The sequence below is a fragment of the Anomalospiza imberbis genome, chromosome 1 (assembly GCF_031753505.1).
Source record: "Anomalospiza imberbis isolate Cuckoo-Finch-1a 21T00152 chromosome 1, ASM3175350v1, whole genome shotgun sequence".
Taxonomy (NCBI): domain Eukaryota; kingdom Metazoa; phylum Chordata; class Aves; order Passeriformes; family Viduidae; genus Anomalospiza; species Anomalospiza imberbis.
In genome coordinates, this window is record NC_089681.1 from 57,796,035 (window position 1) to 57,940,213 (window position 144,179).

At 36.0% G+C, this 144,179-nt stretch overlaps 1 long non-coding RNA gene across 1 annotated transcript; it reads right to left on the minus strand.

Moving 5' to 3' along the window:
* Positions 1-68,918: 68,918 nt before the first annotated feature.
* On the minus strand, positions 68,919-71,712 carry LOC137478826 (uncharacterized). The gene is made up of 3 exons (XR_011001842.1): positions 71,475-71,712; positions 70,275-70,337; positions 68,919-69,719 (listed from the first exon to the last, which is right to left on the minus strand). It is a non-coding gene; the product is annotated as an uncharacterized lncRNA (long non-coding RNA).
* Between the last annotated feature and the right edge of the window lie 72,467 nt (positions 71,713-144,179).

A 144,179-nucleotide genomic window follows, 5' to 3' on the forward strand; every position in this document is an offset into this window, starting at 1 on the left:
GGTTTGTTTAGTCTAGAGAAGAGGAAGCTCAAGAGGAATCTCATTGCTCTCTACAACCACCTGAAAGGAGGTTGTAGTAGGTGAGGATCATGTCTTCTACTATGCCTGAAGTGAAAGGACGAGAAGAAATAGCCTTAGTTGAGGCTTGAGCTGAGATGGGATATTCAGGTTAGATATTAGAAAAAATAAATACTGTTAGGGTGCTCAGACATTGGAATAGGTTGCCCAGGGAGGTGGTGGAGTCACCATCTCTGGAGGTGTTCAAGAGGCATCTGGATGTGATACTGGGTGATGCTTTAGTGATTTAGGGGTTTCAGTGGTAGTGCTGGGTGGATAGTTAGACTGGATGATCTTGGCAATCTCTTCCAACCAAGATGATTCTATGACTTATTCAAACATTCTTTCAGAAACAAAAACACAATTCGGTGTACAGAAATATCCTTTGGAATACTAATGGAAATTTCTAGTGCCAAATATCCATAACACTAATTTTAGTTGATTCAAATTCCACAAAGGCTCAGGATCTATGAAAGAAAACTCCCTTCTCCTGGTTTCAATACTTTTCCTAAATATTATTTTAATAGATATTTGAGGAACAGAAAGAGGAATAATTGTATTCTTCAGGGAAATAAGTGTACATAGAATTCTGCAAAGTCTACTACAACAAATTGCATATCACCTTTTTAGACACGTAGGATCCCATGCTCACGCAAGGAGAATTTTAAAGTCATCCTTGAGAGGAAAATACCAACTGTCAGCTGTTTTATGACTTATTAAACAATTTAATCACAACATTTCATTAACCAAAAGCACCCCTAGACTAATTTCTCTCCTTAGCATGGCTTGATGATCAGGAGAGGTGTCTGCTGGACATGTGAGGTGTCTGCTGTACGTGACATCTACACAAGAAAGCAAATAATTTTTAAAATCTGCAGTCCAGGGAATACCACAGATTTTATCATCATTTCTCAATTAAAAAAATAGAAGGATCATCACTGGGCTCTGATATTTTTAAAGAGTTATGAAATTTTGCACATATTTTGGGGATAGGCTGTGACTTAGGCAGTTAGAAATTATTTCGACAGGTGAGAATTGTCTCTTTCTGTGCTGACTTGTGAATAAGAGAATTCATATATCATTATGCTTCTTTCTTGGTTCACCTAGACAGCTCAGCAGACCAGTACATGAAGCTCTGTGATGTGATGCTGTATCAGCATCTGAGGTACAACTCTCCAGTTTAGCCCATTCCAAGAAAATTATTAAGGAAGCTTTTCCAGTTGCCAGGACTGCAGTTTAATCTAGCCCTCAGGTATATAATGAATAGGTAGATTAGGACTTGATCAATCACAGCCTCTCATTTTCCTCTAAAAACTTCCTTTAATGGAGTGGAATAAAAATATTTAGCAAACAATTTTTGGCAGTCCTTTGAAATAAATGGTAAAATTTTATTCTGCATTATCCAATGCAATTCAAAATAAAAAGTCCTTATTCAGCCCTTTTATTAAAAGATTGAGACATTTAACTATCCTAAATATACTAAGGGGATCTATGCCTTCAATTTTAGAAGGTACAGAAGTAATTAGGCTGACATGTCCAAAGTGGATTTCTTAAGAATTGAGGAAAAATAATGAAGAGAACCTTTTGGTTCTCATGACTACTTTGTGGAAGGACTTATGCATTTTTTGACATACGTAAAGAACTTCCATTAAAGTTACAGAAAATCCCTAATTTGTTTAGTCATCCTCATTCAGTCAAAATAACCAGGGAATATAGTCACACTTACAGAAACAACCTGTCAATTTTTCTCCCTTTCCTCTGCTTGTTCCTAGTATTCAGTCTTATGACAAACGTAGAAACAGTAAACTTAAAAAAAAATTATCCATCTAGGGTTTAATTCCTCATGCAAGCACACAGGTATCTAATTCCGTTTCCTTTTCTTTTCCCCCATCATGCAAGTATTTGATCTCCAAAAACTTAAGCTTTAACTTTCCATCCAGAACCTTAGCCTTCAGTTAATAATTTCAATCAAATTGTGAGCTCTAAGAAATAAAATCAAATCCTATCTAAGTCAGCCCTTTTTTTCCAGAGGCAGACAGAACCTACAGAGGAGATATCATGCCACTGCGATTTAGGTTTCTCACATTAGCAAGGTATATTGGAGTAAGCATGAGAAGAGGAAGCAGTATAAGATACACTCTTCACTCTCCCTTCTCAGGTGCTGCCATATGGTACAGCTTTGTGTTGGTGCATGTACATCTTTCATTCTTTGCCTTCTCCCATGGGCAATCATCCATCATCCATCAGTGCACTGTGTTCAGCATGCTGCCAGTGCAGCCTGCACCTCTCCAAGGGTGCATTCTGCTTCAGTTATGCAAACCCCAACATTTTTGCTGATTTCCTACAGGCCAATATGTTCCCTGTGCAATTTAGCTTAATTAGAGTTACTGTACAGCATGCACAAAAAGACCATTTCTCTTTCAAAATGCCTCTGTGTAAAACATTACAAACTCAAATTAGGAGTTCATGGCTTAACAAGAGATAACCCTGGCCTTTCTCAATGTAAGGTCAGTAAAGATTTTCCTTTACTGGCAAAAAAAACATGGTCAGTGAATAATGATTTAAGAAATTATATTATTGTTAAAAGGGCAATGCAAATAGTTTCAGCATGTGCAGCAACCTTACCTTTAAATCCAAACATCAAATTGAAAAATATTAAGTGTGCCAACATCAAAAGTGGCAGCTCACTAGGTAATAAGATGAAAGCAGTGTGAAAACTCAGGGAAGCATTTTGAAAATTACATGTCTAGAATAACAATAATTGTAATAATTATATAAATATTTCATATGATAATAGCTCAATATGTATTTACATATCTATATATTCACTTTTATATACCATATATCTGTATGTAATAATCTCCCTTTATAGGGGTTTTTATATATTCACATACATATATATATACACACACACACATATATGTACTTTTATATATGCATGCATGTGTACATGTGCAGGAAAGTTTTATTTTATATATATTTCCAATAGTTATTAATTTGAATCTGTGTGCATTTTTGAGCTTTCTTTTACTAAATACAATCCATAGGGCAGTGATAGGCGTGGCAAATAGGATATGCTGATTACAATTAAGTACAGACTGACCTTTTAGAGAAGCAGCAATGATTTGCATGTGGTAACCTCTGCTCTGTATTTTTTTCACTTCACTCTTCTTCTCTCTCAGACTTGTTAAATTAGTAAATCACATTGTGGCTGATATACTTAACAGGAGAGGTCATTTAGTGAAGTGTGGACCAGCACATCCTGCTTGAACAGTATGTGGTATCTTCAAAATCCCTTTCTCTCCTGCAGGGAAAGCAAAAGCTTCATCAGATCCGCTGTGCCAAATGCATTCTCCTGCAAGTGGTACTTCCCACAGAAAAAGAATAGTGAAAATCTTCACTCACAAAGAGGCACCCAAGTTATACCTTGCTGCACCACAGTGGAAGCATAGACATCCGTCTGCATGACAGCACTATGCAGGCATCACTGGCAGAGCTACAATAATGCTGAGGGACAAGACATTGCACCACGTTTGTGAAGTACATTCTGTGAGGAGGCAAACAGGAGGCAAAGGGCCAGGGAGGTCTGGGGTCACTGAGTCCATGATTACTTTGCCCAGGGGCTGGAACCACAACATCAGAAATGTCTCCGAGCTCCTCTGGGTGAGCAGACAGAAATCTGGAGCTGAGCCCTGTATACAGATCTATCAGTGAAACAGTGCCAGTGAAAAATGTTTCATCCTCAAAACTGTTCTGGCAAATAAATCTTAAACATACAATTCCACATTCACTTCTAGGTATCAGGAAAAATAAATACAGCTTTTTTTTTCAGGCTCTATGTCCCAATTTTTTTAAGTTCATTTCCTGTGAATTTTAGTGCAATTGCCTACTGCTGTCTTTAAAAGCTAACACTTAAAAGAAAAAAAATCTTTTATCTGGGTCTCAGTCAGGCCTCTATAATTAATACTCTTCTGACAAAAGAAAATGTCGTCCTAGTGCATGCAGTGAACTACAGGGGAAAATATTCGTAGTTAGATGTCTAAGCGGCTAATTTGCTGCTGCTGACACATGGTCAGATGGATACAGTGTCAAATACCTAGCAATTAAATTGCATTGGAAATGAAAGGAGGTTTGAAACTGAGTCCATCAAGACAAAGAATACTTTAGAATTTGAAATTTCAAGTACTGGAAGAGTACATTTTGGGTTTTCTAATCTAGTATCAACACTTAAAAAAAAAAATCAATATTCAGTAGGCAATGGGCAATCAGTAAACTAAGCACTCTGTGGATTTAGTATTCGTTCTACAGAGAACTGAGACATGTACACTGCTAGACCGAATACAATAATAATTCAGTGACAGTTGCAGAGTTTTTATTCTTAAGAGCACTTTTTGGTAACAATATTTTATATGAATCATTAATTCTTACACGTAAAAATATGTATCCTTGAGCTATAAAAGACAAGGTTCATCCTCATTCTTTACATTTTGCAAAAATTCCCATACTGATACTGATAATTTTGAAGCAGAGATAAAGAATGACAGCACTAGTTGATTTCAGTAGCATGTACTGCATTCTTTTATAAAGCTATTTAATACAAGTCTGCCTCATGCTGGTTTCCATTTCCACTGATGTTCTCTACAGCTCATCCGCTCTAAAAAGAGCCAGATCTATTTTCATGATATCCAGGGTAAATTGAAAGGATCAAATTACTCTTCCCTGTCAGAGACCAGGCTCAGCTCTAAGTAGTTGTTTAGTTTTCTTAGGTGGCTGCTGACCCCCAACACCCACAATATCCGTAAGGGATGCTTAGCAAGGTGCAAGCTGCTGTTCACACACTTACAATATCCACCAAAACATCCTCAATGATAGACATGAATAGAAAAATGAGGATGTGCAATCAATGTACAGTTCCATACTAAATATCAGTACTTTTACTTTAAGTGTTTTCCTACATTTTCAAAGCAATCAGAGAAAGAAGTTATTAAGAGCAAAACAAACCCACAATAGATTTTTGAGAAATTGGAGAGGGCTTTTCCATCATGAATGGTTTCCTATTTTTTCTACTCTATATAACAATTCCTCAACCCAAATTAGGAGGGTTTTTTAACATTTATTTTTATCAGCCTCAGCTTTATCAGTTTTAATGGAATTGCATTTGCCTGCAACAATTAGGGCTTTCTCTTTCTTTTCTACAACAGTCTTGCTTCATGACTCAAAAATATCTTGTTGAGCCTCTGTCTTTGTCCTAATACAAGAGCCAGCAGTGTTGGATGGATTCAGTAACAAATACTCAAAAGAGGCTGAATATTCAGTATCAGAATTGAAATGCAGACTCTTCCTCTCTATCTGGGTAATAGTGAAGTTGAGAATTGAAGACATTCTAGGAGTAGATGAGTTTATGAGTCTTATTTACAGAAAACAATTATTAAACTTCTAACTATTAAACTTCTACATCATGTGAGGATGAACCTTGATCTGTTAAGTTAATGAACAGGATTTTCTTTATGTTTAAAAAAGATGCCAGGATATGATTAGCAACCCTAAAACTCCAAGAAATGACCAGGCAAATATGGATTTTTTTTCAGTAAAACTGATCAGACAGACTACAGAAATATCTGAAGAGGGAATCACTGCTGTTTTGATGGTTTGCAAAAGGGATAGCAAAAAAAATTTATGGGGTTTTTAAAGTGCTCTCAGAATATTCCCATATTCTTCCACAGACATACTGTTATGTTCTAGTTGCACTGAGAAATGCAGTGGGAAGCTGAGGCCTTGAAGATGCCTAAAGTTTAAGGGTAGTTCCACTTATCTTTCCCTGAATAATATATTTGGATTTTAGTTACAGTGCTTTATGATAGCAGTTTGAGAACCAAGTAGTGTCAAAATCTTAAGGATTTAGGCCTCATAATATGAAAAATAGCAATTAACTATATTACAAGTGTATATTTGTTCATTTACTCTCAGTACAAAACATGAAATTCGGGGATTCTCGCTTGAAATCCTGTTCTTGTTACAATTTCTCTAAGCACAGTTAGTAGGTGAAATTGTGAAGTTCATGGACCATATTTTCTAAGATACTCAGATATCTAAATATGCAGCTGAGTATCTAGAATGATTGGCTTTTTGCATGTCAATGCTGCATAAAGTTTAAAACCCTCAGTAATGACCTTTGACAATACAAACCTATGCAAAGATTACTTTGAATACAGGAAAAAAATTTCCATCTTCTTAATCAATGCCTGCTGAACAGACACATTCTGAGATGCAGAAGAAAGGTACCAATTAATGAAGAAATTAAGCAATTCAGATGAGCTAGCTGAAAATTTCCTGCATACAGTTGAAAGATAAATACTAACTTTTTGTGCAAGATATGTTTCCTTTATTGTATGTGAAATCTATATCTATATATTCAGATAGAAAAGAAATAGGCATAAACTACCTATCATAACAATGTAATAAAATAGGTTGTTACTGTCCTAATACAGCTATTCAGAAATAATTAATACAATTTTAAACAAATGGAAAAGTATAAGAGATAAATGCAAGTTATGGCAGCATCAGACTCCAATTTATATTGAGGTAGTTGATCCTGTGTTTTGGACTCCACAAATATACCACTACAAGACATAAACTAGCTAGTTTTACACCATCTTGTTAGCACTATTCTGTATTGCATATCCTTCTGTGCCTTCCATGAAGGCATACTCTCTCAATTTATGTTGTCAAAAGGACAAAAATTCAGTTTCATCTTGTCTTACATGGAGTATGTGAGGTTTCCTGAAGGAAAATACACATATCTTTTTGTAGCCTCCACTAGGACCTGCAATTCAAGTCGTGTCCTACATGCAAGCACTGTCCTTGTGCCAGCATATCATACATAGTCAGCTGTAACTTGTACTTCATACCAAGGACACAACAGTACTTAGTGGCCATTAAGACTAATTAATGGTCTTAGAAGTTACATGTTTGGCAACCACTGCCTATGACTCCTTAGCAGAGGTGTCCTTCTGTAAGCCATCTCACACATAAACCATAATCCCAGACCGCAGAGCTATTGAAAATACTTTTATAGCCACTTTGACGTGATAGAAATTCCAGTCAGAGACTGTAATTTTTCCAACAAGCTTTTCACTCAGAAAACCTTTGGTAAGACAGACTGGTAGCTGCCTGGTTTGGAAACTTTCCACAATGAAGTATTTTCTGTACCCGCCACTAGTAAACTCCAGGATCTGTGAATTTACCCAGGATATTTCCTGTCCTCCCTGGTACTAGTCATCACTTCCCACAGCATGCCAGACATTATGACTAATATTCTGTCTTTGTCACCAATCAATAATTAAGAATCCACCTCCCATCTACTGACCCCACCATGTCTAGACAGATACTGGCACAGAAACAGGAGCATGCCATTTAAGGTACAATATATTTTCTGTGCACAGCAGACCTTCCCCTTACAATTTCAACCACAGCATTTTTACCTTGGTTTGCAAAAATGTAAATTAGATCGCAGTTTATTATTTTATCTAACACTGAAAAACCAAGTCACAGAATTCATCTCCATCAACCTTCTGCAACCTTGCATTTTAAAATATTCTGTGGGGAGAGGTTCTGCTTTCTTTCTTTGCCTCATGTTTACAAGGTATGATTTTGTATTCTTTATTTAGTGGTAATGGCAAAAAAATACCCTTATAAAAACATATAATAATTCAATTTCTCCATTTTCTTCATGCTCATTGACACCTTAGACATAGATAGCACAGCACATGCACATCTGAGCATTTGTGGACTTCTCTTTTCTTAAGCAGAAAATATTGAAGGAACATAAAAACAATAATAAGGAAAAGTATATAAACAAGTCAAACATATAGTGATTATTTCCTAGCCCCTGGATATTAGCTGGATTTCCTGACCTGGAAGTAGAATTTTCTGACAAAATCAGAGAAGGAAATTCAATCCAAACCTGTGCAAGTCAATGATTCTGGAACACATTCAAATGTTTAACAAGAAACCATGAATGCACAGCCCTAAATTTTGATGACAGTTCAAGTCCTAACTACATAACCATAAAAAATGCAAAATGTTTAACGAGTTAGACAGGCATCCCACACCAAAAAGGTAAATTACATCCAAATTCGGAGTTTTGTTTAAACATTTTTATTCCTCCCAACATTTCTCAATAATCAGAACAGGCAAAATCAAAATCATTCATTTTGAATCATTAACAAAACAAGAATCAACCATTAGCGGTGATAAAAATCATAATAATTCTAATCAAGTTAGTGAATTACAAAGTCAAAAAATAAAAATGATAAGAGCATGGTTTCTGTTTGAATTAATTAAAGATGTACCAGTTTTTTCAGAATATTGCTCAGGAGTAACTCAGCCATATGTCTATCCCTAGAGAGACACAAATCATGACACATTTCAATAACTAAAGTGACCTGAGAGAAGTTTTCAACACAAATAGGCAGCATCAGCCTTAATCTGCTTTTAATTTACTTTACACACAGAAACGAGCTGATGTGAAGACCAAAGTAATACTGAAATCAATGTAAAAACAGTGGAAGCACAACAAATAATGATGTCCTATTTTTAGCTCTTTGCCCTAGCATCTTCTTCTTTTGCTATGATTTTTTAAAGAGAGCAAAACACTCATTAAGACCAACTTCAGTTTGTTCTTGCCCTGTGCTGCAGTTCATCCTTTTTTTTTCCTTAGGCTGACAGCCTCCTTGGTGCTCCCCACCCCACTGACCCCAGTTTGCACAGCAGGGGTGACTCACCCTACACTTTGGCCTTTCACGACACATTGCAGCGCGAATGTTTTGTCTATGAGGAGCAGTGGAGTAATGCAGCTACACTAGCTGCTTTCATCTCAAATGGAAGAACAACACCGTGGAAAAGGGCCCTTGCATCTAGGATATAATATCCTAGTGAAGTTCCTTCTAATTAAAGAAAGATTCTATCCACTGAAAAAGCAGCTAGAGCTTCACACTGTGCATTAGAAGCATGAATGCAGGGGGCTCATGCCCACATTCAAAACTGTGATTAAAGGGGTTTAAGGAAATTATTACTCATCTTTTATTCACAAAAACAAACACCTGTAACCCATGCTAACATTGCTAAGCTCCCGTAAAAAAGAACTTAGCCAACTCCCTTGGAAGAATCAAGAGTAATACCTGCATCTTAAGTGACTGTATCCATAACCTGAATTCATACAGTCTTTTTACTCACCCATTGCTAAAGTGAATCCATTAAATCACATAATCCGACCAAGTGAGGAAACAGCAAGAACAGGAACAGAACAAGAGCCTGTTTTTCAAAAGTATAACCAATCAAAATGAATGAGAAATGATGTTGCAAGATGACTGGGTCCACTTCATTAGAGCATAATCTTTTTTTTTTTACCTCTGCTCTATACTGGCCATTTTCAAATAAGAAGCTTTTTGCTAAACTCATAATAGCAATAATTATTTCAGTGTATAATGCTCTTAAAAGCCGCTAGACTGAGGAGATCCACTAGGTCTGCCTATCTCCTTGATATATTTGTGATCCCTAAAGTATTGCCATAACTACAGAAACAGAAAAATACTATACTACTATGCTGATACATTATTGTAATATAGAATGGGAGACTGTTCCCAGGGCTCTCATATGACTATATTTATGCCAGTTATAGTTTCTATATACACATCCACACTTGCAATGAATGGTCTAAAACACTGTTTTGAAAATTGCATATTTCTCACCTCCAGGACTAATCCTTAACAATTTACAGCCATGTTCAGGAGTAAACTCTTGGTCATTTTTTCATCAAATTCCCACTATGTAGAATTTCAAATTTCTGGGTCCTTAAAGAATCTTTGATTTTTTGAAATGTATATTATCTTCTTAAAAGAGGAAAAATAATATTGATCTTATCACACAAAAGACCATTATGAATCATACTGATGAAAGGTTTCTATTAATATTAATAATGGTCATCTATCTGTTTGACTAATGAGTAAAACATAGACTGAAGAAGTCAGAAGTTTAAAAAAAAATTGCTGTCTCCAGTATCTGAGCCAAACTCCCTGAACTAGAGGCAGAACTTTTCAGTGGGCTGACCTATAGTGAATAAGACAGAATACAGAAGTCCTTTTGAGCCCAGTGAGAGACATGTTTGTACAGAGCATTCCTGATGTTCATTTTTACATAATATTAACTTTGCATGCAGAGAATTTTTTTGTGAATTTTAAAGGACTTTTCTGCTATCTTAAATATTCACAGATAAAAATTTGGGCAGGCATTCTAGTTTTTCTCACAGGTCCTGAGAAGAGGCAGAGCCTAGAGCCATATGGGCATGACTAGTTTGCTATTCTATAGCACCCACATGATTACTGGCAGGCGTGCTACTGGAAGGGGTGGAGCAGAGCAGTGCAGCCTGGAGGGTCCTGCTTGGGTGTTTGTCGTTTTTCATTTTCTCAGGGAATGCCAGCTGCAGAAATTTCCACCATATTGCCTTGGTCTTGGCAAAACCATGTCATCCACTGTGTTGTCTTTTTCTAGGCAGCCATATGGAACTCAGGGTGCTGAGCACCTCTTTGTGTGTAATTCATCCCCTCTTATATATACCTTTGTTACTGATATTGTTGCTGTTACTGTTCGTACCTTATCCCATTGATTGTTATCAGCAGAAGGTTGCCTAAACCCACAGCCTCTGCCTTTATCTCTCTCTCACTGGAGGAGAGCAGGGGGAAGAGGGAGGACTTACTTGGAGTCTAATTCTATGCTGATTTTAAACCACTACAGAAGAGTTGCAGGGAGGAAATCCTCTTCTGTCCAACCCAATGTGCTCTCATTGAAAAATTATACCCTGCACCAAATTAATAAGCACTATAATATTTTCCATAACTATTAAATTATTTTTCATGGGAGACAGTTGTATTTAATTTATGTCAATAATGCACATTTTCTTAATTTTCACTACTTTACATTTAAACCCTGAACAAAAAGCCATGTAACTCTTTTTCCATATTCTCATCTACCAAATAAATTTTAAATATTTCACTTATAAATATCCTACCATTATGATTTTCCTTTTAAAATAAATTTGTGCAGCTATAAGTTGATTCTATCACTATTTTATGGTCTCCTTTGGTTTATTTGTGCTAAACTTGTCTTAAAGAATGTACCGCAGTCTGCCAATAGAGCATACTGTAATTATATAAAAAACTGTACTGATATTCCTTATTTTATGGCATCAGCCTCCACTGTGTTAACCAGAGCAGAACTCTGCCACTGTATCAAACTATAAACATACTATCAAAGTGCAGTTCACTGTGTGCTATAGCACATCCTCACTCTACTCATCCCTGACAACTCACTCTAAATTACTACTTTGCGGAAGTTGATCTCTCTTGAGTAAATCTTTTAAGCTAATTTTCCCTCACTTTTCATTTTTCACTCTGTAATTCCAGGTTCAATCTATTTGTACTGCTGTCAACCACTTGTATGTATATATATGCATTCCTGAATGTACATATATTAAGCATTTTTGTATAAAATTTTTTTCAAACCATTAGGATAGAAACATAGTCTTTATCCCCTTCGACATCCTGCTATACCTCATTAGACTTCTCTCTGTGAACATGTTGCCTGTGCATTATAGGCATTTTTAGTATTTCAAAAACTAATTTCAGTCTTTAAATGTTCTAAAATTCAAACCAGACAGCTGAAATCTTTCAAAAAAACTTTCATGGATCTGTACCAAGGCCTTTTTAAAAATGCAAATGCACATAAAATAAATTCCATTAGTCTGCTAATTTTGTAATGCTGTGGAAAAGAAGGACTGGTAGGAATTCTCAATGAAGTATTAATAGAATCAGTACAGTATAGGCCTTTTTTCTCTTGAAATTGCTCAACTTCTGCATCATGTGTCCTGACAGAAATATAAGATTACTCCTATTAATACATTTTCTAGGGTTATTACTGAAATTTGATGATCTGCTGTGAAAACTAGACTGATGCTACAAATCTACATTTCTACTCTTTACCTACCATCATCAAAATGAAAAAAATGCTAAACAGACATTTAAAATCTGTGTCTCAAGAATATAATAATAAATCTCAATAAGTCTTTTTCCTGAAAATTTTTATACTTTTGCTGAAAAAAATTTGTATTAAAAAAAAAAATTACCAAAATAATAGTTAGGAAAAGAAAGGTTTGCATGTGACCACTCAGGCACAAGAAGAGAAAATTATATACCAAAAATGAAGGTTTACATTAGATATTAATGCATTAGTCATTTCTTTTTAAGGGCTCTAGATTTTAAAATTTCTTTTTATTTTTTAATTTAATGGCATTTCTAAGCAGCAAACTGCAAAAATGCAGACCAATCATGATCCTATATCACTTAATTATAATTTGAAACATGGTATAGAAGTTTAACAGCTTCCATATAAAACAGAGAAGGGTCAAGCTTCTCTGCTGGATTCAGGAGGGAAAAATCTGTCTGGTAGAAATCTCATCATCATCTTTGGCCCCAAAACTGTGCTGAGAAACTTATTCTACTCTGAATCATACCAGTCCCACTCCAAAATACCCCAGGGGAAAAGTTATTGAGGAACTGTCTGGAAATCCCAGATGAGAGAAGCAGAAGAAACCAAAGAACAGGCATGAGAATTTCAGAGGGATGATACTTAGGGCTGAAGGCTGTTTTTATTTTGTATTTTTTATTGGGTAGTGATTACCCTTAGTAAAACAAAATTATTTAGGATTTGGTTAGGGCTTTATTTTATTTTTTTCTTTAGGAAGAATAATTGACTCCAGGGTTAAAATGATTGTTTGTGACCATGTTTTGTGTCTACATATTCATGTCTATTTGTATGGAAATAAGAGTCTTCCTGTTCTCTACACCAATTTGATTTGAGACTGGATACTGGCCATGAAGATGCTTGTATAACAAGCAACTAAATTTTAGTGAAAATCATCAATATTTACTGTTTTTTTAAAACTTATGTACATAACAAACAAAAAGCATAATAACATGCAGGGCAATCTGGATGTGTATAGCACAACAGGACAGCATAAACTTTACAATACAGGAGGAAGCTCATTTCACTGAAGTGCAATCCCCAATTTGCCCAAGAGTTTGGCTACCTGGCACTGGCCAGTTGTTTCTTCCAATCCTCCCTCCCTTCAATTTCACTCAACTTCTTCTCCAGTTACACTCTTTTGTTTTATCCAGTATTATTTCAAGTGTTCCCTTGTAGGGAACCTCATGGAATTATTGGCTCACTATGCTTTTTGTTTGATAGGCAAGAATAAAGACTACTCAGATGCTTCTCTTTTCAGTAAGAGCTCAAACCTATACACAAAATATTTTGGCTGAGATCTTAATCATCCCGTAATAGTAGTAATTATTAATAAATGGCAATAAGATATATGAAAGATAAAAAGTATTAAAGAGTCATCAATCTCCCTCCTTTAACTGGCAAGAAGCATGTACATGCATTAACACTACCACCTCAATGACTTCACAACCTATTCTGAAAAACATGAGAAATCTAGAAGGACTTTAATCTACTCAACAGAAGTTCTCAAATGCATATTTTACAGATATATAACCTAAAATTAGTTGAAACTGTTCAGAATATACTTTTTTCATGAGCAGAGGTAGCACACTTTTGATTGAACATATTTATAGGTTTGAATTTCTTAAAGAATGTCTTTAATTCAATTTAATTGAGTGCTTTGAGCTCAATGTCGATATTTTGGATAAAGGCTATGTCCCAAAACTATAACAGCATCCTACAAAATTTGACTGTAAAACTCATTTTTTTCATACTTCATTCCAGACTAAAATAATTCTCTCAAACCCAGGAAAAAAGTCAGATTTCAAAGTTTGCAGTTGAGTTCAGTTCATTTTCCAGATGGTTTACAAGGGAAAGCCATCTATGGGCAGGAGCAATAATGGCAAATAGGACATGTTCATAAGTGCTTATGCCCTGGTTTGATGGAGATCTTCCAGTTTTTCATTGTTAAGAAAGTTTTTTGGAACACTGTTTTGAGATAACTGTAAAATAAAAATCATATTCTTTCATCAAAGTTGTATTAGTTCATCAGCTAAAAAGATTATGTATTCTGACATATATTTATTACACAGTGTTTGATCTAAAACAAGTTTGATTTTCAGACTATTATATTTGAATAAGAAGATAAGATTTGTGTAATAATTTTAATGAAATGAAAATGTGTATATTAATAATATTTATATTACTCATCTTTTCAATAAAATCAAAATACCTAGGTTTCCTACTTAATTGCTGTACATTGACTTTATTACAATTCCTGTAGGTATAGGCTGCTCAGAAATATCTGAAGTAAAGGTTTTATTGATCTAGTATGGAAGTCAAACAATTCCAGATGTTAAATTTTACTGGATGCATAATTTCATTAATATATTTATGACTATGAGCACAGAGGCAATTTTCTGGAAAGCAAATACAAGGTGCCAATATATATGCATATCATTATGAATAAATTTTATGGAAAAAAATCAAAATTATTCATTAATAGAGGTAAAGAAAAAAATACATACTCTAGAGATACAGTACTGTGCAAAAATTTATTTTGGTTTGTTTTCTAGCATGTACTCTACAATGCAGGCAGAATGTAAGTGGAGTTGTAGTTCCTACAACTTTAGGTTTAGGTTTTTTTTTAAAGTCACTTCTTATTTCTTCCAAGTAGAGCTGCTTCTGCTCACTTAATTCCTGTCTTTTCATGATGATTTGTTAAACTAATAAAAGCCTAAAATAATTAAACCCAAAGATTTGAGGAAGTGGGTTGTAAAATTATTGCTTCTGCTTTGTTAATTCACAAAACTAAAATATGAAGATGAAAATTGTCTCATGTTGCATCTGCAGTATTTAGACACTTAACATTCTACTCTAATATTTTGGATTTCAAAGAGGACAGAATCAGAAACTGTTCTGAGAAATCAAATCTTCATATATTATGTCATTCCTGAAATAAATAAAAAATCAAAGGATAGAAATAGAGATGAATAGTCTTATATTAAAATTCATAGAAACAAAATAAAAACCTCCAAGAGTAAATACTTAATTTATTTAAAGATTATTTAATAGTAACTACCTTACATTGGTGTATAGAATAACCCAGTATCCATATTGACAGAAGATAAGAACATGATTTTATCTTGTATTCATAAAATGTCATTCACAATGCAGTCTTAATCCTAAGATCACAAGGCAGTCATAACAAGTAAGCTAAGCAGCAGCACCAGCAGGAAAGATTATTTTAAAACAGAATTCACACAAGCTAGAACCTTCAAAAAGGTATTCATAACACATTGAATTTACCCACGTGCTTAAGCATTTTAAGGATCAGGGTCTATGCTAATGACAAAACTGATAGGCAAAACATGCAGATGGGCAGGGTCAAGAAAGAGGAAAGAAAGAACAACAGTAACACAAAAATATGTTCCACACAGAATGTGTGAGCTGCCGCCTGCCAAGTGGTTAGCAGTAGGCAGTACTGTGTAGGCATCGTGGAAGAAGCCAGGCGTGCAGAAAGAGCATGAGGTCTGCTTGGCTTCTCATATTGGAGCTTCATAAGTACCACAGGGAAATATTTACTCAAAGTCACTCCTAATACTTCACAAGTGAAGAAACATCAGAATCATACCTACCGATCCCATGTCTTATAAATGCCTAATTCAGCGAAATAATCTAGCTGGGTGAATTGACCTTTTCTATTTAAATACTTTAGGGACAGAGCAGTAATTCAGCATAAAGAATATATGCAGCTGGAAGTTTCTTATATTACTTTATATGGCATGTTTTCCCAAAATTTATCATGTTCAAAATTAATTATTTGCCAATAAAACCATATGATCCTTTTGAGATTTTGTAGCAGTAACATTTAGTCTTCAATATCTGGAGAAAATTTGAGAGTGGTGGGTTAACAAGAACAATATGATGTTTAACAAAGACAAGTACAAAGCCTTGCACCTGGGGGAAGGTCACCAAACTGCCCAGTACAGAACAGGATCTGTGTGGCTGAGGATCAGCCTTGCTGGGGTGGCTCTTGGGGTCCTAGAGGAAAACAAGCTGAACACAAATCAGCAGTGCACTTCTCTACCAACAAATCATATTCTGTATTGGATCTGCAGGAGCATGACTACCAGAGCAAGAGTCACGATCATCCCGCTCTACTCAGCTCTCATCAGGCTGCACCTGGAGTACTATGCTTGATTCTGGTCCCAGTAATTCAAGAGCAACGTGGAGAAACCAGAGGGGCTCCACACGAAGACCTTGAATATGACCAAAGGACTGGAAGGTCTGCCTTGTGAGGAAAGACTGAAGGTGTTAGATCTTTTCTCCCTGGAGAAGAATCAGCTTATGGGGAACTCATCACAGTATTCCAGTACTTAAAACACAGCTACAAAGAGAGCAGAGGCTCTTTCTTCACAAAGACGGACATGGAGAAGACCTAAAGTAACAGGATGGGTTTCCTCTCAGCACAAAAAAGTCATTAAATGCCAACAACCATTCACTGGAATAGGATGTAGCAGAGACCCCATCAAAAGAGTTTTTTGAGGTGCAATTGCACAGCGTGCTAGATAATCTCATCTAGGCTCCCATTCTCATAAAAGATTGGATCAGATGATCTTCCTAGGTCCCTTCCAAAATGGTCTGTCCTGTGATTCTATGATATTTGTCACTAGGAATTTATAATCTTAATTTATAACAGGTTTTCCTTTCTTTTAGATCTAAACAGTCTTGGACTTAGATCTGCTGCCTCCATATGATTCTTTTACTACATTCTTTTAATGTAGTTCTATCACTTGAACTAGACTTTATATTACTGTGAAGAATCATGTTACACAGTTAAAATGGAAATTTACAAATCAACACTATTTTTCTTAAAATGCAGTGCTCCTATTGTATCCCACTACAAACCCACAATCACAATACATAAACATATTTCCTTTGTGTAAGAATTTAAATCAAGTTAATAGCACTGTAAGTTTCATAAATTTCCTGTGTTAGCAGCAGCATTCTAAATCTGTCAATTAAGTTCCAACAAATTAACCTGCTATTGTGTGTTTGAGAAAGCTAAGTAGAGACCATAAGTGCTCCTTAATCTTGGTGAAACCTGAGTAATTTGCAAACGCTTCTTTTCCATTAACAGAAACAAGTCATTGACCTAATGTGTAGAAACACATATTTACCTTTGAAGCATATATTGCACAGGTTGCACAGAGCACTGTTACTAAAAAGCACTGTTGGTTAAGCATATTTCCTCCTAAATTGTCTGATCTCATTTTCAAATTTTTTGTAGTTTTATCACACTGATATGTTGGACTGAGGTTTTGCATCCCAGATGTCAGTCAACTGAAAATTTATTTAGTATTTTGTAGAGCTGTAAGGGAAAGTGAGACAAAGCAGGGGGGAAGAAAGACTTAGTCCAGATTTTTTGGTTTTTTAATGACTAGTAAATATATGTGAAAGCAAGGAATATAAAATACTGTTGTGGAAGACTATGTCTGTATTTATCAATCCAAAATGCTGTGGCTTCCATGCACAGACAATCTCTGTGAAAATATGGTTTTAAACGTGACTTGGGAAGAAAAGAAACAAAGTTGAGGGTCTTCGCTTGATTGCCTCCCATTACAAAAGTACTCCCTAAAGTCTATTCCTACTGCAAGTTGGGAAAGGCATTTTTTAAAATTTTTCTTTTTATCATTTCATCATTGAAAATACCCTGGGTAAAAGAAGAGAATTCACTTTTTTCATTTCAGCTTTTTTTTAGAAATTATCTCTTTTAAAGATTCTACTTTGTGGTGCCTTACTTTCTTAGCATTATCAAATTAAAAACAGTATTCCAGACAAGTAACTTTTCTCCAAAATCTTCAATCAAAACTACACTTAATTTTGACAAATTCTTTTTTCTAAGTAGGATGAGTCAAAAAATCTTGAAACATAAAGATTAACTAAACATCCTCTCTACTGCTTCCACTGTATACCCACATAATTTCTGGATTCCCTTCCTTTCTCTATTAACTGTACACAGCTATTAACCATGCATGGAGAAATGTAATTACTGTATGCAATCAGTGTCACTCCATAACTTTGCCTCTAAACATTGTTAATGGATTTTTGTGGCAGTTGTTGCAAAAAACTGAAGAAAGTTTAGATTGCTAGGTTAGAAAATCTCTTCCTACGAAAGTACAACTGGTTCAGCTGCAGTGTCTTACTAAAGATTATAGATACTTAGCATCTTGCATGCATTGCTTTAAAATTATTTTTCATTTGCCTAAGTGCACACTGTGTGAGGCAATAAACCTAGCATACCTAAGCCTGTCTGTAACACAAAATCCATCTTTTTTTCATTATGTCATTAAAAGGTTATTGCCAGATCTCGAAAGCAAGTTAAAATTCTTCACTCTTTTCTAAACAGCAGTCGCTGAATGCAAGATAAAAAAGCATCTAAAATAGTTGATTGCATGGAAAAAAAACAGAATTAAATTTAAATTCGATAAAACTCACAAATTTTAAACCCAAGAAATTAAATGTAAATATTTTGACAAAATATGGATGAAAGGAAAGTCTTTAGGGTATTCAAAATAAGCATGGTTTGATTCTGGGTTGGATTGAAACAAATATCCCAACAGCAGTATATTTCTGTGAAATGGAAATGCTGAGTTTCAAAATGTGAAGAAAACAAAAAGGTTGTGAGACACTATACTGACTTAGGTCTTCCTGAAAATCTTTGCAAACAGGGTGTCTATGGATCCCAGCTTTCTTTTTCAGAAACTAATAATGCTTTCTGCCCTTTCTCAGAAGTCTGGCACTTCTGTGCTCATGTTGAGTGCAGAACTGTGAACTCAGCCAAATGGAGTCTCCATCTGCTCAGATCTATAGGAGCTGTGCTACTGTGCAATCTCAGTGAAATTATGCAAATTTTTCTCTATGTATTTTATCCTAATCATTGATTAATTTTCTTTTCCTGTGTTTTTGACAGCTGTCACCCACTCCCTTCCTGATAACAGAATGCAAGATGAATTGACACCATACCTGTTAACTGAGACTTTGGTCCAAATTAACTCATCATCACCTAACTGTGGAATATAATATAATAAATATAATATAATAAGTATAACATAACATAACATAACATAACATAACATAACATAACATAACATAACTGTGGAATATAATGTAATGGAATTTATTTCCAGCATTTAATCTCTATTAATTTCTCATAATAATACAGTCATCATGTCAAGGATTACTGTATCCAATGTTTTAAGCAACACAGTTACGTCCAGGTTCTTGGGAAGTATTCTCTCTCATGCAAATAAATTACAGAATCATGGAATGGTTTTGGTTGGAAGGAACCTTTAGAGATCAGCTTCTCCAAACCCTCGCTGTAGTCAGGGACAACTTTCACTAGATCAGAATGTTTAAAGCCACATCTAATCAGTGTTTTTCAATGATGGGCCATCAGGCAGTAACCAGGCAGCAGACATATTCATGACCAAAGACTGTGGGAGGTTTTCCTGCCTTTCATTGTAAGTGGAACTTTATTAACAATTTCCCTTCAAACATGTAAGAATTGCTTTCTTTGCTATGAGAATTCTTAATAGAACTGTTGTCATTTTTATTTACTCCTAGTAATACAATTGCAATGAGCCAAATCACTTGGTAAATTTTTCAGTTTAGAATGTAAAATTATTCTCTAGACACTCATGTCTATGAATGAATACACTATTTTATGTTCATAAATTATAGAAGAGTTTTTAAGAAAACATAGACTTTGGAGTTAGAGGTCTAGGAGAGGTTTATGCACAGAACAAATAGAGCAAACAGGTCTACATAGCAAAGTCTTTATAACCTCCTATATTAAGCTAGTAATGACTGCTGGGATAATAAAATTTGGTTTTGCTTGAAATTTTGCCTCCATATGTTTTATGTCCAGAAATGGTCTGAATGCAGTGATGAAAAGCACTTATGACCTATTTCCTCCTTTCTTTTTAAATAATTTAAATTCTAAGCCTACTACCAAAATATGTGGTCTGTACAATAAATAATCAAACATATTTTTCTTTGCATTAATATTCAATGTTGTGGTTTGTTCATAAAGTTAGGTTTAGGTAGTCATTTTATGTTAGTTTAGAATGATATGTCCCTTGTATCCCCCATTTCTTTCCCTCACAGTTGGTTCAGTCCAAGTTGTTTACCCCAGAAGTTCCCGCCACTGGGCTCCCCAGTTAACTGTCAATCTCCTCACTCCTCCCTGCTCTTTCCTTAGTTGGTTCTGCCACTCAAAGTTGTTAACACCCCTCTAGTTGTCAATCCCGTAACCACCCCCAGTTTCTTCCAGAAGTTTCAGTGTCAATCACCCCAGTTTAACTTGTCCATTTGTCCCCTGGCTTTGTACCCACCCCTGTCATGCTGTCATTGGTTGTTATGATTTACGCAATCCCCTCGTAGTTTGTCCCTATTGGACAAGACAGGTGTACACCCCTGTCCGCCCACTCCCTATTTAAATTACTATATCCCTTGATCTGACTGACATTCGTCCCTGCACCCACCCTGAGAGGATCATTGTTCCTGCTCTGTCTGGGGAATAAAGACTCTTTGGGCACGCAAACGACTGTCCGTTCCTTCGTCTCTTCACCTCCTCCCAGCGTGTTCCGGCTATCTAAGCTGTGTGAACCACGCCGCAGCACTCAGCACTACCAGGGAGGCTGGAGCCATTCCCCTGGAGTGCCCACTCTTGTGGTGGCCACCCAGCCTTATATGAGCAGTGCTAGCTAGCGCATCTCATCCGCTTGTGGCTGTGGCAGATAGCCGCCGCAATTCAATAGGAGAATTACTCTCAAGCACGAATTATTTTAAGTACAGTAGTCCTTTCAAAACACATTTTCTAAAATCACACTCATCTGAATCCCACACAGAAAACTACACAATCAGTCAGCTAAATTCCCATGCTTTCTCTCTGCTGCCTTCCCTACTAGCTAATTTGTCTGCAAGTGTGGTGGTTTGACCCTGGCTACATACCAGGTACCCATCCTTAGATGGGATGAGAGAAAATAGAGCTCATGAGTAGAGATCAGTTTAGGGAGAGATCACTCACCTATTAACATCATGGACAAAACAGATTTGGGGAAAATAATTTTGTTTTATACCAATTAAATTAGAGTACGGTAATGATAAATAAAATCAAATCTTAAAAACACCTTCCCCTCCCCTACCTTCTTACCAGACTCAACTTTATTCCTGATTTCATCTCCACCTTTCCCCCTGCAACTGCACAGGAGGACAGAAAATGAGGGTCATGATCAGTTCATCACACGTTGTCTAAAAATGTGAGTGTTTCATTGTGGGTGCTGCTGCCTACTATCTATTCCCAACAAACCTCTCCTGTAGAAAAGCAGGCTGGGTTAACATTTAGGCAACGCAGTCAGATCCACACACAATGCTCACCGCAGCTGCCTCAGTGAGAGAGGCAGAAAGGCTCCTTTTTGCAAGGATTTTTTCCAGCAAAGTACATCACATGATACTGAAAGGAACCTGGCGAGAAAGAGAACCACCAAGGCGTGCAGGCAGCTTAAGAAGGGGAAGGGGTGGGGGGGCGGAGCTGAGGGCAGGGGGATTGGTCTCCTGGGGGAGGGGGGTGCGGCCACTAGGGGTACCAAGCCAGTGAGGGGACAGGGAAAGGGGAAACCAGGGGAAGTTGTGACACAGAAATCCATGTGGGAGTCTGTCTTTTTCCCCCAGGAGGACTTACTCTATGGTAAGAGTTCATGGGATGCTACAGTGGTCTCTACTGCTACTTCCTTCTTAGGGGGAGGACACCTCACACTCTTCTACTGCTCCAGAATGGGGGTCCCTCCCATAGGAGACAGCCCTAAAACAACTTCTCCAAAATGTGTCTTTCCCATGGCAGCTCTTCATGAACTGCTCCAGCATGGGTCCTTTCCACAGAGTGCAGTCCTTCAGGAACAGGCTGCTCAAGAGTATGTCACCTATGGAATCACAAATCCTAACAGCAAACCTGCTCCAGCATGAGCTAACTTCTTCACAGGGCCAGAGGATCTGCCAGGAGCCTGCTCCAGCACAGGCTTCCCATGGAATAACAGCCTCTTTCAGATGTCCACTGGCTCTGTCATGGGATCCTCCATGCACTGCAGGTTGATCTCTGCTCTTTGTGTTCCTCCATGGGCTGCAGAGGCACAGCTGCTTCACCATGGTCTGCACCACGGGCCTGCAGGGGAATCTCTTCTCTGGTGCTTGAAGCACCTCCTGTCCTCCTCCTCTACTGACCTTGGTGCTACAGAGCTGTTTCTCTCACACAGTCTTACTCCTCTCCCTGGCTGCAGTTGCAGGTGCACAGCAGTTTTCTTCTTTCTTAAAACCACATTGTCTCAGAGGCACTACCACCAAGGCTTGGCCTTGGCCAGCAGTGGGTCTGTCTTGGAGCCAGCTGGCCTGTCATGGAGCCAGATGGCATTGGCTTTGTTGGACATGAGGGAAGTTTCTGGCAGCCTCTCGTAGAAGCCATCCCTGCAGCCCCCCACTACCAAAACCATGTCAAGCAAACCCAGTACAGGAAGAAAAGCATAAGAATTGGGCAGGTTTTTGTTCAGAAAAGATCACTATTGCTACAAATGCAAACAAAATTGAGAATCCATGTCTGCAGATAATGTTTCCAGAGAGCTATAGCAAACATTTAACAAATCAAAATGGTGAATTCCTTCAGAAAGGTCCTACCATAGCCTGTGTTAATTAACTGCTGTCTAGTCTACTTTAGTGGATAATGTTTCCCTTCAGAAGAATTGCCAGCTATGTTGGCATGGGTTTCATGAGATAAAGGGACTCTAAGCACTGGGATCACATTTCTGCCCATGTGCTAAGTTTTATTCAGATAGGAGACAGCACTCAAGCATTAACAATCTCTTTTTAATATCTCAGTATGTAGGTGAAAATTCTTCTGTTTTCCCTGAAAGAAGGTAAAATAAAGCATTTCTTTATTATTTTTTAAAGTAAATTTTAATTTTTTAGAAGTAAATAAATAATTTTTTTAAAAATATCTCATAAAATAATGTGCTCCCTATATCATTGCACAAAACAGTTTTGGTTGTCTCAGACTGATGCTTTCTTGCATTTTTCATATTTTTTTCCAATGCTGACTCTGGGTTCAAAGGATTTCCTGGGAGTAGCTGGGTCAGGAGTAGCTGTGTCAGAAGCAGCTGTGGCAAGAATTAACTCAGCCTGTCATCTTGTAAGAAGAAGAGTGGAAGCAGAAGCAATTTTTATGTCATTCACTGAAAAGGAACTCTGACACTTCAGATGGAAACTAAGTAAAAAAATGTGATTGATGGTCTGCCACTTGCCTCTGCTGAGGTGCAACTCACTTGCCTAAATCTGATCTTAACAAGACACATGCTCAGGACTCCAGTCCTTTAGTTTTGCCAGAAAATATACAGAGCTTGTGTCAGACTTTTTAGTCTGGCTGAACAGTCTCACAGATGCTATATGCTTGCTGTAACTCCTAAAATGTGCAAGACCAAGGCAGATATACACGAGAGCAAAGTATTAACAGAGCACTTGTAAAGTGAATAGATTAATAACATTAAAAGGAGAAAATACTAAAGAACTATGAAAGTGAAGTTTTTAAGTACTACCGGGATCAGTTAATTTCTCAAAAAATCCACTCTATGCTTCCACTTCTTTGCAAGATCCACCAAATGGATATACTATTGCTTCCACATGTTTGAGGTTTTGGGTATTTTATTGGTTTTTCTACAGAAATCACCATAGGGCACACAGAGACATGTGAAAACAAAGTTCTGTGGTTTGAAAACATCCTTCAAAATGCCATAATGAAAAATCTTCCTCATTCCCTGCTTAGGCTTAAGCACCTGTGCTCTGATGTTCAGTTTGTGTCTGCATCTGTAAGCTATTAAGAGTATTATTAATAGCACTCCAAATTAAGGGGCAAAGTAAGTGTTTGGAAAGTTCTAGCTACACTTTCTCTGAGAATTAGGAGGTAAAAGTATTAATTGCTATGATTCCTTAAAGTCAGGTGTCTTTAAGATTTTGGGTGAGAGTATGTAATTTCCAATGTGCCTTAATTATGCTGCTAAGTACAGCTGAGTATGTGTGTCACTGATGTTCTTTAGTGCTTTACTGTTATTGGATCATATTGACTGCAAGGTGATAAATCATTAAGTTAATAAATAAGGAAGAGAAAAACTGACTCAAAATCCCAAGATACACATACCGAAAAATTCCTTTTCTGGAATGCAGTGTTGGAGATCAAATCCACCACACGGTATATTCTAAAGATCCGTCTTTCAATTAGTTGTGCTGACAATAAGTAATAAACTTGCTATCTGATGTACAGAAAAAGGAGAAAAGTATATTGGGAAAGCACTACAGAACTGACACCTCATATAAACTATGACTAGGAGTTATCAACAATCAAGGAGGAAATAAGGAATACAAGGAGGTATGAAAATGTCATACAGGATTTTTTACAGCACAAATATTACCATTATTTCAAGAACACAACAAAAAGATTGTCTCGGTTTTGATGGAGTAACAAAAGAATTAGACACATAGGTCTGCTAAACACCACTTTAAAGGCTGAAGTTGAAAGTCTGGACTCACCCCTTCTGCTTTCTGACAATGCCACAGTTCATACTTTTTCAGCATCAGAGTTCCCTGAACATCAAGTAATTCTTCTGGGGGCACCTTCTAACACTTCACTTTCAACAGCTCCCATTTCAGCTTGAATCCTATGCCAAATTATGAATTTTTTCAGCTCGGTGGCTGAAAGAGTTTACTGATTTATATATTCACAAAATTCTCATTTTCCTTTTTACCCATCACCCAATGGTACCAGGAAAGGACAGAGCTGTATTCAGTCACCACATCTGTAATACTTAATTTTGTCTTGCAAGAGACATTCATATTGGTTCACACTCATCTCTTTTGGAATGAAACTATTTCATAAGAAGGAAATAAGGTTAAAATGTTAACAAGTGAATCCAGGCAACTTCCATTGTACCCAGATCAAGAGGTTACAAATGGTTTAGATATACCATTCGAGGTTACCTCTTCTAGAAATGACCAACAAATTTCTGTATATAGCCTCAGAGCTCCTCTGGCCCCCATTTGTGTTCTTGCAAGTCAAAAAATATATTTTGTTGATGAATGCGTGTTCCTCTGTGATGAAGGGTTTGCAAAATGCCACACTGGCCTCCAACACTTCAGACACACAGAGATGAATCCATCATTCTGCACCTTTTACACACACTTGGGAACTGTCGCAGAGCCTGTTTAGGACTTGCAAGAACATTACATAGGGGCCAGAGGAGCTATGAAGCTAAGCACAGGAATGAGTTGTCACTTCTAGAAGCTGGCAACCTTGCCAGCTAAATAATGAATATTAGGCCAGTACTAAAATGCCAGCACTAAAATAATGAATATAGCAGAGGATGAGGGTATTTTACCAGTTGCAGTCTTGCCTTTCATACTTGCTGGGAGTAGGCACTACAAGAAACATTATTACTCAGATGGGCACCTGGTTTTATTTTGGAGATTACAAGATGGTTTACAGTAAAAGGAAAAAAGAAAAAAAAAAGGAAAAGACAGAAAAAAGGATTTTTTCAGAAGAAAATGAATCTTTGAGGGATATGGGCAGCTGAGTAATAAGGATCTGGGACCAAATAGAGAAACCTAGTTATAGAACTTAGATATATTCTTAGCATTCTTACAACCCACCACCAGGTGATTATGGTATTCTGTGGGATACAAAAAAAAAAAAATTGAGATTTGATTCCAAAAGATGGAGGAGGCTGTAGATGCTATAGTTTCAAGGCAACTGTCGCATCTTACAATTACAGGGAAAAAAAAAAGGAAAGAAAACCCAACCGAGCCAAACAACAGGATTATGTTGCATATTTGAAAAAAATTTATACATGTGTATTTTCATGAGACATTTTAGGTTAATGAAGCCCAGGTGTTGCTTAAGCTTGAAGTTCTGATGCCTTAAAAGGGCATAAGAGATTTTAATGTACATCAGTGAAATTAGTGTTTCTTCTGACTACATCATGCAACTCCCTCTCCAGCCAGCTCTAAACAAGCAGTGGGGCTTTGCTGCTTTTGTTGCTTTGCAGGGCTGAGGGTATTGTTGCAATGACAAAATATGAAAGGTTATATTCTACTACAGCCATCTATAGATGCAGGAACTAGGTGACTGTTTCTGTCACAAGCAGTTAAAGAAACAGAGAATAATTAAATTCAATAAAATATTTCCTTCTCTGTGCCCATACATGGATCATTCTGTTATAATCAGCCAAGAACAGCAAAATAATGGATCAAAACTATCTCTACCTGGCATTTGTCACTAACCTGATGACAGAATTATGTTATACACTAGAATAAATAACAAAATATTTATTATTTTTGTAATAAAGAAATAATGTGCATCCTAGGCTGTAGAGCAGTTATCCTGAAAATCAAATTTGTTTCGTACAATTTTTCATACTTTGAATTTAAGTCATACCATGTTTTGGCCTTAAAACAAAGTATGCTACTATATACACAAACATATATGAAGAAATGAAAAATTACTTGTCGGGCCGCCCCGGGATCCGGTCCAGCGGGGTAGCCCCACAACTGGCTAATCCACAGGTGCCCAGATAGATATAGATAGCTCCACCAGAGAGATGAGAGGATGCTCAGGCTGCTGTAATCCAGGAGGGTTTATTGAAGGGAAGGCAGTCGGTGAGGGCAGGAGAGGAGGTGCAGGGAGACAACCACTCTGGAGGGAAGCAGGCTCTGAGAGCGCCACCCCAGAGGAGGGTTCGGGATTATAACCGAGGGAGGAAAGGCAGGGTCAGGGTACGAAGGACCAGTAGGATAAGATGGGGTGATCGGGGGAAAACCAATGGGAGAGAGAGAGAGAGGTGTGGCTTCAGCCGGAGAACCAATAACAACACAGAGAACAGAGAACTTTCCAGAACTGGGGATAGTACAACAGGGTGATGGACATTAACAGGGGAGGATACAACCAATGATAGACATGAGGAAAGGCAGGAACCCTAAGGCAATTACACTATTGTAGTATCCCAGGACAACCCTGTCGGATCTTCTCCAGGCCGCCTCCCACAATTACTTTTGACAGGAAAAGACTGGATGACTGTTATTATCTATGTTTTACATATACATTTTATAAAATATGTTATAGATTAAAATATGGAACAATCACTACCATATCACATGAAATTAATTTTCTCCCCAGGCTGCTGATTTTCATTTTTTTTCTTAAATGTGAATGCAAATTTTTACATGTGGGTCAGAAACTCCTTGGTCCCAAAAAGATAAACATTAAAATCAGATAGACTTGTAAATGTTTCTAATATTAACCAACAAGGAAGAGAAATAATTAAAGCTGTGCACTTCAATGAGCTTATCCAAAACAAAAGCACTTAGGTGTAAGAAGAGGTTATTCCATGTCTAAGATCAAAGTAGGAGAAGCAGAACATAAACCTCCAGGAAAGAGAATATTGGCTTAAGTGATCAAGAAGTGTAAGTGATTCATTAAGTCTAATTGGGCTGCTGCTGCTCCTTGAGGGCTTGTCTGAGCAGCAGATCCAACTTGTCAGGAGCCACACTACCATATCTATCTTGTAGGATCAGAATACAAATTATGCTCTATATGTTAAGATCATCATCAACACCACCTGGAGTTCTCAGTGGGTTTTCAGCACCCCGTGTATTATTTTGAGGGTGTAATACTCCCTCTGTACCAAAAAGAATTCAGAAGAAGGGGATTATTTCCTGCTGACAACTGGAGAAGTTTCCAGAACCATTTAATTCAACAGACTTTCAATCAACTGTTTGCAGTCTGTTTTGCTTTGTATATCTACATATACATTGCCATGCTGTGTAACATATGCACACACCATGCATGAACATACACTGTGTTTTCATCCTGTTTAACAAGGACCAATATGGCCTGTTCCACCCCAGAATTTCCACAGACTTTGCAAAAACTGATTGATAAAACTGACTGATAAAAGTCAGTGCATTCACTAGGATAAACCTAGAGCTTTCATTGTTCCTAGATGCATTTCAGTACACTTTCTTTTAGATTTCTTTAGATGAAACTGCTGGTCTCTGCTTGAGGAGAGGTCACCTTCATTGCAAAGATGAAGGCAAATCTGTGAGAAGCCTCCTGAGATTACTTTTAGAAAACCATTGTAATAGTTCCATCTCTGAACATTTACAGATCTTTTTCTGTCACGACAGATTTAGTTCTATCATCAGCAAACTACAACCAGCATAGGAAGTGTTTTCTCAATTATGACAGGGGACATGGCATTTCCAGGCTTTTTTCTAGCCCCAGCAATAACACAAGATGTTAAATGCCACCCTTAGGGAAATGCATTTTAAATTAAACAAACATACATTCCTGGCTACTTTTTTGCCTTATTTTTTTAAGTCTCAATGAAAGGAAAAGTCAAATCTAGTCTCTCTGTTTTGCTTTGTTTATTAGGGTGCTCAAAGATCTTGTTTGAAAAAAAGAAGTAAACGTAATTCACAATGAGGATTTTAAAAATATTTCTCTTTTTCAGCTCCTGTCTTTCCTTTTCACAGTGATTTGTGATAGTTTCCCTTGCTCCCTTTAGTGGTTGCTGAGAGATTGTTCTTATCTATGTGATCTCATTTCAAATAAATAGAAGCCGTTGGAGACATTTCTGGATTCAAAAATTTCTTTAGAAGGTAGTGCATCTGAAGTCCTTGTCCTTTCTCCTAAATCCCTGAGCTGTTCCTTATGGCAAATTGAACTGAAATCCATAAGAAAACACCCACATGCCAAAAGCTGCAGAAGTTTGGCCCTATTTGTTTTTCTGTCCATAAAACCCGGGAATCCCATTAAAAATGGAAAGAAACCTCATTAGTAAATCTGCTAATTCTATCTAAGTGAAAAGCTCAAGTGGTTTTGGTGAAGGGAAGCAGTAGATCACTCACTCTTAAGATGATTTTGAAAGAAAGTTTAATGTGGCCACTGCTACTAAAATTAAGATTTAATATGGAATATGATCTTTTTTTAAGGAAGGAGGTATGGCTGGTGTTGTGCAGCATGGATGAATTAGAACAAAATTGTAGCCCTTCAGTGTTGGTCGGTTTCCTCCCAATATTAAATAAATCAAATAGGTTGTAAAATTTGACTGAAAGTTACCAGTAAGAGTTTTGATTTGGGTAAAAAGCAAGTGGATAGGAACTGGGCCAGGTGTGACTAGTACAAATTCTTTAGTGGGACAAAAATGAAAGAAGACAATTCTCTTGCTATTTGTTTGTTGGTTTTTTTTTCTTTTTCTGTAGATGACCGGGACATTTTTTTATTACTTTGGGTTTTTGGGAAGGGTCAGACTGTTATTGTGGGTTAAATGAATGGGGCAAGTTAATCCTTAAGGTTGTGGACTGTACTGTAAAATAGGTTAATTTATTCTTCAATATGACAGAAAATATAATTTATTGCTTTCTATCCACAATTTCATGGCATAGATCAATAAGAAATTAGAGAGTGAGATATGATGTCTAGAATCATTGATGCTGAACATTAATACAAAAGCTAATCACATAAAAGAAAAAATCATTAAAATATTCCATTTTCTTTACTAAATCAGTGGAGAGGAATCTGTCTGCTGTGCAGAGAAGCTCCTTTTTAGCTGCTTCTCTTCCTGTGGTCTGGAGGATTGTGTATTTTTTAATATATTTGAGAACATTAACAGGACTAACAGTGAAGCCTGAAATTTATTCAATGGCATCATTAGTCTTCTGCAAAACTCCAACAGTGTTATCAAGTTCTCATATTTGTAAATGAATGCATGCAAAATAAACTTCTATAGAAGAGTATAAAACATATCTCTTTCTATCTTGCCTTTGTTCTTTGAATGCATCATGAGGGACATGTGGACATATATATGTACAGTGAATATGAATATATAAAAAATACTTGTACTTCTTGGGTACTATATTGGTGGTTCATGATCTTCCTAGTATCAAATGAGCTGTTCTCCATTAATCTTATTCCCTGAGTTCTTGTCAGGGTTGTTTTTGGATCTGTCTCTCCTTTCTGTACTTTCTATTGTGACATATTTGGGTAATGTTTTTCAGTGGACAACTTTTTCTGTAGTTACTGTATTTTATCCTCTTCCCTGTTCATGGTACATGAGGATACTGCTACAAAATATTTGTCTAGACTCAGAATGTAGCACCTAAATATAACAGGACAGTGTGAACTTATAATTTGTAGAAGAATGGCAACTTTGTTTTTTATCCAAGTGTAACCTCTGTAATGGAAAGATTATTAATTGAGGAGCTAAAAGTCCAGGAGGCGCTGGAGATAAAAAAACAAGTGACTTTATAAATCTCTGTGTCTGTGACTGCTGTAATAATCCTCCAGAACTGAACTGAAGTATCTTCTCCATTTACATGGGCTGGTTTAATGGAATGGGAATTGTTATGGCTATGAGTGCCAAACTTAAGGAGGTTTGGAGGGCACCCCTCCAGGGAAAGAATAATATTAATGATTAAAATAGATTGTGATAGAAGATACAAATTACTTTCTAAAAGATATAGACCCTTGGGCTAAGAGTAAGTATGGTGTTATTCAGCCATCAGTTTAATATCTGAAATATCTTTTTTTTAAACAGTATTCTTTTTGACATGGAATGGGTAAATGATTAATTAGATCTTTACCATCTCTAATGGCTCTTGTCCTGTGATTTATAAATTCTAAAAAGTGGAATGTCCTAGCATGAGGGACACAGAGAAAATATGTGAGTAAAGAGGAAAGCTTGAAACCAAACGCTGTGAGTCATATCAGTTTTCTCTGATGGAGTTTTGAAGCCTGAATGATCATCTACCCTGACCTCTGTAATATTACAGGCAATAAAATTTCACTTTGTTATACCAGCTCTAAGCCCAATTTATCTTACTAAAGAGATTAAAAAGTAAGAGTCAGATTTTCAATGATATTTAGGTCTTTAAAAGGTGGAGGTAAAAATATCAGTACATATTAGCTGCTTCTCATTGATTTCATGAAAGATTGACATCCAACAACTTTACACTGTGTCTAAAAACCCGAGTAGATCTCTCTCTCTGAGGGCTTTGAATTACACTGAATGTCTGGTCACACACATGGCCATATATACAAAGAACAGTACTTTACACTTTTCTAAATGTGATTCATGGCACAAGATAGAAAAGCTCTTGGCAAGAGGCATATCCATCCCCTTGACTGCACTGTCTAATAAGAAGCTAACATTTCTTAATTGTTTGGATGGGGATTTGTTTTCTTAACTCACACTTCTCCTAAATGATCCCTAAAGCTAGTATCTGTGGATTAGAAAGAGTCCAGCATTCTAAACACCAACCCTGAAAAGTGCCTTGATCTCATAATCAAATTTATTTCTAAAATAGCCTTATCAATGACATCACAAGTATGTATTCTAAGTGTCATCTTTAATGACATTTTAACAGGGATAAATACAAACTTCCTACTTATGGCCATGAAAAATTCTTCATATAGTGATTTGGTAATTAAATAGCATTGAAAAAAGTATATTATGTTCTGGAGAATATTAGCTTTTCAGATGTTTTAGGTAGAAAATGTGAGGGAGTACAGTAACTATCCCTAAATTAAGTATTATCTTAGCTTTTCCCTTCTGTAAATTACATAATTGTTCTTCTTTTTACTGCTGAGCAGAAGGTAAGTAGGAGTAAAATTACAAAACACATAGAAATATGTTATTATTTTTGCTGTGGAAAAAAAAAAGTTAGAGAAGCAGAAAGAGCAACACTAAAAAGAAATACATTTCCTTCCACCCTCACTTGAAATTTCCCAGTATGCATTCCATTACTGCCCACCATCTCATAATAAAGGTTAAACCAGGTGTATGTTTCATTAAGTACTTAGAAATTTCTCAGTAAACTTTCTTCACTTTGCAATAGAATGCAATAGAAATAGGGTTCTTCAGATACATTGGAGGGAAATTTGAACTTAAAAATAAGTGTAAGTAACTGTACCATGCAAATTATATTTCTCTAATTGGTAAACTGGGATGGAAGAGCAACAGGCATCATTTATTTCAACTTTAGAAGGGTTTGCAACACCCTTTCTCACAATAATTCTGCATCCAAGAGAGGACGTTATGATCTGCATGAGCATACAAAAGGTTAAAAAGGAAGAGTTGGGTGATCAGATCTAGAAGGTCATGGTTAATGGGTTGTGTCTTCTGTGTTCTATCAGTGTGTCAGTAACAAAAGAGCAACTGCAGGAGGCTATACTGGGTTAGCATCTCTGTCAATGTCCTGTAGGATATAATGGGGTGACACCAAATTCAGTGGGAACCTGTTGATACTCTTGAGAGAAGGGTCCCTATCAGAGGGGTTTGAACAGGCTCAAAGAATAGTTAGATAGGAAACTTCTGAAATGTAGCAGGGAAAAGTGCCAAGTGCTGCCCCTGGGACAGAGAAGGACCTGTGATAGCACAGGTTTTGGACAGACAGGCTGAAATCAGCCCTGAGGGAAATCCCCTGGGACCTGATAGGCAGTGAGCTGAGCCCCAGACAGCAAGGTAGCCAAGAGCTTTGTGGGCTGTAGGAACAGGAACGTGGGCAGTTAATACAGGCAGTGATCATTCCCCTCTGACCAGCGTTCATCAGACTGCAGCTGAAATACTGTGCCCAGTTTTGGGACCTCCTGTGCAAGAAAGTAATCAAAAAACTGTAACAAGTTCAGCAGGATGGAGGAGGTCAGAGCACTTGCCCTTTTTTAATCTGAATACAGTGGAACTCCGTGGACTCCTAATAGCTCCCATTATGCCTGCTGGAAGATTTTCAGGCAGTCCGGCCCTCCACAGCCACACGTGCTGGGAGGATGATATTCAGTGGCAAGAACTAAAACTAGAGATGCTTATATTGGATATGCAGAAAAATTTCCTGACTCTGAGGACAGCTCAGCACTGGGACAGGCTGCCAAGACAAGCTCTACAGTCTCCAGCTGTGGAGGTTTTCAAAATCTGACAGGGTAAACCCTTGAGCAGCCAAATCCAACCTCAGAGCTATCCCTGTTGTGAGCAGGAGGTGGGAATGGAGACTTCTTGATGTCCTGTCTGAACCTGGATCGGTTTTGACTCTGAGAAATATTAGGCAATAATGATATCCCCAGCCATCCTTAAATGTGTAACTAGAAAGACCAATGTCTTAAATTGGTCTTTCATCATTCAAACAAACAAAAAGACAAGAGAAGTTATTGAGTTATTGGATCTCCAATTTCACAAGCTATTTTAGCTATAAACGCTGAGAATTGTAATGTACATGCCTGTTGAAGCCTGCCACCTTGATATCTGCCAGGTCAGAGGGTCAGTCTGAAGGCCAAGAAATTCATGTCTTGAATAAAAATCTCCCTTGACAGACATATCACAGCATTCCTCCAGTTATACTGATATTAGAAAGGTTAATTTTGCTTCTCACCCACTGCGGTGGGTGCTCCCATCTATTGATAATTCAGTCAACCATTTCCTTCTTTATTAACTTTAATTATAATCTCTTACATTTCCACAGAACTTTTGTTAGCATCATTTCTGAAAATGTGTCACATGCACAGGACTGCAAATATCAGTGTAACCCAGATTTCATTAGAGATTATTAATTGCCTGAGATGTTTATTTTCCATCTCATTAAAAAAAATTTGTTTCAAATTTAATTAGGCTGCTTTAAATTGTATTACTTTTTACTTTTGCAAACAATGGATGTAGAAAATCTTTTTGTTTCTGAAGATCCATATTAGGATGTGATTAACCACCTTTATTTGATAAATACCAGATGAACAAAAATTTCTGATTCACTCAGAAGATGTTTAAAAAATCTGGAGTAAATAATGTTACCTACTTAATGTTGCCTAGTAGTAAATGGTATTTTAAATAGTGTGACTTTAATTTTTTGGTCTACTTGGCCAACCCAACTCAAGTCTCAAGTACTTTTCAGGTACATAGACATAACTTAGTCACTGGCATCTCTTATATAACTGCTTTAATCTTATTTTCTTTTAAAGCAGTGTGCACATAAGCAATTATCTTTGCTTAAGACAATGACTTTAAGAGAACCAACTACAGTAAGCATAAGAAGCACGTATTATTTTACAGTCCTTATGCTTTATTGCTAATTTAATTAGCTCCCATTTACCCACAAACACAGCTTGATGGATATATTCTCTTCTTTATTATGTCAATTAGCACCCTGCAACATGGTGCTTTCTAAAATAATCTCATCTGTTGCAGATGACAATGCCCCTCAGTGGTCGTATTCAGCAATAGATAAGGCTCACTAGAGCTGGTCCTTGGCAGCTCTTCCCAACTTCTACTTCCCTGAGGCTAAGGATGAGACTGTGATAATTAACAGGACCCTGAAAATTCTCCACTCTGTAGGTGGAGAAGAGAGAATTCTCCAGAAATCTTAGTTTTATCTATCAGTATTAGAAAAGCCAACATACTGAAATGCATATTTTTCTTTTGTTTGCAGAGGCACTTGCAAACAAGCATTGGGAAAAAAAAAGCCTGTTGGTCTTTGCTGAAAGCAGAAAAAGCAAGGCCAGCTTCACTGCTGTTAACTTTCAAAATCTCATATTCAGAGGGACCTAGCACCACTAGTAACATCTGGGAGACACATATTCTAAATTAATGGAAAAATCTACATTTTCACAGTAAACATCTAGTGCTGGTCCTGACAATTCCTATTTACTTTTATAAGTAGAAATTACAACCTGTCCAGTGTATATCTAAACCCAAATATTACTGTAGCTATGGATATTCATTTGCAACAAAATATGCACAAAATACAGCCTTTTATTTGTCTCCACTTCTGTTCTGACAGAGCCACTTCATGCTAATGTGGAGTGCATTATTCACTGCAGAATTCACGTAAACAAACATCACACATGTATTTGCTCTTAGTCATGACTATGTGATTTCATCTCACCACTGGTGACAAACTGGAGGCATTTTCATCTTCTTTTCTTAGAGCAAATACCAAAACTTTCAAATTGAGCCAAATACTGCCCTTTCAGCGTGTCTCTCAGTGTTCCAGCTAGTCACACAAAAGAGCTCCCTTTTGTCCATATACAGTTCCCTCCAACCGCAGCAGGATGTCTGCACTCAGAGCTGGAATAAAAATTTGAAAGGCAGAAGAGATACCAACCTCTTTCATGACACCTTCCCTGGGACAGCCCAGATCAACTATCCCTAAAACTAAACAAATAAATTCCCCAGGACTCCTAAATTTGAAATTCTATGGGCCTCTGGACTGTAGCATAATTGACTCAACTTTCTTTGCAGACAGTTTTCCCATCACAGAATCCTTTCTGTGCAGATCTCGGTTTCTGAATGAAACATATCCATATGCACCAGTTGAAAGCATTTTTACATAAAATATAAAAAATAATACAGGCTTATACGATGTACTACAAAAAGTTGGGGACTTTTTGAAACAGGAATCACTAGTAATAAGCTACTTATACCTGACTGACAGACACTTAAAGGACAATGTTCAACAGAAGACATTTGGTGAATTTTCTGGAAAATCTTTGCTGTAATGTTCAGTGTGAACAGAATGCATGCAGAAATCTTTCTAACTGTAGATGAAACAAAGACACCATGTAATCGAACTGAGAATTAGTGTTTTCAGGAAATCAATGCCTTCCTGATTAATTAGCATACAGCTGCTAATCACCCTCTAAACTGTTGTTACAACCAGACATAACTCTGCCAATACACTTCACTAGAAATTACTTAATTGCCTGCTGATTTTAAATTCCCTGTAGAAAGAAGGTGATCAAAAACAGAAATAAAAAAGACAGGCCTAAAATAGAAAATCTCAGTTTTCCAACTGATTTGTGGGCTGAGTTTATTCGCTAGCCTAGGGAAATAGCAGCTGAACAAAGGAAAGAATTCAGTTCTACAGTACTTAGACTTTTGCCAGATATAGTAAAAGCCTAGTTTTACTTCTGTCATGACAAGCTTCTTTAAATCCTAATTAAAAAAAAGAAATTCTAATATATATAAATATTAATAAAATATCCATAAAGACAGATCAAATTCTAATGTTTAATATTACCATCATCCCTTCCTCTACTCCCTGACTGACCTAAAGAAAACATGTGAATCCACTGCTACATTTAAATCCAAGCTATCTTCTGGGAGCTTTAGAAAGCAGATGAGTGTTTTCCACTGAAATTCCTAATAGGGATATTGTCAAAGCAGAACAAATGTAAAAAAAAAAAATGGAAACCCTTGGTGTTATATTTCATCATACTTCTTTATCATTCTTTGCCTACTAATAAAATATAAATTTATTTATGCAGGAATTTACATCTCAGAAACAGGAAAATAGAGAGAGAGAAATTTAACTTAGTTGAACTTAATCCTTTTTTTCCCAACAATGTTTTTTTAACAGAGTATTGACCAGCCAGAGAAATATAGCAAGCCTGTCCCAGCAGATAGGCACTATAGAGAAAAAAACATTATATCAGATGTGGTGTGAGTTTAAGAATCAGAGAGAAGACTCATAAGTCTAGTCAGAAATAACATTAGAAAGTATTAGAAGGGGTTCCCCCTGACTATACACTAGTTTTATGCACTTCTCCTTTGTGACAATCAGTGCCATCCAAACTGAATGTTAAAAACCCATTGGTGCTTCAGGGGCTTCTTCTGGCTTTACTGTTTTTGGCACTGTGTCCATCAGTAATTAGGCCTGGGGAAACCCATACAGCAAACACAAAAATAAACAAATCCCTTAATCCAAAATGCAAATTAACTGGAATGTGCCCATTTTAAAGTAATTTCAATACTATGGCAAATAGCTTATAATACCAAAAATATTTTACCTCATCTCCTGGGAGTTTTGGTTTTTTTTTTTTTTTTTTTTTTTTGTTTTTTTTTTTTTTAACTAGAGCACTAATTTGGGTAAAATGGGATATGAATGTTAAGAGTAATGGCTGTCCTTGCATAAAACTAGATGGCTAAATTTCATAAAACGCATAAAAAGCGCATAAAAACACACACTGGAAAAAAGCCTTCCTTCTGTTTAGTTCAGTTAATTTACTAGTCGTTTTATCAGTGTTTTGTCTGAATCAAAACAACAAAAAATTTTTAGCCTAAAACAGATTATTTTAATCTAGATTCCTTAGAGCTTGTCTTAAAAATGAAGCTAATCTGTGTTATGTACTCAAGTAGCTTCTGTGTCAAGTCTGTGTATAGCAACATCATAAATAGAATCATTAAGGTTGTGAAAGACCTCTAAGGTCATCAAGTCCAACCATTAACCTGGCACTTCCAAGTCCATCACTAAACCATGTCTCTGAATGCCCCATCCACATATTTTAAATACTTCCAGGGATGGCGACTCAACAACTTTGCATTTTGATATATATCTTCCTAACATAGTTCCAATGAATCATGAATTAAAACTTCTAGTCTAATTATTTGACTTGATTGCCTGAAATGACAAAATTTCACAATTTTTTTCCAAAAAACCCAAACACCTTGGAACACTTACTTCATATCTGAAGCAGCAACCAATCGAAACATTCAGTAGGAAGGTTATGTGTAAGGGTAATGCTAGAAAGCAGAGAAGATCTTGTCATAACACATGGGAACTAGATAGTTTGTTTCTTTACAGCTTTTGGCATGCTTCATAACAATGGAGATTTACTATATGTCTTTTACATAGGACCCATAGGAATGTTAAGTGAATAACAGAAAACTAAACAAGATAAGGTGTAGAACGACCATGAAAATTCCCCTAAAAGTAGTTAAATTTTCCCTTCTAAACTGGAAATGTTGTAATCTGGTATCTGTCCTAAACTGATGTTAGATTAAAAAAGAGAAGGTTATCCATCAACAAATTAAAGAAAAATAAAATTGAGGGGGGTGTTTGTTTGTCTGTTTCTGAAATGTTTTTCTCATGATTGGTCCAAGTACAGAAAAATCTTTGGGTTAAATGGAAAAGAAAGCATAAATTTAATGGCAATATCATAGAGTCATAGAATGGTTTGGGTTGGAAGAGATAATCTAGTCGAGATAATCTTGTTCAAACTTCCCTGTCATGGACAGGGACAAATTTCACTAGGCCAGTTTTCTCAGGGCTCCAGCCAATCTGGCCTTGAACATTTTCAGGGCCTAATTTTTCTTTCAGGATCCAAATAATGGAACAATATCAGGGTAACAGGTTTCTCCTGTTTCACTGAATTGCCAGTTACATTATTGTATACTCCTCTCCATTGTTACTGGAGTTCTGCACTCACAGTAACTCCTACTGTGCCGCTAGACCTGAAGTTTCGAAATTTCTGGGTGTAGATATTCTCCCATCCCATGTTCTGATGCCATGAGACTTCTTTCCCTCTACTCATAAGTAGTAGCAGCAAGCATATAACCTGGCATCTGGCATGGCAGGTACCTGGTCTAGACACCCCAAATGGCTGACTGCACATACCAGACAACATAAATAAATCATGAAGGATCCACAGTTTTATTGAAGGATCCTCTGCTTTATTATTTTAGTATCTGCAAGAATCTACTTGGGAGTAACTCCTTATTTTGTCTGATGCATATCTTGGGCAAAGCGACCATACTTCTTAAGGAATTAATCACATAGATATCTGTTTTTGTCTTTTTGTAGTATATAGCTGTCCTAAGGGTCCCTTCTGTTCAAGTATGCATAAAAAGGTGTTGTAGCTATCTGTAGGGTTGAAGGAAAAAACATTTGGGATTTACGACATTAACAAGCTAATCTGTCTTTCATTCTCCCTGCAGTTTACTTCTGGCCTTTCCAACAGATGTTTTTGTCTTCAGTAAGGATTATAAAAAACTGTGGTAAAATCTATGTCTCCTACTTCTAATATATAATCAAGAAACAGCACTGGAACTACAATCCAAGATGCAATACAGTGTGAAATCAGATGTAAAATATTAGGTCAGTAACTCATCTTTCCTAATGTGCTTTCTTTTTCTGCCAAAGTTTATCACTGTTCATAATATAAAATTATATGAAACTAAGATTTTGGTGTTTGCAAACTATGTAAAAGCCTTATTATTTTTAACATAAATAAAATGCCTAAAAGAGACTCGGTCATAAGGTGCTTGAACAGAAGTATTTGAATATTTCTGTTAGTAGTAGAAAAATTCGAGATCAAGTGCAATATTTCAATGTCTTACCTAAAACTACTGCTGGAAGCTAAAAGCTTGTGACTTCTACCTAATTTATTGCTGGATGTGGTAGAAATAATAGAAATATGTAATAAACAAGCAAGGTTAAAACCAGGCTGACATTTTACTGATTCCCTGTACTTGTTGGAAGATTAATGTTTTTGTCTAGACATTTGCCCTCTTTTGATATCATGACATGACAAGCATTTGTTGAGAACAAATATTTAAAGACAAAGTGCCAAGGCTAAGAGGCCACAAATACAGCTTCCATTTTTACACATAAGTGTAGGAAGCATTTCATTCTTCTTACAGGAAAGATGCTTACTGCAAAATAAATTTTACCGTGTTCCTTTCCTATCTAAAATATGTTTCTCTAAATGCCTACAATTCATTTGTGGAGCAAAGTAATAGTGATAAACTTATGGCTTCATGCAAAGCAGTGAAAAGTCATGAAGAATGACTGCAGCTTTTAAAGCATTTCATGCTCCTATTTTTTATTATAAAAAGCAATGTTTAAACATACTCAGTGTTGCCAGGAACTATTTTGTCATAAAAAAATTTCAAATGTGCAGATAGAAATGGTGAGTTCAAATGTAATTGTCAGGACATAAAGTTGCTTTCCAGTGTGTTCTGGTAACTGAAAGGTAAGTCTGGCCCAAAGACTTTTTGTCTCATGTAGGTTATATTTTTAGGAGCAATTGCTATTTAAAAGACCCTTTAGTTTGCCTATCTTATTATTATTCATTATCTTGAAGAAGCATAGGACTCTCAGCACTGAGGGTGTGTGTTTCTATCATAAATAAAATCCTGCTAATGAGAAGTTTGTAAGACTAAAGCAATCCAATTAAATACCTTATTTAATTAATGTATCTATTAATTTACTTCTTCATTTAGCTACATGTTTTTTTCATTGTTTTATTATATCTCTGCCATGAATATGTGTTTCCAGAATCATACAATGGTTTGGCTTTGAGGGAACCTTTTAAAGTCCATCTCTTTCCAACCCCCCTGCCGTGGGCAGGGACACCGTCCGCTGCATCAGGCTTCTCTAAGTTCCATGCAAACTGACCTAAATTGTTTCTGGGGATTGGGCATACACAACTTCCTGGGCAACCTCTCCCAGTGCCTTACCACCTTCACAGTAATGAAGTTCTTCCTGATATCTAGTCTAAACCTATTCTCTTTCAGTTTAAAGACATTACCCTTTGACCTGTCACTACATGCCCTTGTAAACTGATGACTCTCTCCACTCCAGCACTCCTGTGGGCCCTTTGAGCACTATATGGAGGCAAAGGATTCAAAAGAGGGAATAGAAGAAGAGGACATAGAGTCTGAAATTGTTCCTCTGGACGTCACAGGCCATGGTGCCATAAAATCACTTTCAGAATTCTTCAGGTGTTGTCTGAAAACTTATCATCTTTCTGGTTTATTATTCCCATGGCAAGACAATTATTTCAAGACAGGACACTGCAAAAATTTTCAAAAAAGAGTTGTGGGGGTGTTTTTCTTTAGTTTTCATGTTTGCTGATCTTCCATGTTTAAATGCTTCATATCTCTTTTTTTCTCATAAATAAGGAACTCTGACAAATCTTGCTAGTTTTGTACAAAATTGCTGAAAATTCATCCTTAATCTATTTCTTGCTAGTTGCTTGGTACAGCTAATGTTGAGTTCATAGAAGAAAAATAAATATTTAAGAATTATATTTTTGATACTCTATTTGATACCCTGATGCATACTCCTCTCATTAAAAATGAATGAAGCTACAAGCTCTTTCAAGAATAAGGAGACCACTTTTCAGAAGTTCATATTTGCATCTTAGGAAGAACACAATCCCTGTCCTGAAAGAGTGAGCAACCAAATGAATATCTCCTTCTGGAAGCAGGGTAATTTGCTTTAGTGAAACTGAATCATACTGAATCATACTGAATCATACTGAAAATGTTGCAAAGAATAGGGGTATTGGAAAGCCTGAGACACAATGAAATATCCAGTAAATTTTACCAGAGGTAATCTGTCAGACTGAATGCCCACATTTGGGCATCCTGAATCAAATGGCTTTTTTTTTTTGAAAGCCACACATGAAAAAGAAGTAGAACATTGGCAAAAAGCACTGAAAGAGGCAGCAGTGGTTTTGCAAAGGCCCATCCTTGATATTTACAGAGTAAATTCCAAACATTCTTGATGAAAGTTATCCAGAAGCAGACAAAATTTTTATTTATCATTTTAAAACACCCTTAAAATGGAAAGTACTGAGGTGATTTGGTGATCCATTTTATTGTCTTATGAGGACTTTGAGATTTGCTGTTTCTTCTGGAAGCTGTTCTAGATTAGGGAGGCTGTCTCTGCTGAGTATACAGGAAGGGTTTCTCCAGGTTTCAGCACATCAGACCAGCTGTCCATGTGAGGTAGGATTATACAGACCAAAAATTCTGATTTGAGAGTTCCTCTCTCAAGGGCAGCATGACCCATCCCTAGCCTAATAATCAGGAAAATTTTCCTTTTCCATCTAAAAATAATCAAGTAACATTGACAAAATTTGTCCAGCATCATACTTAATATAAAAGCTCCTGAAAATAAAATAATAAGCTCCAGAGCTTTGAAAGTACTCCAAAATAATTATATTCATGTTTCCTATGATATATTAAACCCAGGATAAGATGTGAAGACTCAGCACAGCAGTATACTGCAGAAAGTAAAAAACTGCTTTGCTGACTTGGTTCTGAAAGTTTAAATCATACTCCAGGGCTTTATGCATCAGATTGGGGAAAAATACAAAGTGTATATTTAGTGTTTTTTCTCCTACACAAACCATTATTGTCCTTCCTCTTTTCCACCTAAATTCAAAAGTCCTGCTTTCTTCCCTCAAGGCAAAATTAAGGCCTTCATTGAGCTAAAAATAACTCCTTCTAATCTAGCATTTCACCTCAGAGTAAGTACATTAAGGAAGAAACCTCTGAGTGTCTTTCAAAATGAGATAGACTGAATTGACAAGTGCTCTTCTCGCATATGTGTGTCTTTCACTAAAAAAATTGTTTTGCCAACTTTTTCGCTCAGCTGTAATCAAAATTACTGTAGAGTAAGTGTTCATTTCGTTTATGGCAATTCTGCCCAAAAATCCTTTTAAGTATTAATAGGATTTGTTTCTCAACTGCCAGTTTCAGTTTTGAAAATACACACCCTTGTTCTCTGAATTCTCAGAACAAATTCAGATTTATTAGTTTCTCACCTTTCTCCTCTGAAAATAAAGTTTTTGCTCTTTACCATTTTAAAGCATTTTGAGAGGTGATTAAACTGCAGCCACTCACTTTTTTTTTTTCAGATTTACAGAATTTTGCCCACTGGGGGCTTAAGTTACATGCCTAACTGCAACCAGAAACTGACCTTTTGCAGGTCATGCCCTTAAAATAAACTTCCAGTTCAAGTTACTGCAAGAAGTTTATCTATTTATTTGTAGTTTTATAAATATTAGCACTAGCATAATATGAGCTATAGAAATTTTTGTTTTATATACTCCCTATATCAAAGAAGACGGTGGGTTTTTGAAAAAAAAAACAAACTCCTAGAGTTAAAAGTTTTTGTGTAAGATAAACAAGATAGTGTCTACCCCATCTTAGACAGGATTTTTGCTTGGTGATTTTGAATACTTATTAGGGAACACTTTATGGTATGAACATTAAACCAATTGCCTTTGTTAATGCTGAAAATTTCATGCTTTAGCTTTCAAGAGGCTTAGGTAGCTATTTTCAGAAGGAAGGACATGAATAACAGAATTAATGTTGTATTTCAGTTAGAAATAATTGAAAAAAAAAAGCCAAAAACAAAACAGGAGGAGGATGGTGAAAGAACGAAAAAAAAAATGTTATTTGAAAAGATAAATGTGAATTCTCCCTCCAGTGGATTTTTTGCCAAAAACAACTTTAGTCCAAGAGTTAAAACTTATTCTGCAGATGTAATAGCAGGGGTACAAACACAACACTAATGGTACATCCCTATTTTTAAGGTGTGATTTATTTGATAGATTTTCAAAGTATATATTAAACACATAACTTTGTATCAAAAATGGTAGCAGACACCTCTCATCTCTGCACAGGAAGGATCTGTTTTCTTTGTCTGCCATATTTTCCTTTGTTATATTAGGTTTGACATTTCTAAAGTCTTATTAAAGGCTATTACTTTGCGACTGTGATCTGAGAAGAGTCCTTATAAAAATTAGAACATACAAATATATCTGTAAATGTAAACACAGACATCATGAACATAGGAAAGCAAGAAATCATCTGATCAAATAGTAACATATTTCTAAATAAAAGATGACATAGCAGGTAAAGAAGGAAAATTGAGTCATAAACAAATGAGATTCATTGAATATTTCCTAAATATATTTAGTTTTGAACAAGGAGACTTAAAGGTTGGATTTTTCTTCTTCTAAATTAAAAGTCAAATTTTTGGTCTCAGAAGAACATAGAAGGTGGTAATTAGAATCCAATACTAGAAAATTTTGAAGTATGAAGGAAAACACTTGGTCTTTCTCATTAGCTTTTATTAACAACATTCTGAGTTTGTGAAATTAGTGTGAGAAGTTACAAATGATGCATGAAATTAAAAAATTCTGTTTTCCCCATAGAGCTTTCATCCATGTCTGGCAATGCTCTTCCGGAATATATGCAGTAACAGGTTGCCAGTCTTAGCCAAAACGTCTCCAAAATATTTGGTTTCTTAGCCCAAACAGAACCAATAAAATGTTGTAAGGTTTGGGATTTTTTCCACAGAAACTGTTTTTTTTTTTGCTTTGTTCATGAGAAAGTATTTCAAATTCATTCCAAAAGCAAGTATCTCAGCTCATTCCATGACTCTCTGTGACCTCATGAAACAGGTTCACCTCAGAAACATGCATGCAGAGCACAGGCTGAAGGGCACTGGGCATGAGCAGATATCAGGCTGATAGATCAGGAAAAAACCCAACAACCCAAAATCTAAAATTTATTATATACTGTCTCACTAGACCACACGTTAACCATGTCCATAAATTCAGGGCTTACTAGGTCAACACTCAACAAAATGCTTCTGTGCCTCCTTCAGAGATGATTTGTACGCAACTTCTGACAGGAAAGATACCCATAGGCCTTAAGGCAGTTCTTTCAAGGTAACCAGACCTATTAGGAGACACAAGGCCTCAACTCACTATCCCAAATTCAGCTGTGCTAAACTGAAATTATTTCCCTCTGTCTTATGCATGCTTTCAGACTGTTGTCATCCCATGATTTGTGCACATTGCAGGTCTTTCCATGACCCCATGTTCACATAGGAGACTTTATATTTACTTTCTACTCCCTCCTCATTGTTTCTTCTCTCTTTAATCTCCCTCCAGATATCTCTCATGAACAAACTGAGAATTATAAATGAAATATTTGAAATCCAGAAGATGTGAAACCCACATTATTTTAACTTTTTCTTTAAGGGTGTTAGGTTGCAGCCTCTTTCAAAATTGCTTCTGTGTTTGGAAACATTTTTAGCCATAGCTGAATGTTGCCACAATGTAAAAGACATCTTTCTGTTAGAATAGGATAAAACACTGTTAGAACAGGATAAAACAATGACATCACAAGTCATTATCTAAGTCATAAGGTCTTCAGAGAGCCAAATGATGCATAAAAAACTTAAATTTTCCCCACCATTGCACCTGACTATTGCTGCTTATTTCTAGTGCTTCCTAAGGCCTGAATTTGATAAACACAGAAAAGTTTAGGCAACGGTTTCAGTGGGGAATCTGACAGCTGTTTCCCTAACAAACTGCAGTAGTCTCTCACCTCTTTTTTTTTTTTTTTTTTTTTTTTTTTTGGGGTAGCAGTAAATAAACCAATAATTATAAATCCATTTTGAATAAACATAGTTTGTTTTGTTCAATGGTAAATAGTGAGAACCGTGCAATGAAAAGAACCTGCTCATTTGCCTCGCAAACACAAAACTTCTTTTTATTTTGTAAATTACTACATTTAGGCATAGTGTTTTGGCTTCATCCTTGCTAAAATTTTATTTAAGCAATTTTTCATTTCACTATAACATTCATTAAGATTTTTTATTTTATATTAACAGTGGTTTTGATAAATTTGTACAAAGAATAGTTATTTGTTTTCCAGCCCCAATATACAATACCACAAAGTAGCAAGAAGTGCAAGAAGCATTTTTTGTATGTATAAACTATCTTCAAACACAAAATCTTTTTTCTTCTTTCCATGTTCCTTCAACACAAGGCATTTTCTTATTCTTTCTCTCTTTTTTGTTTTGTCTCCTGTAAGTTTTAGTACTACAAACAAAATTTCCTTCTGTCAATTGACTTTAACATGTGTGAAGTACATAATTAAATTAATAATAAATCCTACTTAGTGGAGTCTTCTCCCAAATGAGAGATTAAACAAAACGAGAGCTGCCAGTGAGTAACTGAAAATATATTTGAACCTCATTAGGTGAAACTTTTATATTACAAAACTGATACTTTTAGCACATGCATAACATATTTAATATAAAAAAATCAATAATGATGAAAGTGAAGTGACCTTTTGACTTGAATTAAATTGAACACAACTGATATTTGTATATTTTACTGCAAAAGAGTGTAGCCAAATTGTTAAGAGGAAACCCTTGATGTATTCCCTTTATACTGAACTGAGTAATAGCTAAAGGATCTTGCTGTTCTGAATGTTTCTTCACTTTTTTGTCCAAAAACTAGAGTTATTTTTAAAATTATTTTCATTTGTGTGAGATATGCAGTGAAATGTAGACTTTTAGTATTTATTTCTCCTCTACAGTACTTGTTATGAAAAAAGGAAGCAAATAATGAAATACATACACTAGAAAGCAATAGCAAACATTTCTGGCTATATTAAATGTTTTACAGCTCTCTAAGTTCTCAAGTTCCTGAAATAAACTCTGGTGCAATTATGCAAACTCATAAATACTTAGGTGTATTCAGACAGCACATAGCTACATGTTCAGCTTTGGGCAGTTTACGTCTGTTGCTCAAGGAAACTTGCAAACCTTCTTATTAATAACATCAGATCTATATGGGATGTGTCTTTGTAATCAGCATCAATCATCATCTCTCACCTGAAAAATAAAGTGTTGCAGCTAGTCAATTCACAGAATTCTTCGGGGCTGCTATGGACCAAGAATAGACAAGTGGTCAGTTGATCTCTAAATATTTGTGTGATAGCCATTCCTGCTGTGTCTTATTTCATTAAAGGACTTGTGATATCTTCAGTCATCCCATTCTACTGCAGATAACCACATTACTTAAATTATTTGATAAACTTATCAAACTCTACCTTAAAAAAAAGTTAGGTATCTTATGCATGTTGCTATATTTGGCTACTATGCAAAATTTCACTCTTATGATTGCCAAAAGGCGTTTTGCTCTTTTTTTTTTTTTGCTTGAATATATTTCTGTCCAGTTTAACATCCACTTACAGCTGTGCTAGAAAGATCATTGTGTTTGAACAGCACTTGTACCTAAAGTAATGTGTCTCATGTACCACTTATGCCTTCATTTTGCTAAATAAGCGAGTTTTTGGTGTCCTCTTTTAGAAAGAGTGCATCCTTCAATGTATTATTTTAATAGAGGATTTTTTGTAATTTTTTTCCGTCTTGAACAGCAGAACTGTATTTAGCATTATAGATGACAAATCTACAGAGCATGAATTGATGAATTGTAGTGCACTGACAAATTGTCATCGAGTGCATGACAATTCCTTTCCGCATATGCAGATGTATCTTTCCTTGATGTTTCCAAAACTCAAAACCTTTTAGTAGCTAGTCCTAATTACAGATGACTTGCAATTCTATCAAGGCTTCTTCATTCAGTGGTTACTATTTAGCCAAAACATAAGGTCATATTTTTATAACAATTCAAGTTCTGTCATTCCAGACATTGAGCCATACATATATGTGGAAGGTCATTCTTCCAACATGATATTTTTGGCCTTTGTCTATACTGAAAATATCTCCCATCTTTTTTTCTTAATCAAAAAAAATCCCTGCATTAGTTTTCTTCTCCCTTTGTGTTTGCCTGTTTTGGTTTTTTTTTTTTTTTTTTGGTTAAAGTCATAAAAATACTAAATAAGGTCTCTGACCTGTGAGAATTTCACTAGTAATCTCTTCTCTTTTTTTTGACATAAGTCAATTCTTCTCCTTCAGCTTTTTTCCCCACTTTATCATTCTTATAAAAATCCTGTCTTCCTCATTTTAGCTTAAATTTTTCAACATGGTAGTGCATTACATGCTTCACTGACGCCAAGATAGATGAGATATACATCATTTCCCTTCACAATAAAACTCAGTTATCTCAGAAAGATATGAGATTACTCTATTTAAATAGTCTTCATAAATGTAGTTGGGAATTAAAGCATATGCAACATATCTACATTTAGCAATCTATTTCCCAGTTTCTCCAGTACTGCAAAGACAACCTTTCTCTACACATCCCATGGCCCATGAACTCCATGGGAGCAATAAATCAGCAGCTTCTCCAACTCAGGTTGAATGTCCCCCAGCTCAGGACAGAATGCTCTCTTGATTATAAGGTTATTTTTCCACAGATTCAACTCCATTAAGTACCCATTAGCAGTAGGCAGAATGCCTCATGGGGATCTTTTAGATCAAGACTGCTGTTAGTTTGTTTTTTTCAGTTGGTTTTGGTTTTGGTTTTTTTTTTAATCTTTAAGGTTTCAGAAGGTGGATGTTTCCAGCCATGTTACTGGTATAGCATGGATAGATCTTCAAAGAATCAATATCTAGGCTACAGTTGCCTAATTGTATTGAGTGATAACTTTTTGATAGTGGCAAAGCCTATGAGCAGAGGTCGGGGCCTGATGCATACACAGCTGGTTCCAGCCATTCCAGCTGGTTCCAGCTGGATCCAGGTGGACCACCTCTGATCAAAGTTAAGACCATCAGCCAAGCGGTGTTGCCCATGGGAAAACAGGTTGATGAAAAGCTAAAAAAATGCTGCACAACAGATGTTCTCACATCTGAAAACATTAGAGAAACAGCCATGCAGACACCCAGGCCAGAGAAGGAGAGAGGAGGGTTCTCCAAAAAATTCCTCTGGACTTAAGGATTAGTCAAAATAGTTGGCTATTTCAGTCACTTGATCCTCATTTCACATCCACTAACATTGTTTTGGCATCTAGAGGATTTTTGGAGAATAAAAGTCACATCAACAATTGCTTATCAATCCAGAGTTCAAGATGCAAAAGGGTGCATTAGTCAAGGTGATTTTAAAGGTGGTTTGTGGTACCTGTCTCTTGCAAATCTTTCCAGCTGTACCAAGATAATTATTTGAGATGAACTGCAATGTCTATGTGCAATCTACAATTCAAGGTCATCTCTTCCTTAGGTAGATTGATCTTCTTGCATTGTATTTGTGTAGCTAAAATGTAAATATGAATATGTATATAATTATGCAACTTGTTAAATCTAGTCAATATTTTTTTTTCTAAATATTGACACAACTGCAGATATATATACACATATGAAAATCACTGTTGTAGTCCAGTGTAAAAGGAAAGAGTAAATCCCTGGTGTTTGAGCATATTTGATATACCAAGTTGATTTCTGTATTCCCATCACATACTATCAGCTGTTAGTTTGAAAACAAGCTAAACTCTAGGAATGCAATAAAGGATATGAAGTGCCTTTAATTTTGAACTCATTTACAATATGTTTTACATTATTCTGGAATTTTTAATATAGTCTTTCATTAAAACACCCATAACATCCCATCATTCTTTGACAATATGAAATGCATAAGTAGAATATGATAGTGCAATAACAACTCCTAAAATGTTTAAATGATTTATTTAATTTAAATTTTCCAAGAGGAGGTGAAGGCAGATTAAAATGTTAGTGCCATTAAAATGAAACTACTTCAGTTGGTACCATAGGGAAGCAAGAGTGAAAAAAATGGAGATTACAATCAGAATCCCAAATTAATGCTTTTCCACATGAAGTAGATTAAGTACAGATATTTAAGAACTAGTTTGATCATGATGCCCACAAAATTTTTCAGTTGCATCCAAACTCAAAACTCTTCTTAATATAGACATAACCAACAGTTCCTCGTTATTGCATTTTTATGCTAGTTTACTCTTTGTAAGAACAGTTGATTGTTTTTATGGCAGTCAATTTCTGGAAGTTACTCTTCCATAGGTTCTTCACCGGGGCTTACTTTCCTTGCATTTCCAACTGCACATCAGTCTATGTTTCAGGTTAGTTTGTCTGGTATATCACTGTCTAAACTTATATAATAATACTAAAGCTTTTTAGAATATATTTATTCTTACAGCTTTCCACAAACATTTTTCAATAATTAATCCTGTAAGCAGGAGGTGCAGAATAAGCAACAACTTTATTAATGGTGCATGACCATACACCCCATAATGGTAAAAATACGATACTTGTAATTGGATTAAAAAGAAAGAGCATTGCACAAGTACTGTGTCCTCTTAAATAATAAAAACTCCCATTGTGTAACACATTCACATTTATCAGTGAAGGTTTGATGTCAGTGGTTTGGAAGAAAAGTAACATAGGACTGCAGCATTCCCATTGATGGAAAGAGTTAATGGCTCTTTGCTCATTCTATTTTAGGATATATTATCTAATCCACATTCAGTCCACTTAATATATGATATTTTTCTTTCATACCATTTCAGATTCTTTATAAAAACATTGTACAGTAACAAAAATTCATTCGATATATTTAGTTACAATTATATTAATAAAATATAAACAAATTTAATACTTAGCATTTATAATACTTAGCATTTTATAAAATTGCATACAGCTAGTTTAGTGAAATCAATTTTCCATAAGCTCATACCAAATCTAGAATCATTATTATTTGTGTGTACTCTTTACTTTGTATGAAAATAACGGCAATCATAATGATCATTAAATTCACTTGTATCTAGTATCATTTTTCATGCAGTGCTCTGTAAATAACCAGTGATATTTAACCACCCTGATATCTGCTGGAAGTAAAACAAAATGGGGCACAAAAACTTAGGAGATTTATGGAGGCCACTGATAGCAACTTTGTGATACAGGAGTCAGAGATAGTCTTTGTGGTATAGGTGATAGAGGAGTCAACACAGGTGATGGAGGAGAGAAGGTGCTCTACTAGTCAGGAAAAAGGAAGGGCTGTTTGTGGATGTGAAAGTCTAGGCCAACTTTGATGCAGTCATCAGTGAATACAGTGGTAGATTTCAAGATCCTAAGAGGAGGGACCAAGTCAAAATGAAGGACCACAGCCATGGATTTTAGGAGAGCAGACCTTAACTTAGTCTGTCAGCATGACATTTCAGAGCACTTATTTTTCAGAATTACAGTCAGTTTTATCACTTTCACTGTATAATCAGCATATTCATATATAGATAATAATCCATATATAGATAATATGAAAACATACTTTTTCATTCTCTAGCTAAACAACATACATAACACTGAAAGTGAAAATTTCAATTCAGAATCTCCAGCTGTCAATAAAGCTATCTGGCTGTCAAACACAGAATGTATTCCTGTCAGAAATACTTATCTAAGACTCAAATCTTTCTACAAAACCTTCAGGAAAAGGAAAACCTGAATCTTCTCAAAATATCTGTAGAGGATCCAAGTCTAATTAATGTTTAGATCATTTATTTATGGATTGTTTCAGAAATAAATTTTTCCTTTCTTTTTCTCCTCCCCTCCTACTTCTTTTTTTCTTTAACTGTAATCCTCGAGATTAGAGGTGTGCATTCATTTTTTTCTCCCCTTTTCATCTCTAAAAGTTACCTGATGCCAGTCTGACACCCACAGAACTTCCTCAGTTGACATTATAAATATATTTCTAGCACTATGCAAATACAGCCTGACATGCATGAAAGGACTGTGAAGTACAATCCTGGATACCATTTCCTTAAGGCTCCATGTTGTGTTAGGAGTCCAAATTTATAACAGCTTCAGCCTGCATCTCTCACGTTGCTTCTATGTGCTTCTATGTTGCTTCATGTGTTTCTCTTCTTAACAAATCATCACAGGAAAGTTGCAGTCAATCTTGGGAACATGACTACTGCAGAGTTGATGAGAGAGCTGGTGATAGATAATAATGCTTGGACAATGGTGGGCCATATCTGGAAACATTAGTAAATTGAAATGTAACTAAACATACATCTTGGCAGTCCTTAAAACACTTGGAATCTCAATCTATAAAGCTGTAAAACTATAAAGCACCAGGGGCAAACAATTCTTCATCTGGTAACACCATCAAACCCATAACTCTCCAATTTAGCAACAAGAATGTTACAGGGGAAACCATATCAAAATCCTCATGGAAGTACAGGTAGATCAGTAGCTGTTTCATTGCCCAGTGATGCAGTCATTCCATTATAGAATGCAACTAGATTATTCAGGCAAAATTTTCCATTAGTGAAGCCAAGTAGGTGGTCTTTAATGCCTTTACTTAAAATTTGAACAGAAGAGAATTTCAGAAAAACTAAGTCAGACAAATTGAACATTGTCCCAGATTGCGAGGCAAAATGTATTCCATTTGCCATCTGTATGCAGTTGTCTTGTGTTAAGTGGGCAGTTTTCCTTATCTCTTTCACAACCAATCCTCTCTCAGGGAGACATCTGCTGATAATGGGCCATTGAATGCCACTGCATGACTGATAAGAACTATAACATCCCATTGTGAGATGCTCCTCCCAGAGGGCCGAGCCAAGCATTTCTACCTGGATATAATCCTGAGTTTCTGGAACACCAGCACAGATTTTTCTGATTTCCCAGAGGAACAGCTGGCTCTTCTACTGCCTCTTCAGAGGAAGACTACACCTTTTTGTATATGATCACTGCTCCAACAGAACCACAACTGACACTCCAGGAGGACTGCAGCCATAATTCCCAATTGGATTGCTATGAACACTCTGACCGATAGGGTGTCAGGTTGTATTCTGACTCTGTCAGTGTTGTTTTAGTTCACTACATTGTTTATTTTATCTTTTTATTTTCTTCCCTAATTAAGAACTGTTATTCCTGCTTCCATATTTTTACCGGAGAGCCCCTTTTATTTCAAATTTATAACAATTTGGAGGAGGGGGGGGTCTACTTTTTTTTTTTTTTTCTATTTCAGGGGAGGCTCCTGCCTTCCTCAGCAGACAGCTGTCTTTCCAAACCAAGACAAACATAAATAAAAGACTGTTAGTAAGCAAACTAGCAATGTATTGAGTTGCAATGCAATGTTTTATTGACTTCCATATATTAATATATTTAGTTGAATTTTCACACAGATTGAACTTAGAAATCAAGGCCAAAACTATCATATAGCATTGCTTGTTACAGAAGTTTTAGTAATTTAGAGAGAAAATCTTTATTTTGCTACACTTTTACCTCCAGAAGCTGGTAAACGACATTCACAGAGTCTAATTTTTTTCATTTCAATGTCACATGTCTTCATAGAACCAGTGTCATATATAACAGCAGATCAGACTCAATTCTTGCCTAGATTATTATGATTGGAAAAAAGAGATTATTACATATTAATTATCTGAATTAATTGTGCATTTATATTTAGCACATTTACATGTACATTGGACATATACATTTAGCACTTGAGTCAAAGGAGAAGAAATCAAATATTATCTATTGACTCAGTGGGCTGTTGATCAGTGGTTTTAATTCACCATGTGCAAAAATATAAAGGTATATGAGAAAGATATATTCTCTCTTAACTTCTACGAGATCTGTAGTCTGATGGACGTTACAGGTGTCCACAACTGCAGAAGGCTGGTGGAATTCACTGTGGATCCTTACTTGTTTCCACATGAAAACGGGATCTGTAAACTGAATTCAACCAAATAACATACACTTGGTTGCCCATCATATGCATGATTTCTGTCTCAGACATCAAGAGCAACTGGTGGTACATTTCTGATTAATAAATCAAACCATTCAAAAAGCAGAAAAAAGGTTGTGAAAGAAGGGAGGATTCTGCAATGTAGCGACATTTGCATTGCATTTGTTCTCAATTTGTTCCCCATTTAATAGGCTTTTATGATGATTTTAGTAATTATTAAAATCAGCTACTTCCAAGGATCAGAACATATGAGGGCCACTAAAACTAGAGGCAAATGAGAATGTATAATCAGAAACAATGCAGGCTTCAAGAAATCCAAATTGCACTCATAATAACCAGTGATTAAGATACATTTTAAAGAATAATTACTTGTCAATGTTGCATTAATATGCTAGGAGCTTTTGCTCATCTGTAAATTTCTATCAGCACAATGCCTGAAATTATATGAATATTATTTTTTAATATATATTTTTATAAATTACATTAGAAAGTTATAAAATGCATCTACATCTTTGAAATGCTCACAGTTCTAAGGGCTACATTACGAATCTATACATTATTCCTTTTCCTTCCATACACATATTTTTTAAAAAAAGTCTGTACAGTTGTTAATCTGTAATTTTCTCCTCTATCTTATGCCCTGGTAATGGAGAGTTTGATAAAAATATGTACTTTGGGCTTCAATTCTAAAGGAAACTACTGCTGAAGGAAGCAGATCTCACAAAAACTCCCACACAGAAGTCGCATAGCAACTGTACAGAGTATGTCTTGTAACAATAAACTCCAAAGACCAAAGACTTGCTGTCCAGTGTGTTTTTGGTCACTCTCATGATATATTTACATCATCAGAAGAGAAGGATAAAATCCTAAAACAAAGGCTTGGAAAATAAACATCCTTAGCTTTAAACATTTTCCTGCTGATCCCCAAGGCAAAATACCAAGAGAAGAAAAAAATCCAAGAGAAGAAAAAAATCCAGGAGAAGAAAAAAGTCAAGTGCAACCGGAAAAAAACATTCATTGAGTAAAGAATCATCATTCAGTTTTTCCCATGTCTAAGACACAATAATTGCTTTCCAAAAGTAGAGGTCCATTTAGAGTTTTGAATAATTATATTAAGTTCCAGCCAGCTACTCATTAGTGTAGTTTAATATAAGCATATAAAAGTATTTCATCTCCAACATATACTGAGTTTAGGCAAAGAAATATAGTAGACATGTACTCCTCAGAAATTAGACTACCAGGGCTGCCCTGTACTCTGACTTCTTACCTGGATGTTGGTTAAGCCATAAGACAATCCTCATCAACAACGAAAGGAAACAAAAGTCCTCTTGATGTATCCCTGAACTTGCCTGGTTTATTGTAACCCGTCTACCCATTTAATGCAGGACATTTTGCCTTCAAAAAAATCCAGAGTTCATTGATCAGTCTCGTAACACGTAAGCTGACTTATTTGCTCAGCAATCTGTTCTCATGGAAACAAATTCTCCTAAATGAACCGTCCTAGAAAAATCAAAAGTAAGGCAATTGCACATTGATTTTTTTATGTCTATGCGGACACCAGGCAAAAATTTGAGAAAGATCTTACAATAAGTAGAGAAAAAAACAAGAATCATGTATGTCAGTTTGTTTTTATTTTAACCAAATAAATTTATTAATTATATTTATTCATTTGCAGTCCACATTACTTCTCATTGCTGAAATATCTATTTTTTTTTTTTTTAGTTAAAAATAGAACAGAGAAGACTGTTCTGGTACTTACTTAAATGACCAAAGTGATAACCTTATCAGAATTAACATATTTGTATGAAAAAAAAAAAATTAGATGCATTTCTACTGTACCTGTTCAAAAACTGGTTCTCAACCTGGCCTGGATACACTACACTACTTTTGTTTGTGAATCAACCTTGCATTCTCTATTTAACCTTGCATTCTCCTCAGACCACTTGGGTCTCCTCAGACCACAGAGGGTTTTGTTTGCTTATTTTGGGGTTTAGAGGAGAGTTTTTTAGTGGAGCAGAGGAGAAATTTATATGAGGCTACTAGTAGAGGAATATCACACCACTACCTTTACATTTAAGGAAACAGCTAATTCTGGAAAAATTCCATCTAAACAAGGACTTTTAAAAGCAGAACCAGGACCATACACCATTTATTTCATGGACCTATGGCAAAGTAAAGGAACATCATAAGAGCCACCTCAATATCCTTGAGGTTTGTACAGTTTTCATTTTTTTAACTCGACTGTAGAGTATGGCAAGGACTCTGAAACAGCCCTTGACCAAAGACCCATGGGAATATGTAGACTAAATGCCCAGCACCAAAATTCTGTTCTTCTGTACTCTGTTTTCTTTCACTAGCAACAATAGGATATACCATGGTGGTGTTGTCAGGCTTTTCTTCTCACTCTGGTTTGGATTTTAGTTTTTGTCCTATCCATTTTATGCTCCCGTATTACCTTCAGGAAAAAAGGGTAAAGGAAGGAAAACACTAAGGTAAAACAGAAAAAAATAAATAAAGGACTGTTTTTTCTGGTTTTTTTTTTTTTTTTTTTCTAGATTTGGTAGAATAAAGATTAGTTTTCCTCCAAAACTTAAAATTTAAAAATATTGTAATACATCCATAAACTCAACCTAGGATATTCTGACACCCACTGAACCTGGCCTCTGCAGTACCAGCAGCGGTAAATGCATCACAGACAATAGGCATGGAAAGGACATACACAGATGCAAGGATTATATATCTGCGCTGGAGAGAATTTTTGCTACTTGCCAAAAGACATTTGAATGACACATCCATTAATGAGTTGGACTTACAGAATGCTGGATGCCTTGTCTGGGAGGATGGATGTTACAAAAAGCAAAAAGAATTTAAAAATTAATATCTGTTGCTTCTTTTCCCTTTTTCTCAAACTCATAGTAAAGCTCTTTTCTATAAAGAACAAACAGAATAGTGACTCTTGTCTATACCAAATGCTTAAAGCCAGTGTTAAACTCATGAGTGGTAATAAGGAAAGTGTTCAGCATCTGACAGTGAAACAAAAGCGGAATTGTTTCAGACTTAGCAATTACTGACAAAGAGATAAGAATTACATGGGAAAATGATCCAAGAGAGAGAACTGTTGCACTATGGAGACATTTCTTTCCCTGTGGTACAGATTAGTAAACCAAACTATTACTCATGTAGGTAGGACCAGCAGCATAGAAGAAAATGCATAGATCTACATCCATTAAAATATACTTCCAACATTCAAATTTCTTAAGCATGGTTTCACTTCAAGTGATTCCACAGGCAAAGTTAGGAATGATTGGCATCTTTCCATAAAAACATTAATACATTAACTTTGTGAATTGTTGAGCCAGTGAACAAGGCTGATTGATTTTAAAACAGCCAATTCACTTAGGATATGGAGGAAATTGATGCATTGATGCGAGGTTTACATTCAGAAGTTAACTAAATAAGCAACTGGCATTTGATAAGTATTAATTTAGCCATAATTTGGTGAGCTACATAAGAACGCCAGCTTTGACTAAGTCAGTGTCTTTATTCTAACTTTTCTCATTGCTAACTGTGAAGAATGGAGCAGCAGAACAAAGATAGAAATAATGTTTAAAATCCTAAATCAATTTGTTCTGGAAAACCAGAAATATTCATACTTTACTAAGAATTTTACCACTCCCTAATCAAGTTGTTCTTCCTTCATGGATCAAAAATGGTAACTAGCCAGGGAGTAGTAGGCTTAAGCAATGATGAGTATCATCTTACATGTTCTTCAACCACCACAGATTTGACATCCTCCCTGCACATCTGGGATTCTTCAGTGAATTTCTTGAACTTGGCTCCCCATAGATACAATTTGGATCCTCCAAATAGAATGTATTTAAATAAACTTTCTGCCTGGTATTGCTTTATGTACTTAATTAAACAGGATGAGCCGTGTGCTTAATCAGGAATATAATTATTTGATTCATAGGCTAGGAGGAATTAAACAGGGAAAATACTCTTAAGAGGAATAATTTTTACCTGTACAGATTCTAGAGTTGCTGACTGTGAAAGCTTTGAAAGACACCCAAGTCCTCATAATATTTCTCTCTGTTCTCTCTGTTGTATACAAAGAAATTATCAAGTACTCTGAAAAAAAAAATCATGTCCTCTTTCTATATAAAGAAACTATTTTTGAAAGTAGATATTAATTTCATCTTCATGGAAAGAAAGCTGAAACAAACCCACAGTCTACTTAGGGTATCTCCTTAGCCTTTAGATAGATCAAAACCACAAAGCCTTTACCCTACAGATTCGCTGGACCTTTTGGACTATAATACAAAAATAGGTGTATCATCAGCACTATCAATATTTGTTTCCTCAAAAACTGGCAAAATTAAGTTCTGGAAATTCAGCAGTAAAAATGTGACAAAAGTCTTGTCTTGATCCAGGACAATTAGTCTGAGTTAAAAGCAGAAATAGAGCCCTTTGGCACAGACAGTCAACTTTAGGTCAAATATTGAAAACAGTACAATCATAAGGAGATTAAAAATCCCTCCATGAAAAAGCAAAAACTTTCGTTTTCTATTACAGATGATATTTGTATTTATAATACTGACATTTCAGAACCCTTACAAGGATAAATACACCATTTATAAACATTTTCATAAACCAAGATACTGTTAATTAAAGTTTGTCAAAAGTAAAGGAAGGTGCCTGATAACAGCTTTCTGATGAGATTAATGATAAAATAAAACTAAATGTTTGAGAAATGACACACCATATTTACAGGATACAAGAAAATCCAAAAATCTGAGGTTGTTCAATGAACAGTTCATTCATCATTATTGAAATTATTCTAAGAGAGTCATGAGATCTTTTTACTTTACCATTTTTGTTACTTATTAGCTCTGTATTTACTAAAAAGCATTGCTCCTACAAAAGCATGCTTATCTGCTGTCTGATTTTCTACAACAAATGGGATCAATCATGAATGAAAACAATGAGCACATCCTCAGATATTAATGATTTGAAGCTGATAATTCTATGTTAGTAGAAACCGATATCTGTGATGAAAGCTATACCATCACCCACAACTCTTTCAGAAAGTGTTACCTTGATTTTATGTTGGAGGATGCTTTCCTGGTGCTCCCCATTCAAAGAAAGTTGCTTCTCCACATCTTTGATGGTAACAGCTGAAAATAACAGATCATGGCACTATACCACTTCTCCAAGCATCAGACAGTAAGTGTGGAAGGCAAGGTATGATTTAAAGGAACTTTAATGGGGCTCAGGAAAGGCAAAATAGAAAAACACCATTGCCCATCACTTTTGCCATCCCAATGGGAAACCATGATTACAGTTTTGTGTCTCCACATGTAAAAGAATATATTTTACCCCACGCAGGTGTATATTATCAACAGATTAATAATTTTATTTCAATATCAATCTATGACAAATGTTTAGGGCGTCAAATAATCTTCAATTAGATGCATGTCTATTTTGCTTAACTTTCATCATGATTTTTCTTAGAATGAGAATTTTAAGAACTTTTCCTGTCAACCTTAAAAATAATTTTTTGTGTCACAGAAATGGTCAATAATGTTCATCAATGTTTAGTGCATTTGTCAGTCTGACACAACCACCAACTTAAAATGAAAATAATCAAACCCATAAAACAACATCTTTCTACATTTAATGTGGACACAAATAATGGCATCAGCTAATGCTGAGACATAGAAAGCCAACAACATCGTTAATTTAAAGATTATCTGCAATGAAGGAATAAAATAACATATACATTTGTAAAGGAATATAAATTTAAAACTCTTCTAATTACATTGACAATAAAGAAGGGCAATGGTGGGGAAAAATATATATTTCTGAAGTTGTACATCATTACAGCAGGCATGTATTGCACTTTGTATGGTACAAACTGTTCTCTACATAGTAAAATACAGCTTTATCTTCTTTGGTGAGAAATACTTGAAGTAATTGCAAACAGTTGAGATGAGGTCACATAAATCTGAATTAAGGGAGTCAGAGATTGATTATTTACACTCAGAAAGGCCAACAGAGCCTTGTCTCAGGTATCAGTAGAAACAGGAGCAGTCCCAGGGTCCACTGCAGTAGAGGTCTCCAAAAAGTAACATTACTGTGCTTTGGGCCCAATACTTAAACAATTTCTCCATAATGTAAAATTACTGTGCATTGAGCTAAATACTTAATTTCTCATTTTAATTACTATAATTGAAAACATGCAAGTTGAACTTTAATTAACATTAATTCTGCATCAAATACTAATAGGGCTTATCAGCAATAAACAGCAATCAGCAATAAATGGGATTACTTTAGCTGCACATTCTGCCAGCAATGAGAATTTAGGTGCACAATGAATGACTTAAAATATAAATACTGTCCAAGACTGCAATTATGTTGTAGAGGTGCTATAAAAGAGATAGAGAAATTTGAACTACAAGATAACATCTCATTTTCATTATGCAAAATTATTCTAATTACTTTTTCATTTGGCTTTTTTTACTGCAGCCAATGTATCACTTTTTCCTGTTGTCTGGTCTAATTGTTGTTGTTATGATCATACACATACACATCCTTTTGTCTTTCAAAGACCAAGAAAACAAAAGTAAAATTTTGTCAGCAATGTTATTTCAGGGTAGACAGAGTTCACATAGAATACAGTTATGGTAAATAACTCTAAATAGATCAGAAATAAATAACATATAAATCTAAGAAATAGATAACATCTGTCTTACTATCTGACATCTGCATCTCATTTTATAAAGAGTGCTATCATCTAAAAATATACTAGTCCTAACTCCTCAAAGGAAATCTTAGAGTCCTCTGCTAATATTTTGTCTTCTGCACTCATGGATTTTAAAAAGCAATAAGAATAACCTCCACTTTTCTCCTAGATTAGCTTGCTTTCCTTCACTTGCTTTTTTCTTATAATGATTTTGGTGCTTATAAAATCTATGTTCAAACTTCTGCATGTTCTTCTCTGACTGCATCTGTCAGATGAGACCCTGAAGTGAAGCAGTAGCAGTCTACATTGTTGCCAGAGTAATGTAAGATAAGAATTTATTGTTAGTCCAGTTAATGTTTTATGCTAATGATTAGCCATCCAATCAAGCAATTATTTAGTTAATAAAGACCTCTTTAATTATATCATTTAATAGCTATTCTTCCCGAATATTATGCTCACTCTAGATCCTGAAGTGGGCAGTTTTGTTCACCTCAAGAATAGCAGAGGATTAAAAGCAATTTAATATTATCAATGTCCTAAGGTCTGAACTGGGAAGTGTCTGGTCATGGTGATAATGACAGAGTCCTTTTCTCCTCAGTGTCAGTGACCACTTTGGTCATTTTTACATGTGTACTTATCACAGCATGCTTCCTCCTTGGCTCCCAGCTAGAGCTTGCACGACACACTCCCTCAGTCCCCGTTATAGAGCTTGCACGACACACTCCCTCAGTCCCCGTTATCTGGTGTTGGATGCACAGTGCCAAACCTAGGTTTGTTAGACTGTTTAAAATATGTAAGTCTCACAAAACCTACACTAAACCATGTGAGGCTGTGGTAGCTCTACCACCATGATATCAATAAAAAAACTCAAATCAGCTCTGGCTAAGGCAAACCTACACAAGTTCTGAGATCCTGCACTACCACATCAATACAGAGTAGATGGCTTTATTTTAGTAATGGCAGACCTATATCACTCAGGCTACAGTAGTGAACGCCCTCCTGCCCAGCACTGCCTGGTGGAAAACAATCCATTTGTATATTACCTGGGGATGCCTCAGAAGTGCACCAAGACTGATGTTGCTTGAAGAACAGCAATGTTCTTCCCCTATGTATAATTCAAAGTTAAATTAATTTAGCAATCCTAAAATTTACCTTGCAAAGGATATTTCACACACCACACAGCTCAAGACTTCATTACTTAAAAATGTCAGGAAAAGTCATGAATTCTCTCATGCCCAAAAGATAAAAACTGAACCTGGTGACATTATGAGAACCTCCCTTGTGAAATTGAATTAAGGGATTTAACCTTGCATTCTCCTCGGACCATTTGGTATCATAAGGATGAGGAAAGGATAAAATCAAAAGAAAAATGTGTTTCTGTAAATAAATGCTAACCCCCAAAGTGGCTTTAGTATAACAGAAAAATACAAACAGGGCGGGTAACAGATGGTTTATTCTGCCCTTGAAGAAACAGTCAATAAATAAATTTACGAAGTGCTGAAATTTTTAGAGGCAAAGGTCAGTATCATTGTAAATGCAAATAGTAAATACAGAATTTAACACTGAATATTTATTATTCTCAAAAAGTTATTCTTAAAAATATTTTTCCATTAATGTGAGTTTATATTGATTCTTCTAATGTTGTGAGGAAAAATACATTAGATTATTTTTTTTTTAATCCACAAAGGATTTATATAATGCTTTCCATAACTTGGGGAAAACAGTTTCAAAGTCACATTCCCTTTTGTTTCTCCTGCTATTGACAAAGATAAGCATTTATGGTTCCCATTTTTTTAATAGTCTGGCCAATGGGATAAAATGCCTTTAAGTTGTTGCTTTGGGATCAGCGCAAACCTTTGGAGAAGAGATTAAGCTTTTTGAAGTGGGATCCAAGATGCAAGAACAAATATAGTGAATCAACAATTTTGAAGACTGATACAAGTATTACAGTGCCTTTAATAGAGTTAGCCCGCCTGTCTCTTCATTCTTAGGTGAGTTAGTTTAAGGCATTTGCCATGTGAGGAAAAGATTCAGATAAACAAATTTTTTAAAGACTTTTAAAAATTATGAACAATACATTCACATACCCCAAAAATAGTGCTAATTGGACAATTAAGTTGCAAGATTCCAGAAATATAAACACTGAAAACAGCTTGTTTCCTTTCTACTTGATTGCTCAGAGTAGGGATCACTATTATTTTTCCGACTGCATTTCTGCTTCTACTATTTTTTGCATTGACCAAAGTGAGGCAATTTCCTCTTCATTGTTTTCTCATGTTTACCAGACTTTCCAATGAAATTCTGAAATTGTAAATCATAAATTAATGCATTCACCAAAAAAAGTGTATTCTGAGTTAAATTCTTTCATTTTTTCAGCAACTTTTATGAACCTTTCACGCCTCAGACTTATCTCTCAACAAATAATCAAGGATCACATTATTATCATGTCTTCATAAAGATTAAAAGGAAGAAATATGGGATAGGAAATTATTATCCTGAGAACTGACATTCTTACTAAGACAAACTTTAATATTAAAGATGTGACTGATAAGGGAAATTGAAATACAGTAAAAAATCAAGTCAAAAAGTGTTTGGTAAAATGGACAGCGACTGTAAGTCTAAAAAAGTTTTTGTAATTTCAAAGACATCCAAGGGAATGTGAGGAGCAGATTTTGAAAAATATTGTTAACAATTTTGACTTATCATAAGAGAGTTTAAAAATTATAAAGTTTTCAGCAGCTGTGCTATTTATTGTTTCTCTATTCATAGCTCATACATAGGTACAGAACTGAACAATAACATTCTGAATTTTTAAGTTCATGTGAGCTTCAGTACTGAAATTCTAATGCACATAGCATTATACTAATGAAATAGTGCCATTCTGTGAAACAAAACTCCTTATAGAGGATGAAAACATAAACAGATAAGCTAGCTAAGTTTTATCTACTAACATGGCAGATTATATATTTTTTACGTGATGTGATGTGATGTGAAATGCTCATGTACCTCTGCATGCTAACATGAGATGCTGGGTGCACATCAGATGCCTAAAATTCTAACCATGCCATTTTTTATGAAAATCCACTAGTTGGTGGTTGAAGCAATTTATATTTGTAGCAGTAATACAGAGATTTTTTGTATCTGAGGCATACTCTTTCCTTTCCAGGCTAAACAAAATGAGGACATAAGAAATATTTAAAAATGAAACCTGTCCAGCTCACTTGATAACAATGGATGAAATAAAAAATCTGGTTAAATGTAATGAGTGGAAGAGGTTTTACAGTGACTTCTGTGAGCCAGAGAGGTTTCATAAGATCCATGTTTACCCCTGAAAGAATTTTCTAGCAAGGTTGTTGATGTAGAAACCAAGAAATAAAGAAGGATAAATAGGAGAAACCTGCAACTGCCAATTCCAATAAACACTTTGTTTGTCTCTCGTGACCAATGAGTAAGTGTAAACTTATGAGTTTTGTAAGAATGTATAAAAAGCATACATGTTGTAATAAAAACAGTTTGAAGCCTTCTGAAAATGGAGTGTGTTACTTTACATTGTCTGTGTCTCAACTACGACAGTAATGCAATTAGATTTCCGTAACTATGTGAAAGTCAGAAAACCAGAAGATCAGCATGCTAGACATTACACATGTTCATCTCTGAATAACCAGAAAGTCTCAAAGTATAATTAATTTTCAAGCAAAGACTCCTTGGTGAGTGGGTGTGCATCTTAGTACCCCACAGGGAACAATTCCTGTCTGTTTATAAGGTTGTTAGCCAACAAAACAATGAATTTCTTACTGAATAACTTTGAAAATGACACACATGTAATCTACAAAAAGGAATAGGTAACAAATAAAGAATGGTCTTTATTTTTCCATCAGGTGGTTAAAACCAAACCTTGCATGGCATTAGGGCAGAGTTTAACATTAATGTAGGAAGTACTTGCAGAATGCAGAACGCTGGTAAACAGTGGCCCTGAATAATTAAAACTGCAGAAAGATCTTACAACCTTTGTGTCTGTTTTGAAGGTGAAAGTTACTAAAATGCTGCATCCAGCTTCAATATTCAAAACTGAAAAATAACTGAAGAATGACCAATGGATTAGAAAAGTGAGATTAAATACTTCCATTCATTTGTTCTGTTGAAAAAAAAAATGTTACTTTGTTTACAGTTTCTTTATAAGAATGTGCATGTATATACACATATATAATGCATACTACATTGATGACACACTAAACTTACTGGTGATGACAGAGGAAAAAATTTTTATAGCAGTAAGGAACAGTCATATTGACAAAAAGCAGTTATCTTGTTCTAGCTAAAAATTAGGCAGACAGATTGATTTTAGTCTTTTAAATTCTCTTATTTGGTTTATTTGTGTTTACTAGCCTAAAGGATCCAAAATAAAATAAATAGCTATGAAAACACAATGTCCCATAGACCTCCTGAAGTCTGCCACATTAATATAATCCATAAATAAATAAATAAATAAATACATTTTAAATTCTCATTTTTGTTACCAATACAAATTAATGTACCTGTTTTAGGATAAAAACTAATTAAATTGATTCCCTATTGCTAAGAATTTAAAAATAAATACTAATAATTTTTCAGAAAAATATTCCTTTTCAAGACTCAGGTCCCAGACTTAAAAAAGGTATTTATTCAGAAAAGCTTTATGCCTTTGAAAAAGTGAGAGTAAGTCATGGTGCTTCTTCCTTTAGCTTAAAAAGGAATTTTTAAAAAAGTTAAAGAAAAATGCACCTGTTAGTTCGGTACAGAACTTTTCCTTCACTTTCCTTCATATTTTTTCATTGTACCATGAAAGGAGAGAGGCTATGTAATATCAATTAGGAGTATAATGACTTGTCAGGCCCCTAAGGTAGTAAGAAAGGAGAAGAAAGGCAAGCAGGCACTACCTCTTTTTGCCCTATGAAATAGGGATATTGATTTTAGAGTTCCTTCTTCAAAGCTGACTTTGGAGTAAAATTTTTTGTCTCTCTTTTTCCCTGTGCAATATAACTGAAAAGACAAACAGATTAATTCTGTTTTTTCCTAACACATGTGGTTCCACAACCAGAGAGTGAATGAGTTCCTGCAGGTAAGTATCCTCCTGAAAATGCCTTGCTTCTGCTACCAAACTGTTTAAAGATATCTTTTTTGTCAGGCTGCTGTCTTTTGCACTACCCTTCTGCAAAAACACACAGATGCCACAGGATCAAGAAAACACCTTAAAGAAAATACTAGCCATAAACTTTTAAACCTCTTCAATCCTCATTTTCAACTGCAGTTTAATTATTATATGAAAAATTTCCAAAAATTTCAGGTAACTATAAAATGCCTGTGTGAATAGTTTTAGACTAACTGAAATTTCTTTTATGTTTTGGTTTTTGAAGTAATTTCTCATTTTCTTCCCACCAGCTGGCTAATTAGTCAATATTCAGTGTCATAGATCCATAATAAGGACAACTATGACTACAATCTGAATTACTCTTTTCTTTGGTAATTATTAGTCTTTAACATCACAAAACTGATTTCTATTACTGTTGTGAAAACCATAATGGATATTTAGCTTTTTATTTTGATTTTTATAATATAAAATTCAAAGATTTTCACACCTTTCTCAAGGCAAAGTGACTAACACAGCAGTCACTAACCTGTAGTTAATGGTTCTATTATTGGCAACTGTTCTTCAACAAGATCCTACATCACACCCAAAGAACTGCCAATATTCATGTATTTCTCTCATTCGAGGCTGCCCACTGAACAGGGGCAGCCCCAAATGAGAAAAATGGTTCGAAAGAGAAGTAAACAGATGATGTCATACAGGAATAGCAGCAGCAAACTTAGATGCCAGGCCCATAGCCCTTCTGTGTCTAAGGACTCATTTAGCTAAGCTAATTGTTGCTTCTTAATCGGCATGGCACACTTCATCTTACATATGCAACTTCAGCCTTCTTTACTGGAGTCAAACACCTGTCCAGAACTAATTATTATTTATTCCTATTATATTTCTGCCTGCAGCTTCTGTCACAAGCTATGATGCCATTTTAAGTAATACTTGAAAAGCACAGAGTGTGATGGACCCCATCTAGAACTTTATAGAAACGTTTACAAGTTTCACAAGTAGGTGATACAGCAGATGGATACAGACTGCCAGGGGACTGTATCGATTAGAGCAATGGGGAGCAGTGTTGGAGGATTCATGGGTGCATTGTAGGAAAAGGAAATTTAAGAAGAAATTTAAAAGGAATCAGCTTTGTGTGTGCTCCTCTCCAAGTCCTGTGAAAGCCAGCAGAGAGAAAAGCTGTTAAAGACAATTATCTCTTGGTTAATAGGCCTGAGGTTGAAGGCTGTTCAGAGCAGAAGTTAAATAGTGAGATAATAGTAGGAGAATGACAAAGGAAAATCCCAGTCTAAGGTTTCATGCAAAGGATTACAGGATAGGAGGGAATGACAAAATCAAAGTAGAAAACAAGACAACATTTGTCAAGTCCTGAGATATGGAAGTACTGGAAATGAAGACACTTCCTGATAAGAATTTTACCTGTACAACTGTCAACTCAAGCATTAAAATTAAAACAGCCTCATCACAGAAAATGTGTGTAAAGAAGCCTGAGAAATCAGGTAAACACTTACTAAATAGCATGTAGTCATAAAGGGAAAAATCTCAAAAACAGATTCATTACCCGAATTCTCACCTCCAGTACATCTCGGAATGCTGCATAACACAATTCTTTCCTCACACAAAGCAGTCCCTGCTTTATGAACTTCTGACATCACTTTCATCTGGTGACTTATTGGAAATGGAGAGACATAAAACTGAGAGCCTGCCTGGTTCTCTTCCCACCCAGGTGATAGGATCCTCTTGACTACATTATAGACCTGCTAAGGTCTACAACATATTTCTGATTCACCACCAAAAATTGATTTTATACTGTTAAGAAGTCATACCTTACAGATTACTGGGATAAGGGTCCCAAAGAAATGTTCTAGGGTTGCTATCACCTCCCAAGACTCACAAAACTTTCCACATGTCCATGCGTCTTTGCTCCCCGCAGTCTCTCAGACTGACCCAAAGAGGTAAGAAATGCAATTACTGCCTTTAAAATAAAGTGATTTGTTATTATATCTCTGAATTTTCCTGATTCTCTGAATTAAACATAGTTCACCCTGAAATATCCAGGGAACAATATCATGATTTCTGGGAACAGTGCTTTAACTTTTGTATTATATTTGAAGAGGTAACTTTGTTGGTAGTGTATAGTGTAGCCTGAGGCTGGTAGTTAAAATCTAAGTATACAGTAACTGCAGAGAGTAAATTCCAATGGTGCTTTAGAGTAGGCAACAAGAAGTGTGTTGATTTGCAGTTGAAGAATTTGAACTTCTGCCTTGGGACTGAAGGCATTTGCAAAAAATCTCATGATTGCATACATTTATAGGAAGTTATTTTGTAATTGTCTCCAGCTCATATAGTAGCTTGGCAATAAAGATATGATAGAAGGTTTTAGGAGTTTTACAGCTAATGCTAAGTAGAACAGGAAAAAGCAGAATAATGACTTACATTTGAAAACCATCATTGCAGTGTAAGGCAATGATTCTTCTGACACATCAAAGTGACAGAATTTCAGAAATATCTCTCAGTTTTGAAGTTTGGGCAGCATATTTTGTAAAATAAAAGCTGAGCTTAGTTTTTAAGAGTGTCTTGCCTAATTAAAATTAAGGTTGTAACCTCCCTTACAGTAGAATTTGTTGGTATTTGTTTTGAAGAGAGAGAGGAGAATTTCCCCATGGTTTATAAGTAAGAGCTGGTTTAATTACTTGTGTAACTGTTCTGTACCTCTGAGGCAGTGAGAGCCACTCCAAACAAAGTAAGGAGCAACGTTTTTAATGACAGGACAGTGACAGTTCACCTTTAGCTGGAGCCAAAGTCTAGGATGCTTTGTCAGACATGTGAAACCACACACACACATGGATGGACACACAGTTTCCCAGGGTTCTGAAGTGGGCATTGCAAAATGCACAGAGCCTGACATCAGTGCCTGCTCAGCAACAGCATCTGCCAGTAAAACCAACCAGTGAAACCAGGCTTTCTGTTTCATTGCACTTGTCTTACTCTCTGTGATCTTAGTTGCACCATATGTGGCTTTGTTTTGGGAGAATCATTATAAAATAAAAGGATATAAAGTGTTGGCAGGTTCTCTGGGCTAAGAATGATCCTAATATTACACATAACACTAAACACATTGTAACCTATACAATCTATAGGCTCTAAGAAGGTTGTGCAATGCTGTTAACCTGTTCTATATAGCAAATAATAAAGATAAATTAACTTCCACTGTCCTTATCATAAGATACAATTTTAATAATACCTCTCCAATAGTAAGTTATCAAATACTATTCATATTCATAGGCAAGTCACATAATTTACACATTTAGGTGGAATTTCTTCACCATGCCAATCCATGTTTTTCTTGCAACATTAGAAGTAGTGAATGGACAAGGCAAGTGCATCAAGATAAAAATAAAATTGAGGACTTTATTAGTCTAAAATTGATTTGTTTGAGAAACTTTTAAGAAAACCAAAGATAAGTTATTTTCCTATTCCAAATTTATGACCATCTGTTTTACTTAAGGTGATGACATTCTATAAACAAAATCTTAAGAACTTCTTCTTAAACAGTTTTTTTTTTCTGTTCTTTGGGACATAATTTCTGCTACTCACCACCACGAACAATAGCCTGGATGCAATTTTCAGTGGTTAGAGTTTTTGTAGTTTTGGTTTCGCAACAGTTTTTATGAGAAAGTTAATCAGACCTTTGTTGCTTTGATTTTAAAACATTCAATTATCTTTCATTTTTTTTCCTACTTATCCTTCTGCGGAGGTCTGAATACTTACTGACAGTGATATTGGCTGGACAACAACAGCTGACAGGGTAAAGAGAATGTTTTCTTTCTTTACAGTACGTTGCTGAAAGAGGATGTAAATTATTTTGTTTCAATAAAAATGGGAAACAGCATTTCAAAAGCTTTTGTCTGAATTCTGAATTACTGCAGTCAGCTATAGGAAATTTGTGGCCTGGAGACTGACAGAAGAGGAAGGTAACTAGCAAACACTGAGAGTAGTGGAACTAAAGGAGTTTTATATTGAAGAGTGTGATTTCTGTTTGAGCAACAAAAGGACAGTAAGAGTCAGTGAAAATCTTTCCCTTGCCATCTGCCATGCTGCAAACCCCTTAGAGTAGTACTTCACACTAGTCCTTTGACATTTGGGTCTTTTCCAAGGTTATGCTGTCATTCTTTCCTGAATCTGCATGAGTCTGCCAAGAGATCTGTTTTTATAAATATACATCTTAAAGTAAGCACAGGCCTGAGATGCAGTTAATACTTCAAGTGCAAGAGCTTGGAAAACCTCAGTCTAAAAAAGTGCTTTGCAGGGACTATCATGAACTTGGCAGAGAGCAAAGATGATGCTCATAGTGGTACTGTGTTGCATGTTCTTAGGGCTCCTAGGCGTCAGGAATAGTGGGTCCTGCAGAGGGACCCAGCATTCTATAATTTGGGGAGGAAAAGCTTTGTGTGACTTTTGAAGAAGTTGTAACTAACAAAAACAGCTGGAAATAAAACAGTGAACAGGAGAGCTGGACTGCTAAGGGAGATGGGCCAGGCCTCAGTCACACAAGATAGATACAGATAAAACAGATTTTAGGAAGAACCATCCATTACAAGGAATATGAACTGTAAGAAAAAAAAAAGGAAAGTATTAAACAGTGGAACACATTCCTGTAGGTTACAAAAGCAATGCATGATATCTTCACAATTTCTGATTTCTCGTCAACTTTGAACTGCTTTTACTACACATAGGAATTTAAAAGATTGTTTATAGAGTATTGGTACACATGAAGAAATTGATCCTCTGACAAGTTGCTTGCAGCCTAGCTAAGTATACTACTCCAAGATTATTTCTACACTGCTGAAATTATTTTGGCAATCCTATCTCCAGTTTCTGTCTCCTATAATCTTTGTCCAAAGCAATGTATTTTCTATTGAAGTTGAGTTACTAACCCTTTTTTAATTGTTACAGTAAAAAATAGTAATGATGCTATGATATATGAATATTGCACTGAAACCAGCTTCTTAACAATATAAAAATAGTTCAATCAGCTGCAGCATTGGTTCAAGTGCATTAATTGCCATAAACCATAACCAGATGCTTATGAGAGCCTTCTAGTCATTATCAGACATTAATTGCATTGATTCAGAAGCACTTTTTGCTTACATAACATGAGTTACGCCATCAGTATAGGTGTGCTGAAACATCAGTTTCAAACAATATCAGTGCTTCATGTTGTTACTCTAAAAATAGGCCAAAAAAAGTGAGTCTTCAACAACTAAATGATAGACAGACTCTTAGATTTTTCATGTTCCCAAGTGGCAGAGGTTGAAGTTTCAGGCTATAGATGAAATATACATAATACATTCCTCAGCTAATTATTTGTCAGTATATTAATAAATCACACCAGTCCTTGCAAGGCTATCTAAATATAGAAGGTTCATGAGATGTAATACATAATTAATACCCTTAGATTGGATGGCTTAAAGGCAAGTGATTTCCTGATCTCATATGAAGTAGAGAACATTTATCATTGTCCAAGTCATGAATTGCCAGCATGCCTGCTTTTTTGGACTGTGTATAAATGTTTCTGTCATTTATTCTGGTTCATGAGAAGAAAACAAAAAATACAAAACAAGCAGAGCTAGTTTTTTTTTTTTTTTAATTCATGCAGTTGTGTTTATGAATGATAAAGGGATAAAATCCTAGATGTACACATAAGGATAATGAATTGACATTTGATCATAATCACCAATGGGACATTTACCACTGATATCACAAGATTGTTGTCAGGTCACAAATATATGTGTGCAAATACCTCCATGACGAATTCTCCAGTCATTCAGGCATGTGTCTTCATGTTCTCCAATCTCTTCTCAAGATGTTCATCTATAGCCTTTTGGGAAGATGGTCCTCGCAGCTTCCCACACTGCACATTTCTTGCCCTTTGCACAGTGGCTCTTCATAGGACTTATTCCCTGGTTTATTCTCTCTTCCTGTATGTTTTATTTTTGCATGTCTTTATGCAAGTGGGAGGAACCACAGTGTACAGAATTCATTTTTTCCCAGACGCGAAGAAACTCAGTTCTTGCACAGTTTGTTAATCTTGCTAGAGATTACCCTACAACGGTTTTTACATATCTGCAAGGTTTCTATAGGCAGGACTGCAGGCAAATGTACAGATTGACAGGAGATAGTGTGTTTGTACATCTCTCCTCCACCTTCCTACCATCCACAAAGGCAAGCTTTATTTCTGAGAAAAATTGCCTAAGAGTACAAATTAAGTTACAGAATCATACAGAATCACAGAATCGAGTTCTAAAAAAATGCTTCTGCTTTCCTCTATTGACATGAATTCTCCTGTCTGAATAGAATATTACCTGACTAGGAAAGCATCCCTTCAATATCAGGCTACTAAAAGCAGAGCTCCCTCCTCTCCTTCAGACCTTCTCCAGTATCTTTCTGACCATTGTGGATAGCACAACCATACACTCTTTCCCACTGTGGAGAAAATAAGGAAACCCTTCACTGATGAGGTTACTTCTCCCCAGGTTTGTGACAAAATTTATGTCAGCATTTATGTAGTATTATTTACACAAAAAACTTTTCAAAGCTCTATCAAGCAGATGGCTTAAAATCTTCTGAAATTCAGTGGTTAGAATAGAGTCTGTAACTCCAACTGCAACAAGGCTGACCATTTTTATCCTGCCTCTTAGGTCACATGTGACCCACTCCATTCAGAAAAGGTAGAGTGCAAGCAGAAAAGGTAGAGGACATCAAGAATCAGAGGCAAAAAAATGAAATTGATAAATTTTTTATCATATAATAAAAGAGGAGAACAAGTAACCATCTCCAGGTCAAGGAAAAGGAAAATAAAGACACAGCTAATGGCGCCAAGGTGATGAGTGCTGAAACACCAGCTTTTGTAGTTGAACTTCCTTTCAAGTTACCTAATTCCTTGAAATTTTTCGCAAAATCTTTCTTCTGCAATTGAACATCTCTTTGCAATTGCAACTTAGGCCACTTCTTGCCTGTGTGGACAGATACATAGGCAATATTGAATGCAGACTCAGTAGCATTAGAGAGGAAGGCCACCTGGATAAAATCCCGTTTCTCATCTCTGATTTGACCCAATGTTCTGGTAGCAGCCGGGATGGAATTCATTTTCTTCTCAGTAGCTGGTGCAATGCTGTGTTTCAGATTTAGTATGAGAATTATGTTTATAACACACTGATGTCTTTGGTGTTGCTCAGTAGTGCTTACCCAAAGCCAAGGACTTTTCAGTGTCATAATCTGTCAGTGAAGTTTTGCAAGTAGCTGGGGGTGAGCAAAGATGGGACAGCTGATCCAAACTGGCCAAGGGGACATTCCATGCCTTCGCATGTCATGCTCAGCATATGAGCTGAGGGGAATTTGCCATGTGCCACAGACAGCTGCTCTGGAACAGGCTGGGGATTGTGTGGTGAACAACAGTATTGTGCATCCCTTGTTTTTCTTGGGTTTAATTCCTCTCTCTCCGTCCTTTTTATTGTTATCATTATTATAATTAGTATTATTATATTTTACTTTGTTTTGATTGTTAAGCTATTACTATCTTAACTCAACAGGGTGGGGAAGAGGGAGCAGGATCTGATGCATGGCACTTTATTACCAGCTGAAGTTAAGGCATGACACCTGCTTTCAGCAACTATTTTCCTGGATTTCACAAACATAAATTTATTCCACAAATATTCATAGATAAGTGATCAGAACAAAACTTGTTCCTGTGCTTTTTTTTTTTTACTGGATCCTTACTTTTTACCTCAGAAAACCCAATATATGGGTACAAATAAAGCCTGGATTTCAGGCAGGAAATCCCTGTTTTCATGCTACCTCCTTGCTGTCTTTATTTTGAAAGATCTTTTACCATATATGCACAAAATGGAATTATTCTTTTTATCACCTCCCTTCTGACATCTTCAATGCCTATTTGCTTCAGGACTTCAGAACTATAGTAAAACTAATGATGGCTTCATTGTCGTCTGTTACTCAGTGTTCTAAGGTGACTTTATGATGTTTGTATCCCCAATCCTCTGTTCTGCTTATGCTAGATATTGAGATCTGTCCTTTTTAAACTAGATCTGAGAGTGAAGGGGGGAGAAGAAGAAGTGGTGAAATGTCTGAGGCGGCTGTATTCAAAAATATAAAGATAAGAGCTTCAGCTCTCTCAGGGACTGCGTTGTCTGCAGCACGGACAGTGGGCGAGAGCTCTCCTTTGCTTTTAGTTAGATTTTCTCTGTTTTTTTTGCTAGTTGAGACAGAGAAGTTCCCCAGATTATGTTTTTTCTTTTTCTTGGAACTGATAAGCCTTGCTCTGAGTGAAAACCCAGGAAAACACTGGGAGCTCACACCTATGGCCCATCAGAGCCTGGGATGCAGTGTTTTCCAGTGCAGGAGGGACTGATAAGAGACTGAGCAAGCCGAGCTACAGCCCATGAAAAGGACTTTCTGAATTTGCTATCTCTTCAGAATAGCAAGAGGTTCCATTGTTTAATAATATTAAATTTTCTATGTTTGTTGAAAAAATAGTTTTTTCCACTTCTCTCAAAGAAGGCTTATATCTCTCGAACCGGTGGGGGGAGGGGCTGCTTGAATTTGCTTTCTAAAGGGACCCCATTTGGAGGTTTCCTCCAAAATTTGCCCTAAACCAGGACATTCAGGACGTGCTGCTTGCTGAATACAGAGGCAAGGATTACAGAGGGAAACACTGACATGCTCTGTCATAGACATCATCTTCAATATCTCTGCCTACTAACTCATCTTGCCCACATTATAGGAGAAAAATGGATCATCCTGCCTCTCTTCTCATATATTTCATGAGGATCTTTTTTTTGCTTTTATGCAACTGATGCTGTAACTGTGAGAGGGTTTTCTGTAATTCGTTGCTGGTTTTCATCAGTATTTTCAGAAGACTCTGCTATAATCTATAAATTTAGGATTGATATTTTGCAAATAATGATTTTATCTGATACCCTTACTTGGCATTGTTATACAAAATAGAATTATTAGGTTTTTTGTTATATTTATTATATTTAATTGGTCTTATTGTAATGTAAAGAGTTGAATGTGCAAATCTAAGATAAACATCTATGAGTGGATTAGTTGCTGCTTCTGCAGTGATCTACTAAATGGTTATGTGATTTGATGAATACCTTGTTATTGAAATAAATGCCAGTAAATCTGGTCAGTATAGAAACAAAGGATAGCATGAGAATTACTTTTCTTCTTCTGAAAACAGAAGTCTATAATGCCATTGCTTTTTTGAATGCAAAATTTCCTGTTATAATGATTACAATAATCAGACAGAAACAATTATAGTAATCAGATCTTGAACTTTACATATTTCATTATAGCAAAGGGAAAAATTATCCTTATAGAACTTGCAAGCAGCTTCAAACATATGTTTTATAAAGTTATTTCATTTTTATAATTTAAAATTTATAAAAATTTCTCTGCTAAAACAGGCCAGAAATATTTTTCTTATTATAGGAATATTTTGTATGAATTACATATCTCTTGCTCCAAATTATTCTTGAATGTAAAAGCACTTGTACACTGATAAAATAGTAAAATTATTTCTCAAGGAGTTCTTACATTTTCCAACATATTGAATTTAACTTTTTTCTCTCTTCTATGGTTTAACTCTGGAGATTTTACTACTGAACTACAGAAATGTTAAGAAAATAGATATTCAGTAATATTTTCAGAGACATATCTTTAGAGATACCAGCACCTACACATGGAATGTCTTAAAATTACAAAAGTACTGTACTTGAAGGTGATGGGCTAAGTTCTTTGATCTCTCCTCCTATTTTTGGTTGAAGGGTAAAATCAGCCACTTCAAATGTTCCAGTTTAGACCCAGGGGAAAAACAGAATGCTTGGTCTGTTATGTACTTGAAAAGTGGAAGATTTATTTTAAGAGAGATTGATGGTTAACACAGTAAGGAAAGGGCAAGAATAATACCTAAAAATAATATGAAAGAAAGAGTAACAGATCAAGATATTTTGTTTCAGATTTTTGTACCGAGGGAAAGCATGCCAATCTTTTTAAATTGTTTGCCTGTCCTTGTGTTTTCATCTTGTCCTACTGTACTGCTTAGGATCATTCCGATCAGCACTAAAATGCATGTATTTTTTAACAACAGCCATAGACTTTTTTTCCTATCTGGAACACATCTCCAAAACAAGCAAGATGCCCAATCAATGCAGACACAATGCATCATGGAAATGCAATCTAGACAAGTGAACAAGTTCATAGGAAAAAATAAGATCATCTTTCATTCCAACCTTATAATCTCTGAACAACAATTTCTAATTCAAATTTGTTGTACTGCACCTCCAACAAGGTAAAATAGCTTAAATTATTAAAAAAAAATCCTCTGAAATTAAATACTTACATATTTTTCTCAACATCAAATTTGAAAGAAACTGTTCCATAAAAAAATATACTATCTTGTAAACACGTGTCCTTTTTGTAGAAAAATCAATCTGACAGAAAGTCAAAGAGGCCTTTTTTAATCAAAATACACATTTTTTTGTATTCATGTTGTGATAATAGTCACAGTCACACCATGAGACAGGGTTTCTCCTAAGACAGACCACATCCTACATATATGCTAGCAGTCCAGTCATGTGGTGGCTACACTCTGATCCAAGGTAGGGCCAAACCAGTATAAGTTTGCATATTCTTAAATGCTGATTTTGGCATATGCAAAATGGATATAATTTTGTTTTTAATGACATAAAAATATTACACGGGAAAAATGTTAGTACCATTTATAAGCTGGAGAACACTTGCTTCCATTCTTCATGGGTAGAAATTGACAAAGGTTAGTAACAAAGAATGAAGATTAATTAAATTCTTTTAGGCATCTAAGTCCAATAGGAAAGGAGCTATGGACAGGGTGACTACGCTAATGAACATTGCAACATAATGAATGGCAAAGGGAATTCTATGTACTACCCCATAAAGTCAAGGTCAGAGGAAAAAAATTCTTCCTGAAAAAACTAGTTATGGACTACTTACAATGTATTGAATCTTTTTAAGAAGATTAAAAAAAATAAATCAATGTGGAAGGATGTAGCAAATTTATTTAGTATTATTTTAATCTCTCCTTTCATGGTATGATTATTTTGCAATCCTGAGCTATCAATTTACTGAATTTTCAGTCTTGAATAGAGATTAAAGTATAATAAACTACTCAACACAAGCACTCTGTCTCTGTCTGAGGACCAGATTTGGATTTCATATTCAGGACTGTGCAGCATAGTGAGAGACAAAGATTTCTTCTCTGACCTGTTCCAGTTCAATCATCCTGCATCATGTTGCTCAATTTCACCCATGGCTGAGAAAAGACAATAGTTACGAGTGCTTCATAATGACAATCGTATGGTATATTCTAAGTTACACTTTCAATAATTATTATTTACTTTTCTTTCAGTTACTCCACAACTTTCTGACAGTGAAATCATATACTGAGTTTTACATAGAATAGCTAAGCCACTTAGGGAAATACAATCCAACACCTGTGAATTTACAGTTGTAAAATTCTTGCATTTAACATATGATTTTTTAAAAATTTAATTTATTATTGAATGTGTGTATGCTTCCTTTTCCTTATTATTTTTTTATCTGTGTGATCTTTAGTTTCAGACCCATAATCAATAGCAAGTGCCTGCCTGGAAAAAATGTCCTGCCGTTGTTAGAATTTTTGGAGGAAGAAAAGCCTCTATCACACAAATATTTTATTTAGATTTTTCTTGCTTTTGCTAATCTGAAATCAATAACCTATTTGAACCTGCAGCCAAAATTAGGATGCACTCACCAACAGCAAGACTGGTGGCCCTCACCGCATAAAACACAATTTGTGTGTTTCCTGAGAAAACAGGAGGGAGACACAGGACCCCCTCACAGGGGGCTGTGTCTTACCTACACAAGCAGCTGACAGGGAGTCTGTGAGGAAATACAGGTACATATTAATGCAATTCACAGGCTGCTGGCAAGGCTCCACACACAGGCTCTCTGCACTCAGCCCTTTGAGACTGTGGGGATGGCTGCACCCCTGGATGCTGCACACCATGTCGGTGAGAAAATCAAATCTCACATTGCCATAAAAAAAACCCCTTCACTTTGTCAGACAATTGTGAACTTGTCAGCAGAAGCAAGTCAAAACACATGAGCTGATTCCAGGTGGCCTTGTGCCATTTCCAGGCACACAGAACATTTCCAGATATTTTGACTAATATAGCTAAAAATTATAACCACAATGACAGCATTACTGTAACTAGGCTTTTCTGTATCTGCATTTTTATTGTTTCCACTGGGTCAAATACACTGAAAAATTGATTTCTAAATGCCCTCAAATGGTATTGAGCAAATTTCCTAATTTTACTGGTACAACAGGGAACTTTCTTCATTTATACAGTAGATATATAAGCCAGAAACCTCGCTGGCTGTCTGTCAGTCTGAAATGAGCATTTGAAGATTTTCTATCATGTTAATGGCAACTAAAATAGCAGTTTTTCATCCTTATCAGAGTGATTCCAGATGAAACTATCCCATATAAACAACAGTGCTTACTTAATAAACAAGAAAATGCTGTGCTTGCCTACATTTTCTCTATATTCTTAAAACCTTGCAGAAGCCATACTAATTTTTCTCAAATAAATACATCAGGGCTAGGCAATGAAGTCTCCCAAACAATGAAACCAAGACATGAAATAGTAATGTCTTGGTAAAGGTAAATGCTCTACAAAATATTTCAACTATAAGAGTTTAAGAATTTGAAATAATCAAGCTTTTCATTATTGCTGGCTCTAAGCAAAACTGTTCTTCATTCATAGTTTTGTTATCCCAAAAAACTGCTAATAAAACTGGTGCCTTAGGACATATCAGAGCTAGCGCCAGCTGGGAAGCAGCACAGTCAGTTTAATCCAGTATTGAAGCTGAGTTTTCAGCTGACTTGGAATGCAAACAGATGTATACCTTATACCTGAATGATGTGGGTCATATCTAGATGAAGTGCCATGTAGGTTTGTCATCCTAGAATATGTGATATAGACATATTCTTCCTGAGGTATGCAGTCCATCCTCTTACATCTTTTCTCAGACTTCTAATTTTTCTTAAGCTCTCTAATCTTCCCCCCTCTTCCTTTCTAAATTCTTCCAAGTAAATGCTACATATGGTGCATTCTTTCTTTCTTATCACATCACAGAACTTATTTTATCCACAATTTCTCATCTAGTATTCTTTGCTTCAGGCTGAAAATCCTGTGCCCTTCCTGCCAACTGCAGCCTTGAAACACAGGGCTGCTTGCACATGCCTGCAATGAGGCAGGAGGAAGCTATAAACAAAGAGGTTCGTATTCTGACACCTTCAACAAATAAACCAGATATACATAGACCAAAATTACACAGACAAGTATTTCATAGGGCATAAATCTGTGCCCACACTATAAAAGTTAAGGTTGAGTGCTCTTTAAAAATATATTCAGAATAAATCTGAAAGCTGGAAAACAGTAAGTGAATCCTGAATGTATCATTAGAAATAAAGTCTTTAATACTTCCAAAAGTATATGCTGTTATCAGGAGCACTCAACATAGGCAACTTAATCCATTTAGAGCTATATCTTCATACTGTCTTCCTTTTTGCCCATCTGTGCTTACACAAATCTTTCCTGTAGGATTGCAAAAAGCACTGTCATTCTGGGAAATTATAAGTGTCATTAATACTAAGCCCACCCAGGTAGTATGTGCGCATAAATCCTATAAATAGGTTTTCTCCTCACATGGATTTAAGAAGTATCACGTCCATTCTGCATACAGAATTAGAGACACTGATCACTGTTTAATATGGAGTCTTTAAAAGCATAGTAAACTGCTATAGAATACCTTATTAACTAAATAATACTGTCCACATTAACAAATTCTCATGTTATTGTCTCTGTCTGAGTTTGGATTTGGGTTTGGGGGTTTTTGGGTTTTTTTTTTTTTATTATTTTTTAAGTTACAATTATAGAAACTCATTTTTAACATACATTTTAAATTAGCTGTTAGGAAGACTTGACCATATATGCAGACAGTTCTGCTACAGGGATTCAGTCCCTGCATGCAGGGACTAAATTCTATCTATGTTCATATTAAACAGTTGTGTACTTCTATATTGCAAAACCATGACTGGAATAACAAATTTCAATTATAGCCATACTTTGAATAAGATATCATCTGTGTTTTCAGATGAGCTGTTATTTCTCATAGTTCAATTTCCTGTAATGATACTTAATCTAACCCAAGTACTTCAAAAGTAGCTTTTCTGATGGATACCCACTAGTAATTGAAATAGCAACCATTTAGTTTAAAAATGAGAATTTTAATTTCATTATCTGTCGCCTGCAGAATATGCATGGATAATTTAGTCCTATCCATAACTCACTCTTTGAACATCTCTCATTTGTACTATGAGAGACTATGAGAACCATATGCCCTGCTTTTATTTAGACTTTGATACAAAATACCTTATTTCTGGCACAATCAGTTATAGCATCTCTAGAAATTAGACCCTCCTTCCTTTTCTTTCCATGTGACTTCATTTGTGCATTGGAAAAATTATTGTTCAGATCAATATTTGCTGAGTGGCATTTCTGTCTTTTTCAGTTCTTATTTTGAAGCTAAGCCGCTTACAGAACTTTTGCTGTTAAAAAACACACTTAATTATCCTAATGATGTTGATCTGTGTGTACAAGAATAAATGGAAATAAAAGTATCTGCCTACAGAATTTAATAGCTTTCAATAAGATTAGGTCCCCTGACTTTATGGATACCAAAGAAGATTACAAAATCCATTGAAACAAGCAGACAAACAAGATGGACAAACAAGTCCATCATGTAGACAGAGAATTCCAGGCTCTGCATCTCAGAAGTCAATCAGAGCCAACAAACCAGAACTCAAGTGTCTAGAATTTCTTTTTCATACATTTAAGTCTTGCTATAATGAAACCAGGGTCATCTTAAGGAATCACTGCATGTTTAGGGCTGAAAGAAACCTTTGGAGATCATCTAGTACAACAGCCCTGTTAAAGCAGGATCACCCAGAAGAGACTGCAGAGGATTATACCCAGGCAGGTTTTGAATATCTTCAGAGGGGATCCAAAATTTTCTGCCTTTTCTAGCATCCTACCACCCTCACAGAAGAGATGGCTGTCCTCATATTCCAGTGGAACTTCCTCAGTTTCAGTCTGTGCCCTCTGTCCCTTGCCTTGTTGCTGGGCACCACTGAAAAGAGTGGTCTGTCCTCTTAACATCTGTTCTGAAGGTATTTGTACACATAAGATCCTTTCTCAGTCATCTCTTCTCCAGGCTAAAAAAGCCCAACTCACTCATCGTTTTCTCATGAAAGAGATGTTCCAGTTCCCTCATCATCTTCACAGCATTCTGTTGGAATTTCTCCAGTAGTTTCTTGCACTTCTTGTGCTGGAGAGCCCAGAATTTGTCACATGACTCAGAAACAGCCTAACGAGGCCGAGTAAAGAGGTAGAACTGCTTCCTTCAGCAATACTCTTCCTAGTGCAGGCCAGGATATCATTTACCTTCTTGGTCACAAGGGCACACTGCTCTTGGACAGTTTATTATCCACCAGGACACCCCAGCTCCTTCTCCAAAGAGCTGCTTTAATGGTCAACTCTGAATTAGGATCAGATTGTCTTGCATAAATTTAAATATGCATTTGTTATTCCATTCTAGGGTGGGCGAGAACAACTGTATCCTTCTGACAATCACAGGTGTTTCATTACAGTGTGTATGTACAGAGTTGCTATGTGTAACTTTCATTTCAAATTCCTGTATTATCAGGTTTTCAAGACCTGATTGAACAAAGTCCCAGGCAACCAGGTCTAATCCCAGAGCTGGTTCTTTTACAAGCAGGCCTTGGAGACCTCTTGAGCACCATTCCAGCTGGTACTAACCAATGAGTGTATGGACAGAAAACAGAAGTTTGGAGCTTGCAGAATTTAGTGGAGAAAATTGTATAACCTCTTTTACACTGAAGAGCAGCATAAAAATCCCTCCTGAACCTGAACTTTACAAATCTATGAATGTCAAGGGTTGGGTCTAAATTAGCACTTTAGTTCAGAGTACTGCAGTTTTGAACTTTGCCTCCTGAACATATCTCCTCTTACAGTGCCTTAGCATAGTTCACAGGGCAGTTTTAATTTATGTAAACTAGATTCCTTTAGGAGGAAACTGGAGAGAAAACTCCCTAATAGGCATGCACCAAATACAATCTAAGAAGTAATGGGAACATCAGAGTTTCAATCAGAGGTCAGTGTTTCAAATGACTTCAAACTGTGATGTGAGGTGAAGGCATTTGAATCAGGGAATCAGACTAAATTTGCTAAAAATAATGCCCCAGAACAATGGACAAGACAGCACCAGCTAATTTGATCTGATGATGTGTTTCTCCTTTGCTAATGTAGACATAGGCAGTACTAGAAAAGTTAAGCTGCCTGGCAAATATACAGCTGGAAACCAGTGCATCAAAAGAAAGAGAAATTAAAGGAATACTGATCACCTAGGTAAAGATCATAGCAAAACTCCAAATTATTTGCCTAATTTTTAAACTTCAGTTTTACAGAGTTTTAGGATAATCGTTAATTTGCAGATTGGGAATGGGAATTAGTTCTCTATTTTTCCAGAACTGTAGCACCAGCTAATGAAAGTTTTGGGTTCAATTTTTATGTCCTTTCTCTGTTGTATTTTCAGAAACTCCTCTAATATAACAAACACTGAAAGTAAACCAATATAAAAATTCTCAGTTCTACAGGGAGAAAAATATGCAGATAAACAAAGTCGCAGTTATGATTTCAATACTACAGATTTTAGGAGTATAATAACCACCCATTTGAAGTTCCATGATAAAAAAGAAGTACTTAAGCCAACGTGGGCCAAGATTTGCCCTTATTTATTTAATTTTGGGTTTATGGAGAGTATTTCAAATTAATACCAAAGTATATAATCGCAGCATAACATATAAATGTAATATAGCTTGCTAACTAATGTTGTAAAATAGTAGAAAAGGAGGTGGGACAGGGGGGCAGAAAGGGGTTTTTCCAGGTTGTTTCTTAGGAGCAATAAATAATCTTTATAAAATTTCCAAAATTTCACACATGTTATTTCAGTAGGTTAAAACGTGTAACAATCTAATCTAAGTCACTTTATATATAAAATTAAAATATTATATATGGCATATACTTCTCTACCCTAATCATGTCCAGAAACCAACAAAAACACCATTAATGACTGTGGAGTAGCTTCTCTAAAAAGAATTGCTTGCATCTCCTTGTTGAACATGAATCCACAGCAGAAAGCATATTTGTACTAACTTTAGTATGAGCTCACTTTCAATGATGCCTTGAATGAACAAAAATTATAAACCATTTTCTTGACCTTAATTTTTTCCAGTGGCTGAGGTTAGACTCAGTGACAGAAAGTGAATGGAATTTCCCATCCATCCAGTGTCTCAAACTAACACAGCACACAGTCCATGAACAACTAAGCAATTTCTGTCAGTAGTCATTCTAACAGTTTTTTTTATTTCTTTAATTCTGCCCCTTCCTTCTACTGATCCTTCTACAACATTGATGATGTGAATCATCATAGCACTGTTGATTAGTGCCGTTGCATATTTTTGGTTAAAAGACAAGTTAATGTGAGCCATTTTTGCTTTTAGCAAGCAAATTAGATCCAGTTTCTTAAAAAATAAGCTAAATATGCAAAAACTTTATGAACATGCTAAAATTTGTAGGTCATGACTTTACCATCCATGTGTCTTTCCAAGACAACTTGTTTAGCCATCAAAAGATCCTATAGACTGGCTGAAGCACTGTGTACTGAGTGTGTGAGCACTAAAAATAGAGTGAACTTCACAGTCGTGAAGCTTAGTATATTCATCATTATCTTCAATGTAAAATGTATCAGTCAAAAATCCTTCCTCTTTCAGTTTAGTAAGTTTACACTGACTGAAACATTTTTCAAACCTAAAACAGACTGGACAGTAATTTCCACTATACAACTAAGTAGACTTAGTGTCATTTAAAGAAAAATAGCCTTATTTATTTTATGATCTATCAAAAATCATTTTGATAATATTTCTATTAAGAAAAGTTAAAATACTTCTTACCCAGTTAAATTCATTTGACTTGAATATTTTGGTTTATCCTGCTTTAAATCAAATTTTAAAATTTCTTTAACCTATTTTTTTCTTAATTTTTTAGCTTGATAAAAAAAACTGAAACCATTATTTGTTCACACAACTGCAAAGTCCTTTATAAATTGTTGTGAAAATTACATTCCATAATATATATCTTTCAAATGTATTTGATAGGTATAAGGTTGATAGCTCTGAGGAGTTACTCAGTTCAAAATTTTTTAACTAATATATAGATTAAGATGGTGAGAATCATGTATATATACAGTTTTAAATATGTAATGTAATAGAAATCCAGTGACACCAGTAAATGTCTCTTAACTAAATAATTCCTCAATACTTTTATATTCTGCAGTCCTATAGTACTCTACACTTGAAGTACAGATATGTGCAAAATCCTCAAAACACAGGTTGTGGTCTTACTGAACCAGAAGAACTCATTCAGTCATTCACTCAATATTTAAGGAAACAAAAAGACAGCTTGTGTAAAATACTTCAGGCCTACAGGTTCATCCAATTCTAAAATGAAAAAGCTAGTGATCTAATAAGTTCTTATTCACTTTCTCCCTTTTTTTTTCTTTTTTTTTTATGGGTTTTTAATATCTGATATTGGAGAAAAACCTGCCCCAACCATCTTTTTGTCACCTGCATGACAAAAAGTGTTCCGTGTTGGTATTGATATGAGAGTATTGTCTAGTGTTTATCACAAGTAGCTAATATTGTTTCCTTGCCCAGATCATTGTTGGAGTTCATAACACTGTAATATCTTCCCATTCACTCCTTTTAGTAGCAATATAAAACTGCATTTTTTTTTCCCAGAAAATCAAACTAGACTCTACTATACTTGTAACTCAACACAAGCCCAGGAAAATTAAAACCACCAGAATGTGGGTCTCATCAAGCTTCCTTCTTTCAATTACAGGGGTTCAGAGCCCCTGGATCACTGCTTGACTTGGTGCCTGACACATCCTACAGTAAAATGGAAACTGCCAGGGAAGCTCTCAGACAGACATAATAGCCATCTGAAATTCAACAGTTCCCAAGAAATTCCACCAACTATGAAAATAACATGTGTCATTAGTCTAGGCACATTCCTTTTTGCTCTTGTTTATATTAAATTCCCAGAGAGACTTAGCTAAACCGCTACTATAAAATATGAGATTATAACAAAAATACTTCACACAAATTAATATCATTGTCTACACAGATTGACTACTGAAAAAGAAAGACATTTGTCTCCTTTCTCGATTTTTTCTTGCACCTCTTTATAGGAAAATTCCCCCCTGGATCACAGTCTTATTAAAATTTATTCCTTTCTTTTCTTTTGTCACAGTGAAATAAAAGTATTACATTTTTACATAAGTTATTATCCACAACACTCCTCATACAATGAAAAAAAGCATTTCTATTGATGATTCAGTCCAATGCAAATGGTTCTGTACAAAATCTTTTATGTAGCACTAAAGATTTTTTTTAATGTGATAATTTTTTTACAGGAGCTCAATATTTTGAATCCAGCTGAGGAATCACTTTGCTATTTATTCAATAGCTTTCTATTTTCTTTAAGAAACAAAAGCTTTCTCCTCTTTGCATGATTTACTACCAAAAAATTCATCTGCTGCTAAGGACAGTATAATTCATAAAGCCCAGTGGTGAAAATATTTACTTTGTCCTGAAGACAGAAGTACCCTCTCAAAAAATTGTATTGCTTAATACCACTTTTTAGTCTCACAATAAAATCACCACTTATTTCATCAAGTTGATATCAGTTTATAACTTTCTAATTAGACATACTACCACTAAGTCCAAATTAATTTTGGAATCTTTACTGAAAAAAATTAAAAATTAATCATGTGTGCCTTATGCTGGACAGCACTGACTTATCAAAATTTCAGTGTAAATCATTGAGAATTAAACTGCTTGTGTCACTGCTCTGTTTCAAATGTAATTCAAACCAAGTAGCAAGAAGAGGATTTTCATGGTCCAAAGAGTACCAAGAAAAACAGACATGAATTTTCCCGTATCTGGACTTTCAAGATATCTGAGTTTTTCAAAGTTGCAATAATAGATATCATAGTAGATCTCTACAGCTTTTTTACAGCTTGATTAGTATAGAAATAGTCCAAATGAAAATGGTACTGTAACATTTTAGGATTACTATACCATCAATTTTTGTACCTTCACAATTTTGTAACAGGGAAAGAGTGAAGAATGAAGGAATAAAGCTGTTAAAACTGATATATTCCTTCAAGTTCAGTTTCAAATTAGATGTTTCTTAAAGAAATGTTTCCATCAAAATACATATTCACACCCCATCCCTCCAAATTTTATGTATGTTTTCATTACATAGATCCATCATTAAATATGTGAGTGGAAGCAACAAAAGCCTCTGGAGAGCTACTAGCCTGCTGTTTGGGGAGTTCACTTGGACCACAGAGCAGCTTTTCTGAGAGAAGAGTATTGCATTACCAGAATCACTGTCATTTTCTGAATAACTCACAATCAGTCATGGTTTTTGCCTTTAGTCTTTAGTTAGATAATTTTTGCTTCAGAAAAGAATCCAAGGCTATTAATGCAATGTTTTATTATGTTGCCAATTCTTGAGTGGTTGCCCAACTAACAATGGATCTTGCATCTTAAATTGTTTGAGAGAAGGCTGGGAAGGGCAGTTGAAGACAGCTAGATCAGTGGAGGGAAGGCAATCCAAGTTAATACAGTTTGTTTATGCTCTTTCATAAAACCATTCTGCTGCACAGAGCTTGTGAAGAAACAGTTAAGTGCACCAGCATATTTGTGGATGTATATGCACTGCCTAACACAATAGGGAATATAGCTGGATCTGCAGTCTAGAAAATATGTGGTCTGTTTCACAGCAATAAATATAAATGAGCAAATACACAGATATGCACATGGATAGTTCAGTGAAGTGGATTGGCACATGGGAAGAAATGGGCCTGGCAACAAAGGCTCTGGGGCAAAAGAGAACTGGGTTATTGACCACATGGTAGGATGCTCTGTGGGGCTTCTTTGGCCAATGAACCTGACCTGTGTAAGGTCTAGCACAAGTCAACTCTTCAAAAACATTACTGAGTCATGGTGAGGGTCCCTTACACCTAGGAACATCCTTGTTTAAAGTCTCAAATGAGCTATTTTAGTCTCTTATTTATATCTTCATTGATCTTTGCCTGTCAGCTGCCTTTGGATAGATATACCCTGGATTTTGGCCACAACATCACTGTCTGTTGGTTCACCTCTTTCTTCTCAGGTTAACATTTAATTTTAATATTTCACATTTCTCTAACCAGCTTTCTCAGAAGACTTCTTATGAATTTTCCCCAGGCTCAGAAAAGAAACATACTGAAGAAAGAAGTACCCATAGAGAGAAAGTATGGAAAATAGCTCATCTAATGAGGTGAAATTCATTCTGATTATGATCTAGGTAACATGACGAAGAGGGTAAACTCCCTTTTATGAGATACTAGTCTTATTAAAATATGCAAAATATGGAAAAATTATAGTACACATGGTGTTTTTACAGTGTTCAACCATGAAAGGCATTTTAGCAATCAATAACATGATTTCATGTGCCACCTATCATGGTCTCCATGGTCCAATCCACTTGAAACTTAAACTAGTGTAGGACTATTAGACCTCACACTCCACAGATTAACTGGACAATTACTATGTATCATTTACTTCCAGTGGTATTTCTTTAACCATTTTCATTTAGATTACAATTTCTAGTAATTTTTAAATATCCCTGAGAAAGAAGCAAAGTTTTACCATCACCGGGATTTAAACAAGCAGCATACTATTATATTACGAATCGGATGGTTTTAAGAAAGCATTTTTCTATGTCTACAAAGAAAAAACTGTCAATGTTTTGTAATGTCAAAGCCTACTTCAAAAATACCTTGCAGTATTTTCTTCCCTTCAAAGAGAACAGGAGTATTTCAGGGAAAAATTGGTAAATATGACTTTGCAATATCAGTGATGAAGGGCTATTTTATAAGTTTACTTTCTTATTATAAATAATGGAGATTCTGGAGCACTTGGATTTATTTAATTAATAAATTAAGAAAGACAATTGAAAACTATGATGTGCGATCTGATCACACTTCAAGAAAGCACTGGGGAATGGGGGAATATTTTCATTTACCTGGGACACAGAGATTCATAGACTTTCTGGATGACACAGGATGGAGCAATTGTTGGGTGACAGACCTTAAACTGACATTTTCGAGTAATGCTAGGATAAAAGATGAAATTTATGTACTGCTTTACCACCTCCTCCTACTCACTCACACACACACAATTAATGCAAGTAAATAATGAAATTTTTAATTAAAATTTATAATGCCATATTACTTTAATAAGTGGAATCAGTATCAGGACCACACTATCTGAAATCATGAAACTACACCTTACTGAATTCTTTCGTCTCTGTTTTATTCCCTCACTTCAAACTCCAGTTGTCTCCTGAAAACCGTTCTGCATTTTTTTACCATTAATAAAAAGAAAATTTATCCATTTCAAAAGAAGAATTATATGTGGAAATAAGAAAATAATTTTCTCTTAATATCTAAGCAACAGAAATCATACAAAATCTTTTTCCTGATTTATGCCAACTGACCTACTGAAGTCAATAGAATTAGCTGTGCAAGGAAGGAAAGCAGATGTTTTTGATAGCCTCGATCATCAGAACAGAAGCTTAAGAGCAGAACATGGTCCCTCAAACTAAAGGTAAAACATTAAATAATGTCAATATACTGAATATTGACCAAAAATTGTATAACCTGAGGTTAACAGAAATGGTTACATTAAGTTACAGTTATTGAAGTTTTTGCTAGGACTTTTACGGTCACATGTATCTTTTTGCAGCACAAAATAATTGTGCTTTCCTTGTGTCCTAACAAGTTACCATTAATGTTCCCAGCTAACAATCCCCACCTACACTGGCTAAAGAATCTGATTCAGACATGGATGATTTTCTTGTGGTGATTTGGTGGTTTGGATTCACCTTTAGCTGGTTAGCATGAATTCATAAAACTAAATAACAGTCATATTGCATTCATAGTTGGTGACTCATTCTTACTTTAGATATTTGTAACTACATTAATATCTGAATATCACACAAGTTTCCACATAGTTATTTTTAGAGCAGTCCTAAAACTGAAAAGTGCTTTTCCCCCTCTATTTTCCTTCTGTGAAATGAAGAATAGAGATACTGAAAACTAAATCCACAAAGGGTCTGTATTGCCAGTCAAAACTCACAGCCTGAAGTTAGACTAATTAATCCTTCTAGAAACACCAGCTTCACAAATGCCAGAGAGGTGACAGGGAACTACTTGTGCTAGCTGAGAAAGAAATGCCTGCAAGTGTTTGATCTTTGCTTGAGCATCCCAGTCATAGAACTGAATCATAAAAATGAAGAAACTTGCCCCATGACCCAAGCAAGAGAGCACTTGTCTTGAAGATCGTGCCAAGTGCTACCTTCCTGCTTGATGGGAATAATTTGATCTCTGAACAAGTATTTGATCTCAGCTTTTTTATGTCCGAGGAGAGTACCTCAACACCAAATCTGCCACATGAATTTATTTACATGAATAAATAGGTGATCTTGTCACTCAAGTTAATCTTTTTTTAATATGAAGCTCTGCAACTATTTTTATGTCTTTTAGTCTATGTACTCCAGTGAATGATTATTAATATAATCTAAAACATTTTCCCCCAAACAGGCCGAAGTAATATCTTTAGAGTCTGGGGCCAAGTCAAAATAGAAAATGTCTAAATTAGGTCAACAGAGATCTCTGGGACCAAATAGTTACTGACTCCCAAAGCTGGTGAGAAGCCTGAAGTGACACAAGACACCTTTTAGAGCAACTTCTCCAGCTAACATCCAGTTCTGGGAAAAATGCTTTCATTTCTGTGTAAGGAAGAGTTAAAATAGATCAGTGGCAGCAGGTTAAGTACAGAGCTCCATGTCAGAAACAGCACTGCTCCGTCTGCAGGGCAGGTCAGCTCAGGCAGAGCAGTGGACAAGTATGGCTTTTCTCCAAGATTCCAGACAGTTCATTAACAATGAGCTGAAATACCTCTGCAGAACCAGTAAGTGCACTTATTCTCCTTTATTTATCTTCTGGAGAAGACAGTGAGCTGCATTCAACAGTCAACCAACCATGGATCCACTTAACATCTAAGAATCATGCTCACCAAAAGAGAGCAAGACAAAACCATAGTTCATTATGAGGTATTAGAAGTGACAGCGAAACATACCGATTTGTTATCACAGAACCCCTCTTCACCCTTTAGCCTTCACATTACTGTGATAATTTTAAATCACTTTATCCAAAATCTCTTAAAAAATCTTTTGTGTTCTAACCAAAAATGTACTTATTATTTGTGTTTTAACTGGACAGACTGGCTACAAAAATGCAGTATTGCCAGTTTAACTTACCCCCATTACATCTTTCTTTCTTATCCCATGAATCAGCAAATTCCTTTTCTCTTTTAATCAAAACTGCAGGTGCCACTAGTAACTCTTGTTGTTCTAAGATGTTTCATGCCAATGATTCAGGCTGTATAACTGGAGTTTGAAAGGAGGATGTACACTTTAATAAGTCTGCACCATGAAAAGATTCCAAAGTATCAGATTCTCTTGCAAATTAGGTAGTCAGCCAAATTAAAAACAAAAACAAACAAAGACACAAACAAAAAAATAGTGGTCAATTCAGCTTCTGAGACAACAGGCAACAATGGAAGTATTCTTGTCTTATAACCAAGCAGCTGCTGAACAATTTTTTGTACATATATTTCCTACCAAGCCTATAACTGGGAATAGAAAGACTAGGGATCTGCCAGTGTATATTCACACTTCTGGAAATGAATGCACATGTAATAGTAAAAAATTTAAACATACCGTTAGAGTAAATATTTCTATGTTTGACATTCCACTTGGAATGCACTGTTTCATTTGACATCATTACTGAAACACTTCATATTTTTTCTCACTATTCCTCAATGGAAAAACCTAATTGGAATTCAAAGTAGTGTTTATTGATAAAATGAAAAGACACTAATCAAGGAATTAGATTATTATATCATGCAGAACAAATAAACCCCCTAACCATTTCAAATCCTTACTGAGATTCACTAGCAGAAAGGGAGTTAAGAAACTGCTCTGCTTAGTCTTGGTGGTCAAGAGTGAAGATGCATGCACATGATCTATTAGGGCTTCGTAAAACTTCTCCCAGAGGGCACAAACACAGAGACGCTTTTGACAAAATTCACAGGATGATCCATAAAAGTCATAAGTTTCTTCATTCTGAGTTTAATCTGAAAAGGTATGTCTAATTCACCATGAGCACAAAGAAAAAACTTGTATACAAACCCTTTGCCTTTGTCCCCTCTGTAGATCTGTCATTCAAAACCATACAACTCATTGGAAAAGAAGTTGAAGGAAGAAAGATTAGTGAAAATTTCCTCTCTCTCTTAAAATTAATGGGAAATATTTTTATTTCAAATGTTTCTCAGCACTCTGAATGCAAATATTTTTGTAGGAAGGATTTTTTTTTTACCTTCAAGGTATTCCAAAATTATAGTTCTCTCTGAACAAGCTAACCTGTTTTACTTATCTTGACAAAGAAAAAATACCAGCTGCAAGAGCAGCCTGAAGAATTTATGACTTACTGTGGTACTCTGAACAGACAGATTATTGGTCTAAATAGGAAAGGACCCCCATGTGAAAATGCATAAAACAGTAGGGTAGTACACAGAGTACAGATTACATTCTTAGATCCCCAATTTGAAACATTCAGCACTTATTCTCCTCCCATGAGTGCAGGCCAATCTAGAACACAGCAGGCACATCCTTTTTGAGAAAATTTTTCAGTGCCAGCCACTTGTCAGAGATGATGAGTGAGGCAGAGATGCCAGCCACCTTCTCTGACCTCAGAGGTCAGACAAAGGTGAGTGCGACAAAAGCTAAAAAGCATCAACCCTATAAGGATGATGCGGCTGACCTGGCACACCCGCTATTCCCATCACTTCTCAGTACTCCTTTTATTGGCATTACCTGCTGTGCGAAGAGTCTCTCTGGACCTAGCAGCTTGATTTTGGTCTTAGGAAAATAATCATAATATGGAAGGAGTCATTCAGACTGCCAGCTCCTGCTTTTCAAGTAGTGAATTGCATGAACTGCAAAAAGGCAGGTAATGTTCAACTCACAAGTTTCTCAGATGGATAAAACATTCCAGATTGGTGTGAACCAGGCAGGTTCAGCCTGCTGCATTAAAAGCATGCATGTTTTGCCCCTCTTTTTGAGAAGCAGTCTGCAAAACAGATAAGGAAAACAGATATCCTCCTGGGAGGCTAAGAATTCCGTTGAAAACATATGGTGGGGCTTCTGGGCTACCAACCTTTGCCAACAAATGAGGTTATTTAATTTTATGCTATGAGAAAGCTGCTTCTTCTTCTGTAGAAACCATTTTTTATACACATGTTGTATAAGTAATGTGCACATCATTTATAATATTTTTCCTAGAAGTCCTTTTGCTTGGGTAGTTTTTCCTTTATTTCCTTTTCCATTAACAGTGAATTCTTAGGTATCAGAGAGTGGTGTTTTATCAATATTTGCATTATATCAGAGCCTTTTTTTCCTAAGGGGATAGTAACCTGGTGTAGAGTCTTGCATCTAATTCCCTTCAGAGGATCTGAACACACTGGGCCAAATGTCATTCTTGTTTACAAATCTGAACAGGTTTGTTTTCAAATCTGCAGTCTCAGGAAACATTGACACTGAATAGATATTCCAAAAAGGCCAGCTTTACAGTTCATGAGACATTTTCAAACTTTGCAATGATTAGAGGGGGGAGAAGGAGAAAGTCATTCCCTCTTGATTTTTTTGTGTGTGTTTGGGAAGTAATATGGTCATAACTTCCTGAAATGTCCTTTTCTACTTGTTTTTGAAAACTTAAGATTCAAGCGAGGTACCAAAAGTGGAGTCACCTTAGATATCCCTTTACTTTTTATATTCTTCAAAACTCACAGCATAAAAGTATCTTATTTGCAAACAGAACTCTAAGCAGAGATCATCACAAGCAACTGTTGAAATTCATCATTAATATGTAATTTTCTTAACTCTATATTCATACCAGTTAGATTCCACAGCAGTATAAACCATTTAATCAACACATTTCTGTAAAGATATTGGTAATTTCAATAATATTTTGAAGTTACCAGAGAATGAGATGGACGGAATTGGCTCGATATTGCGTATCTATTTTTAATTAACCCACTGCAGAGCTTATTTAAACTGAGTAAGCCTTTCTTGCTATATATTGTTGAGCTCAGAGAAACAAGAAGTGCTTTGTGCTCTTTGCTGCCTCTGCAGAATTAGTCCATTAGCAAGCACTATTTCTTCAGATTGTGCCAACCTCATTGGTGTTGTTGGTCAAAAATACCTTTTCATCCTATGTCAGTGCTGCTGTTTATGAAAGCAAATATTTTCATATCAGCTCCATTCAGATTAAAGAAATTAGTATCTCTTAAGTAGATAATGTGTTTTTTTCTTGTACATAACTGTCTCTGGGTAAAAAAAAAAAAAAAGGTTCTGTAAAGTCCTAGCTTTCAGCTTCTAAGATGCAGTAAGTCCTCATAGTGACTCTATGTTACAGTAAGCATTTGCAGGATGCATAAGTCAAGTTTAATTAAAATATTTACCATATTTCAAAATAACTTGGTTTGCAGACCTTAGGCATATGCCCTGGATTTCGTTCTCAGGGCTGATCTTTCCTTTAAAAGCTTTTATCTGGAACCATCTCAAAACACTGTGCTCATGATTACCTGTTAATTAGCTGTCCTATCACCTCCTTTCTCCATTCTGTCCTTTAGCAGTCTCAAAACTCCTTGAGGATGCACATAGACAACATCTAGCAGGGGAAAAATTCATAAAAGTTCAATAGTGCCTTTCAAATATCTAACCACACTTTTACATTAAGGTGCATTCTGAAAAATTAGTTCCATTTTTCCACATGCATACTGGCTCAAGTTCCTTAATGCTGCTGCTGAGACAGAGACAGCTTTATTTGAACTGTAAACATGAAACACACTGGCATGTGAAATAAAATTATTTTGATTGCACATGCTCAGCAGGAAGTCCCATTAGAACTCAGTAAAAATTGCTTTTATTTGCTTATATAAAAGAAAGATGATAGCAGATAAGATTGCCACAAAATAATCAGTAGGTGACTTTTAAAGGAAATATTATATTCTTAAAGTATATTGTAACAGTAGGTATAGTGATAGGTATCTAAAATGATAGGTATCTCACAGTGAAACTTCTCATCATCTCTAATTATATATTATTTTAAAATCTTTAAATTTTTCTGTCTTTTTCCTTTGATTAAAATTATTTCAAAGAAGATGGTACTGACACAATAAAACTAAGAGCACACAGGCAGAATAACCATAACTACCCTGATGTTATTATAACACGGAATCTAGAGGTTATCATGAAAGAAATGTTAAGTTGCAGCTTATTTTCTCAGCACTATTTATAAACATCAGTGCCTTTTCATGTTTTTCACTCCTGAGTGTCAGTAGACACAATTAAATCACCTATTGAGAATGGTTTTGTGCAGGTTTCTTTTTTTCAGCATACATGATTTTCCATTTTTCTGTATGCACCATATATTTAATACATCTGCAGATAAATACTTAAAAAAATGAAAAAAAGATTTTAAAAGCAAGCAACATTAGGAAACAATCAAAGAGCATGTAGGTATTCAAAATTCATAACTCAAACAAAATAGAAGGAATTTTGAAGTCAGAGAGGGTTTGTCTCTTTTGGAAACATCTGGAAATATATATTCTTCCCTTAATCTTATCTTCTGACATAGATGAAGAATTTTGCAGCAGTGAAAATAATAGGGAACATAATAACCAGATGAAAGACAGATGAAAGAACTTGCTTTGCAAAATTCTTATTCAAGTTTTAAAGATGGCAAAGCTATGGACAATTAAAATGGAATTTCATAATTCTCATCATATATCTAACTATATTTTTTACTACAACTGGCACTTGTAGTAATAACCAAGTGGAACTACTTCTTATCTCTCTTCATCCACAAGTACTCAGGCTGCCCAGAGAAGTTGTGGATGCACCATCACTAGAACTGTTCAAAGGCAGGCTGGACAGGGATTTGAGTGACCTGATCTGGTGGAAGATGTCACTGTCCATGACCAGGGGAGAGGATTGGCAGGGAGTGGGGTGGAGAGTGGGGGGATATTTGGTCTAGGTGATCTGTGAAAGTCCCTTCAAACTCAAATAATTCTTTAAATCTATTTACGTTTACCTGTAGCTCCTTTTAGTGGAAAAGATGTAGTGCACTCATAGAGTTCCTATCCAGCAGAAATTATAAACTTCCTGTTTGATATCCTATTGACATCTCGAAGCAGTGTCATAATTCACAACAAGGGATTCTTGGAAGTTACTACAATCTCTGCAAATAATCGTGTTGTCTGCAAAGGGTAAGAACCCTATAATAGTTGTACAATGAAATGTCAAACAATGCCCAACAGCAGAAGTACAAAACTCACCTTTTCTCTTCTTGTATAAGATAACAGAATATTGGCTCTGGTTTTATAAATTTGAATATTTCATCCTGAATGAGGGCCCCAAAAATATTTTTCAATGTTACTCCTTCTCTGTGTCCAATTCTAAATTTAATTGAACAAAAATTATCACTCAGTATTGTAAAATGGAATCAAACCTAATGGGAAGAAATTATGATGTCCAACATCAGTTCAGAAGGCTGAATGATTTCTTTATTATAACTATGCTATAATACATTAATATACTATATAAAGGTAGATACTAAAACTACATACCTACTTTTCTAACTACCATATCTAACTACTAACAACTCGTGACCCTGTTCACAAGAGTCCAGACACAGGTGGATTGGATTGGCCATCAGGCTCAAACAATCCTCACCAGAATCCAATCAAGCAATCACCCCAGGTAAACAATTCTCCAAACACATTCCACATAGGAAAAATTAGGAGCTGAAATAGAAATTGTTTTCTCTTTCTTTCTCTCTGTGCACGTCTATGAAAAATCCTGAGAGAGAGAGAAATGTGCTTACCACTCAGAAATCTATTCCTTGATGTGACCAGTAAGGACTTAAAATCTGTAGAAAAACTGATTTTCATGCTTTTTTTTTTCCCAGACTTGCTGCCAACCTCCAAATAATTTCTTAATTATGGTGCACCCTCAGCAAACCCTTATCACTACTTGTTTCTGCTTACATAGATGCTATGGATGCCTATTTTCATAGTCATTTTTACTTGGAGACTTGCCCACAATTAACAACTTTGGGTCTCTGTAACTGAAGGCATTTTCCATGTCAAACTCCACATTTCTGAGCCTATAGCATGTGCTAGTTTGAGAAGGTTTTTAATTGTGAACTTTAATGGTGATATTTAACACTGTAGAAGAAATTACTTTTGTAATAGATATGTGAGGGACCAAAGTGAAACTGCATCCAGCTTACATAGAGAAAAGTTACCAGAAAATGCAACTTACTTTTGAGAAAACTTAAAATACTAAGTGTCAGATAATCAATGTTACACTGGAAAGAGATTCATCAGGGAGATAGCATGGTCTAACAAACTGAAGGCTTTATAAATCAATGCAAGAATCCTGCAGTAGACCTGGTAGTACAAAGGGAATTAACAGTTCACCAAATAATGATGTAAAAGACTCTGTATGGGACACACTAAGCCAGCAGTCGGGTACATTGGTTGAACGAGACCAGCCCAACAGCATTTTCCTGAAGGGCAGGGAAATGTCAAGTTCAAAGATGAAATGCTCTGCCAAGAGCTCAATGGCTTCACACAAAAGCAGCAAGCGTAGAGACAGAAGCTTTTGTCTCTCTCAGCAAATGAGAAGATGAGGATGTATATCACCATCTGGAATGGGAGCAACCTCACTGTGGAGGGCTGACTTTGGTTGAATGCCAGGTGCTCACCAAGCCACTTTATCACTCCCTCTCATCAACAGAACAGGGGAAAATATGGTAAAAGCCTTATGAGGGTTGCTGTCAGTTCATCATACATTCTCTCTGCCACTCCTTCCCCCTCACTGTCTTCCACTTATCTAATGTGGGGTTCCTCCCATGGGGGAGAGCACACCATGAACTTCTTCAACATGAGTCCTTCCCCTGGGCTACAGGTCTTCATTAACTGTCACTTCCACAAGGTCCAGTTCTCCAGGACCGGGCTGCTCCAGTGTGGATCCCCTCGAGGGTCACAAGCCCTTCCAGAAAACCTGCTCCAGTGTGAGCTCCCCTCTCCACAGGGCCACAGATCCTGCAAGGAGCCTGCTCCAGTCCAGGCTTCCCCTAGGTTCACAAGCTCCTTTCAGGCATCCGTATGCTCCAGTGTAGGGTTCTCCATGGGTTGGAGATTAATCTCTGCTCCACCATGGATCTCCACGGGCTGCAGAAGTGCAGCTGCCACACCATGGTCTGCACAACAGCCTGGGGAAATCTCTGCTCTAGTGCCTGGAGACCTCCTCCCCCTCTTTCTACTCTGACCCTGGAATCTGCAGGGCAATTTCTTGCACATGTTCTCACTCCTCCCTCCTGGCTGCTGTTGTACTGCATTTTTTTTTTTTTTTTACCTTCTTAAATATACATACCCCAGAGGCTCTAGCACCATCACAGATGGGCTCATCCTTGGCCAGCAGCAGGTTCATCTTGGAACCAGCTGGCATTGGCTCTGTTGGAGAAGGGGGAACATTCTAGCATCTTCACACAAAAGTCACCCCATAGCCCCCCACTACCAAAACCATGACACACAAACCCAGTACACTCAGCTAGCTTGCAACTACATCCAAATATAAAAAACTAAGAAATTGACAGGGAAGTGTGAAAAGGAAGAACTTTGCTGTTGTTGCTATGGCCATGCAGTACAATATACACTCAAGCTGACATCTAAATTTAAGCTACTCTGAATCAGATTGTCCGTTCTCATAAAGGAATTTTATAATGAAAATAAGTAGATAGTTTTTTAAAAGTATTCATTATTTTCACACAGCTCATCTAATCATAATAAGAACAGTAATTGCTTGACATAGGATAAAGCTCTATGTCTCCCTCATGTGTAGATAATAAATACTGAACTGCTCCGCTAAGACTTTACACTCCATCTCAGCTACTTGTCTAACTGCTGCTCAGTTTAGAAAGTATCACAAAACACCCATTCCACATCTATATCATTATACAGGACATAAAATCATTTCCTATTACCTGGTAACAAATTTAAGATGGGTCTTGTGCAAGCTGCTGTCTCCTGTGCTAGACTTCTTCAAGAGAAACCTTTAGAAAAAATTATCTAAAATGTACTATTGATACCACAGATAGATGAAAACCCATGTGAAGAGGTGGGGATGGAGCAGAGGAGGGGGCAGGAAGCTCTAATGATATGTATTTTTAAATTTAAAAGGTGCAACAGAGAAGGCTAAGGACAAAGAAAACAAACTTGAGAGAACAAATTCTAAAGTCTCCTCCATCATATTATTTCTGTGTAATTTTCGGTAAGTTCAATATCTTACCAATACCTCCAATTCTTAAGTGAAATAGCATAGCAATTCTTGCAGCAAGTTGTTCAGGAACTAAGGAAAAACTAGGAAATAGGCAGATTTGTAACCATGGACAGACATTTAACCTGAATTAGTTTAATGAGGTGTTACATTTAGGTGTTTGTAAATCAAATTACTAATTTGCCTAAAACTAAATCTGAGCCTATAGAAACTAGTGGTGATCTCTCATTTATACTTTGAATATATGCAAGAGAACTTGAACTCAGAGACTATGAGCTGGAGACACTATATGAAACATCTGAATCCATCTCCAAGCAACTTCAAGTGAGATGTAAGGAAGAAAAGGAAAAAAACCCATAATTTTTTTTTTGAATCACAGTCGCAGCTTTATTACATTGCTGAAAATACCATTGATTAATAAGGACTTAAAATACCATTGAGAATATGGAAACATCTACTTTGTATGCATTCAGAAGAGAGAATTTGGTTTAACAACTGTAATTACCCATGATGAATCCCTCTCCTGTTACTGTAATTTCTTCAGAGGATTATAATGTACCTGTTGGCCTTTTCCTATGCAATAAACCTTTTCTGAGGAAACCCGTTGTTACAGTGGATTCATAATACTAAAATAAGCTTTGTTATCCAGCCCCTTTGGCCCCATTAAACTATCTAAAGTATCTGGATTGATCTCTTAGTAAAATAGAGAGTGTGGCATTCTCTGGAATCTGTTCCCTGCAGTAGACTCTTGGCAGCATGTCAAAGTCATTTCTCCTCTCACCCTTCCTTGACTTGGAGGTCACTTTTTCATCAGATTCAGATGAGAAACTACTGTGAGATGTTTGTTTTTTCAACAATCTCTATTGGCACATAGATCACAGGTGTAGTTCAATCCTTGTGCAAAAGAAGATTCAGAACTTAAGTCTTCAGAGCTTGCAACTTTGTCACTATGAAATAATAGTATTAAATATTTCTAGAAGAGTAAATATTTTATGAGAAAAGGAAAGACAAAGAATGGGTAGATCTAAATTGTTCTTCAATGTAAAATCTATCGTCTAATAACAAGGACATTTTTTAAATATGGAAAAATTATTTCTTCTCATATTTAAAAACATTAAAAGCAGCTAATTTTAAACATAGGACAAAACTGAATACTCAATACTTAAAAATTTCAGTGCAGATTGAGCCACTACTCTCATTTTGCAAATTAAGATATCCTAAGAACCCTTCATAATAAGAAGCCTTTTTATTGCTGATCATATTTTTTAATCCTGTTCCTGAATTATTTGAGAATTAAGTTTAAATTAAATGAAAAAACTCTATGCAAAGAACATGTCCCATCAAAGAATTATATAGTCAATCTCTCAGCAAAAGTATGCTTTCATATTATTGGTTCTAAAAGTATGCTTTTATTTTTATGTAAACTAATTTTGGTTTAATACATCATAGAATTAACTGATACATAGTTTCAGAGTAGTAATTAAATGCATGGATTTCTTTTATTGAGTCTAAATCTATGGAGAATTTATATAACACATTCAAAAATAATCAACAATTTTATAATTATAAATTAAGTTCTGCAGGGATAGCAGCTGGGTTATTTGGTGCATACAGTGTGCAAAGACCACCTGGCAGGAACTGAAGCACATATTATTAAATATCTAATGCACTTCAGAATTAGTGGCACTGTTTTCCCCCAGGCCTTCTCTCTGTAATTTCCATGTTTAGACATAAATTGTCAGGATGGGAGCCTTTGGGTTCACTAAGATGAAGTTTACTGTACTGAAAAATTAGTGTGTTCACTACTTCTATGTTAAAATTTTATTTAAATAGACATTACAAGGAAATGTCCTCAGATGGAAGAAATTCTGCCTACCTCAGGGACATCATGAAGACTGCTACAGCCTAAAGGTTAAAAACCAGTAACTAAAAAGTAACTTCTCAAGTTCAAACTCATGAACAATGATTTTTTTTCAGGGTTATCTTCATCACAGCTGATTTTCAGATGCCCCACTCTGTTCCCAATACATTCCCATACAAGTCAACACTTAGAAAATGAGAGAGGTCTTCTTCAAAATTTTTTAATCATCTCCATTTCTTTCTTAAATTGACCACAGCTAGTCCCTTCTTTACTGGTCTGCATGTGGTTTTTCTTTTTATTCACTCAATTTTAAATAAAATTCAGGCATTTTATCACACACTGCTTACCTTCTTCTGAATCTCTGAAGCCTTGTCCACTTTATGCGGCTCTGTTCATCTTGCACTCTGCTTTCAAATGATCTTTAAAAAGATCTTTTAAACAAGTGCAGTGGAGAGCCTGATGGAAAAGGCTAAAACATAATTAGCTTTTTTCTGTAGCACATTTTGATGTAAAGAGCCTGTAGAGAACACCCAACTCATGAGTAGCTATGTGGGATCAAGTGATCTCAAGATGTCAAGCTGAGGAATAGCACAAATGTCAGCTCTCCAGCTGTTGTCACAAAACAGCCTCATGGACAGATTTTACAGTTTCTAACGCTGTGCCAAGGCAGAGAGCATTTTGAGAGCCTACTTTTCCATTTAAATGTGTGAAAATATCAATAACAATCTTGGTGTAATCACAAGTCCATCTAGCCCCTTAAAGATGGTTCCCGGCTTCAAGGGAGGTGATGCATTCGCGGTCTCTAGAAGGAGAGAGGTGTCTGAATGTGGCACTTGGGGATATGGTTTAGAGGCAATCATGGTGGTGCTAGGTTGATGCTTGGAGTAGATGATGATCTTGAAGGTCTCTTTCAGCCTTGATGGTTCTGTGATTCAGTGATTTGATGCTAAGTATCTGAATAGAACACAAAGACATCTAAGGAAACCCTTTATAGAAATGCACCCTGCTAGGGTTTTCATTAGAGTAATATGTTTCACTGCAATGAAATTACAGAAATTTGTAGTTTTCAGGATATAAAAATCAAGAATGTTTTTCCCTTAGGACGGATGGGGAAAATAACAATTCATTTAAAAATAAAGTTAAAGCAACAACAGACAAAGAACAAAAATACTTTTACAGCTAGATCAAAAAAAAAAAAAGAAAGAAAAAGAATGCTTAATAACCTAATTTTCAGGTTCAGACATCTACATTTAATTCTATAATGAGAAATGTACTCACAATGGGACCTTAATTACATGTATCTCTTGCTCCTAATTCCCTTTCATTTTACCCTGCACTTTAAAGAGAGTTGAAGGGTATTATAGAATTCCAGGGAACTGGAGATAATTCAAGAAATGGCAGTAAATCGGATTTTTACCTCTAAAAAGCTGAAATTAATCCAGCTTCATAACAATTACTATAAGATAATGTGACGTAAGAAAATATATCTGTCCAGTTCCTCAGGGAAATAATTTTTAGACGTTAACAGCGTAGATGGTAAGCACAACAGGAAAATCGGTGACTTAACTGGCTTGTTAACTGAACAGTGTCTTCAGCATTGTGGTTTACATACACAGTAAGTGAGCAGAAAGAAGCTTTCACTATACTCATCTGTGCTGTTTGACTCTACAGAATCACAGATTTAGCCTCAAGTACTGTCTATTTTAATTTCTACAAATCCTAAGCTGTTGAAAAAGTAGACATTAACAATGGAAAAGAAAAGAATATTACTCCTCTTTTTCAATTTTTATTAATATTTGTGCCTACAGCCAGAGTGAAGGTCAGCATACCTCCAGGAGAGATTTTGTTTGAGGAATACAGACATACTACAGCCTGACAATGAAAATAATCCAAATGTTAGGGTGACAAAGTACATCGGGTAAAAGCATTGCATTATTATCAACAGTACACTGAATTTACTTTTTAAAAAGGTACAACAAAGAATGATCTTTCATTTCCATAGAAAAGAATACAAATACTAAACTATACAACTGGTAAATCAAGTAAAGGAAAAGTTAAAGTGGTGGCAAAATCAACAAAATCTGTTTTTGATAAAAAATGCTAAATCACTCTGAGGCTTTTTGGGAGCTCGAATACTGAAATTAAAAACATTGCTTGATATATATCAGTGGTGGTTTTACAGGGAATGTACCACACTTATTCAACAGGTGAAATGTCTGATTACCATAACAGTCTTAGACACTACTGTTTACTAACTCTGCTGTTCCATTTGGAAGTATAGGAATACCTAGCTTCATTAGTACTTGGATAAAAAACTACTACATGAGTGGATTCAGTACAAGTAAGAAAGCACTAGAAACCTATTGCCATTTTTTCTTCATTGTCTCCTTTCTTCTCTTATGAATACCAAAAAATCTAGATGAGTTAGAAAAACAGAACTCTTACTATTTGTCAAAACAGAACATTTGGAGTGAGAAAAGTGAGAAGTGGTGGCCCCAGTGTTCTTTTTAAATTACATTTCAAGTCATTACATTCTGCTTAACTAAGATCTCATGGTAGTTTCAGTCAGGTAAGCTACTCCTTGTTTTCCGTTCCAAGGCGGAGTTCATAGCAATGACCACAGATGAAGCTATTCATACATACATAAACAAGTTTTTCACTGATTTGTAAGTAAAATAGGCATATTGATAGTATTTGGGTAATTATATAAAAAAGTTGAAATTCACAGGACCTGTTTTACCTTTGGCAGCAGGGGACTGCAGGAGTGTCTGTGTGAGAAGAGGATAGTTGTCTGCTAGACATTACCAGCTCCACAACAAAACCATGGCAGGACACAACCAATGCTATTGATAAAGCTGGTGGCACCTCTAGGAAAACACATTTAAGATCAAAAAAGTTTCAGAGAGAAGAGAGAAGAGTGGAAAAAAGTATGAGAAATCACCCTGAAAACTCCCAGTGGTGGGGAAGAAGGGGAATGAGGTGCCCCAGTCATCAGAGAAGGTATTTATGTACAGCCCATGGAGGAGACCAGGGTGGGGGGAAGGCATTTCCCCCACCAGTGGGTGGAGAGGATCCATGCTAGTGCAGATATCCACACTGCAGCCCAAGAAGTATCCCATACCAGAACATGTGGATATTCCCTCGAGGAACTGGAGCCTGTTAAGAGTACACACTGGAGCAGGTTCATCCTAAAAACTCCAGCTTTTTTGAAACACTTCAGGTTTATCTTCAAGAACTGTGGTGCATGAAAGCCCAAAACAGAGCAGGGCAATAGTGTTAGGAGGAAAGAGCAGCAGAGAGAAACTGCTAAAAACTGAACAGATTGCCCATAATTTCCATTGACCCCTGCATGGTTCATCAGAGGATGAAAGAGTTTTAATTTTTGCCTTTGCTCCTCACTATTTAAATCTATTTTCATTGGTAATGCATTAAACACATTTTCCCCAAACTGTCTCTGTTTTGCCTGTGGTGGTAACTGGTAGGTCATCTCCTTGTCTTCTTCCCTAGCCATAGTTAATTCACCTCAATTTCTACACCTGTCCCGTTGAAGAGAGGGAGTAACTTATTTGGCAGCTGGCCCAAGTCAACCCTCCACAGCCTTAAAATTTTGCTTCAAATTCAGCAGTGATTCAGTCATCTTCATATTAAATTACACTTTTATTAAGCAACACTTGCATTCATGTGTATAGGAATTTACTCTGTGAATGCCAGTCTTGTTCATTGAATAAAATTTGTCACACTATGTTTATATGAACCATTCTGTTTGAAATTCAAATCACTAGCAATGTCTTGAATTTTTTTTCCCTTCCATGTTTTCCAGGCCATGGTTATGCTTTCAGTATGACAAGTACTTCTCACACATGTTTTTCATTTCTGGCTCCAAATGTATTCTAGTTAGGTAAATAGATACATACTCAGACCAGAAGTTTAAAAAATTAAGGTATCTACTGATTTACATGTTAACAAAAGCAACACATTTTTGCAAGTAAATTTATAGCAAGTGAGCGTGCAGAAAGTCTTTATATTTTGTGAAAAAATATGTGTACATTGGCAATTTAGCCTAATGCTCAGAAAGAATAACTTAAAATTTCCAGAAATTCAAGGAGCAAAGCATTATTTACTGTCGTACTATGATTTACCTCCTCTGCTTGGTCAAGAAGCATATAGGGCTTCCATGTGGCTTAATGTACAGACTACCTACCTGATTATCTTGAAGTCATCATAATTATGCACAGATTGTGACTTTGGAAAGAAGCATTTCAAAGGGTAGGGGAAGAGAAAAAAACAACATTAAAAAAATACTCCACTAAGATTAGAAGGCAGTGTCTTCCTGTGACATGAGGGAAGTAACTGCTAATACTGGATATGGATTTACTGTTTGGATTCTGTTATTTGACTACAAGGGGTGATGTCGGGTGGTTGAGATGAAGTCAGTCAAGGAACTGATGACTTCCTCTGGAATGCTTCTCAATGAACATAGAAAATGGTACTAAATTTTTGATTTCGTGAAAACTCTTCACTTATAGGAGTCTGTGTTTTTCCAAGTTTTCAGTCACAATCCTTTCCCCAAATATTTTCTTCATTCCTACACAGTCTGTGAAGGGAAAATTCAAAGAAGCAAAATTCAAGATTTCCCAGTTTATGGAGAGAATTAAGGCTAAGCTCACGTTTTTCAAGAAGCAGCATGGCAGCATTGTTCTTGGCTCTTGCTGTGAAACAACTACCTGAAAGGTTTTCAGTAATAAATACTTTGTATAGCAAGTCCTATACAACGTCTCTATCAATGTGTATTAAAAACATCCTGGAAATCTTGTGCCTTTTGTAGGTATGGTATTTATAGAAGCAATTCGTCTTTGGTGACTCTGGGGATGTAATTTCATCAAGAATGCTGAAGAACACACTGAAGAAAATACAGTCAAAAGCAGGAAAATCTCCTGCATTCAGTGGAATAATTATTAAAGAAATTCTTGCAGACCATTGCCTGCATGTTAATTCTTCACATTTACAAATTGCTCAGGGAAGATGACAATTGGGATATAAAAAATTTCTTTGCCTTTGATGAAAATGAGGAATACCCACAACCTCTCAGAATCAAGATTCTTTGCCCTCTTTATTTCTTTTATTTTTTTTCCCAAAGAGACCTATGGACCTTAAGTTATACTATTTACACTAAAAAAAAAAGGGTAAAGAAAAAAAAGCTAAAAGAAACTTACATGAAGCAGAGTCATGAGAAATCTTAGAGAGTAAAAATAAATTGCTTCACTGCAATGATAAGCTCCTCTTGTATGTAATTTATGAAAAGTCAACTGTCATCAAAATTCTTAATTTATAGTGTTCAACAAAGTGCTAGTAACTGAAAAGCATTAATCAACATCACCGACTTAATGTGCTTTGTCAAACTTCTCAGTCTCTTCTGCCAAAGAAGAACATTTTTGACAAGTAGATTGACTGGTGAGCTAACAGTGTTTGACTGAGGGGAGAGTGTACAACAAGAACCTTAAAAAAAGATGTTAGCAGTAATTCTATTTGCTCATACAGAACCTGTGTACAATACTATTGTTTTGCAAAATACATGTCAACAAGACTGATAAATTATTATGTGGTTATAAGAAATTCTGTTTCAAATTGGATTTCATTCTCCTTGTGAAATAATTCATAAAGAGTGAAAATGTGCAACTGATACGAAAGATTCCCATTAGATATGAATAATAATCAACTACAGAGTGCTTTGCTAGCTCAAGTGGTTAAAAAAGTCATTGAGATTCTGGCTTTCAAGCTTAAGTAAGCAAAGTGAAAAATAATATACTTACTTCTACTTTGTTAAGTGTAATAGATACTGCAGATTTAAGGTAGAGAGCAGCTCCTTTTAAAAAGGAAAGCTAAACTGGGAATCCCATACTTTCTCAGAAAAATAAAACACCATCATGTCTTAACTTTGTTGACCTCTAATGAGTTGTCTATATGTCCCAGCCCCACGACAAAGTCAGCAAAACTTCCCAGGAAGAGATCACAATCCACCTCTAGCCTCTCAGCCTCTCACTCCACCAAATTACAGAGGCCTGCTGCTGAAAATGGAAACCTCAAAGTTACCCAAGAGGAACAGAAACATCGCTCATAGAAGATAATGTTGGGCAACTTAGTGGCTATTAGGAGGCTTAGAATACTGGAAAAAGAGTAAAGGAGATCGTTATAGCAAGTGAGAAATGTGAGTGTTCTGTATTGTTTCAAGTTCTGCCGTCACCAATTATTGCAAGCCTTACACAATTACAAATAATTTGAAATCTCTCATTCCTAAAACAAATGCCTAAGGACATTCTCAGAAGAGGAGTTTAAAAAACTGTTCAAGTTAACAAGAAGTAGGAAACATCAGAACACAAATCTTCTCCCAAGTGTTTAAAATCAAATATTTTTAAGTTGATCTTGGAAAGGAAGAATAGTTTGAATTTATGAAAGCTAGAGGATTTTATTCTTTTTAGGTTTATGTGTGGTTTTAATCAGCAGTCTTTCATATAAATAAACAGAATCCTTCCTCTTTAGTCTCTAGCAGTATTTAAACTTACTTGTTCTTTCAGTGGGAAAAAAGTTCAAATATATGCATTTCAGGTTTCTGTGGAAATTGCTTCTAAAAACTATGATTTTTATTCTCTTCCAGTGGAAAATATATCCCAGTGGTTTTTTTTTGAGTAAGAAGTAATGACAGGACAAGGCTGCAAATATTTGAATTTGCCAATAAGTCATATTACTTCCCTTAAGATAATAATTTTCTTAGCTTCATTTTGATAATTGTAATAATATTTGTGGTCTAGGAGAGATAGCTATAGGAGTCATGAGGAAAGCATGAGCTTCACATAGACTATTCAGCATTTTTGTTGTGTCTTCTGAGCTGCATCGAAAGGAGCATGACCAGCAGCTCGAGGGAGGTGATTGTCCCTCTACTCCACTCTTATGAGACCCTTCCTGGAGTGCTGCATCCAGCTCTGTGGTCCCCAACATAAGAAGGTCCTGGACTTGTTGGAGGGAGTCCAAAGGACAGCTGTGATGTCCAGATGATCTCAGGGGGTTGGTGCATCTCTCCTGTGAAGACAAGCTGAGACAGTTGAGGTTATTCAGCCTGGAGAAGCAAAAGCTCCAAGGTGACCTTAGAGCACCTTCCTGCACCTACCTGACTACAGGAAAGCTGGGGAGGGATTTTTTAGGTGGGCCTGGAGTGATGGGAGAAGAGAGAATGGCTTTAAACTGAAAGAGGGTGAGTTTAGATTAGATATGGGAAAGAAATTCTTTATTGTGAAAGTGGCAAGACACTGGAATAAGTTGTCCAGAGAAGCTGTGGATGTCCCATCCGGGGAAGTGCTTAAGGCCAGGTTGGATGGGGCTTTGATCAACATGGTCTAGTAATAGGTGTCTCTGTCCATGGAAGGTAGGTTGGAACTTTAAAATCCCTTCTAGCCAAAACCATTCTACAATTCTGTGATATAAAAACATACTGGGAAAATATGGTAATGACAGGAAATATAGGAATTATTGTTTTACTTCACATTAGTCTACCTGAAGCACTATAAAAAGAAAATGTATTGAAGTCTTTTGCCCGTAGCACCACATACATCATATTTCTCTACACATTTTATGTTTCATATAATACTTTAGGGGACTTACTAACTATAAAAAACACATTATCCCTAAAAACAAAGTTATGAAGTACTGAACATGTACAACTAAATATGGAGTTAAAAGTAGCAGCAAAGACTTCCTTCTTCAATCTTATATTTAAATAAGAACACCAAGTGGGCAGCAAGGAAGGAGCCTGCAATATCTTTAAAAGGGTAGAGCTACAAAATTTTCGTGACTCACAAAATTACAGTATAGAAAAAAAAAGTAACCTTATGATTCAGACTGTAATTAGCAGCTTAGAAAATGCAGAAGAGAAAATGAGTCAAATACCACAGCCATTCAGGGCCTTAAAAACAAGGACAAGAACTTTAAAATCACTGCACTAAATTTACAGTAAGCCTGCAGTGAAGAGAATTTTTTAAAAGGAGATATTAATAGAAAAGAAAGCATATTGAAGTTAGAGATGAGAGACTATACATTGAAAAAAAAAATCCTTTTTCTACAAATAATAAAATCAGGAAATTCAGAAAATAAAGCAATCCTTTCACTGATCAACAGTTTCAATTTGTTTACATTAAGACAGACAAATCAGATATCAACTGTTTTTCCAGAATCAGCATTTCTTATGCCAGAAAAATACCGTTAGGCTGCACAGAAAGTATGACACGAAAGTTTTATATTTGAACAAAAAGAAACAATTGTTTATTAAGGAGTGCACCTGTCATTATAAGTCTGCCCCACTAGCAAAATAAGGACTGAAAGCTAAAGAGGATCATTGATCATTGAACTGTGCAACTGAAGACATGCAATTGCTCAGCTCTGCATCTGAGTCTGAGAACATACACAGAAAATTCACTTGAATACTGTTTTCAAATCCTCAGCACTGAGAGGAGATAGGAAACCAAGGCCTGATGCTTACCTCATTTAAGAGTAGCAGTCTTCACTGCAAGGGAGTGGTTCCCTCAAGGCCCTTCACAGCCAAGACACAGGAAAGCCGGAGGGACAGAAAGAGATTGTCAACAAGCAAACTAATAAAAAAGTGTCCTGCAAGCTGTTTCCCACTGCTTTCTAGGGCAAACCTAGACTTTTCTTTGTAAGTAATCCAAACAGCACACTTCTGTGCCTGCAAAACTTTACACAGTCTTTCCATACAGTTAGTTTATCTGTCCCTGAGGTCAGCTCCCAAAGCTTTACTCTCCAACTTGTTTATAGCGGGCATGAACACCATTAATCACATCAAATAAACAAGGGATGGTGTTAACTATGTAGTCCCTTAGAATGCATAAATTCATACTGGTATTTTCAGGAACATATAGGTTAGGAAAAAAACATCTTCCACCAAGTTCTGATTCTGTACACTAACTTATTCTTTAATTTGTTTCCCACATCATCTTGGGTACTGGAATATGCACATGCACAGCTGAAATCTTTCCCTGGTTGGCTACGAGTTGCTACCCTCTGCCACTAAAACCAACTATTAGTGACTACAAAATTTTTTTTAAAATACACTTTTTTTTTCTTTTTTCTTTTCTCTTTTATTTAAAGATCTCCATGTTCTTATGTGATATCCACTGAGCTAGGGGCAGCTGGTGATACTCTTGTGATGCATTCCCTATAATGATTTCACTTCCTGAGACCAGATATTTCTCAAAAATCTTAGTATATTTTTGTATGGGTTTTTCCCAAACGTGACAATGTGAATTTAACATAGCATCATTATATCAAAGAGAAATAAGAAATGAGTTTTTTTGATACAAGATTAGGCCTAGAAAATATTTCAAGAAAAGGAAGCTCAGATATACACAAACTGCTCCAATTTTCAGTGGGGATTTCTGAAGATATAATACAAGATAAATCTAATTAGCTTCAAGGAAATGACAATAAGAGATCAGAGGAGTGAGTAGACTGGTTAAATCTACACAGACTTCAAAAGATTCTCTACAGAAAAACACAAGAAAAAGACTAATGAAGGAAATTAGCAACTGTGATATAGAGAGCAAAATTCAAATTGGATTCCAGAATACCACTGCTAGGTTAATGACTTGTTGTACAGCCCATGCAGGGAACAAGGGTTTCTGAGTATAAAAGGTCTAACATTTAGCTCAAAGCTGTTGTAATTACATCATGTATATGCTGCTCTTCCCCCTTCTGTTCTAGTGGAACAGGGCTGTGAATTTACCTATCTTGGTTCCTGCACCTGCTATTAGCTGTATGCTAGTAATTATTGGATCAAAACTGGAGCCTGGCATTTACAAAAAATATCCTGAGGAACCAGGAGAGCTCCAAGTTTAAACAGCGATGTGATGGCAATTCTGAAAATTTGTTAGAGATGAATGGCTGTGGACTATACAGATTAGGATAAAATGGAAGTTGGAACACAGTCAGCCAGGGAAGGAGTCCATAGAAAAGAAAAAAGGATATAAAGGAAATTAAAAAATGACATTTTTGCATGTTCTGCCTAAGGCAAAATATTAAAATGACAGTAAACCAATAAAAATGGAAAGGAAATGAGATAGTACAACATAAGCAAAAAAATAAGACTTTAGCAAATCTTACTTCAAAAGTTAAGAAAAACATGGCTGTTTCATTACAAAAGCTATCATGAGGACTGCTCTACAGTTATTATTTTGGGACATAGAGTCATTAATATAGGTCAGGCCATTCCATAAGAGTCCGTAGTCACGCGCTAAAATCTCGTTGTTTCTGTCTGAACAAAATTAAGACCTGGTCTTTCTTTTAAGTTTACAATTCATATGATCTTCAGTTCAAAGTACATTTGTCTAAGCTGTGCCTGAAGAAAATTATTCAGTTGCCTGAATCTGGATTCATATACAAGAGCACCTGAGTTTCAAAAATAAATAATGAAGTAGAGTTATACTAACATCAGCATTAGTCAACTCAAATTATGTTTGAAAATAGATTTTCAAACATAAGTCTTAGATTTTTGATAGTGGTCTGCAAACAATATTAAATTATGAGCATTTTGCATATTCTGGACCTATCACATGCCCAACTTTCCAAGAAGGTGCTGTATGTAGAGGCAACATGCTCTAAGAAAAGGGGAGCACAGTGGAAAAAGGAATGGCAAGGTGTGAGGAAAATGGACCTAAAATCCTACATGGTGATCCCTGTTTTTCAGCTCCTGGACAGGTTACAGCTGTAATAAGTGAAATCAATTTTTGATCCAACACTTACTATATTAAAGTAAAAGACAACCTAAAAAGTAAGTATGACAAATTCTCTTTCAGGTGTAAACAAAAAGTTAACCCAGTGTGATTAACCAAATCAGTTGTAACTGAACACTTGGATATTTCCACCTTTCACTGGTGCCACAGAGCAGCATAATGTAATGGCTTATCCTGGAGGATGTCTCCTTTTAGCACCATGAAAGAGAAAGAAGCTTATCAGATGTACATTGGAAAATGCATATAATAGAGAATTTCTTAAATAATAATTTTAATAAATTATAATAAAAATTATAATAAATTTTTAAATATAATAAAAATTATAATAAAAATTTCCTAAAAACTCTAAATGAATAGGCAATGCCAATTCATAACTGTTCTAGTAAACCATCATGGGAACAAAAAAAAAAAATAAAAACTTTTCTGGTGTGAGAAACAATTACTCTTTGATATATAAAGAGCATACTTTTTTCCCCCTACCAAATCTTCTCATATAAAGAGAAAAAGTTAAAGACTCAAATATATGCCTAATTTTGATGGTACAATATTTAACAACATACAGAGAATATTGACTCAGTGCATGAACCATGAAATATCCCATAAAGCCATAGCATAATTGTATGTGAGCTCTGTAGAAATGTCAATCAGCTGAATTCTGTGGAAGTTAACAGAGAAACTCTCTTCAATGTGCTATTAGATGTCCTCAAGCATTAAAAAACCCCTCAGCTGAAAACCTGTCATGCTTGAATAACTACAACAAGCACAAGAATAGGTGTACAGCCTCTGAGGCTGTTTAGAAAACTACAAGATACTTTGTTATTCTTTTCTGTGAATGATAAACCTCAAGTAATGTGTTGCAGACTATTTTTACCACACACAAAACAAAGAAATCAGTTTAGGGAACCATGTTTTCCACACAAGTCCATTAGCAGAGAATAGATGGGGAAAGACATAATGGACTCTTCTTACCTGAAGGAAAAAAAAGCAGTTGTCTGGGGACAAGCAGCTGTATTAAGCATTGAATAAGATACAGACAGCCTTTTATTGCATCATTTTGCATTTTCAGACCACCACACACTCTGATCTAAGCTTCACAGTTACTTCTTCAATATCTTTGGGAGTTTAATCATTAGTTTATAAACACAGAATGGAGAAAAAATGCGGGCAGTATCAGTTTAGGAGCCTCAAATCAAAAATATTCAAGACATCATGAAGGATTCAGAAACACAAATCTCATTGAAAGCCAGCCCCTTTCAATGGCAAGCCACCATACTGTGGGGTGTCTAGCTCATAGATATTTTATTGATGTACTCTAGGCATGTCTTTTTGGATGCTGAAAGGTTTACAACAAAAGCAAGTAACTTTACCCTTTTGATTGTATGGTATATTTCATTTTCAGGTACTACATTAGTTATAATACTGGCCTTAATAAATAACACACACAGAATCACAAGGTTGGAAGAGACCTTTAACAACATGGAGTCCAACCCATGCCCTAACATCTCAACTAAACCATGGCACCGATTGCCACTTCCAATCTTTTTTTAAACATATCCAGGGATGGTGATTCCACCACCCCCCTGGGTAGGCCATTCCAGTACTTTATCACCCTTTCTGTAAAAAAATTTTTCCTAATATCCAACCTATATTTCCCTTGGTACAGCCTAAGACTCTGTGCTGTGGTTCTGTCAGTTGCTGCCTGGAGAAAGAGACCAACTCGCAGCTGGCTACAACCACCTTTCAGGAGGTTGTAGAGAGTGATGAGGTCACCTCTGAGTTTCCTTTTCTCCAGGCTAAACAACCCCAGCTCCCTCAGTCGTCCCTCATAGGGCTTGTGTTCCAAGCCCCTCACCAGCCTCATTGCCTCCTCTGGATGTGCTCAAGTGTCTCAACTTCCTTCCAAAGCTGAGAGGCCCAGAACTGGACACAGCATTCACATCTGCCAAAAAACACAGTACAACTGAACAAACATCTTTTACAGCTTCAGTCAAATGCCCTGGGTCATCAACACTGTGAATGAATTTAGAGATTACTAAAATCTCCAGCTTTAACGAAGTCAGAGCATCACATCTAATAAGCACTGGTTGTGTGTGTGAAGAGTGCTACAAAAGATATTCGATCAATCTCGAAACTGTGATTTTCAGTTTATTGTTCCTCTTGCCATTATGTCAGCTGCTCTGCAATCACAGAAGTGAATCATGTCTGTCAGTGCAAGTGAAGTCTGAGCAATCATCTTAAAGCATCTCTCTGCAGCATTGCTTAAAGGTTGTTTATATATTTATACATATGATATCAGGATTAAAATTAGATTTTTGTCCTTTACAGATATTTCCTATTGCATAACTACTTTTTCTTTCAGTATATCTCCCAGGATATAATGTGATGTGTTAGAGCAACCAGCTGTAGAAACCAGAAGTTTGCATTGCTTCTGTCCCTAATGTATTTTGTTCTGTAAATGAGAAAATTAACATTTCAGTAACAGTAATTTGACAAAGCCTTTTATTACTTCTATTAGTGATTCATATAGTCTGGAATTGTAGATATGGATTAATTACATATTTTGGAGAAGCCAGATGCAGATACATAACCTCCCATGAATGAACACCCCACTATAAACATTTAATATGACACAACCTTGTTCATAGTCAGGGTTTTACATTAGTATTAGACTTCTGACAGTTACCCACTTTTTGTATTTCTTTGGTTTTTTTCAAACTGTGGGTTACACCCGATAAATAGTTAATTGAGAATTATCCTATGTTGCATAATGGTCTATCAGCAAGATGTGCAGGTTCCAAGTAACTTACATCTCAATGTTTTCATGCCTACATTAGCACTAAAATCAGCAAAAGAGATATCTGGCCTTGCATAAGTGAGAGTAGTTTAAATACTCAGTATCGCTATTTTACAGTATGCTTAGTTTCTTACATTTAAATATTTTCTTTTAGCATAAATATTTAGGTTTTCTGAATAAAATCTTACTAGTGTCATGAGGGACAGAAAAGATATAAAACTTTGCTCAGCTTAATATCTTCAATGCACAAGTCCAACAGGAAGCTAATAGCTTGTTAGCACAACATTTAATGGGAGAGTAACAGATCTCATCCTTACAAGTGGTTTTATTCAGGTAGTATAGGGAATTCAGTCTGTATCTCCCATGCCCGATAAAGACTTTCAAATTACTGTATTTCCTCTCAATATGATTAATGGAAAGTATTTCTTTCTAACAGAAATACCCCAAGATATAAATTACTGTGTTAACAGTTTTAATTACTATTCCCAAGCAAACAGTTAGGCCTATTCGGACTCATTAAGTATATCAATTTCAGATTAGTTCAAACCCAGCACAATAAAGAAATTAATCTACTCAAAGCTACCAAAGAAAACTGTAGCATTATAATAGAATGGACTCAATCCTACATGATTTTCTCCTGTGCATATCCAAGGCTTCTCAAGCTCAATAAACAAATCTCTATTGACTTGAATGATTTTCAGGTTACCAATGGCAAAACTCTTATATTTGATAAGAATACTAACTTTGTATCAAATCCTGTTTTCCTAGAATTGTGGTCATCAATGATATATTTCAGCCAAAGTTCATTTATAAGGTTTTAAGCTTTTAAAGATTAAGACTGATATTTCACTGGCTCAGACTTTATCTAATACAGTTCTTGCAAGCTTTAGTCTAGATATGTCCTTATTTCCACTAATTCTTAGCAACTTAAAATTACTGTGACAACAAGAAAAGAAGAAGAAAAAGAGCTACAAGTCCTGAATTATACTTCATAAAGTTTTAGAATGAAGAAAAAAAAAGTTTCCACATCACATTAAAACTCAGCTGGGAAGTTTTGCAAGTCTGAGCTCACTCATTTCACACACATTCCAACAGTTTAGCACTTTCCTCTCATACGTTATCTTTCACCAGACTTTTTGCATGTACAATAGTTAGGGATGTATCCCAGTAACGAGCTGTACTCTAGACTAATGTGGAAGTTTACGGACTAAGGAAAGTCTGCTGGGAACCTACATACTGTATAGTACATACTACACCCTGAAAATCAAAAATTATTTATATTTCCTCAGATCTGTGAAGCATTCATAATAGATAGTGAATAGCTACACAATTTCAAAAGAATTTATGCAGAAAGAAAAAAAATTATATTAAACATGGGCTATAGGAGTTTCAGAACATATGCTGAGTTCTGATTATATTAAACCGTAATTTAGAAAATGAAATTATATGAAATTACCATAGAGGACTTAGAAGCAAATTTTGGTTTAATTGAAGACTCCTGCATTTGTTAGACAGTCATATTCTCACATTGAATAACATTCAAAACACATCTATATTGGTCACATTTGCTTTGCTCTTTACTGCTATTTACTTTAAAAGAATAAAAATTTGTTTCCAGCATACATTCTATTTATTTTCTACTAATTTTCTTTTTTCAAAATCTTTTTACTGAACTTCACTCCTTCATGTCATTTTTTTGATGTTCAAAATTATCCACTGATATTTTATTATTTTATTAAATGTAAAAGCATTTTGCTTTTTAAAAATTATTCTTTGTAATACACCCGGAAGTATCAGGACTGAGCCATTTCCACATAAAATTTCTCATCATTTCAAACTAGAAAACATTTCTAGTCCATGTTTATTGTGGCCCTCCAGCAACTCTCATGGGAGGTCATACAGAACTGCATGACAGCCATGAAATTATGCTGTATCATTAATAAATAACTTACCATAATGTCAAAATCCCTCAGCTTCTAAAGACTGCTTTAGTAATTATGATACATTAATCTTAAAACAATGACATTCTGCCCTTTCTTTCTTCTTTCCTGTACCTCTATTTGGTAGAATATCTCCTACTTATCAGCAATTTATTATTAATGAGACTACAGAGGTTTAAAATTGTTAATGCAAATCAAGTCACTTGATAGCTTCAGAGTGAACAAACAAATATTTTTTTCTAATTGTCTAATACTTTCTTTTGAATAACTTGCAAACATTTGAAACACACTTCTATCATTAGCATAATATATTCATAATGCTCCCACTTAATTACAATCTATTTGAATGATTAATCATCAGTTTCATGTTTTAAAATAATGGAAACATTTTCCAAACTGCAATGTACTATCTGCCTATCAAAGCATTAGTTTAAAGACAACTGCAATATACATGGCTTTTATTAGCCGTTGTCTTTAAAAATATTTTCTACTTGTTTTGCAACCTCTGTGACAGACTTAATAAAAGAAAAAAGTAAGTTTGATGCATGTCCATGAATGATACAAAGAGAAATATCTCCCAAGAACAATTTATCCAAACTGTTGGGTTTTTCCAGCCTATGCCACTAATAACCTCAGTTACTGGCATCATCCCAGTAAGAATGAGTCATCTTAAATTTGAAGGATATCTACTGCATTTTTATAGCCATGTTGAAAATGAAGGACTTTATAGTCAAACACAGCATTATTTCAATTGCATCTTCACTAATTTATTTAAATGATAGAAGAGTAGAACATAGAATGTCATCTAGGAGAAATTAAGGAAAACTGTCAGGATCAAACCTTCCATACTTTTCATTCAAGCTGTCACTCCTGTCTCATATGTGTGTGCATCAATGCTAGTTATTTGGTATTTGACACATATTCCATATGCCTATGTTTCCACATGCAAGTGAGAAAGAGCATTGCAGGTCAGAACTTTTTCCCCTACACCCCCTTTCTGTCACGTCCTTCTCTCTTCTACGTGCTCATCCTCTTCTTTATCACAACTGTGGTGGGACATGCACCAAGGAACTGTCAGCAAGCTTCTTGCTAAGAGAAAATGCTTCTTGTAGCCTTGCTGTGAAAGCCAGACACAAAGTCTGTTCATTGGGAAAGTTTACCACAGTGACTAAGAAAGCAAAGAATCACACTTTTCTTATTTATCTAAAGCTTTATGCATGTGTGAGAGAATAATAAACAGTGGCATAAAAACTCTCTCTCAGTAAGAGATTCAAACCCAATTCTAAAATCTCAGTCAAATTATTCGCCAAAAGTGAATTTCCTTGAACAGAATACTAGCCAGAAGCCTGACTGTTATTCAAGGATCTTCCAAAACCTACAGTTGAAAAAAGGCATGGATCTACCATATGTTTTAAAACTACTAAAACAGTTAGTTGATAATAAAAACTATCCCTGCTGTTGGCAAATATGATTGCAACCTCTCAGCAATTTTTTTAAAAGACTATCTTTCCTATTAAAAATTAAAAATTGAAATTAATAATGGGAGAACATGAGGAAAATTAAAGCAATTCATCTGAATTATATAGGTCCTCCATCATTTTATGTTATCTTATTGTGAATTGCTCATTCATAGAACAAAGGCTGTAGAATTACAAAATAGCTTGTCATAGTGCATTCCCCACTAGTAATTCAGACTATGTCCAAGTTGCAGCCATTAACATAAACTCTTTTAATAAATCTGCCAGTTCCATATGGCCATATGGCATCCGTAGAGGAATAACAGTCTCCCCTTAAACAATACCAAAAAGCTATTCCTCTTATTCTTCTTATTAGAACTAAGATTTCTCCCATCTTTTTTTTCTTTCCTTTTTTTTTTTTTTATGGCTGGGAAAATTCTTCATAGACAATTTCTTTGCTGGGGCAAATTTTCATATTATGCCTGTGTGATAAGCAAGGACAAACAGAGCTGGGTTTTTTTTGCTATTGATCTTTGTTTTGTTTCACCAACATAATTTAGTTGTTTTTTTCCCCATGCATATTTATATCCAAGCAAAAGCTCATCTGGACTTCTCATTCACTCTCACCCCTCCTCTACTCCCTCTTTTGGTATATTTTTATTTTAAAGGCAAAATACTAATAGTAAATTAAAATTATAGCAATGGATCAAAAAGCTCCTCTAAAAGAATTGAAAATATTATTGCATCTGTTAGTCTATACAAGGCCATTTTCCGTGTTCAAAGATATAAAACCAGAAGTGAAGATAAGCTAAAACATGACAGCAAATGTCTGATGTTTTAGAAACAGCAAAATAAGCCACTAAATTCCTCCAGGTTCTTCAGTCTCAGCTTCCATTTACAAAGAGTCTAGCAGAGAAAATCTTCCCATTTGGATCTGATTGCAGCCAATGCAGTTGTTCTCTTTATGATTTTTGTGGCAATATAGAACAAGGAAGTTCTGGATTAAAATAATATTTTTTGTTGAAGGGACATCTGGATGTTAGCTTCCTGCTCAAAGTAAGATTATTGAAAGTAAGATCAAAATTGGATCAGGTTGCTCCAAATACAGAGATGCAAGAATCTTTATGAGGAATTGTCCTACTCATAACCAGTCTCATTGAAAAATAAAGGTAAGGATGATTTAGCTGATTTTGGGCATGTTTCTGAAGTCTGATGATGGTGTTCAAACAGTGTCTACTTTGGTACAGATATTTTGGTACTTACTATTTTTGTGGATAAATAAGTGTGTGAAGCATGTAGCAGCTGGAAATAAACAACTATAACAGAGAAAATGGTGAGAGAATAATACAGAAAATTATACACAAAAGAGATAAAAGAGAAGAATAGGAAAGCAAAAACAACAAGGAACAGAAATACCATTATTCTAATAGGATAAACATGTACAAAAATATTTTTATTGTGTAAGTGAAAGTAACAGCTGAAATACATAATCATACTCTGCAGCAAAATTGTGTATTTTTTTCCTTGTGGAAATTTCCTAGAGCTTGATTTTATATTCAGGACATTTTAAATATGTTGGAGCAGCCTGTTATAATCCACTGTTTGAGTCTGTTTCCCTACACTGGCCATTCGCAGCCATTTATTTTCTGATATATTACAGATCCTTCCCCTGGTCAACGACATCACCCTCCCTACCAACCCAGTCACAAAATTCAACACTTATTTCCTTAAAGCCTAATTTTGAACCACATTTTTTGCAATCAAACTAATTTGATTCTAGTAGTTATCCTTAGCCTCCAGGAAGCCTTACCCTGACACAGGATGACTTTAAGTCTCTACCCTTAAAAGTGAATTGTAATGCATGGCAGTCAAAGTAGCCAAGTGGTGGGTGACTTCTCTTTCTGAGTACATATAGTACCTGTCTGAGGTGAGTATCTCTTTTGATGGCTTTGACAACTCTGATTTTTCCCTGCTGGCTGTTCAGAGATGCAAAAGCAAATCCATCTGATCACATTCACCTTTGTAGTGCCATTGACTGTAATACCTTGTATCTATGTTTCTGCCATATTTGACTTCAAAAGACAATGACACTGTACACATGAAAGGCTTCTACAAAGCTTCCCTCACATACCTTCTTTGAAGATCAAATCAAGCTCTTGGCATTAGTACTACAATTTTGATATACACTACTTGCAAGAAATAATGGAAGAAAATCACCACTTCACTGTAATAGTTTTTTCCCTTTAAGAAAAAATAACAGGTCTTTTGTTCATGAACATAGTTTCTTTTAAGATTGAAATGTCAAACAAAATGTAAAATAAATATATACACATCATGACAGGCTTCTGCATTAGCAGAAACTCAAAGATTCCAGCCAATTTTACTTTTTGTAGAATTTGCTTTTCCTGTAGTCAATATACTGATTATATTGCCATAGCTACCTTTGCAACCTGTGGTTCTGGCTAGTTTTTCAGAACAAGGAGCAGTTTACATACCATTTTTCTCCTCCCGAATTCAGCCACAGCTATAAATTACTGAGAGTAGGAGAAAAATAGTGAAGATTACAGGTATTTGGATTCTTTGAAGGAAAGGATTAATTTGATTTTTGGTTAAAAAAAAGCTGCTTTTATTTTTTCTCATAGTTGTGTTTTGCCTCCCATTCATCAGTCCTCATTTCTAATCTGCAACATTACTGCTGCAACAGGGATGAGCGAATTGAAACATACGTATATATTTCACTTGGTAAACTATTCAAGTTGCAAGTATGAATCAGTTTGTTAGTAGTGATATTTGAGGTAGAATCTCACTTCCATGGATAGAAAATATTTGTCACAATCATTAGATACAAAGCAAAGTATGAAAATTTTCTATATATCAATTTGTGACATCCCATCCTTAAGGGGAAAGGAGTACTCAAGATTCATAGATGCTCATGGTTGAAAGAAACAACATAAGTCAAAGGGTCTGCAAAAGCTTACAAAGTTTTGAAAGTTAATTACACACATGGCATGGAAATTGGGATATTACTTCCTGAACTACTAGTATAAGTACACTACAGTGGGCTGTGGATAAAGGAGTAGGGTGAAAGAGAGAAAAAAAGAAAATGTTATTAAAGATGGAGAGAGAGAGTGTCACTGTATGAGGGATGGAGAGCTCTGAAAAAGAGTATTGCTCATACAGCTGTAAACCTACAAAAGTAGATGGGCTATTCAAAGTAATATTCTTGTTTCTGTCCGTTCAGACATGGGGACTACTGAAATAATAATAAGTGTAACAGAACACTGGATGTACCATTTCCCTCAAAAAATGTAGAACACCAATGACCTCAAATAGTCCTGATCAAAAATAAACAGGCAATAATTGAGATGGTTTGCCTTGTAACAATATGAAAGCCGGATAATTCCCTCAGGAACAGGTAATGGGCTAAAAAATTGGTTAATCACTTTAGAAAGAGTAAAAGCCTGCCCAGCAATGAAATATTTATAAATTAATGAAGAAAGAAAAAAAAAAAAAACTGCAGTCTTAGAAGGCAGAGATTTACATTCTCAAGCCATTAGCACAAAGATCCTGCTTCCTGCCATGTGATTTCACCACTGAAAATAGAAAACTGCATTAGTCTATTCTTTTCAGTTGAAGAAAAGCAAAATATTGCAGGAATCAGATACCCTCTTTCAAAAGAAGTACAGTCAAAATAAATAAAAAAGTTATAATATTCTACAATCATCAACAGATTGCTTTCTTGAAGAAACCAGTCATTATACTTTGGTGCTTTAAAAAACAACTTCAATAGTACAGTCTCCTTCTAAGAGCTCATCTGTGCAGCACAAATTAATCCTACCTTCCAAAATTTGTTGTTCTAACAATTTTGAGAACAAACCAAGAGAGCTCACCTGCCAGCAGACTTCCATCCTTGAAACTGCTGCCAAAGAAAACCAACAGTGACACTTCCCTGTTAGTGTCAATGACAAAGTCAGGGGTCTTGCTATAAGATGACTACAGGTCATGCACCCTGTTACAGAATAATTCTTGCAGAACCCTGCTGCACTTTGTAGCTAAATTCTGGATTTTGCAAGTTGCTCCACCTTTGTCAGTGTTAATTTCAGTTGAAGTAGCGTTAGACCAGTATGAAGGGCTTTTAGAACTCTCGTACATTAATACCTCAGTTTATCTTGCTCTTAGCTCTGATGAACCCTACAGAGCTCTTGCACTTTGCTTTTGGTTTTTTCTTGTCCACTTGTCCTTCCCTACACATTCTTGATTTCTGCCAGCAGTGCAAAACTGCTCTGAAACTGGAGGTATAATTACAAAAATGTCTAAGCCGACTCTATTCTTGAGGCCTCATCTGTATAATAAAATAGTAATGAAATGTGCAAATTTTGTTCAGATATAATTATATTAAGCAGGATATGCTGAATTGTGGTCCATATACTTCCTGTTTACTATGAGCAAAGTAGCTAGACTAAAACTGGATTTAAATTTCCCAGCCAACTGCAGCACTTACCTGTGCATGGTGAAAACAAAAAATAGTTGTTTCTGGAAGCTGTTGAAACAATGGAAAAGAAATCCAGCCATCCTGACCCCTGGTAACATTGGGAAAAAAAGAATTCCTACAGTGTGAAAAAAGATTCAGAGTTTCTTTGCTGTCATGTCATCCATGACAGCTTCCTATACCCTTATAAAGATTAAAAACTTGTCCATTTCCATCACCCTTCTTTCAGTCAAAACATTTTACCAAGTCTTCATACTTCAGAAGTATCTCTCCCAGAAATATAACAACATAAATGTAGGGAGAAAAAAGCAGAGATTTGGTGTCAGTATAAATAAATGTAATGAAAAAAATAGACCCTTTTTGAAGAAATAAATTTTAATTGCCTTATGTTGAAAGGACATTGCATAATGCAATTTTCCCAGTTTTCACACTCTGAATTAGTTTATGAACACATATAATATCTCTTTATGCTTGTTGAGGCATAATCTACTTAATATTAGGAACATTTTATTTTAATTAAACTCCACCCTCCCAGTAATAGATTTTTATATCTTCCATACTCTATTTACGATCTCTTTCAATTAAATATATTTGAATAAATCAGTGCCCTGATTTGTCATTATGAAGAATATAGGGCTGTCTGTAAAATGCAGATATCAGATTTATCTGCAGGTTTATATATTTTGTCCTTTAAAACTCAGATAATTGCTACTCATATATGACAGAAAGATTGGTCTCAGACACCAAAATGCATACATCTTTCCCCTAGTTCAACCCCTTTGTGTTCCCAGAGAGTAGAAACAAGTTCCAAATGACACTGGTCACCAGTACCAAAACCTCTTCTACAGATCACTGGAAATTTCTCTCCCAATACCCTCTTCATTTCAGATACAAGACCCACAGAATGACCAAACATGACTCCTGAATATCCCAGATAAATTAAATTTGAATGATCTTCATCTCTTTCATGTTCAAGCTGCTTTCTATATCATTTAACTAGCAGAGCTGAAACTCTCCAGACAAAGGCTGGCATGCATCTCACATTTCCTACTCTCTGGAGTAAACTGCAACTCCATAGGAATCTACTGCCATCTTCCTCTCCTTCAGTTGACTGCAATCACTCTATCTAATCCTGCTGTTCATGTCATGATGGTCATGTTTTGCATCCCATGAAAAAATAGGAAGAAAACCAAAATTTCTGGATCATAATTAGACTAAGGCATTAAGCCAAAACTTAACTATGCATCACTGCTAAGATTGGAGTTGTTCTGTAAATGTTTACAGGAACAGCCTTGGAATCTGGGAAACTACTTGTGTCCAGCATTAAATGCCAACTGAGAAAACTCTTTCTAAAATTTGGCTTGAGGCATAGACATCTACATCCAATAAAAAAATCTAGCATTTATATGCTATAGCAGAAGCCTGACTTGAAAAGAAAGAATTTGTGTTATACACTTGGTAATTTATTTAGGAGAACATGGCAAGCTAGTGGACAAGAAGTGTACAAAGCCTGTGAGGCAGGATAGCATGGAACAGGCTTTCTATTAACACTAAAGAATAAACTTTCTTCGTCAGGCTGTACTTACAAGATAAAGTAAATAGGACCTAAGACATCCTTATAGGCACCCCTTTCCTAAAGAACATACATGTTTACATCATCTAAGAAATAGGTATGCACATTTAAAAATATTGAGGCTGAAACTTCACTGGAAAAATATATTTAAATATATTTTAAATCAAATATACATGATTGTTCATGCAATGTGTTTAGAATTATGCATATTTACATCCATTATCATTCATTCACATATATTTAGTGAATATTTATGGTCTAATGAGTTGCAAAACAATACTGAGCCTTTAACTCCATTTACATGATCACCGAGCTGTAAAAATATTGACTCATTTTTATCAAGTAGGTCCTAATGAATGGCAAGACAATGATGTGTTACATGTATCATGAATATCTGCTTAGGAGTCCTGATATAACACCATCTGTCCACATTTATCTGATTTATATAACACTTCTGACACCTGGAACTATGAAGCAAAACCAGAGCAATGTAAGAGAAAAGTTTATGATGCTTTACAAACATTCCATTCCTACCAGTGTCTGTCATCTATAAATAATTTACTGGCTCAGTTGTGTTCAATTGTGAATCACTTCATCCACCAAAGGTGCATTGCAAAATAGATATATCTAGAAGGATGGTTGCAGATACTCTTATTCTTTATTCTTTAATTTTAATTTGTATACATCATTTCCCCCTCATTACAGAAGAACTTCTAAAATACAAGCAACATAAGAAAGAGAGGTAATATTGTGGTCCACATATGCATTGCTAAGAATGCCAAGCAAAAATAAACGAAAGTGCTGGGAAAAATATGGAAAGCTACATTTACAGAAAGAAATACTTTTCTTTATATATGACACCCTCATTTTCAAGAAATAGTCTTCATTTTTTTTAAAGCAAAATAAATAAAATGGGTAAAAACTTCAGTCATCTAAATAACCAACAAATAAGACATTAAAAAAAGCATGGGTGCTGGTACTAGAACTGATCTCCCACAAAAAACCTATTTCCCTCTCCCACTATTTATGTAGAAGATCAAAGGAAGGCATTTCCAGGAAGCTTAGTTAGAGTTCAAGAAGTGCAATATTCTAAGTATTTTCTGCTAATATGGTGGCACTTACACAGTAACTCATTTCACTTGAGTGTTTTGTGCTGCCTCAGAGCTTATTATCCCGTCTGGTCCCCTTCCTTTCTCTACCAAGAAACAGGGTGATTTGCTCAAGCAGCAACAGCAGCTAGGCTACTTCCATACTGCAGTAAAGGTAAGGTCTCAATTACCCAGAAATCGTATAATTCTGCTCCCAGAGTGCTGTCAGTACCTTGCTTTTCCTGGAAGTGCCAGAACAAATGTGTTGCATGCTCAATATAAACCTAATTCGTAGATATAAACTCTGGAAACAACCCTCAAACAGAATGCAACTCTACATAAATCTAATGAATTTTCCTACAGAGAACAAAAATTACCTGTAATTGCCAAAATGAGTTCTGTGAATTCAGAACACCCAATAAAATTATATGTGCAAGACTCTTATTATGCAGTCTTTGCACATATCAAAATGCAAAGAACAGCCTATCATAGGCAATCCTATTAAAATTAATTAGTATCTTGTCTCAAATACATTAGGTTACAAGGAATAGCTCAGGTTATATATAAAATGTTTGAGACATTCATACAAGACACCATTTTTCATTGTTTTTTGCAATTCTTAAGCGGCTTAAGCAATAAGCGACACACACTAAAATGCCAGTGAAATCATGGCTGCATTACTATCAGTTGTGACTAAAGTGTGATCAAAGGATTTTTTAAATGGTATAGGCAGTGAAATTGTTCCCTAATCCCAGGATACAGAAAGAATCTCTAGCCTCAAATGCACTTTACACAGACCAGTTTGAAGGAACTGTCTGTTCACAGTTCAGCCATGTTCCCTTCATAGATCATATGCATGACAAAAATCAACAGAAGGAGGAAATAAATGCTTGAATTTGAGCACTGAAGTGAATATGTAAATAATTTCAATATTGGACAATACAATAAACTTCATCATTCCTAACAAAAATATAAGAAAATTGTTACTTCTGGGAAAATCTACTTTAAATATCATTGCATATCATAATTTAAATATAATTTCAAATTATATTTTTGATCTGTCATTTGAAAAATTGAATTGACTATCCAGTAAAGCATTCATGGGACTATTCTATCACTGTCTAAGTGTCTTTACTAAAATGAATTTAGTACTGGATGCATAAACCTTAATTCAAAAGATTGGCAAAGATCTCAAACAATTAAATGGTCCAGACTTCATATAACATGTCTGGCATGCTTTCAATGAACCTTGTTTTGTTGTGCAAAGTGATGCATTTATCAAACACCATACACAAATGTTTCATCAGTTCTGTACAAATTGATCTTGTCTCTCTTTGTTTTTGATTCTAAGCATCTTCAGTGTATGCAGAATTAAAAGTTGGGAGAATCCAACCATAAAGATATATGCCTTGGAACTGAAAATTAAAAAGCAAAATTGATTCTAATTAAAAGTTAATTTAAAAAAATCTCCAATAAAAATGTTACACACTGTGCTTTTTAACTGCACAAGCTGAAGTTATCAACCATGGAAAAAAAAGGATGGAGAAGTACAAAAGCAGCAACCACCATTCACAAAACTTCTGTGCCCGACATACATAGCTGCTGAAATTTTGATGTTTACACTAGAGATGAATCTAAACCATATTACCTCTACAAAACCTATTTTAAAATTTTCTTTCAATTTTCACCAGTGTCTTTAAAACTCCTACAAATTATAGGCTCTGGAGGAGTTATCATCCCAAAATATCTTTAGTTAGTGAATTTTGGTAACAGAGTGCTGGAATGCTCAGACATCCACTAAATGCCCTTTAGTTTTAGTCTGTCTCTGAACCTCTCTACTACTATGTCAGCTCAGAAAAATGATGCATATACCTGGGGAGAAGGGAAGGGAAGGGAAGGGAAGGGAAGGGAAGGGAAGGGAAGGGAAGGGAAGGGAAGGGAAGGGAAGGGAAGGGAAGGGAAGGGAAGGGAAGGGAAGGGAAGGGAAGGGAAGGGAAGGGAAGGGAAGGGAAGGGAAGGGAAGGGAAGGGAAGGGAAGGGAAGGGAAGGGAAGGGAAGGGAAGGGAAGGGAAGGGAAGCGAAGGGAGGGGAGGGGAGGGGAGGGGAGGGGAGGGGAGGGGAGGGGAGGGGAAGGGAGGGGAGGGGAGGGGAGGGGAGGGGAGGGGAGGGGAGGGGAGGGGAGGGGAGGGGAGGGGAGGGGAGGGGAGGGGAGGGGAGGGGAGGGGAGGGGAGGGGAGGGGAGAGGAGAGGAGAGGAGAGGAGAGGAGAGGAGAGGAGAGGAGAGGAGAGGAGAGGAGAGGAGAGGAGAGGAGAGGAGAGGAGAGGAGAGGAGAGGAGAGGAGAGGAGAGGAGAGGAGAGGAGAGGAGAGGAGAGGAGAGGAGAGGAGAGGAGAGGAGAGGAGAGGAGAGGAGAGGAGAGGAGAGGAGAGGAGAGGAGAGGAGAGGAGAGGAGAGGAGAGGAGAGGAGAGGAGAGGAGAGGAGAGGAGAGGAGAGGAGAGGAGAGGAGAGGAGAGGAGAGGAGAGGAGAGGAGAGGAGAGGAGAGGAGAGGAGAGGAGAGGAGAGGAGAGGAGAGGAGAGGAGAGATTTTAATTGAACAGTGATCATTTAGTTCAACTGGCTGACCACTTCAGGTCTGACCAAAAGTTGTAGCATTTTGTTAAGGGCATTTTTCAAATGCCTCTTAAACACTGACAGGCTTGGGGCATCAAACACCCCTCTAGGAAGCCTGTTCCAGCATTTCAACTCCCTCTCAGAAAAGGGGCAAAAAACACCAGTTCTGTAGAGTTTAAGAAAATAAAAGGACTGCTTGTGTAAAACTGCAGGCAGAATAGTGCATGATTGATTCTGAGCTACTGAGCTTGAAGCAATATAAAAGGTTTCACTTCAAGTGCCAGTGATGAATCATGCTGAGCCTGGCCTGGGCTCCCCATCTGCATGCAGGGGAGAGTGCACATTCCCTGTTCTGCAGAGCTCTTGTGTCGTTTCAGCAGAGATCCGGCTTCAGAGATGGAGGGAAGACAGTGTTGTGAACCATGTCAGATTTGTATCTCCTGATGCTGCACTCAGACACCACGTACTGTCTTGAGGCATACAAGGCTTGTTGTTACACAAGAGGTGTCTGTCAGAGGACAGGAATGTCAAAACTGGCTCAGAGAAGTATCTATCTCATTTCCTCAGATGTGCTACAGTAACCTCTAATTTTCATTCAGTGTTTCCATGTATGTGTAGGAAAAACACATGTTCTGGGCTTTGGGTGTATTTGGGTAGATTTGTGTGGCAAGATTTTAGTAACAGGGTGAGCTCTAGAGGTGGCTTCTGTGAGAAGCTGCCAGAAGCTTCTCCTGTGACCAACACAGCCAATGCCAGCCAACTTCAGGACTGACCTGCTGCTGGCCAAAGCTGATTCCAGCAGCAACAGTGGTAACACCTCTGGGATGACATGGCTAAGAAGGGGCAAAACTACTGTGCAGCAGCAATCACAGCTGGAGAGAGGAGTGAGAATATGTGAGAGAAGCAGATTCCCCTGCAGGCCGTGATGCAGATGATAGTGAGGCAGCTGTCCCACTGCAGTCCATGGAGACTTACAGTAGAGTAAAGATCCACCTGTAGCCTGTGGAGGATCCATATTGGGGCACATGAATGCCTGAAGGAGTCTGTGATACTGTGGGTAAATGGGGAATAAAGTTGAGCCTGGGAAGAGGAGAGGGAAGGGGAACTTGTTTTTAAGACTTGAGATTTTTTCTCATTACCTTACTCTGATTTGATAGATAATAAGTTAAATTATTTTTTCCCAAGTCAAGTCTGTTTTGCCTGTTACGGTAATTGATAAGTGATCTCTCCCTGTCCTTACCTCAGCCCTGTCATGTATTTTTGTCCCTGTCATGTTGAGAAGAGGGAATGATAGAGCAGCTTTGGTGGGCACTTGGCATTCAGCCGGCATCAACTCGCCACAGTCCTGTTAGTTAAAGTAGCAACAGTTGCAGAGAATTAGTATACAACGCATTTTCTGGAGAGCACACACACATATTCACAAAAACAGTAGAGTCCCTATTCCTGGAAGACTGCAATTAAAGGTTCTAATCCTGCACTTAGCTTTACAGAGACAAATCTTAAAAAAAAAAAAAAAAAAAAAAAAAAAAAAAAAAAGTAGAAAACCTCCTTGAACTCAGCAGCACTCCTTGTAGCTGTGCAATTCCAGCCACCTGAAAATTGCTGCAGGTTTAAGGGGGTAGGCTGAAGAGGTTTCAAGAGTCAATGAAACATCACAAAAGGAATGATATTTACAAATGTGACAAGGAACAACAGAATAGGATTGGAATGAAAGAGAAGACTGAGAATAATATTAGGTATTAGAAGCCAAAAAATACTGCACATAGGCAAAATGCAATGATTCCAAGAAGAAAAGACAGACAATGGAAACCCCAGGGCATAGTAGATTATCTTGATAAAGTGAACTTGTAAAACATGCACTGAGATACTACAGCACTATGATGTCTGGAGTAGAAAGAGAAATGCAAAGCTCAAGTTGACTGCTGAAGCTGTAAAAGGCCCAGAGGGGGTTAAGAAGAGAGCTACCAGTCTAGGTAACAGGGGAAGAAATGATGGAGAAAGACTGCTTGCCACCCTTTACATAAGGACGCTGCTGTGATAAACTGTGGGAAAGTGGAGCCTGCAGGGGAACCCTGGCAATCCACATCAGGTTGTGATGATGTTTCTAATGTTTCCTTCATTTCTATGATAAAGCAGCAGCAACAGAGTCAGAACTGCTGAGAATGAACATGAAGAACAATAGCATGTCACTGAATCTGTAATGGATCTAATGGATCACTTTCATCACTGAAGGAAGTAACCTCACAAGAGAAAGAACCCTTTATCATTCTGTGGTTTCTCCCAGCATCAACTCTTGTATCAACCAAACTGCACAGCTCAACACATTTTTGGTTTAGCCTTACACAGCTAATCTCTTAAACTAAACACAAACATCACAAGCTAATTTTTGAACAACTAAAAGGTGCACAACATAGTCATGGGGAAAATAAAAATAACAAGAGTGATCAAAAGAAAGCTTTCAAAGTGGAGGAAAAACTCAACCTCCTCCCCTCCAAATGCTTTTTGAAGCTGAAATTCATAAGCTGAGTAAACATAATGATAAGTATTTTCAAAATACAATTTATGGGGTGATAGAAATAAAAGAATGTTTGAAAAAAACACTTTAAAAGGAGCTAAGACATAAAATGCTTCCAGTGTTGTGACTTTTCTTTTACAATTTTACTCAGAGTAGAAAAAGAATGAAGACTAAAACAGAAGAGACAAAAGAAGTATATTATTCTTCAAAAGGTCATTATGGTATTTTGTTCCATTTTTATACAGAAGTGATTTCCTGAGCAAATAATAAGTTCTTCATGTCAACTCCTTACCAAATTGAATTAAAGTTCTTTCTGTAAATGTAGTTATTCACATTAAGTCAACTCATTAAAAACACAGCTGAAGAGTTTCACTAGTAATGAAAACCATTTACAGTGTCGAGTTTGAGAGATGGGATCAACCCAAAAAAATGCTACCACCCTAACTCAGGTATTTGCATTGCTTTATTGACATGGACACTTCCCCATACTAGCTAATGTTCAGTGCCTGTGACAAGGAATTTTACTTTTGCTCTCAACTGTAGCTGAAAACATTTTCTTCTTAATTCAAGAAATAGTGAAAAAAAATATTATCTAAATTTCATAAAGTCAGTGTCTGATGCTAGGGCACTAACAGATGGCCAGATCTCGTTACAGCAATGTAGGATGTTACTGCTCTCAACTCTCTGCCCTCAGACATGATCTTTCCTCTGCTGTTTCACAGCAGAAGCAAACACACTTCAGCTGCTCAGCCTAGTCAGCCACTCACAGGGTAAAGCAGCAATAAAGCTGACAATAAAGCTGGAAATTGAAGGCCAAGAGAGGTTTTTGACCAGTGGACTTCACATAGCAAAAAGAATACTCAGCGGAGTGAACCGAAGTCCCTTTGTGGATCCTGAGTGAAGTAGACTGTACTAATATTCTTGTAAGTGTATTCTGTAACAGGATTATACTCATGTTTAGACTAGAAATCCCAGTGCCAGCACATCCAAAACAAGAAGGGTGCTTTCTAGGAGTAGATGAGCATTTGGGGGATGAAAGCCTTAGACAATTAAACCTCAGAAAACTAAAACTAGAGTTCAAAAACATACTACCAGGAAACAAATAGTTCTACAGAAGCAGGAGGAGACGACTTGGCAGGAGGGCAGGAAATGTGGATGCAGCGTGTGGCATAATTCATAAGAAGCCTAAAGAAAGGTTTTAGTACAGCCACAAAAGCAAGAGACCAAGGTGTGGACTGCAGAGTCACCAAGTTCTTGGGGAATAAATTCTCATTTCATGATACAACTCTGCACACTTACTTTCTGCTGGATAATCCACTCCTTTGTTTCTGTGTACTCTACATAAACCCTGGGCTGAAGAAAATTGTTTGTGTTATTCCAGTTGATGTAATCTATTCTTGTTATTTGCTTCATTTTAGTACAATTGGCTATTCCTGTTACTTTTGCTCAGATCAAATTTCTAGTCTTTATTCCAAGAAACCGCTACTTGCTGAACCATGTCTTGAGTAACTTTGATATTTTTCTGTTCCATTAGTGCAGTAAGTCATCCTATAAACAGAAGCTTGTTGGGGGGAAATTTGACAAATCATTCTGTCATTTTAATTTTAGTAGGAGTTATTATACTAGACCTATTACTGAACAGTTCACCCTCCATCTGTGTGATTTCTATATAAAACATTGACAGTTTCACAGGGATATCATACAAAATTGTGCATTAAAAGGATCATTTCTTCCACTTACTGATGCCTGCACTGGGATATTTTACCCCCTCCTTCCACACCACTTTTACAAGACATATATGCCCTAAATCCAACCAACTGTTTCTTCCCTTTTCCATTTCAACAATTTTTTCTCAAGGTCACCCATAAAGACATTAAGATGACTTTTTTGACTTAAACAAACGAGCAGCTTTCTACTGCTATCTGAAGGGGAATAAATACCAGCAAAAATGGTTGGGAATTACTTATTACATTCAGCAACTCTGGATTATCTTACTACCACCATATTTAATATAACAGTTACCTTTTTTTTTTTAGCTTCTTTAAATTAATGGTTTTTTTCTTCTGCTGTAGGTTTTGGTTTTGAGGGTTATAGTGGGGTTCTTTGTTTTGTTTTAATAAGGTAGTTAGGATAATCCACATTTATAAAGTAGCATGCTCTTTCATCATGGCCTTCTTAAACAACAATTTTTCTATTGATTTAGCATAAAAATTACTGGAAAAAAAATTCTAGGCTTTTAGCAGGAAATGTCAGGTACTGTATTAATACAAAGTGCTCAGAGTTCTCTTCCAGACTGGAAAGTTTCTGTTGGTTTATTCTTAGCCATCTACTTCATCTGATTGAGTATGAGTTTATTTTAAGGAATACTATTCATCCTTGAATTTCTATTTATGATATTGAGAATTCTTTATAGAAATGACCACAGGAGGATACAACAGCACCAAAGCATATTGGACTGTGGCTCCCTCTGGACATGCCATTTGTTTTACAAGCAGCTAAATAAGCCATATATTTTTTTCATGCCTCTTTAAGTTCGCAGGTGCTCAAAATATTTGGAGAATTCTCAGGGCTCAGATCCCTACACAAAGAAGCTATTTTTATATCTTTTATTGCTATTGGGCAGATGAAAACATAAAGCACTGTGGCTAAATCCTTACAGATACTGAGTTAAAACTGCTTCTGCCAACTTCTTTGAATAAGTACTCAGGCTGAAGCTCACATTTTCCTTTGCACTGTGAAAGCAATACACGAAGAAATTCATTAACAGACCCAAATAAGGTAGAAGAGCAGTCTGCAAGGACAGAGAGAAAATAGTTTTATTTCAGTAAATACCACATTTAAATACTGCATTTTCAGGTTACATGGCAGGAACAGCAAATCAGCAGCAATGTATGTTGGATGTCTAATTGTCATCCAGAGGTCAGCATTATTCTGAAGTCCCTGGAAGAGCTCTCCAATAGATCTCCTCCTCTCTGCATCTCTGCCAGCAAGTGGTTTCCTGTCAGAAGACTCTGCAAACAGAGATAAGAGAAAGAATCAGGAGTGCTTCTGCTGTACCAAGTAAATTAACTCAGGAGGATATTGATGAGATTATTAATTTATTTAACATATACACTGAATTCAGAACGGGAATAAGACTTCATCTCTTACCATTTATCAGTTACATATTGCCTAGGGCCATGAGCCTGCTCCTAGCCTCTTCTTTCTCCTTGTTTTTGTCCAATTTAGTTTCACTTTTCTTTTTCTCTCCTTTCCTGTACTTCATTTTGGACTGAAATACTTCAAACACGAACGCTCTAGTTTGTAACAGTCAACATACTGTCACCACAACCTTTACAACTACAGATGCCACTTTGTTTTTAAGTAGAAACAGGTTTTCTATTAGCAGCTCTAAAAGTCCTCTACACTATTAAAAGTGCTCCTTTCTGAAAAACAACTGTGAGAAAATACATTTTCACTAGCAGCTGGTCTCCTTGACTGCCTAGATAACCTTCCTCAAGGAGGAGAGGTACTTATGTGAGTACTTGAGCTACAGCTGACCACTCCCTCCTTACCTTGGGACTTTCATCAGGTAGGCTGGAAATACCTGAAGAGAATCATGACAACAAAGGCAAAACAACAAACATTCACCCCTAATCCCTGCAGCTTTCAATGTCCTTTTCGTGTTCAGAGGTCTGCAGAATAAATTATCACCTAGAAATGTAGATCAGTCTTCAGCTATGGGTTTTAATAGATAAACTATTTAGTTCCCTCAAGTACTATGGTAGAGGAATCTTGAATGTTGTTCAACTTGGGAGTCCTGAAGGGCATGCAGCATGCAGCTAAAGTGGCAAAATCCACAGAAGATTGGCATATTCAGGGAGAACAAGGGAAACCAGCTCAGACCCACCTCCTCCTGTCTCAGATCAGACCTTATTCTACAGGCACAGCTGCCATACCAAGTGGGATCACACTTCTGCACAGAAAGTTTTGCACTTCCCTCACCTGTTATTGTTACTCTAGTAAGTCTAATTACAGAAGAAAACATTTATCAACAGGTACCTCTACCCCAAATAACACAGTTTTCTGTTGAATGGGAAAGGGACTTCAAACTGCAGAGAAGAAAGGAAAAAAGTCTGAAGACTGAAAAGTAGAAAAATAATAAAAAAATATATACATAAAGGGACATAAAATAGAAAACAAATGGGAAAAATAAATAGCAAGCAACTGAATAGGGTCAGGACAGAGCAAGGAAGGGAACACAGCTACCTGCCAACATTATTAGGGATGCTGAGAAAGGGTAGACCTGATCAGCCTGGCCATTCTTCTGCTATATGCATCCTCCCTTAATCAGGAGCTGAAAGAAATTAACTTTTCTCCCTAATGTTATTGCTTTCAGCGAATCAATATGAATGTAGTACCACTCTTTCTAAGAAAGCACTTCACTCTGAGGGTTTATTATGTCCTTGTGCTCAACAGCTGCAAAGTTTCAATTTCTTTGAAGACAGTCATTTTCTGATCAACTTTTCAATGTTTGCTTTCCCTCTGCTCCTTTTACAGCTATTTCTTTTCAGCCCCTACTTGCCTTCTTCCTTTTTCCTATCTTCTTGTGTTTATTCCTGAACTCCCAGGTCTTTTCCATGCTGCTTCAAGACAGTATTATCAACTTATCTTGAAACTCACTTGTGACAGCAACAAGAATTAACTGCCTGTTCTACCACACGGAACAGATTTTTATGTAGTATTAAATTTAAAAGGAAATCAGAACACAGGCAATTCATTGAGAAGTTTACTTTTCCAATTAAGTGGAAGGTTAATGAAGATAACATTAGAAGGAAACATGCTGAAGACAAAAAACAGTTCACTGAGTTCTGATTATTGCTTTTTAAGCAGCCTGCCCCTTCTCAGCAGAGTAATTAAGCTAAGAGGTCTATGGCTAATATGTGATTATGTGGTCTATGTGATTCAGCTCAAGAAAAAACAATGTAAAGGACAAGTCTTTTGCTTTCACTCTTCATTCACAGGAGTGAGGTATTTTTGCATGTAGGGTTAGAAAATGGGAATAGATTAAATCAATAACACAAAGCTTTTTTTTTTAGGTCTTATCACAGAAGATTGCAAAAATTTAAAACTCAGCTTGAATGAAAATTTACCTAAAACCTGTTTCTGAGGGTAGTAGAAAAGCTTTTGGAAATTTTGAAGGATTTCCTTTGTTTTTTTTTTCAATGTTTTAATATAAGTATCTTAAATCAAAAAGCAATCAAGTGACCTTTGTGACTTCACCCAAACCCTTTCACTTCTATTCAATATTGGCAGAAAAAATTGGAGTGCCATCATCTCCACATTTCCATAAATATATATAATTTCAATGAAGCTTGCTTATTTGTAATTTCCTTGTGTTTGCATTATTTTTTAACAACTTCATGAGAAAAAGCAATAGATTCCCGAATTTAAAAAAGGAGACAAAACAAAACAAAAAAACCACCTACATTTCTCAGTTGAAAGCCATCATAGAGAATGTATTTACTTTTACCCAAGAGCTCGAATTTTAGTAATCATCCCTGGGTCTGACATAACATACAACTTATGAAATCCTTTTCATCCATCTGAGGAACCTGCACAGAACTAGATTGTTTCAGTTGGGAATAGAGAATATGTCCCTCTCTTTCTTCATTAGCTGTAGAGAGCCCAATAAATGTAGGCTAGGGAGACTACACTGAGACTCCCCTAGCTGGATAATATTTGTACACCTGCTTCTCTACCCATTGAATCAGAACATTTTGTCCATCTCATATATTTACATCCACAATATTCTGAAATGAAAGATGTCTTACTATAGAAGTCTCCAGTCCTTCAAATAAATACAACCCTAGCTCCACACTTGGTATGCCTGGTAACCAGTGCAGCTTCTAAAGACAGGAAAACACAGTGGGCCAATACAGAGAATTCCTAATCTTGGTTGCTGCTTTTAATAGTTTATCTCAACTAGCACAGCTACCAATCCAAGTTTAATGTGGGACTGTCACAATAGCTTTGTGTAACTCTGTATTGTTACCACATTATTATAATTTTGATTACTTCAGTTATTCTAGAATTGTCACAAACTTTTACTAACTCAATGATATTTAGTTTTTTGCCTTTGTGATTTCCAAAAAGAAGCCATGCTCTACTTAAGTACAGTAAATTATTAAAATGCAATTCCTTTCCTTCATCCCAAGATATCGAATGCTATTTTGCATTTGACAAGACCTCAGGCTAGCTCAGTTATTGCCTTTGTACCTGCCCATGGAGTGGGAGAACAGAAAATTTTCTGATTGCTTTCTCTACCAGTACTTACACTGTTGAGGTGGGACCACTTTAAATTTGGCAAAGAGACAGCAAGCAAGCATCTGTATAGAGTCCCAGAACAGATGTACTGTTGAATATAAACTGATACTAAAAGATAAATTTATAATAAAAATATTAATTTGTCAGATTAAGACCTCTTTCACCTGACAAGGTTTTGATGTATAAATGGAATGATTAATGGGCTGAATTAATGTAATTAATTTACCATCATTATACAAGTACACTTAGTTTGTAGCTCCATTTTCTAACCTGATTTTTCTTATTAAATTGACATCTCCAGCTGACTTTCACATTCCCACTTGTAATAACTAACTTCTTCAGGCTTTTAACCTTTAAAATCTTAAAGCAAATTAAATTCTTCACAATTCCTTAACCCCCAAAATTACTTTTTCTTCACTTAAAGTATGAATAGAAGGAGAAAAAGAAAATGCCACTTTTCTTTTCACTGCAAGAACTAGAAGAAAAAGTCTAGTAACATATGCAACCTGATAGGCTTTCATCATGCTCCTAAAACAGTTAATTCAACTGGATCTCATGCATGCATTAACCCTAGATAGATTTCCCTCATTAACTTAAATAACAGTAGACATAAATCTTGACATAATCTTCTCCCTGAACTTTACTGTCTGTAAAGCATATGGAGTCTTCTTTGCCAGGGAGAAACTCAGTCATTTTTACACTCCTGGTGTGGAGCCAGGTTTTTGTATCAGTGTGGCTGGCAGGATGAATCAGCAAAATAACTCTACCTCTCTGTCTTTTATTGAATCGTATCAGATTACCAAGTTTTTAAAGGCCTCATGAAAGGCTCACAAACTAAGCCGTAAATTTATAATTGAGGATAAACAGACTGTCAGTCACCATCGGTGACAAACCCATACTTGGGTACCAATGTGAACACGACACGATGAACATCATCAAGATCTAACAGTCCCTCTCTTGGCATTCTTACATAACCTGAATAAGGGGTACTAGTGCAGCTGCAGCCAAAACATTAATTTCTTATTGTATAACCTTTTGCTGCATTGTGTACCTGAATATTTAGCTCATCATTTCCCTGTCATGTAATTTGTGGTGAGAAGCAAATCTTTCTCATTTGGAAGAGGGAAGGAATTCTGCCTTCAACATGAGTGAAGGAAAGTTGTAGCATTTACTGTAGCCATCAGCTAGTTGCACTGTGGGGGAGTCAAGAGTCCACAAATAAAAGGCATTTAGGAGTATGTGAAGAGCAGAGGAAAGGCTGGAAAAAAGCAAGTCCAGAAAAAAAGTAAATTTAAAAGGCTTAGAGATGCTCTCTAGAAAAGACTAAGAAAATACTCAAGCAATAGAGGATTTCAGTAATATGGTATATTATTATAACATACCATATTACTGATATCCTCTATTGTAATATTGCATATTACTTCCAAGTAAAACTTGAAAGTCAGCCAGAAGCCAGTCTGCAAGCAGAAACAGGGACTGACAGACACTCACCGGGGACAACCCTTCATTATCAATTCCAATGGACTACCTTTCTCACTGACTGGATGGTCAATCTTAATTTTCCACATGTTTAACCATCAGAATCATGAGGACACCTGAATTTCTTTCATCTATGACAACCTCTAGATATATTTCTAAATTTTTTAAGATTCCAGACATGAAATGTCTCAATGATTGAGACTCTTGATTATCATTACCATTTAGTGGGAAAGATTGTCATGATCCTGTTACCGCATACAAATAGACAGATATATGGGCAGACATTTATATAAATTGCAGTTATTCTTCCATGTCCCCACAGACCACCTTTTAAGAAAATTGTAAAATATATAGAGTCAGCAGATAAGCAGATTTGTAAAGAAAACAAATAAGACAAACCTTTTTTTCATGTCTTCTGCAGCTCAAGGATGCTCACATTATCGCTGCTCTAGGTAAAACATGTAGACAAGATAATTTTTAAATTAGTTTATACCCCAAGCCCTCTGGACACATGGAGAATAAACAGTAATAAATGAGGATTTCTCTTCTCAGTAAGACATAGACATGCAACAAATCACAGGAGGAAAGTTCCTTTGCAAAAATTGGAAAGTTAATAGGTTTTCTCAATGTCCTGCTTGAAAATTAATCTTCCACTTAATCAAACTCTTATGGATAAATAATACTTTTCCTGTCAACAAGACTAGATTTAATAAGATTTCTTATCTGGAAATGGCAGTCTGGAAAATGTAGGTGCTTTTTTTTCTATTTTTATTTTTATTGTAACTTAAACTTTTTTCGTGTGCTTGGTCCTATACTCAAGCCAGACCTCTTAAGCAATTTTGACAGGTAAAACCTACATGAACCTCAAGCCAGAATGTTTCTGCATATTTATAGAAGAACCAGAGTGAGGGACCTCTCCGGAGAAATCCCCTGAGTTTGACGTGCCCTCTGAGTTGAGCAGTGGGCCTTTCAGCACACAGCTTAAGACTCAAGTCCTTAAATTCTACCTGTTTTAGGTGAAAGTCCTTTGTTTCAACTGGTTGTCACTAACAAAAAGATGTACATTGCCCTCTTTAGCTGGTAACTCCCTGTTGCAATACCTGATGGGTATTGCAAACTTGCAAGCTTTAGAAACACATTCAGGTTTAGTATTCACCATTCCTGCATGGCTTGAAAAGTCCTGTTTCTTTTCTTCCTGTCCAACTTTCTGTGGGTCAAACTACCTTCATTTTCTTTGTCACAGATTTCTACATCTGCAAATGTGCTTTATGTGGTTTCCCAAGGTTGAAAGAGGAAAGCTAAATTTGATTTTTCAGATACATGGGGTAGGGATTCACCCCATCATATTTTTGAGGCTGGGATAATCAGCAGTGGTTTCACTCAAGGATATTGTTCTGAATGAAGCTAGACTGTATGCTTGCATGATAAAAATACATAAATATAGATGTCATCTGTGAGCATGTAAAATGTTACAAGGATTCCATTCAAGACATAATTTTAGACTACAAAATGTTTGTCAAATTGCTGACTATACTCCTTAAATATTGAGAATAAAGGGATCAGGGACAAAAAGCTGGAGCAGGACATTGATTCAAACAATTTTCCTCCTAAAATTTTTCTCTATATGATATGATAAAATGATGAATAAAATAAATATTATAGATATTATAAAAGCTTAAGAGAAAAAAAGTATCAACAAAGTAGCTAACTGAAATACTTCTAACCCTTTCCAATAAAATACATTGCAATACAATAGATATTTTTTTCCACAAGCAGTTTATAGTTAAGGCACCGGTCTCTAAAGTGAAACAATGGCACAGGACTGTAAGTCAGGAACAGATTAATGCTAAGAACAGTGATGGAGGAAATACAATAAAGCTCCCACTGAAAAGGTTTTCTATATTAGTTTTCTTGGCTGTAATTGTTTATTGTCATACTCACAAAGTTCCCAACCAGGAAAAGAATTGATTGAAAACTTTAGCTTTGGTCTCATGACAGGCTCTTAAAACCTCAGATAAATATTGCAGAATTGAACTTAAAACACTTAGTCTTTTTTTTCAGAATTCCTCATACTTTTAAATATATTTTACCTTCTGCATAGACAGAGTGACAAGCAATCTCCAGATATGAACTCACATATAATTTCCTCTGCATCCCCGTCTCATTTAATATACAGGGGTTGGATTATAAATCAGCACAAAGTTTACAGGTGTCCTTTAATATTCCTCAAATTTTATCAGTTTGGTACTATAACTAAAGAAGCATTCTTTCAAATGCCGCATACATATGTATCAAAATTTGTATTTTCCAGTAAATATTCATGTTGAAAGAAAGGGATTTTTTCCATTCTTTCATGAACATTCGACTTAATTTTCTACACAGTTACAGATAACATGTTTTTTATTTTTCAATATTTTTCAGTCACCTGTTGAATTATTACAATTACAATATTTCATATTTCATATACAGTCCTGGAACTCTGTATTACTTTTTTAAAAAGCACTTGGATCGGTTTACAGAAACTTCTGAAAACACCTATCATGGGAAAAAATAAGCTAACCATGAATTAAAAGTGAGAAATACAAAAAATAGTAATAATAATAAAAAAGACATCTCAGCTTTTATCAGCTCACCCAGACAGAGGCTTAAGGGGAAAAAATCTTTTTTAATTGCATCTTAGAAGACAAGTTCTTCACAACAGAATTGAAAGAAACTCTGAATCAAGCAATTATCTAAATTTCTGTAGCAGGTCAGCATTTGATTTTGTCTTTTGTTTCTCCAAGATTAACTGAAGAAACTTTAAAAAGGAGGCTTTCTGAATTCAACATTAAAATGCATGACAGTCCAAACTGTACGCAGCAATTTCACTCACTTTAATATTCAATACAGCACCAGAACTACATTGCTAACTGAGTTCATTCTGCCACATAAATTTTCATTCACTGTGGCATTTATCTGGGACTATACTTCATTCCTTTACAGCACTCATCTAAATACAGGAGAAAGTCACAGAAATCTTGTACTAGGCAGGATATTGAGTTTGCGCCACAAGTGCAGGAATTACCTGTGATTTATTTATTCTTGTGTTGGTAAATTAGTGAGAGGACTGCTCATGTTGATCTCCACTGAGGAGACAGCAGAGTAAGAGCATGGAGGTTTGGAATGAAATATTTCATATGGAGCATGTCTCCCCTGCACTTGAGCAAACCATCTATTACCCTTTGTCTTGATTCCACTCTCTAAAAGACAGGATAAGCCGTCCCAAGTAACTTTCAATACTACAAGGATTTTAAGAATACAAAAAAAAAACCACTCATACCTCTTTTTAACAGAGATAAGGATGACACACAGCTTGAAAGTAGCAACAGTTGTTTATATCACACAAAAGGAAGAACAGTGCCACTGTGAGCTGTTCCAGGCAAAATATTTCCCATCCCCTTTGCACTGCTTTTTTACTCCAAAGCCATTCACAAGTATGCAGCTTCAAACATTTAGTGTAAACTGGAAGAAATGACAGGAGGATGTGAGCTGATGCGGTCGATATGTGGGAGGCACCATGTTCTTTTATTTCTTCTTATTCTTGGGACCAAAACCCCTTGCTATCTATTCTCTTTCTCCCCTTTCCTTTTCTTCCTCTTCCATTCTTTCTCCCTCTTTATCACCTGAAACTCTTCAAGAGGGCAATTCCCAAGTCTTCTTGTTTATATTTGCATTAGGTTGGGTCAGGCAACCTTGGCCTCTGCTCTCAGGTGCAACTCAAAGCATGCTGCAGACACTCCGACTGCCAGTTTGCCCGCCCCAGGGCTGGGAGCCTTGCAGCTGCCTCGGCACCACTCCACACTTGTGTCAATTAACCCAGGCACACGCTGATGAAGCTGTAATGCTTTCAGAGCCTGACAAGTATCTCTGTTGCACTGTGTAGTTAGAGCTGTTATAGTCTGTTGCTCCTCATTGTCACAGATATTTTTGCATTATACTTTATAATGCTGTCATTGATAAGTTGCTACATGACCCGCTTGGTTTCATCTTTTTTTTTCTAATATCAGTCTTCCTATTTCTGACTTCACCATTACATTTTTTTCTCTTTTATGACTTACCCAAAATCTTCCTTCTCTAGTTTTGGTATTCTTGTTCTATTGACACCTCACTCTTTTTTTTCTTCTTTCAGCATTTTAGAAATTGATTAATTTATTTTATTATTACTAATTTTAAACTTCTCCACACTCTGGCCTTTTTGAGGAAAAGGCTGAGTGTAGAAACACAACTGACAAAAGCAGCAGTGTTTTTCAAGAGGAAGTCAGCACTTGAGATCCTGAGATCTATAGTGCCATTAACCACTGTAACACATATGAGTTGACAGCAACCTTTTTTTTCTCATTTTATATTTATGAAACCCAGTTTCTGTTTTCCTGGAAAATGAGTCTTAAGGTGAGAAGAAGAGAGGAAGTCCTAACACTAGACCTGCTGCTTTCCACAATTTGAAGCATTTGCAGGTTAAGAAGACAAAACATTCCTATTCCCTGGTACCTTATGGTCATAGACAGACAGAAGGCTTCTGGCAGCTGCTTCCCGTGTTTGCATCAGCTCTAGGCAGTTCTCTGCTCCCATGGAGTGTTAGTTGCAGGTATCACTTTCTACACACTCTCTGATGATGGAAGACACTGCTAAAAGCACAACAAAGAAAGCTGTATCTAAGGGCCCCATATATCCAACAGCAAAAGGACTGTCTGCAACTCCTTTTATGGCTGTTGAATTAAGTTCATAGAAATTCTTAATCTCTCCTAGCAATTTCCATTTTCCTTTTGCTCTACCTATACCAGTCTTTTACTGCATGGTTCATGGACCACAAAATGGCAAATCAACTTTTTTTTTTTTCTGCTCAGGTATTTGTAATTGAAATGGTAAAATTGCTAGGAAGGGAGAGTGCATGGCTGTGGAGGCCCCAGAAGGAACAAGAAGAGAAAGGGATAAAAGGAAGACAAGTTTGGATGATACAGCCCATCATGAAGATCCCGGAACATCCATCTATGTATGATTTCACAATAACACCCTGTGTGGGAAAACAAAGGACACTAAAAGAAAGGATAGACCACAGCCATTGGAGAGGATGGCAGGAGACACAAAAAAGAAAAAAGAGTTTGTCAGCAGAGCTGCCTAAAGATTCTCAGGGGTCAAACACGATGGAGACACACCAACCACAATTCATATCCAGGAACCAGCCCATGGCTAGCAAACACGCTAACCAAAAGTTTCTTCTCTCTTCCTCCCTCTCCAGCCTACTCCACACAAAAGGAGGGCAGTCATCTCCAAAAAGACTGCCTGGCCCAATGGGTTTGCCATCTTAAACACATGAAGAAGATATTTTAAGGAAAGCAATCTACCAAGACCCAAATCCAGAGACAGCAATTTAAATCAACACACTTCCACAGGCACTGGAACTTTCCAAATCTTAGTGCCCTTGGAGCAAATACAAAAGATACAATAGGAAGTCTGAAGAAAAATTAACCAAAACTTTATTTACAAAATGATGCCACATTAACTGGAATAGCACAATGAGAAATAAGTCTAACTCTGAACATGGCTAAAACAGTCTCAAATATGAACACTTAGAGAAAAGATTTCTACCAGATATTTATAGAGTCTCTGTAAAAGTCAGGACTCAGTCAACCATTTACACAAAAACACTACAGTTTCAGAAAAGCAAAGATGGCTGGCCAATAACTTCTGGCACAGCTCTTATACTGCAATGAAAAAAATTTCCAAATGGTTGTTTACATGGTAGATATCATTCCTCTGTGCAAATATTTTGCAGGGTATTTTTTTTTCCTTAATCAACCCCTGTGGCTGATTTCAATAATTAATATCAGGCTGAAAGACAGGTTCAAACTTCAGTGAAGGTCTGAATGCAATGTTTTTAACAAATTTACAGCTCTAAACTAATGGTGAACCTATATGTAATGACAAAGGTATTCAGTAATTAACTCCTCTGCTTCTCAGTTTAGGCAAAACCTTTTATGTGATGCACTGGTGCTGAATGGATGCCTTGTTGCAGGGTACTGACTGGGTCTGTTTCATGGATACCATTGCAACTCCGATTGCAATTGTTCAGAAAACTTCCCTGAAAATCGGCTGCAAATAACAGAATTTGGAGAGCAGGGCAGGGGTGGGTAGGTGTATTTTTGAACCTGCATTTCAGTGAACTCTTCCATCACAGTGCAAGATTTTGATGAGACTAAAGAAAACTAAAGAAAAATGCTGTGAGATGCCTCGGGAGTAGCCTCCTGAAAAACACCTGTAAACATATATCCCCCAAAAGACCAATTATTGTGCATTTTCAGAATCAAAAGTAATTCCCTCATATCTTTGGCCAACACACTTGCTAATTTGGAGGTTAGAAGCAAGACTCAAAATTAACATCAGAAGCTTGAAATCAATGACAAATAAAAGAAAATGAAAATTATAAAGATAGCATTGTAGGGAAATATGCAGAACACTTATGAATTAAGGAGGTCTTAAAGACTTGAATATTTATCAATCCTCTAAAGTTGTGGTTATAGAGAAATGAAGTCTGAAAGGGACATATAGACATCAGTAACAGAATTATGTCAAGTGGAGGAAAATTTCAAAGTACTGAGATCTTATAATTAGACCAAGGAAACTAGAATTCAGCTTCCTAAACTACTTTTGTGAGACAAAAAAAAAAAGAAAAAAAAACCAACACTAAAGACATGAAACAAACTAGTAGTCAAATATTTTAGTAATTAATTACTTCCCCATTATCAGGGAGAAGATTGTGCATCTTGCACCTCCTCCAGGTTAAAACCAGTTTGCTTTTTCTGAAGTTTTTGCAAATAGAGCCGCCAAATAAACACTGAAAATTATTTACCACCACCTCCATCAGCAGTTCCCAAGGATGGGAACAACCAACATGAGGATTCCATAATGGAAGCTTCCTTACATGTGTATTGTTTAAGGGTACAAAGCCTCCTACTCTACACACTTTGGACAGGACCTTGATGATCTGTTGAGGCACTGGGTCACAAACGGCTGGAGAGCAAAAAGAAGAGTTGCTAAATGGAACCCACTCCCCCACAACATTTAGTCCAAGTAAGTTTTACATCCCATTGTGTTCTCCCTCTTTCTATAACAACAACAGAGCCTGATATTTCTGAAGAAAACATTTACAACACAATTGGAAAAGGGCTTCTATCAGCTATGTAACACAGGAATGTAGTTCCATTATTAAGCTCCTTACCTCAATCTACTAGTGAGCAAGTTGCAGCTGTGGGACTGCACACATGGGTGCTTCAGACTATGCTGAAACTGAAATAT